We start from the raw sequence: 102149 nt of genomic DNA on the forward strand, positions 1-102149 counted from the left end.
AGCTGGCTGATATATATTTCATTGTCATTTTGGTCAGGCAGCATGTTGCATTTAACATCTGAGATGAAATTCTGGAAAGGATGTTTATTCCGGACGTTAGGGACCGAGACTATAGTCCTAAACTGGTTTACTCAGAAAGGAAGCTTAGTTTTATTTTAATGAAGCTTATTCCTAGGAAAGAACATTGTCATTCATTCTAGTTTGGTGGTCTGTGTCTGACCATTTTGTTTGCTTTTTGTGATCCATCTCTTATTTTATTGGCAACTAGATATTAAGCCCGCTGTACCCAAAATACAGTGAGCGCTAGCGGGGTGGATGGATGGAAAGGCAGGAAGGCAGGAAGGCAGGAAGGCAGGAAGGCAGGAAGGAAGGAAGGAAGGAAGGAAGGAAGGAAGGAAGGAAGGAAGGACAAAGTGAATGCTGGAAGGAAGGAAGGCAGGAAGGGAGGTGTGAGGTCCCGTTGGGGGAGGGGGAAGTAGTGATGGGTGGTGAAGAGTGGGTGGGTGGGTAGGGGCGGGGAAGCGGTGGTGGAGAAAAGCAGGGAGGGGGGTAGGCTGGGTAGATGGGTCGGAAGCCTTTCCCTCCTCTCCTCTGAGGCCTCTGCTTCGGCACGGCAAAAAGAGCAGGCCCGCCGCGTCTTTGACACGCCGGCTCTCCTGCTTTTCCGGCAGCGAACACTCTTCCCCCGGCCCCCTTACCTCCCTGACTGACACTTGGAGGGGCCAATCAGGAGCCGCTTTGCACTTTATTTATACTGCTCCCATGGAGCGGTTTACAGATGCTGCAATGGAGGGAACCTGTGGAGTCTCATTAAGTTTCCAACTAGTTATTACGGTGGGAGAACACATCAGTTAGAACAGGGTTTTGTGAAAACTTGAGGTTTCTTCACATGGTTTCCCGAATGAGTGGGAGTTAATTAATTCTTTATATATTTTCAAAATCTTTTAAACATTATTGGATGACCTGCACCCCCTCCAATGGGCCAGTGGTGAACCTGGATGGGGAAGGTCCCTGGGTGAGCATGTCCACAGCCATGCTTCCCAAGCATATTCTGCACCATCACAACACTTTGAGGGTCTCTCAACAGTAAAAAGGTTGAGAAAGGCTGAGTTAAAGAGGCTGAATGGCTATAAAGCAGGTTATAAAGCAGGTGTCAGGAATGATTCAAAGAGCATATGTGGATTTCTTGGACATGGTCTTGAAGCTCCACCAGAAGAAGAACAAAGTAGGGTAGACAGTGGTGGAGAAGGAGAGGAGGCAGAAGGAGGGCAGAGCACAGGGGCTTTTAAGGAAGGGAAAGAAAAAATAGATGAGGGACAAGGAAATTCAGCCCACAAGTCCTTGCAGGTTCTAGTTTGTTATTTCTCATTTGATAACAATAAACCATACGATGATGATGTTATCCGTTCAGTCATGTCCGACCCTCAGCGATTCTATAGGAAAGTTTTCTCTATTCATCTCTGTCAATGAACACTTCTTTCAGTTGGTTCATGGTCATCCCTGTGTCGGGTTTGATCGTGTCGAGCCAGCGGATCCTTTGGTGACTATGTTTCCTTTTGCCGCTGACCATGCCGAGCATTAATGATTTTTCTAACAAGTCTGATCGCATGACGTGTCCAAAGTAAGTGAGCTTTAGCCATAATATCTTGCCTTCTAATGACATGGTTGGTTTGCTCCTCTCTAAAACTGTCTAACTTTGGCTGTCCATGGGATTCGCAGCATTCGTCTCCAACACCATAATTCAAAAGCATCTATATAAACCATATAGCTGGCTATTAAACTGAATTTTTGTGAAATCCAAAGCAACTCCATACATGACAAGCAACATTGTTTCATCCGAATATGAAAAATTCCAAATTTTGTTCACAAATTGAATATTTTGGGAGAGTTCATTAACCGTGGGGAAAAATATTTAACTTGTTATCTTGCAGAATGAATGACTTGTGTAAACCTCCGGGGAGGGGGAAATCTCAGAACTGCCTGCCACCCTCCCCATAGAATTCACAATGGGACCACAACATGTTCTCATTTTGCAACACCGGAAAGGTCATCCTAGGAAGTCCAGTTCTTCAGAAAATGTGAGAAAGATAAAGAAGAAGAATATTAGCACAAAGGGTAGTTCTGGAGATGCTACATAGGAGTACTTGGGGTATGATTTGTGATGTACTCCATGTGTCTGGGGAACAACTGGAACTGTTAGAGACATGCCAAATGGCTAGCTCTGCAACTTCATTCATCAAAACATATTTTGAGCGCAGCTGAATCATTATCACAGTTGCAAGAACCGGAAGAGATCAGCTGCTTTTGATCCCATCTGGCCACTGAATGGAAGTTCCATTTACTCCTCCTAGTTCCATAGATAAGTAAGATTCCGGAGAAAATGGAGGATTGTTAACCACAGAACGGGAATGATTAGGCTCATTATCTATATCTCTTTCAAGCTGGGTTTTGTCCTGTTGGGTAGTCAACCTGTGGTCCTCCAGATGTCCATTTGCTGGCAGGGGATCATGGGAATTGTAGTCCATGGACATCTGGAGGACCCCAGGTTGATTACCCTTGCTGTATAAGACTCGGAAACCACCTCAGCCCCCATGACATGTGCCTACCCCAGTCTACTGACCAGGGCTAGTCTCCCTTACCTCTCAGCAGTTTTCAGTAGCATTAACCAGCGTCTACTTCTTTGTTAGTTTGTTCGGCTCTTATACTGCCCCTCACTTGGCATCTTGGGGCAGTGTGCATGGAACGTAGAAACTAGAAAAAAAATACCTTATAACATTTGTAACCAATTGAGACAAGGAGATTGTAACATATAACAGATCACAGAGAACAGTCTAACAGATGAGGGACATTTGGTCAGTGGTGCTGCAGTTTCCTGGCAGTTGGGTTGCATTTGAGTCCTCGCCGTTGAGCTTATCCAAAAGCCTGGTGGAAAAGCTCTATTTTGCAGGCATTACAGAACTGTTTGAGTTCCAATAGGGCCTTGATCTTGTTGTGGAGCTCATTGCACCAGGTTGGGGCCATGGTGGAGAAGGCTCTTGCTCTGGTTGAGGCAAGACGGATTTCTTAAGGGCCAGGGATTACAACTTCTAGACTAAGTGGTTGGAGTGAATCATGTGGACATGCAACCAGAAGGCAGAGCTGGAAGAATTTAGCTTTAACCCTTAGAATGCCACAAGGTTCCATTTCGCTGTCCAATACAGGAGATCAGTGGAAGCGATCAGACAGAGATCTGTGTCAGGATCAGTGCCTGCTCTCTGCCATGAATCGACTCTCTCCATGTTTGCTTAGCCTTAGTTTTACCTTTCGCTTTTGGGTCTCTGTGTAACCTCGACCCATTATATTTAGCTGTCTGCCTGAAATCGAAACTTGTCTGCTGTACCCGGCTATCATGATTTGCTGTGAACTATTTGTCTTTTGAACCGGCCAGCAAGGCCTGCTCTTTGTAACACAAACAGTTATCTTGTCAGTGGGCGCCGGGCTGCCCAAGGACGTGCGAGAGGTAACACTCCCTGGTTTATTGCACCTGGTGCTCCTTCCCTCCCTCCCTTGGGAACCTTCAAGTTTTGGGCGGGAGAATTCTCTTGAAAAGGGTCTGTAAGTGTATTGTTAGGCAGATTTGACTTCCCTAGTTTAGGTGTCTGAAGTAACATCAATAAAGCTTACTTTTCATAGAAGTTCGTTGTGAGTTCTTACAGCACTTGACAATCTGGAGCAAATTGTCATCAGCACACTGATGATGTCTCCATCTAATTCTGCAATGATGGAGCATCTGCTACTCCAGTGTTTGGAGGTGGTGAAAGAATAGAAGGAGGGCAAACTGAAATTTAATTTAGAAAGAACAGAAGTCTTGTGGCGGCAGTGGAGAGTGCAGTTATGTCACAGACTATTTATGATGATCCGATAGGGGTTTCAGGGCACCTAGGGTGTAAACTGCACGGAGCTTTTATTCCAATCCCAGATCGATTAAATCCCTCCCGTCTGCACTGAAATTGATTTCCATTTTGATTTTGGTCGATGGAAATTTTCCATCTGCAACCTTCATGCTTCGACCCGTATTAACCCTACCTTTTGACCGGAATATCAGGGAGTGCTTATTTTCCGGGATATCCAACTAATGCACTCTGAGATCCCAATATATTAAAGTGCAGATGTCCTCGGCTTCAGATTAACTAGCACTCCTCCGTGTTTCCAATGGTGACGTAGCCCAGTGAGGCATTTCCCATGCGGCTGGCTGGGGGCGGGAACGGAGCTGCCAGGCAGGCAGGCACCGGGCGTTTTCCCCTCATTTGTAGCGCCTCCTCACCGTAGCCACTGTGGGGGCAAGGGGCGCGACCTAACGTGGCACATAGAAGGAGCGACGCTCACGGTGCCAACCAGCCTGAGCCACGGCCGCCCAGAGACAGGCTCGGGCCAGGCGCCCTCATCCATTCCCAACCGGGGGCTGCAGGCTGAGTAGTGGCACTGCCGGTCTCCCCCTCCTTGCCTTCATTTGTGTGCATGAGGGGTCTGAGGCAGAAGTGGCGGAGGAGGAGGAGGTGGGGCTGGAGTCGCGTGCTTGTCAAGGCTGAGCCGCAAAGGCGGTGAGGAGTGGAGAGCTGGGGGTTGCGGCATGCAGGCGTGGGGGTGGGGGTGCGGTGGGCGCTAAATTTCTTGGCAGCCCACCGCAAACTGGGGGAGTGGTGGTGTGATCAGGAAGCACTAAGGAGGGCTACAGTTGGGTGGGGGAGCCCACCCAGACGCAGATGGCAAAAGCGACTGAAGGCTGATTCCATTCGGGAAAACTGTTTATTGCAGATCACTCACTATGTCCGGGCCCAAATCGAACGGAGATCGGTAAGAATGAAAGCGGGAAAAATCAAGCAATGCAGAATAGGCCTAGGTTAACATAGGAACTTGGTCATTTCCCATTCAAGTACTAAAGAGCACCAATCCTGTTTAGCTTCCAAGATCTGAGGAGACAAGGATAGCCTGCATCATTCAAGTCAAGACTATTAAGGGTTTATAATGTCAGCCTAAGGCCTTTCAATTGGAAGGTCCCTTCCAACTCTGTTATTCTATGATTCTATGATTCTATGATTCTATGAATTAAGTCCAAAAACAGTCAATGTGTCTGCTGAAATAGAATTCCTCTCAGTGTAATATCCTGATTGCCACATACTGTACCAGTTGAATTTTCAAAGGCCCAAGTAGAGCAATAGTAATTTCAAAGGCCTCAAGTAGAGCAAATGTAATTATGAAGGCCCAAGTAGAGCAACAGTCAGTAGAGCAGTAGTCCAGTCTAGATGTAATTCAGTAGATCAATAGTTCAGTCTAGGTGTAATTAGAGCAAGAGTCCAGTCTAGACAAAATTAAGTAGACCCAGTAGAGAAATAGTCCAGTCTAGATGAAATTAAGTAGGCCCAAGTGGAGCAATAACCCAGTCCAAATGCAATTTAGGCCCAAGTACAGCAATAGTCGAGACTAGATAATATTAAGTAGGGCCAAGTAGAGCAATAGCCAGGTCTAGATGTGATTAAGTAGGCCCAGTAGAGAAATAGTACAGTCTAGGTGTAATTAAGTAGGCCCAAGAAGAGCCGTAGTCTAGCCTGGATGCAATTAAATAGGCCCAAATAGACCATAATCCACTCTAGGGGTAATTAAGGCATAGATCGCTGTGGTAGATTTATCAGTTTCCGCTTCAGGGGGATGGATTCTATAGCACCATATCTCTTCTGAACTTACTCCCCTTCACAACCTCTGAAGTCCCCAGGTCCCTCAGACCTCCAGGAATTTCCCAAGGCAGAGTTGGCAACCTTATACCATGGGATGCTTTCCTCTGAATGTTCTTGGAGAATGGTGTTTTCACCTATGTCTGATAATGCAATTTCAATCCACTCCAGTAACCATTTGCAAGTGGATTTGACCATTTCACACAGTAAAATCCAGTCACAACATAGATTGAAAGTGCATTATTTAGTGTGGTGGAAAGCACCCAAAGTCTCTGTGAAAAAGAAATAAGATCCAAAGTGGTCCAGAGTCCTATATCTCTGTATCGGTATATCAAACACCACTAAATGAAGTGGTGAGGAATACGTTCAAGGTAAAAGGTATCCCCTGTGCAAGCACCGGGTCAAGTCTGACCCTTGGGGTGACGCCCTCTAGCGTTTTCATGGCAGACTCAATACAGGGTGATTTGCCAATGCCTTCCCCAGTCATTACCGTTTTACCCCCCAGCAAGCTGGGTACTCATTTTACCAACCTCGGAAGGATGGAAGGCTGAGTCGACCTTGAGCCGGCTGCTGGGATCGAACTCCCAGCCTCATGGCCAGAGCTTCAGACAGCATGTCGGCTGCCTTACCACCCTGCGCCACAAGAGGCTTCTTATGTTCAAGGGGACATAAGTTTCACCTACGTGGGATTCCAGGAAGGTGGGATTTCTGAAAACTTAGTTAATTGCAACCAGTGTTTTTTGGAAAGATCATTAATCTCTGTGTTAGCATTCTGATGTGCTATGGCAGGGGTAGTCAAACTGCGGCCCTCCAGATGTCCATGGACTACAATTCCCATGAGCCCCTGCCAATAAATGCTGGTAGGAGCTCATGGGAATTGTAGTCCATGGACATCTGAAGTGCCGCAGTTTGACTAACCCTGTTCTATGGTAACAGAAGAACATGTGGCCTGAGGAGAGAACCCAGCTGGGTGGCTATTTTGTAATATTGCTCAGAAAGAGGTGGGTGTGTGCTGAACCAGGAGAACATATCACCCTTTGTCTCCCCGGTAGCATCTTCCAAAGAAGCAGAGGATGTCCAGGGAAAGGGCAGGCCACGTCTGGGCCATGACCACCCCAGTTAGTCATTTATTACAAGTCTTGAAGGATAAATAATTTACTGAGAGCGAAGAATGAGTTTGCATACCGTCCCTGATCTTCAGATGTTGATTCCAGGGAGTAAACTGAGCACGACCAGCTGTCCCTTGAAGACTCCCTTATGCTGGTGGCTTGACAATGGACGACAGCCCAATCCATGCTGAGGAAGCAGTTTACAGGATGACGCCACTGAGTCCAGGCGGCAGACTGGGGTACATCGAATGCTCTTGTGCCAGGGCTGGATTTCAGCATCCAGTTAACCACCAGCAACAAAGTAGCAGTGGCAGGCATACCAGACAGGATGCTGAGCACAGATAAGAGCTGTCTTGGTCCGTGGAGGCCTGGATCCTGCTTCGGCTAGCTACCACTGCCAGCTGAGTGCAATTGAGGTCATTCACTGAGGACAAAACTCACCTTCATAGGATTCTTTCTTTAGGGCTTTCTGAGCAGAATTCTCCTCGTAGCACCAAATCAGGACCGCTGTTCCCAGTAGGAAGAAGCAACTCACAAACGCACTGCATAGCAGGGTTGCTATCTTCTAGCAGGGCTTAGAGAGCTCCCAGAATTACAGTTAAACCCATTTCCCCTGAAGAAAATGGCAGCTTTGTAAAGTGGACTCTAGGGCATAACATCCCTACTGAGATCTCTTGCCTCCCCAAACTCGTCAGGCTCCACACCTAAATCTCTAGGAATTTCCCATCCCAGAGTTGGCCAACCTGCACAGTCTCCAGTGGATAAAGGTGCTGCAGAAGCCAGAATGAGGCTTCCTCCTGTGAATGAATCAGGGGCAGGCTTCAGAACAGACTCCGCTGCATGTCCCTTCCGGATCCATCTCTCCCTTGGCAATTTCCCAGCACCTGCCATTGTGAGGATCTCCAATTGCCCAGAAAAGCAAACTCTTGAATTTGAAGCAAGGATTTCATTTATTGAGCAGGAAAGATTCAAATGGGTAGCCGTGTTGGTCTGAAGTAGCACAATAAAATCAGAGTCCCATAGCACCTTTAAGACCTACAAATAAATATTTGTTGGTCTTAAAGGTGCTACTGGACTCTGGTCCAGTAGCAGGGAAGTGCACTCGTCAAAACACTGTCAAAACTGGGGCCGAGGTCACAGGTCTTCACATCCTGCCTCCCCCACCCATGGGAATCCAGAAAAGCGGGCGACCATCATACAGCCAAAACACTCAGATAAGGGACTTGGCTCCAAGACACTGGGGGGTGGGGGGTGGGAGCGGAGCAGATGCTCAAAGTTGGATGGGTGGAATGCAGGGAGGGAACGTGAGGGGCTATAAATTAGGCAGAAGAGACAGGCTACCCCCAATTCCTACAAGGCTAACTTCTGCATACCTAAGTACATAACAATCGCAAAATAATGGCAGAAACAACTGGATTCTGACCGCCATCTTGTTTCATACAACTCACCACAGAAATTAGATCATGATGACCTACATGTTCTCCTGCTGAAACAGTCAAAGGAAACCCTAATGAGGGAGAGTGGTATTGAACCACACATCGGGGAGAGACCCAACTCTGCCACAAGGAAGGCATGAGGAATTTCTAGTAGAAATAAGGTCTCCAACTCTGGGTTGGGAAATCTGAGGGGCCTAGGGAGGGTGGGGAGGGGAGGGGCCTCAGCAGGGTACAATGCCATAGAGTCCAAAATATAATGATAGATAGATAGATAGATAGATAGATAGATAGATAGATAGATAGATAGATAGATAGATAGATAGATAGATAGATAGATAGATAGATAGATAGATAGATAGATAGATAGATAGATAGATAGATAGATAGATAGATAGATAGATAGATAGATAGATAGATAGATAGATAGATCTGGCAGTGGATGGGATTCTGCATTGCCAGATCCAGGTTAGGAAACCTGGAGATTTGGGGATGGAACCTGTGGAAGATGGGGACCTCAGTGGATATCACAGAGTCCACTCTCCAAAGAATCCGTTTTATCCAGGGGGACTGATCTTTGTAGTTTGCAGATGAGCTATAATTACAGGGATCCCCAAGTCCCATCTGGAGGCTGGCCTCCCTACCTGCATGCCGTTCAGCAGCATGGATTCAGCCAAATGCTACTCAGCACCAAGGGAACTCCCTGTCCCTCTCTGTCGCCACCTGGCGATACAACCAAAAAACAACAGGCTTCGATAAACAGGCTTCGATAAAAATTGACAGATGCCTTGAAGTGCTTGCCAAGTTTTCCTGCCCATCTCATTAAAAAAAAACCCAATGATTATTTCTGTAAACTTATGGCAACCCCAGTAATGGGCTTCAAGGCAAGTGAGGAGCAGAGGTTGTTGGCCATTGACTTCCTCTGGAGTCATCTTTGGCTGCCTCCTTTCCAAGGACTGGCCCTGTTCACTTCCAGGATCTGACAACTTCAGGCTATGCATGCTGTCTTCCCCCCAATACAGTGCATATCTAACATCTATTCTGTATTCATTATATGGGCTCCTGATAGTCGTGAAATATTGGATCCCACAAAATTATAGAGCACAGCCTGGCTTTATAACACTGCATTGCTTAGCAGACCCAAACCTCTCTTCCTGGCACATAAAAATTGTTGCCTTCGAAAGAGAAGGAGAAGGAGAAGGAGAAGGAGAAGGAGAAGGAGAAGGAGAAGGAGAAGGAGAAGGAGAAGGAGAAGGAGAAGGAGAAGGAGAAGGAGAAGGAGAAGGAGAGTTGGTTTTTATACCCTGCTTTTTACTGTTTCAAGGAGTCTCAAAATGGCTTACAATCACCTTCCCTTCCTCTCCCCACAACAGACACCCTGTGAGGCTGAGAGAGCTCTGGCAGGACTGCTCTGTGAGAACAGCATGATCTGGGCTGTGACGAGCCTAAGGTCGGCCATGCATGTGCAGGAGCAGGGAATCGAACCCAGCTCGCCAAATTAGAAGCTGCCGCTCTTTACGACTGCACCACGCTGGGTCTAACAATCAGGTATGGCTCCTGGCAAGTTCCAAAACCTAGATGAGGGAGGAATGTTTCATTGTGCCAGACTGCATATTTTGGGCATTGTTTTTGGACATTTGTTTGCAGATGCCCAAAGAACCTGTTCACCATTATTGATGTGGAACATCTACTGGTGCACTCTCTCAAACGGATATGTAGACGGATGTGACGTCCATTATCCCGCCTTAAGGAGCACGGCAGTAGTTGGCCTTAGCAGTGGTGGTGGCGCCAGAGTTTTCGAGGCCACTCCCATGCTCCAGAGATCAGGAGAAGCCTCAGGAGACTGGCGGGGGCCGTAGAGGCAAGTGCGCTTCAGCACAGGCCTCAGTCACCAAGCCTGCACCAGCCACTGTGCCCAGGAGCCATGCAGGCAAATAGGGAAAAGGGGCAGGGGTGGAGGGGAGGAGGGAGTGGGAAGGGAACAATGATTCTCAACCCTTATGTAGATGGTCCGTATAGTGGGTTGTCAGCTCTGGATTGGGAAATACCTGGAGACTTTAGGGATGGAACCAGGAGTGGGTGCGATTTGGGTCAGAAAAATATAATGCTATGGAGTCTGCCCTCCCACGCTGCCATTTTCTCCGAGGGAACTGATCTGGGTAGTCTGGAGATGAGCTGGAATTCTAGGGGATTCCCAGCTCCCAAATGGGGATTGGTATCCCTAACTTAGATATATTTTTGTGTCCTATTGAACTGTAAGTCCCTTTGAGTGGTGGGGTGTGTGTGTGTGTTTTTGCTTGCTTGTTGATCTTGAATTGTGATAAACCATTGATTGAATGTGTGCTTGCTCTAAATCATAAAGGTTGTATATAAACCGAAATAAAACTGGAAATTGCTGGCAGGGGCAGGGAGAAAACTATTTTCCGATTTCTGAGTCAAATGGGGGCAGCTTGACTTTTCTCTCCCACCTCCCTGAAGTTATGGAATGGAGACGCTCCATCTTTTTGCATTCAGAACAGGAAATAACTGGCCATCCATTCCTCATTTTGGCTTCAGTGGAGGATGACTCACTCCGATGCAGCCACATCTGGATTTACTTAACCCTTCTTCCCCAAAAGATGCCGGAAAAAAGCAGCTCTGGCTGCAGACAGATCTGCAGCATGGTGAATCTGCATCATGTTTCTGTTCACACAGGCATTGCCAACTTCCAGGTGGAACCTGGAGATCTCTTCCAGAAATCAGCTCCCCTGGAGGAAAATGGCAGCGTCAGAGAGCAGACTCTATGGCCGGGGTGACCAAAATGTCGTTCTCCAGATGTCCATGGACTACAATCCCCACGAGCCCCTGCCAGCATGCTGGCAGGGGCTCGTGGGAATTGTTCCACAATTTGGCCAACCCTACTCTATGGAAGCCATAGACTCTAGATCAGGGGTAGTCAAACTGTGGCTCTCCAGATGTCCATGGACTACAATTTCCATGAACCCCTGCCAGCATGCTGGCAGGGGCTCGTGGGGATTGTAATCCATGGACATCTGGAGAACCACATTTTGGTCACCCCGGCTATAGAGTCTGCTCTCTGACGCTGCATGCTGGCGGGGGCTCATGGGAATTGTAGTCCATGGACATCTGGAGAGCCACACCCCTGCTCTAGATGAAAGTCCTCTCATAATTGCCAGCCATTGTGATATAGCCATGAATCTCAGGGTTGTCAGCTCTGGGTTGTCAAATTCTTGGAGATTTGGGGGTGGAATTGAGGAAGGGCAGGGTTTGGGGAGGAGAGAGACATAATGTTAGATCCGTGAGTTCAGAGACCAGGACACTGGAAGTTCATTTCAGCTCCTTATTGTGCCCCCAGCATGAGAGCACAAGCGGCTGGTATAATGATGTCAGAACACAAGGTAGATGGTGTCAAACGTTACAGAGAGAAAACTTGATAGAGGGGTACCACTTTTGCCAGCGGGGTGGTCTGAAGGGAGGAAGGATGGTCTGTCAGCTTGCCCAGCAATCATTCTACAATCCCTCTGAATGGTTTAGGCCAAGTTCAGAGACTCACTGGGGTATCAGCACAAATAATGTGGTGGAGGGCCATCAGCTCATTCCTTCCTGCCACCATGCATCTAAAGGAGCACATGACAGACACAGGGGCCCTTTGTGGGGGATGTGGTTCCCCCTACAGACTCAAGGTTGCCTGGCCACAGCTGGCTACCCTGGCATCATCAAGGGAGTGGAAACTGGTGTGCTGATGTCATGACAGCGTGCTGACATCGTTTTCAGTTGCGACCAGAAGTGACATCATGGGATGCTCTAGGATTTGGAATGCTGTGATGAAACCATAGATGTTTGGGCAACATTCCAGCACAGCCTGGAGCTTCTCTGGAATTCTCCCTGGACTATAAAGACCTGTTGGAGAAAATGATTGCTTTGGAGAGTGGAATTTTATGGCATTAGATCTTGCTTAGGTCACCACCCCCATGATTCACCCTCCAGAAATGTTGTAACCAGGAGTTGGCAATCCTGATCTGACTTGTTCTCTAGAAGTTTCTCATTGTAATTGCTTGCACAGATGCTGGTGATAGATTCCCCTGGGATTCATGCTGGTCTGAAGCAGCAGAACAAAGCTGGAGTCCAGGGACACCTTTGAGGCCAACTATTTGGTCACCCTCTGTCTGTATGTGTGGACTGATACATTTCAATGTATCTGAGGAAGTGTGCATGCCCACAAAAGTTTATACTGTGAATAATAATAAGAAGAAGAGTTGGTTCTTATATGCCGCTTTTCTCTACCAGAAGGAGTCTCAAAGCAGCTTACATTTGCCTTCCCTTTCCTCTCCCCACAACAGACCCCCTGTGAGGTAGGTGAGGCTAAGAGAGCCCTGATATTACTGAAGAAGAAGAAGAGCTGGTTCTTATATGCTGCTTTTCTCTACCCGAAGGAGTCTCAAAGTGGCTTACAGTCACCTTCCCTTTCCTGTCCCCACAACAGACACCCTGTGAGGGAGGTGAGGCTAAGAGAGCCCTAATATTACTGAATAATAAGAAGAAGAACACTTGGTTTTTATCTTCCCTGGGGCTCTTTAAAGTGTCCATGGTCTTCTTGGGATCAGGCTGTTTTCTGGAGGTGGGGGGCGAGGTGATTGAGCAGTTTTCTCCCCATCATTCAGCCATGTGTACACTTCGTTTTTAAGCCTCCCATTAGCACAAAATGTCTTCTTGGGCTCCAGGGACAATATACAGCGTCTTAGAAATCCACCCAAACTATTTCTGTGCGAAAAAAATTCAAATCCCCAAAAGGGGCGAGAATGCTGTATTGCTCTGGCGTTTCTCCATAGCAACAGGGCTGTGTTGATTTTATTAAAGATGAATCTCTGTGGTGGCATTACTTCATTAAAAAAAATAATGATTTCGGGGCTTGGAGGGGGGGATAAAGTTTCAGTTCATGAGAAAACTGCTGTGTTGTGATTGGTGGCTTGCTGTGGTTGGGTGAAGGGAGAAGTTCATCTTGTTTTCCCTTGCAGACTTCTCAAGAGGCAACCCCCCCCCTCAAAGAGGCAGAAAATGTTGGAGGGGTCTCCCCATGAGGAGGGCTGCAAATGTGAGATTTACCATCCTGTGTTTGCCAGCAGGAAGCCACTTGCGTTTTACCCCTCCGTGCGGAAATGGCCCATGAGACGACAACGGCTAATTCCATCCCGATTGGATAATGCCTTTTCGATGCACTTCAGAAGCAGATTTTCACAGGGGAAAATCCAGGTGCAAAAGCACATTGAAAGTGCATTATGCAAAATGTGTGGATAAAGCCACAATTGCAGATTTCACAACTTTTTTTACCATTGAGAAACTCCTGAAACATTCTCCAGAATCGGTGTGATTGTGCGGAATATGATTGGGAAGCAGAGATGTGGACATGCCTACCCAAGGACCCTCCTCTTCTGGCCACCTCCAGGCCCGTCATTGGCCATTTTGGGGGTGGGCGGGTCAACATGACCATATATGGTCCTATCATCCGATAAATTGTTAACAAATTTTAAAACTTTGTATATAGAAAATTAATTAACTTCCACCCATTCAGGAAACTCTTGCAGGGCCGTCAAGAAACCCCAGGGTTCATAAAACCCTGGCTGAGAAATCCTGAACTAGCCTTTTTGCAATAGCAGTCGCACACCTAAAGAACAGTGTGAGTCAGGCAGGCCTGTGAATGAACGAAAGTACTCTGGATTTCCTCAGTTTTTCCATGTTATTTTTACTAAAAATACCATCACCTCATTCAGTTGACCCGCCCTGGACAAAACGGTCATCCAAACGCCTCTGAAAAAACTGTTTTTTTTTAATTAAAAGGTGGCATGATTAACCCCCTCCCCACACACACACACACACACACACACACACACAAAAGGGGTCAGAATAAGAAAAATGTGCTCAAACCTCTGTTAGGTAGAACGTAAAACTGGATATTAATATTTATTAAAATTAAAACCCCAAGTCTTAAAATATAGCCTCATTAAAATCCAAGTGTACGTTCATACTAATGCCTCCCACAGACCTGTTTCAGCATGGCTGCCTTTATTAAGGGTCAGGCATAAATAAAACAGCATATATCAATTACAGAAGAAATATAAATATACGGTTGGCTCCTTCACATACAATGATATAAAGCAGGGGTAGTCAACCTGTGGCATTCGCTGGCAGGGGCACATGGGAATAGTAGTCCATGAACATCTGGAGGACCACAGGTTGACTACCCCTTATATAAAGTGTTAACTATATAGGACGCTAAGGACCTTAATCGATTCTGTAGACCAGAAGGCCAGATAAAATTCTTTGAGGTCTCTTATGTTTCTAAAGCAGGCCCTGGTCCAGATGAGCACTTCCCGTGTCCAGTGAGTGTCCCAAAGGAGCCAACCTTTCTCCAAAGTATGCTGAGGTGGAAATTCTCAAAGAATTTTATCTGGCCTTCTGGTTCACATAATCCATTAAGGTCCTTATATCATTGTATGCAAAGGAGCCAACAGGAGGTTCTTCTCAAGCACCGTGGCTAGTAGCCACCGACGGGTCTCTCCTCCACAAATATGGATAGCCTCCTTTTACAGGCATCTGGGATACTCTCCATCACGATATCCCCCTGGCTATGAATTCCAGAGTTTATAAAAAATAAAGGCCAGGCACTTGGATGCTTGTTCCAGCTAAATGAAGTTTCTTTCCTACCACAGAATTCATAAAAGAAACCACATTATTGGATTCAGAGCAGTTCCCTGGGTTTTGCCTCTTTCTGCAGAATGTAGCCCCCTCTTTTCCCAAGACAGTCTCTCCTGGGTAATCCCATAATTAACCCCTTTCCCCAACTCCCTCCCCATTAGTCACTGCAAAACGGTGGTCTCTGTTCGAAACCTCCAAGGGACAATGACTCATTTGCCCGCTGACGAACCACAGAACGGTCATTCTTCTGAAGACTCTATCCGAATTAGTATAGGGAGAGGGTCGTGTCGGGCAAAGGAAACCCTTGCAGGCGATGACAAAAATGCATTTTGGGGGAAAGTGTACAATGTTCAGGGATGCCTAGAGCAGAGTTAGATGTGCGCATTCCAAACCAGCACTGGGGAAAATACAGAAGGAAAGCCCATGCTGTTGGCTCTTAGTCGAACGTCTATACGTCTCGTTGGACTTCCTCGGAAAACTAATTTCAAGATCTCTCCCTCGGGTTTCTCCGGTGACAAGCAAACAAAACAAACGCAGCTGCATTTCTCCTGTCTCGAGCACATCCGATCGGGCAACTTGAAAATCTCGTGGAAAAAAAATATAAGCGCGCACCGAATTCACAGCTCCCCTCGACCCTTCGAACTTGGACGTGCGGGAGAATATAGGCGGAAATGCCAACTGGGCTATCAATCGCGGCGGAAGGATCAGCCTCACTGTGCTCTTGGCACCTCATGGGTTTGAGGTTCTTCCGCCTCTCCAGAAGCTGAGAAATTGCTGCTGTTTGCTTGACTCAATAGAATGGTGGGTGGGCCTGAGGAGAAGAAGAAAAAAAGGAAAGTTTCCGAGTGTCCGCTCGGTATGCAGAAGGACCCAGGTTCAGTCTCCCGTTAAAAGGATAATACGAAATATGGAAGATCTCTTCCTGAGTCTGAGTCGGTCTGTGTCAGGAGTCCCTGACCAGTTTGGTGTAACGGTTAAGAGCGGTGGCCTATAATCTGGAGAACCAGGTTCGATTCCCCGCTTGTCCACATGCAGCCAGCTAGGTGAACTTGGGCTAGTCACAGTCCTGTTACATGCTGTTCTTGTATAACAGTTCTCCCAGAGCTCTCTCAGCCCCACCGACCTCACAGGGTGCCTGTTGCGGGGAGAGAAAGGAAAGGAAGGCGATTGTAAACCGCTTTGAGACTCCTTCGGGCAGTGAAGAAGGGGGGCATAAAAACCAAATCTTCTTTCTTTTTGAGCCTGTGGACACCTGGGCACCTTTGGAATTCTGACCCAGCCACAAAATGGCTGCCACAGGAGGCAGAGCCAGCCACAAAATGGCTCCTGCAGCTGACCTTCAACCATACCACGTAGATCCTTGTATTGTGGTGATAGCTGCTGCTGAAGCAACATTTTCAAAAATCAGCACAGCCCGTCAAAATCTACAGTGGCCAATCAGAAGGCATGCTGGGAAAAATTCCCACCTGGCCCTTCCCACTAAAAAAAAAAAACCACACTTGGCAGGCATCAGGAAAGGGATGGATGGGAGGCATGCTACCCAATAGCACCATGTTGGGGAACCCTGCAAGACAAGATCCCACCAGGCAAGAAAGAGTGAAGGAGAACTACTCAGCTACGGATAGCCTTTAACAGGGGTGGCCAAACTGTGGCTCTCCAGATGCCCATGGACCACAATTCCCATGAGCCCCTGCTGGGAATTGTACTCCATGCACATCCAGAGAACCACAGTTTGGCTACATTTCTCTCTTGGTAGCATTTTGTCAACAGGAAACCTCGGGCGAGGGTTTCAATCCGAAAGTTAAATCCCAGTCGGATTGGGGAAGGGGGGATTTGAGTCGGAATTGTCTTGTGCACATGTATCATTGCCCCATGAATACGGACATGTCTCCTGTGGGTTTGGAATATGTGGAAGATCCCCTGGGTCGGGGGAGGAGGGTCTTCCCATAGGAACTTGCTTCCTGATGAAGCCACTGGAATCGCTGACCCCACGGCGTAATCCCGAAGACATTTAAACAGTCCTAAAGAGTCTAAACATCGTAGTTTAACGAACTGAGCCAGACCTGAGTTTGAGAAACCCAAAGATCCAGCAGAGAGCTTATAAACAACCCTCCAGTCCTTCCAGGGGCCCCACATGTATTTACAACAGGAGAACAGATTGACAAACAAACGCCAAATGAAAGAAGCACAGCTTAACAGAAATATGTGCTCGGTAGGGTCCTTGCTTATGTTGGCGTCCTTGAAAAAGGTCACCATGAGGGTTCCTTTTCCCTTTGTCCCACTTTCCCAAAGGAGTCTAGTGGAACGCTGAAGACGAACGGGTTTCCTGGGAAAAAGAAGAAGAGTTCGTTCTTATATGCCGCTTTTCTCTACCCGAAGGAGTCTCAAAGTGGCTTACATTCGCCTTCCCTTTCCTCTCCCCACAACAGACACCCTGTGAGGTGTGTGCAGCTAAGAGAGCCCTGATATTACTGAAGAAGAAGAAGAGGACTTGGTTCTTATATGCCGCTTTTCTCTACCCGAAGGAGTCTCAAAGAGGCTTACATTCGCCTTCCCTTTCCTCTCCCCACAACAGATACTCTGTGACGGAGGTGAGGCTGAGAGAGCCCTGAGATTACCAAAGAAGAATAAGAGTTGGTTCTTATATATACAATGGATCTGTACCCGATAGCTTATTTTAAACCAGTAATAATATACAAACGGCCACCGGCTCTAAGAAGTGTGGGGAGAAACGTATAAATGTAATTGTATTTGAAAATTGACTAATTGGAGGACATAAAAAGCTTTAAAAACTCTCCAGGGCTTCAGACAGAGGACTCCTCCCCCATATGAATCACAGCCCTGTGCAAAGCATGGTGGAGCAGCAGCCAAATTTCCACCGGCACACACACACACACACACACACACACACACACACACATGTCATCAGCGAACCCAGCTTGCAATGCCAGTGTCAGTGTCTTCCACCATGTATCCTGCCCACTAAGTATGTCCCCCCATATTATGAGATCGCATAAGAGCAGCTTGAGTGCCCATCGCTATGAAAAAGTGGGCTTCACAGCTGCTTGTCAGTTTCAAAAAAGTTCTTCTCAGTTTCAACATCCGGGTTTCCCCTTCCCCCTTTGCCTGCACTCCTGTCTGTTCCCTTTAATTCAGCCAACTAATGCTAAAATGCATGCGCAGAACCTAAACTACCACGGAAGTCTCTTCCTGCATGTGACCGCGCTGCCGTGATAGGACAATTGTGTAAATGTTTTTTTTTAAACATTAAAATGTGTTAAAACTATTTAACAAGGCCTCGTGCAGTCTGGGACCTGTGCACCTGATGGGCTGCTGAATAAGTGACCTGGGGGAGCCTCTGCTCAGCAAATTCCAACCAGCTAACAATCCCCAGTCCCAGGGAGGTGCACCTGGCCTTGATCAGGGCCAGTGTCTTTTCGCACCTAACTTCCACCTGGTGGAATGAGTTGCCATCGGACGTGCGAGCCCTGACAGAGCTCTGCAGAAGTGCGATCCCCGTTCCAGGGGGTTTCTAAGATGGTACTCTTCCACCAGGCATGTGGTTGAGCCAGAGACCAGCCTTACCACCTAACCCAGTGGTTCTCAACCTTCCTAATGCCACGACCCTTTAATACAGTTCCTCCTGTTGTGGTGACCCCCAACCATAAAATTATGCAAGGGTTCTTTCACAGAAATTAAACCGAAACTGACCAATGGTGTGAAGATCCATTGTTTGTGATTGTATATATAAATTGTATATACATTTTATATAAACTGGTGGGCACCATAAGGAGGAGTGGCAACAGTGGTGGTGCCCCCCCCAACCTGCTTGCCCTGCCGTGACCCCTGAGAAAGGGTCGTTCGACCCCCAAAGGGGTCCCAACCCCCAGGTTGAGAACCACTGATCTAATAGATAGATAGATAGATAGATAGATAGATAGATAGATAGATAGATAGATAGATAGATAGATAGATAGATAGATAGATAGATAGATAGATAGATAGATAGATAGATAGATAGATAGATAGATAGATAGATAGATAGATAGATAGATGCATCTGACATTCTACCCAGATTTACCCCCTCTATAGCTGCAGAAGAACCAACTCTTCTTCTTCAGTAATATCAGGGCTCTCTCAGCCTCACCTCCCTCACAGGGTGTCTGTTGTGGGGAGAAGAAAGGGAAGGCGATTGTAAGCCGCTTTGAGACTCCTTCAGGTAGAGAAAAGCGGCATATAAGAACCAACTCTTCTTCTTCAGTAATATCAGGGCTCTCTCAGACTCACCTCCCTCACAGGGTGTCTGTTGTGAGGAAAAGAAAGGGAAGGAGATTGTAAGCCGCTTTGAGACTCCTTCAGGTAGAGAAAAGCGGCATATAAGAACCAACTCTTCTTCTTCTTCTATTGGAAGCGCTCACAGTGTTACAGATTACATGAACAAGGAAAAAGACACTGAAAAAAGGCGATTGTAAGACACTTTGAGCCTCCTTCGGGTAGAGAAAAGCGGAATATAAGAACCAACTCCTCCTCCTCCTCTTCCTTCTTCTTTCCTACAAGTATCAATGTTATGATTTCATACTCTATTCTTGTTAAAATCATAAATTATGCATCGGTGTTTTTGTGTATATTTTCCTTGACTATTTATTTGAGTTGTGTTCATCCGTATGTATCTGAGTGGTTGTTATGCCATTAAAGAGAATCTGTACTCTGTACTGCAAGAATCAATAAAGTTTTCAAACTGTGGCAGTGTCAACCACCACAGTTCCTGAATATACATCGATATGATGTAAACTGTGACTGAGCCCTTAAAGCAGGACGTTTACATTTATTAGAAGCGTTTACATTGGAAGCTAATAAGAAAGAACTCCTTGGAATTTTAGATGGGGAGGAGAAAAAAGAGAGCACAGCATAAATCCAACTACTGTCGGTCTCTAGACAGGCCGGCAGAAGAATTCCTGAGAAATTGAGTTCACGGCCATTGTGTTTGCAACAACACAAAGGACATGACAAAAAAAAAATGGAGCACTTCCTGAGAACCCCCAAAGACACTGAGAGATAAATCATTTTCAGAATTCACACAATGGCCTGTCAGAATTGTGACCGAGCCTCCAAAATCTACAAGCTGTGCAGAAAAAAAGGAATGCTCAACAATTAGTTGGTAGTTCAATATCTGGGGCTTTTCTGCATGCCATAAATTTAGCGTCATGCTTACCCTCTGAAGATGCTATATTCCAGCCACTCTGCATGACGTCGCCAACCTCCCGCGTCTGGCCAGCAAACTGTTTGCTTCATCCACCGTTGGTGGATTCACCAACCTAAAAAGCGCTACCCCTCAGCAGACAACCAGCAGGCCACCAGCAAAAGAAAGATATGGAGGCAAAGAAGCGCTACCTCCGTCTCCAATGTCCTGCCATCACACCCGCCTCCCTCTCACCTCTTCCAGGAACAGGAAGGTCTTTTTAAAAATGGAGAACCGCCTGGAGCAATGAATAGGCAGATACGTGCCTTGGCTGATATTGTCTATGCCTCTATGAAGATTCGGATAGGCATTTAAGCGAATACGTCTACTTAAAAAAATCTGTGGTTGCCGGAAGTTCATGTGTCAATCAGCCATGCCGGGAGAGAATTGGTTGGTGACAGTGGTAGGCAGGCCAAAGCAAAACAAGACTAAACCACCTTATTCTCCTTGTGTTTCCCCAGCGAGTGAGGAGTGCAAGACTAATGAAAAGCACCCAGAAACATTTGAGACAGCCCGAGAGGTATGGAGTGCAAGTGACTTGCCTTTATCTCTCACGCTTTACCATACAGCAGGATTTACGCGATAATGCCCAATGTGCGGAAAAGCCCTTGGAAACAGAGACAGAGAGAGACAGAGAGAGACAGAGAGAGACAGAGAGAGAAATCCAAAAGGATCATTGAGCTTGTCGACACAATCAGGTTTCAGAAGTCCAGGTAGAAGAAGAAGAAGAAGAAAAAGAATTGGAGAAGGAGAAGGAGAAGGAGAAGGAGAAGGAGAAGGAGAAGGAGAAGGAGAAGGAGAAGGAGAAGGAGAAGGAGAAGGAGAAGGAGAAGGAGAAGGAGAAGGAGAAGGAGAAGGAGAGAAAGAAGAAGAGGAAGAAGAAGAGCTGGTTTCTATTTCCCGTTTTTCACTGCCCAAAGGCGAAAACAATCCCTCAGAGTCAGCTTGGTGCAGTAGTTAAGAACAGCAGCCTCTAATCTGGAGAACCCAGTTTGATTCCCCACAGAGAGCCAACTGGGCGACCTTCGGCCAGGCACAAGTCTTCTCAGAACTGTCTCCGCCTCACCTGCCTCACAAGGTGTCTGTGTTGTGGAGAGGAAGGGAAGGTGATTGTTAGCTGCTTTGAGGCTCCTTCAAATAGTGAAAAGAGCATTGCAGAAGCCTAGCTTTCATTCTTCTTCAAAGGCCTCCTGGAACACAGCAATTTTGGGCCAGTCACCCTTTGCACAAAAACATGAAGGCAACATCTACTGATTTAGCCCATTGGTCCCTCAAAGTCAATCTTGCCTCCTATGATGGGTAGGAGCGCTCTCTCTGAAATGGAGATCCTGGGGATTGAACCTGGGACCTTCGGCATGCAAATTCACTGAAACATGTCATCCCCCAGGAAGATGGCGTTCCACACCTTATGGTCAGATGCTAGAATGGATCCCCACCAACATTGTTTCAGGAACATCTTATGCCTTTACTACCACCCTCCTTCCAGGAAGAAACTCAAGAGAAACATGAAACGGGTGCTGGTGGTCTTTCAGTTATATTGCCAGGTCTTTTCACCGTGAATAAACTTCCAAATGTGGAGGAGTGCTTGAGATGCTGCCTCCCACTCAAGTCAATGTCTGGGCCCATTACCTCAATTCTCATCTTTATAGGGTCAGGCTGACACAAAGAGGAGAAAGCAAATGGCACCTAGTGGATGGTGACTGACTCAAAGATTCAAAGATCCATTCAGCCCGTACACTAAATTAGCGGTCTCCAACCTGTGGGCCATGGACCACATGTGGTCCTTTGACTAATTGGAGGTGGGCCCCGAAGGACGCCTTCTCCTCCCCCCCCCCGGCCCTTTACTTCATCCCCCCCCCAGCCCTTTACAACACACTTCATTGTTGTGGCATGTCTGTATCTTATTTTGAAGGGATGTTTAAACCTTACCATAGAAATCAGAGAGTGCTAGGGCAGTGGTTGAGAGTAAAGGAGTAAACTACCCCCCTGCTCTGGGCTTCCCCAATCAAGTGCAGAACACTTTCTGTTTCAATTTGGGGGGGGGGGGATAGAGGAAGACCTGAGTTCAAATCTACCTGAATCGAAAAAACGAATCAAGCCATAATCGACCCAATTTCACATTTCATTACAAAGATACACATTTCATTAATTAACTTTACATTTCACAAAGCAGCAAGATCTGTGGAACTGCCTTGATTTTACCCTGTTTCTAGCTGCACAAAATTGGGTTCCATACAGTATCCTTCTGAAAGGATCTTGGAACCTATCTTGGAGGGTTCTACAATCAATTAACAAATCCATTTAATGTTCTGGGATGAAATTTCCCCCCAGTTCTCCTTTTCTTCTGCAGGATGCATGCAGAAGTGACCTTGCATTGTCTTTTAGGACTTTCTCATGTATGTATTGGTCATAAAAACGTCCCCAAAGTATGGCCACTTATTTCTCCCCCATCTTAACAGGAAAACTCCTAGGGCATAAAATGCACATCTACATAAGTGCTATCGAAACCAACTTATGGGGACCCCAGCAAGGGACATTCCAGGTGACCGAGTAGTGAAAATAGCTTGCTATTGGCTTCCTCTGCAGAATCTTTCTTGGTGGTCTCCCTTTCAAATTTCCAGCTTTGGAAATCTGACAAAATCCAGCTTTACCATGCAATCTTCCCTCCCAAGCTGCAAACCTTCAGAAAGGACATGGACAAAATTGACAAGGTGCAGAGGAATGCAATGAAGACAATCCAGGGCCTGGGGATCAAGTCCTGTGAGGAGAGGCAGAGGGACTTGGGAATGTTCAGCCTGGAGAAGAAGAAGTTGAGAGGGGACAGGCTTCTCTCTTGAAGTATCTGAATGGTTGCCACTTGGAGGAGGGCAGGGAGCACTTAGAATATGCAGGAATGGGTTTAAACTATGTGTAGAATGATACCAGGAGCCTCTTGTGGCGCAGAGTGGTAAGGCGGCAGACATGCAGTCTGAAAGCTCTGCCCATGAGGCTGGGAGTTTGATCCCAGCAGCCGGCTGACTCAGCCTTCCATCCTTCCGAGGTCGGTAAAATTAGTACCCAGCTTGCTTGCTGGGGGGTAAACGATAATGACTGGGGAAACCACCTCGTATTGAGTCTGCCATGAAAATGCTAGAGGGGGTCACCCCAAGGGTCAGACATGACTCGGTGCTTGCACAGGGGATACCTTTACCTTTACTTTTAGAATGATACTGGCTAGATATCAGGAAGACATTTTTCACAGAGTAGTTCAGCAGTGGAATGGGCCGCCTAAGGAGGTGGGGAGCTCCCTGTCACCGGTGGTCTTCAAAGAACAGCTAGAGAGATACTTATCCTGGATGCTCGAGGGTGATCCTGCATTGAGTGGGGAGGGAGGGTTGAGTTAGATGCTCTGTATGGCCGCTTCCACCTCTAGGATTCTGTGGCAACAACCTGTGACGTTTGGTCTTGCAGCCGGATTTTCTTTTCTTTAAATATCAAGCCACAGAATGCCAATTCCTGGGCTCGAAAATGTCCCATGCACACACACACACACACCAAATGACAAAACACTGGACAGGGTAGCCCTGAGGGTTTCCAGCCTCCAGGTCAGGCCCAAAGATCTCCCAAAATATAACTCATTTCCAGGTGATGAATGTCTTCTGTGGAGAAAATTAATGCTTCGGAAGTTGAATGATGACCACCCCTGCCAAGTCGGGCAGAGAATCCTGACCAGGAAGGACCAGGGGTCTGATTCCTGTATTTGGGGGGTGGGGGCTCCTGGTGTGGATTCCCAAGGGAGCAGCAGGCATAAGCCTGGGGAGAGTTCTTGCTTTCCCTGGACAACACAAATGTCTGCCTTTTACCTATTTTCACCCTTTGGAAAAACATTTGGAAAGTACGTGTTCTCAAGCCGAGCAGAACGGAAGTCATTTGGGCTATAAAATGTAGCTGGGTGGAATGGGGGGGGGGGTCTTCAAAACTATGGCTGAGCCCCACCCTGCAGGTGCTTAGTTTCAAGGGCTGCCCGCTCTTGGAGATTTAGGGGGTGTGGCGCATGAGGACCTAAGAGTTAGGGGAGAGGAAGGGGCTCCGGAGGGACGGGAGGAAGGAAGGAAGGAAGGAAGGAAGGAAGGAAGGAAGGAAGGAAGGAAGGAAGGAAGGAAGGAGCAGTGTCCAGAATAGTAGAAGGAAGGAAGGAAGGAAGGAAGGAAGGAAGGAAGGAAGGTGTCCAGAATAGTAGAAGGAAGGAGGAAAGAAGGAAAGACAGAGAGAGACAAACAGAGAGAGAGAGAGAGAGAAAGAGAGAGAGAGTGGGAAGGAAGAGAGGGAGGGAAGGAAGGAAAGTCAGAGAGAGACAAACACAGAGATCGAGATAGAGGGAGAAAGAAGAAAGAAAGAAAGAAAGAAAGAAAGAAAGAAAGAAAGAAAGAAGAAAGAAAGAAAGAAAGAAAGAAAGAAAGAAAGAAAAGAAAGAAGTCACGGGCTGGGTTGAAAGCTGCGGAGCGAAGTTTCCAGTCTGCAAAGTTGCACTTTACTCTTTCCCCCCCAGTCCAGGGCAAAACCAGGGGGGGAGAACCCGGGTGCGGCTCTCTGTGTGCGCAGGGTGGGCTGGGCTGGGCTGGGGGTCGCTCCGTCCCAAGCGCGGCTCTCCGCTCTCCCCGCTGCGCTGATCCTTCGGCCGCCGACCCCCATTCCCGCCCGCCGCGCCCCACCCCGCGGCATCGGTGGAGCCACAGCGACCCCTCGTGGGCGTGGCGGGCCGGACGGCCGAGCGTCTCCCCCTCTGCGGAGGGCTGATTTCCGAAGGAGGAGAATTATAAAGTAGGCAGTTTCCTTTTCGCGACGGAGCAGAGGCTGGGAGAAGCGGAGAGCCTTCTCTGCCACACCCGCGGGCTCCTTCCCTCCGCTCCGAAACCCGCCGCAAGACACGGGGCCTGTCTCTCCCTGGAAGATGCTGAGCCCCTCTTGACATCCCAGGACCAAGACCAGCCGTCTTCAGCCGACCCTCGTTCCCATCTTTGCAAAGTTTGGAAGTTCTTCTTGTGCCCCAGGTAATTCCCTCCTTCCCTCCCTTTATTGACAGCCTTGTTTCTCGCTTGAGGGTGCCGCAGACCCAGCCCGTGGGGCTCAATGGCAGGGTGGCCTCTTCTGCACCCTCTCAAAATTGAGAAACGCTACAGAAAAGTCTTCTGGCCAGGATCTGTCAAAGAATGCTTAGAGGAGGGAATGAGACCCAGTTAGAGCCTCCTGCGGTCAAGGGAAGGGAGGCTAGCTCTGGCTCCGCTGGTTTTCTGGTTTTGATTTCGTGGTAAGACTCTTCAGGGCTCGGGCGGTCGGAGAAAGAAGCCGGAGGGTTTTGGAGGCCCGATCCGGTCACCTGTGTAGCTCTGTCGTTTCGGATCATGAGACAGAGCTCATGGTCTAGACAAGAGATGTTATCGGGGAGCACAGCTTGCCGTCTTGTTTGCTTGTTGATTCCGGGACCCAAACTAAAAGGAGAGAGGCTTTGGGGTAACCAGGCCGGGACTAGGTGGCCTGGGATGGGAAGGCAGCGTGAGACCCTTGTGGGGTTACTTCAGGGAAAGAACTCCCCCCTCCCCAGCCTGGATGTTTTGTGGAGACCAAGGGCCAAGTGAATTGGGGCTTGGACTGAACAGATCTGCGGCTTCAGCCCCACACTGCAAGGAAGCTCCTGGGCTTCCTTGGGCTCAGGGCACTCTTTCAGCCGAGGCTACCTCGCAGGGATGTTGTGAGTATAAAACAAGGGAGGGGGGCCAAGTAGGATCCCTGATCTCCTAAAAAGAAGGGGGGACAGACTTTTGACTCGCTGCCTGGCCTAGACTTGAGTGAATGCCTTTCATCTTGGGATAACCTCGATGGCATGAGACTTGTCCTGTTAATATTGCAAATCTACGATCCTTGTTGATCCGATGGAACCTCTGCTGGACAGCTGGGCATCAGTTCTCCTTTCTAGTGCCGTTTCTGTTTTATCTTTGAGTAACATGTTGCAGTTTCCAAAGGTGGGCCTTCAGGTAGCTTCCGGTCAGTATGCTAGCAATTTATGAAGGTGCATATTTTATCCCCTAATTTTGTATCAGGAAGATGATTGCTGTATTCCCCCCCCCCAATATATACCACATCTGTCCTGGACAAAATGAAGTATTTTTCATTAGGGGAAACTGATTCTTTCTTGTTCTCAAAGGGAACTCCTGACATCTGCCCCTATTCCTGCACTGCCATGGCAGACATGGTAGTCAACGGCACCATCCGAAATGGGGGGTGGAAAAGGAGGACGTCCCCCACTGGTCAGTCCTGCCTCTGGGAATCTGAGCTAGCTAACCCACCTCTGCTGGACTGCGTTAACCGGGTTTTGGAGAAGAAGAGGCTCTGGCAGAAATGTCTCCTCCAGGAGGTCTCTGCTCTCTCTTTTCTTCCATCGGTGGTGGGGTTGTGAGATGTCTCAGGAGGATCCATCTCCGGTGGGCCCAAGAGTACGAGCACAATCTTCAGGCATCCCAGGGCGACCTTGAAAAGTGGCCTCTGAGCTTTCCACATAATGCAGAGTTCTGTCGGGAAGTGTTTACATCGAAAACAATTTGGGAGAGGCCCATGAACGAGCTCTCGGGGCTTGATGCTCAGGGTTAGAGAAGGGCCCAGATAGGCCCTGGTTTTGTACTTTGGGAAGAGCCCCGAGCCCAGATCTTGGCAGGAAAAATCAGGCCAAGGACCTCCTTTTAAAGAGTCTGTTGTGATTTTAAACTGGCGGTACGGAGGGAAAGCCTGCAGCCTGCAGTCGTATAGGATCGCTCCGTAGGATGCATTGGCAAGATTCCAGCTCACGTTTCTGGTTTATCTGAAATCTGGACAGGCTAAGTGTTAAGACCGTGAAGTTGACAGGGAACAGATGCCACTGGATACTGTGTCCGGAAGCCAGAAACAATACCTGTTTGGGGGAAAGGTGTGATAATCTTTCAGGTGAAGGAACCTTTTGTGCCTCGGCATAAGTCAGGGGGTAGCAGTTGTCCACAAGCTGTGCACATGAGTAGGTTACCAAATGTTAGAAGTGACAGGTAGCGTTGCCAGATCTGGTTTCGGAAATACCCGGAAATGTTGGGGGTGGGGCCTGAGGAGGGTGGGTTTGGGGGAGGGTCTTAAATGGGAGAAAATGCCATCGAGACCACCTTCCAAAGCGGCCATTTTCTCCAGAGAAGCTGATCTCTGTCACCTGGAGAACAGCAGGGCCCATTCCGCACACACTGGATAATGCACTTTCAAAGTGCTTTTGCAGCTGGATTTTCCTGGGCAGAACAGGATAATCTACTTCTAAAGTGCATTGAAAGTGCATTATCCAATGTGTGCAGAATAGGCCCAGGTATGATTCAGAGATTTCCCAGCACCGACTGGAGGTTGGCAGCGTTACTGGAAAACGTTACAGGAGAAGGCATATCATCAGCACCTTCTCCCGGCCATCGAACCCCACACAATTTAGTGTTGCCAGCAGGGAACATGTCGCAAGCGCCTGTCGGCCTAATAGTTCTGGGGTGGGGATGGCAGCCTCCAGGTGGGACCAAGGGATTCCCTGGAATTACAGCTCCATCTCTGGGCTACAGCGATTGGTTCTCCTGCAGAAAATGGAAGCTTTAGAAGGTAGACTCTGTGGTATGGGAGGCCAAACTGTGGCTCTCCAGATGTCCATGGACTACAATGCCCATGAGCCTCTGCTACAGTTGTCCTTTCCAGGCTTCATCCTCAAATCTCTAGAAGCCATCTGGATCTGGCCACCTACTTCCTCTCCTGCTCTTGGCCAGGGGGACCAGGCAACCCAGTTCTGGGGATGGATCTGTACCCCACCTAAGGACTGTGGAGTGAGAAGCTTGGCTTTCTTGAGGTGGCTTCTGATGTCCAATGGGGTCTGTAGGCCAGTCAAGTGTGGGCAGGGGTCCTTCTTTTTAGACCTTGCTATACAGGAGCCAGCACGGGAAAGAAAAGAAGGGTTTTTGGGGGGAGTGGAAATAGACGTGTCAGTGTTGTGCTGGCATGTGATGTCACTTCCTGCCAACACCAGAAGTCATGTCATGATGTCAAGGAAGGCTGTTGAATCTTCCTCTAATACTATACCATAGTTCTGCCAGATCCTAAAAATGTCACATGATGACATCACTTCCTCTTCTTTGCTGGAAGTGATGTCACGTACCTGCCTACTCTCTGAATTATCTCCAGGTTTTCTCCTCACCGTTTTTTGAGGTGCCAACATGCAATGAAGGAGAAATTACTGAACGGTGTGCCACCATCGCAGAAGACCTGCCAACCCAATGAGTGACCTTGGGCCTGTTGTACACTCTTCATGCGTCCTCACTCACAGGGCTGTTTTGAGGATAAAATGGAAGGGAGGAGAACGTTGTAAGCAACTTTGGTCCCCCCTGTGAGGAGAAAAGTAAGGTATAAATGAAGTAAAGGAATAAACTATCAGGAGTCCCTGTCGTTAGAAGATAAGCGTAGATAGAGAGTATGGGAGTTCAAGTGAGCCTGGGTTTACCTCAGTGTCACTGATCCCATTTCTTTTCTTCACAAGAACTAGGGTTGCCAGCTCTGGGTTGGGAAATACCTGGAGATGCTGGGAGTGGGAGGGATTTGGGGTGGGAAGGAATCTCAGTGGAGTGGAGTGTTATGGGGCCCACCCTCCCAAGCAGCCATTTTCTCCAGGGGAACTGACCTCTGTTGTCTGGAAAACTGGGGGATCTGGCAACCATAACAAAAACCTTAAGAGTCAGGTGAGATGAGATTGTGTAAGCCAGTTCCCACTGGTACAAGAAACCTGAAATTCTCTTCTGTGTACCAAAATGCCCTCCATACAATACAAGAACCTATATATTTAGGATAGGTAGCCTGGGGCATGTTGATTTCTATGTGGAGGGAATTCATTCAGGTAAGAACCCTCACTGCTGTCTAAAGCTCAAGGGTAGGCTTCTGTGAGAACCAGGCCTGTGGCCTGCTAAAACTCAAGTTCTATGTTAGGTGAAGGTAAGGTTGCCAATCTCCAGGTGGGAACTGAAGAGCTTCAAGTATTACAGGTCAAGATGCCAGTTTTGGATTGGGAAATACCAGAGACTTGGGAGGGGAGGGTTTGGGGAAGGGAGGAACAAGGATACCAGTCCCCCAGGTGGGACATGGAGATCCTCCTGGTTTTATATCTCATCTCCAGGCCACAGAAATCCTAGAGAAAATGGCTGCTTTGGAGGGTGGACTCTATAGCATTATACTCCACTGAGGCCCCTCCCCATTGCAAATCCCTCCCACTCTCAGCTGTATCCTCAAAGACGCCAGGTATTTCCCAAAACAGAGCTGTCAACCCTACATAGAGTTCACCCTCCAAAACAGCTGTTTTCTTCAAGGAACTTGAACTCTCACCCTGGAGAACAAAATTGTAATCGCTAGTGATCTCCGGGTGCCACCTGGAGGTTGACAACCCTAATTGACAGAAAAAAATGGCAGCTTAGAAAGGCAGCCTCTAGGGCAGGGGTAGTCAAACTGCGGCCCTCCAGATGTCCATGGACTACAATTCCCACGAGCCCCTGCCAGCGAATGCTGGCAGGGGCTCCTGGGAATTGTAGTCCATGGACATCTGGAGGGCCGCAGTTTGACTACCCCTGCTCTAGGGGCATTACATCTCCATAAATTTCCCTCCTCTTTCCAAATCTGCCCTTCCCAGGCTACATTCCAGGAATTTGCCTGCCTAGAATTGGGAGCCCTAGGTGAAGGTCTCCATAAGCTTCTCCAAAATCTAAACCAAGCCTTTGATCTTCTAAATCAGATTGTGGTCTCGCAAACTTTAAATGGCTTTATAAAACAAACCAACCCAGAACTAACATCCAAAGGGGATCAAGTGGAATAGTGGTCTCACTCAAAAAAGCGTACTTTTCAGGGAGGAGATTTAAAGAGTCTGGAAGTGTTCAAAAACAAGGCGTCTTGTGTCTCCAAGAAGCATTGGAGTCAGTCTTTTAATCGCAAAGAGAATTGCAAATAAAGGAGGGGAGGGGGGAGGAAGGAAAGTGAAAAAAGCTGGACATGTTCCCACAGAGAAGCCCTCTACTGCCACATAAGGCCAATCTGTTCATCGCACGAGGTCCTCGGGCTCAAAAGCTCACTGTAAAGACACTAGCCTTCTGCGGAACCAGCTTCTGATCCCGACAGAAAATATCTTTCCGATTCTCTTCACCTGCACCTTTCCCAGCCCTTAGGACAGAGGTTCTCAACCTTCCTAATGCTCAACCTTCGTAATGCAATTCCTCCTGTTGTGGTGAGCCCCCAACCATAAAATTCTGCAAGGGTTCTTTTATGGAAATTAAACCGAAACTGACCAATGGCGTGAAGATCCATTGCTCAAGATTGTATATAAATTGTTTTTCCCCCCGGGGTTTCTCAGTTCAGTTCTGCCTCTTGTCCCACCATACATGGGCCCCTGCAGGGGGAATGACAACAGTGGCAGTGCCCCCCCCTCCACTCTGGCCAAGCTGCTCACCCTGCTGCAACCCCTATGAGAGGGTCGTTCGACCCCTAAAGGGGTCCCGACCCCCAGGCTGAGAACCGCTGCCTTAGGAGAAGCTGTCAGAGAGAACTTTTGGGGGCGGTAGAGGTGCAGAGGAGCCCAGAGAAAGGGGGTGCTGTCTCTTAACTTTGCTGTGTTATTCCTGTATGATGTGCTTCCCGTAGGGTTTTGTGCTTTCTGAACAAGGGTTGCCAACTCTGTGTTAGGAAATAGTGGAAGGCTTGGGGGGTGAAGCAGGGAGTGGGCGGGATCTGGGGTAGGGCAGGACCTCAGTGGAATCTAATGCTATGGAGACCACCCTCCCAAGCAGCCATTTCCTCCAGGGGAACTGATCTCTCTAGTCTGGAGATGACCTGCAATTCCACGGGACCCCCCCAGGTCCCACCTGGAGGATGATAAGCACTAAATCTAAGACAGCCATCTCTGTCTGAACGATAGTAATGGGTAGGTAATGGATAGGCCATCTTATCACTTGGGTTAATGGACTGCTCTAAAGTAGCGGTCCCCAACCTTTCTTAGGTCAGAGACCGCCTCCAGGGTGAGGGGAGAGCCGACGGCCTGGGTGCTGCGCAAATGCACACGCACAGTTGCCACGCGTGCGCGTTTTCGCCACCAGGGGCGCTAACGCGCATGCGCGACAACTGCGCGCACGTGCGCTTACGTCGCCAGCGTGCCGGCAGCTGCGCCTGCCTCTTTCCTTCTTTCTCGCAGTGGGCGGGGGGAGGCAGGCGCGGCTGCCGGCAGTCCGGTAACATGCCGCGGACCGGGGGTTGATGACCCCCGATCTAGAGGATGTATTGATTCCTTGACCCTGCAGCTAACTTCCTTGAAGTTTCTTCCCCCTTCTTCTTTACATGTTATAACCCTTCCCCCTACCTACAATAACATATTATTTGTTCGCATCAATACATTGTTTTTAACATTGTTTTATCATCTTAATATTTTTATGTAGCAATACTTCTGTATTTTTACTGCACATATCGATTAATTTTTATCATTTATTGCAGTTTGTATTGATGCATTATTTAAATGGGTCAATTGACCAAATAAATATACTGTCTGTCTGTCTGTCTGTCAGCCATCTCTGGGGTGCTGAAAACCTGGAGACTTTGTGGGTGCAGCCAGGAGTGGGTGGGATTTGGGGGCGGGGAGGGACCTCAGTAGAGTAAAATGCTAGGAAGGTCACCCTCCAAAGCAGCCCTTTTCTCCAAGGGAGCTGATCTCTGTCACCTGGAGATGAGCTGGTATCCCAAACTTGGATGGTTTAGGTTAATCCATAAGCAATTAGAAGAAATCAACTTGTGTTGTTCAAGAAAACTTGCCAGGCAGACCCATAAGGAGCACCAGTGAAACCAAATGTCAAGCTCTACCCTGCTCAGATAACTTAGAGTGCATTCACTGGCCCTTGGGATCAGACTGGTTAGGTACAGGTGGATTGTGAGAGAATAGCTCCTTGGCCCCTTCTGTGAAGTTACAGCTTTTCCTTGGCAGAATCTGCCAGTTCCTTGGCAGATTTTAAATATGCAAAGTGGAGCCAAGAACCAGGCTGCTTTAAAAAATTAAAATTATTTAATTATGAAGAGAAACAACTTTGTCTAGGAGAGAGAGAGAGAGAGAGAGAGAGAGAATTAGTCCTAACTGCTCTGTCCTGCATTCCTTCCATCTATTGGTTCTGGAGGCAAGCAGAGAGGAAGTGTACAAGAAAGGAACAGGAAGTCTCCAATTGAGAACTTTGGGGGGAGATAATTTGGAAATATCCTCCAGAGGAAGTAAGGACTAAAAATGCAATGAATGAATAAAAATCAGGAAATTCCTGTTCTAACTATGCTAAATACACATCTTCTACAGTGTCCCCTTCTGGACGTTGTCCACATTCTGTTCTTCATAATGATGCACACTGCCGATCTTGTATATTTCAACAGAATTATACCTCTGTCCTAGGGTTGCCGGCTTCCAGGTGGGCCCCCTAGAAATCTCCTGGTATTCCAACTGATCTCCACTGCTGAAAATGGCTGATTTGGAGGGTGGAGTCTATGGTATTATACCCTGCCCCTCCCCTCCTCAAACCCTCCCCAGGCTCAACCTCCAATTCTCTAGGAATTTCCCGACTCGGAACTGGCAACTTCTTTCTTTCTTTCTTTCTTTCTTTCTTTCTTTCTTTCTTTCTTTCTTTCTTTCTTTCTTTCTTTCTTTCTTTCTTTCTTTCTTTCTTTCTTTCTGTCTCCCACTATTCTAGACACTGTGTCTTTCTCCTTCCTTCCTTCCTTCCTTCCTTCCTTCCTTCCTTCCTTCCTTCCTTCCTTCCTTCCTTCCTTCCTTCCTTCCTTTCTTTCTTTCTTTCTTTCTTTCTTTCTTTCTTTCTTTCTTTCTTTCTTTCTTTCTATTTATATAACGCCCTCCCCAGAGGCAGTATATAAGGAGAAATGTACAAGCGGTCTTCTGTCAACATCACTTCTCAAGGGAAGTTACAGAATATTTCTGGCACTATTATCCCCCAACTGTTTGGATGTTTCTCAGTTAGCCACTGCAGTGTTGGGTGCAGGGATGCCAGCCTCCAGGTGGGATCTGGAGACTTGTTGGAATTACAGGTCATGTCCAGACTGCAGAGATCAGCTCCCTTCGAGAAAATGGATTCTTTGGGGGGAGGGACTCTGCGGCATTGTGCCCCACAGAGGTCCTCTGTCCTCTCCAAGATCTATCGCCAAATCCCCAGGAGTTTCTGGCGGTGACTGGTGGGGACCTGGTTAGATGAAATTATTTGATTTCCACCCCTAAGGTTGCAGTTACATGCTTGCAAAGTGTGAAATTTTTTCCATTAGTACTATCTTTGGACAGATGGAACATTTCTGTTATGAAAGGGGCATCAGCCAGGGGTCAAATTGGAACTCAGGCCTTGAAGAGACCTTGGGACTTGACTTTAAACCCGACTCTTTTGCAATGGAAAAAAGTGAAACAGAATTGCACCCTTCAAAGTCTGTTGCACTCCTAATTGTGCTGTAAATTCCAAGTCCATTGTGTTCATCCTTGCACTGTAAACTTGGGTTGCCAGACTCCAGGGGGTGGCTGGAGATCTCCCGCTAATGCAACTACTTTCCAGAAAAACAGAAAAAATGGCCGCTCTGGGAACTGGACTATAGCATTATGCCCCAAGCCCTTTCCACCTTAGTCTCTACCCACAAAACCTCCAGGTCTTTCCCATCTTGGAGGTGGCAACCTTAACAGTTATTGTGAGCATATTGACTTAGATCTGGGCTTATCCTCTTTCAGGATGGCTTCTGATGCCCCCTAAGTATACCTCCCCCCCCACCCCTGGTACAACTTTTAGGTACTAAGATTACATTTGCCTTCTTTCTCACCACATCACAATGTCTGCTCATATCTAGCTTGCAGTCCACAAATGCCCCAAGATCTCGTTCACACACAGAGCTACCCAGCAGTGTATCACCCATGCATCATGCACGCTGCTCATTTTTGTGACCCCAGCTGTAGAAATCTTCACTTCTCCTTATTGTATTACAACTCGTTCTCATTTGTCCACTTTTCCGCCATGTTCCAATCTCAAATGGCTTCACTTCTGTGTTGCCCTCTTTTCCTGACAGGATCCAGCGGCTTCAGAGGGATTGACAAGATGTTCTCGAAGGCCTTTTTAGCCGTTCTGCTCTGTTCAGCTGTGGTTCCCCTCCTCGCTCAAAATGATGTCGACGTGAGTCGTGGGGCCGCCTGTGGAGGTAAAAAGCACATCAAATCCCTCTGACATTCTTATTGGCATGATTTTGCTTGGTGGAACAAATCCAAGAATCAGCCTTATCCTGACTAATACATTTCCTTTTCTACGGCAAGCCAATCCCTTCTATCTCACAAATACAGCTGGAGGGATTCTGCACAAAGCCAAATAAAACAATGTTGAAAACAACCAGTTTAAACCGCTTTATTATATTACAATCGTTGTTCTGCATTGAATATAGTATGTTGAAAAACTATCTTGCAATGCTCTCTGCATGGAACAATTCATAGCCCTGCCCCCTGTATTTTTGCCAACGCCGCTTTATTCTCTAATGCAGTCACTAATCTGCATAACTAAGGAGCTTCTCTGCATGACTAATAGAACATCTCAGGCAGGCAGGAGAGAAACGTCTTTCAGAAACAACACTTAAAAGACGCTTAAAGAACCGAAGAGGCAGTTCACCATGCAGAGCAAAATCAGTTTTGCGGAGTAAATTCAGTCTTTTGTGCAGAGATGAGAAAAACAACCATGTATTTAGTGAGTTTTCATCAGCTTATCCATCATGCAGAAGAAGCCCTGGGAGGAAACTGCAGGATCCAAATTTGGGGGAATTACAGAAATGAATACAAAAGGAGGTGGGGAAGAAACAAACACAAAGAAGAAGCAATTTCAAGACACTGCATAGATAGATTTTAAGTGTATACTGTGGATACACCTGTGTAATATAGTAGCCTAAATAGTAGAGAGATTTTGTGGATTTAAGATATGCATTGCCTAAGGCACACAACCGGTTTTAAATAATATTCAGGACTCACACAGTGGCACAATATTAGAACAAAGAGATAGTGCTTATTTAGTTAGTTCAGTTCAGTTTATTGTTGTTCCACAACAACAATAGAGCCAGTTTGGTGTAGTGGTTAGGAGTGAGGAATTCTAATCTGGCATGCCGGGGTCAATTCTGCACTCCCCCACATGAAGCCAGCTGGGTGACCTTGAGCTTGTCATGGCACTGATAAAAACTGTTCTGACCGAGCAGTGATATCAAGGCTCTCTCAGCCTCACCCACCCCACAGGGTGTCTGTTGTGGGGAGAGGAAAGGGAAGACGACTGTAAGCCACTTTGAGACTCCTTCGGGTAGGGAAAAGCGGCATATAAGAACCAACTCTTATTCTTCTTCTTATTGTTAACCATGCATTATTTATCTTGTCACATTTCATCGCCGCCTTTCTGTCAAAGCACTTCACCGCTGTTTGTGCCTTTATGGAAAAAGCATTAGCGCAGGCCCACCATACCCAGCGCCAGTGACGTCATCCGCCATTGTCACATTGAGATCTCCTCCGTGCATTCACTGCCTCTGTTCCTCTACACAGATAAAACGGACTGCCCCATCAACGTGTACTTTGTGATTGACACCTCAGAGAGCGTCGCCCTCCAGACCCTGCCTATCCAGAGTCTGGTGAATCACATCAAGCAGTTTATCCCCGAATTCATCGCCAGGCTAGAGAGCGAGCTTTACCAGAGCCACGTGTCAATCACTTGGCAATTTGCGGGGCTTCACTTCTCCGACGTGGTGAAGATTTACAGCGAGTTCACCAGCAGCAAGGACATCTACCTAAACCGGCTGAACAGCATTCAGTACATCGGCAGGGGCACTTTTACGGATTGTGCTCTCGGCAACATGACGCAGCAGATCCTCAGCAAGGCGGCTCAGGGAGTGAATTACGCGATTGTGATCACCGATGGTCACGTGACGGGCAGCCCCTGCGGAGGGATGAAGATGCAGGCCGAAAAAGCACGGGATGCGGGGATCAAGCTTTTCGCGGTGGCCCCGAGTCAGCACATCTACGAAACCGGGCTCCGGGAGATCGCAAACTCCCCACTTGAGCTTTATCGTAACAACTATGCCACCACCGTGAAAGACGGCATCGAAGTGGATATGGACACCATTAACAGGATCATCCAAGTTATGGTGAGGGTTGAGCTCTGCCTCTTCAGAAACAATGTTCTTCAGGTCTTCTTCGTGGTGGCCCCAGGCATAGATCTCTTTAAAGGGAAATTAGACAGATTTGTGGAGGATAGGTCTGTCAGGAGCTACTAGTCACAGTGACTAAAGAGAAAGATATTTTAATTCTATGCGTTTCGCCCCAAAAAGGCTTCTTCAGGACAATCTGTTTGTCCTTCAGTGATTTTTTTAACCTATTTTGCATGATCTGCCTTGGTTTTGTTTTTACATACCTAGGCCTAGTCTGCACACATAGGATAATGCACTTTCAATGTGCTTTGGCAGCTGGATTTTCCTGTGCGGAACAGGAAAATCTACTACAAAAGTGCATTGAAAGTGCATTATCTATTGCGTGCAGACTAGACCCTGGTGTGTATGTAAGATAAATGAGCCACTGATATGGCCCCTTATTTTCTTGTGACTAAAGGGAAAGTCCACATTCAGAGGCAGTCAACCTGAGTATCCCAGAGCCAGGAGAAAACATCAGGGGAAGGCCTTGGCCTCTATGTCCTGTTCTTGGCTCTCCAAAGGAACTGGTTGGCCACTGTGTGAGGCAGGATGCTGGACTAGATGGACCACTGGTCTGATCCAACAGCACCCTTCATATATTCTGATGAATGCAGTTTCTTAACAAATGGGCATGCTTAAATAGTTTGGACAATTCAAATGAGACTTCTGATACATAAGTTGCACTCCATGGCATGATTGTAGTTTGGTGGCCATGGGGCATGTCTGTGAATGCTTATTTGCATGTCCAATTTGAAGTCCCCTTTTGAAAGTTTTTCCCAGGCCACAGAGCCAGCTAAAAATGTTGAAAAAGATCAACTTCACAGAAGCATTTATTTATTTATTCCCTGCCTTTCTCCCCGGTGGAGAGTCAGTATGGTGTAGCTGGTAAAGACCAATGGCCTCTAATCTGGAGAACTGGGTCTGATTCCCCAGCTGGGTGACCTTGGGCCAGTCACAGTTCTCTCAAAGCTCTCTGCACCCTACCTATCTCACAAGGTGTCCTTTGAGGGGAGAGGAAGGGAAGGCAAATGGAAGCTACTTTGAGACTGCTTTGGGTAGTGAAAAGCAGGGTATAAAAATAACTATTACTACTACTACTACTACTACTACTACTACTACTACTACTACTACTACTACTACTTCAGTCTCCTATCCTCCATTTTATCTTCCCAACAGCCCTGCAAGGGAGATTAGGCTGAGAAAGAATAACTGGCCCAAGTTCACCTAGTGAGCTTCCACAGCCCAAGTGGGGATTCAAACCTCAGTCTCCCAGATATGAGTCCAACCCTCTGAACCCCATGCTGACTCTAAGTAAGGCCCAAAGATTAACTTTACATGAAAAACAATACTTCCCCGATCTGCAAAATTCAAATTGTTGACAGAATTTGGATTGTCCTGGCAAGAACCAAAATGGCAGACAGCAGACTATCAAAGGGCATGTTGCCTCATTTGATGCCTATCAAAACCAAGAATAAGACCCCAAGGGCAGAAGCCAGAAACTGGGAAATATCCTTGACCCTTCCCTCAGCCATTCAGTGGTTTGCTGGATCGCATCCCCATAAAGATTCCCAGGCCGTTGCTGGGGCTGGGTGTGGACAGCCTTTTTGAAAGGGGAAAGCAGAGGTGCTAAAAAATCCAAGGCCCATTCTGCACACGTTGGATAATGCACTTTTGCAGCTGGATTTTCCGGTGCGGAACGTGCGAAACGAGCCCAAGTTCAGTGTCAGAATCAGGAATGGTTTAAAGGTTTGTGGGGCACGTAGCACCACAGCTAGTTTAAGGATTTGTGGGGCCCTAGTAGAGTAAATTTTGCCTAGGCTTGTGCACCAGGGGCCCGATCGGGCCCGATCCGTCTTCGTAGCCCATTATCCATTGGATAGAATGGAGAGATGGGGGCATCCTCTTTTGGAACCCCTGGAAATGGACCCTGTAGTCCAATCATTGTGAAATTTGGGGGGGGGGTGCCAGGGGAGAGTCTCCTGGGGCTTCCCTGAAAGTTTGGAGGTTCTATCTGAAACCCCACCCCCCGCCAGGCTCCGGGAAAGGCAGAAACGCTGGAATTCCCACTAAAGTCAATGGCACCATTGACTTTAATGGGCACCAAAGCCGAATCAGGCCGGATCCGGCGCACAAGCCTAATTTTGGTGGGAGCAAAGGGACCCCCTGCGGGCAGAGGGACCCCCCATAGTAGAAAAGGGTGTCACTCCGAGTGTCCTTAAAGAGGGAAAGGGAGGAGAGGAGAGAGGCTATGGACCTGATCCATGGAGGGGTGAAGGTTCTGTGTGGGGCCCATGGAAGTGTGGGGCCCGTAGTATGTGCTCCATGGATAATCCAGCCCTGGTCAGAATCCATGTTTGGCCAGGAGCACACAGAGTATATTCCAAGAGCTACATCTGTACTGGGGGGGAAACTGTGTCTGTTTGGTGTCTTCAGTAACGATTTGAATTTTTCTTTGTATCCTTTCCTCCCACAGAAACATGAAGCCTACGGAGAGGTAAGTATGCCAAACCTCCTCATGTTTGCCGAGAGCATAGCTCTGTCTGTCAGTCAAAAGTTTATTCCATGGGGCCACTGGCCACTGCAACTTTCTACTCCAAATATTTATGATTTTAGCTATCACGCACACCCGCACACATGTATTAATTCAAAATAAAATTCTCCATACAAATAAAATATTGCTTTAAAAGGAATCGCCAGAGCACATTGTAGATCACATTTAAATAATATCTTGTTTACTCTCAACTAATTTGACCCTTATTGCTTTTGTGGCCGAAGCAAAGTGAGATCTGTGTAAGGTAATGAAAGATTCTGTATCAGACAAAAAGCTTAGTCATTTTATCAATAACTGTTAGCGCTGTGTATTGGTGAAAAATGCCACCGCCGAAAGTACATCCAGAGTTCCATAGATCCACCTGTGTAGCTGTGAGTTTCTAACAGACAAACTGTGCTATCCTGGGCCGTTTCTGCACAGAGAACTTTTCTGCCCCAGCTCCTATGCAGGAACACAAATCTGGGGCTGATGAGGTACACTGGGACAAGTGCTCTCCCATGCAGGAGCAGGAAGAGGTGGGGGCAATCTGCCCCAGCTCAAACTCCAACCTGCAACCTGGCACAAAGCCTCCAGTGCAGAAAAGGTCTGGACATACATACTTAGGAATTAATGCCATTAAACTTAGGGCTTATTAATAGCTTAGCATTCGCAAGAAAACCATCCTGAGATGAGGTTTACAAACCTGTCTCAATCCATATACGCTAGCTTAACTGCTTTATGGATCGACACATTATGGACTTCGTAACTCTTGGTCTTTGATCTTCATGGAATAATTGTTAGCACCTCCTGCAGAGATTGCTACGTTGCTGTGGGGAATTGATGATTTTTACAAGAAGAGTGGTTTTCAGATTCACCTGGGATTAGACCTATGATTTCACAACCTCCAAATGCAACAGCAGCAATTTGAATATGACAAAAGATTTAAAGGTCTTCAGAAATGGGGATGATTCCTGCCAATCCCCCTCCCCAATGGTAGACCCTCCAATTTTTCCCTTATGTTCTCCCTGAGGGTTCATTCACCCACCCTTCCACCCAGAACCAAAATTTCAGAGGGATCAGTGGGAAAGAAAAGTGGGAAATTCTGACATTCAAAGTCTGTAGATTGTTGAATATCCAGTATTCTGTGGGCTGTAATGTTCTCGTATGAACTATTATTTGGGAGTGTGAAAAGAAGGACAGTGACAAAAGGTTGAGTAGATGACCAGCTCAAAAGACGAGTCCCTGCAGAAGAGATACCTGCTTGACTTTCTTAGAAAGAGACACGTACAAGGCCACAATATTGGCCTTCCTTCTTGGAAATGTATGACAGAACTGGAGTAAAAGAGTCATTGAGCAGACCCCTGAGGTGGGTGAAACTTAAAAGATCCGCCATTGAAGTGTCACCTTCCCCCATAGTTCCAGGGTCTAGTTCCTGAAATGATAAAATATATCAAGCCCTTTGGTACGAAAACTTCATCGAATTTTCGTTCTCATTGATTTCAGTGCTACAAAATGCGCTGTCTGGAAATTGAGGGCCCAGCTGGTCCCAAGGGCTTCCGAGGACAAAAGGTAAGCGAAGTGCCGTCTTTCAAGATGAAATGGGTGGGTGACAAAGAAAAGCAAGGCCGGCGAAGGTAATTTGGTCCTTAACGGCTGTGAAGAAGACTCATCCACAGCCCAGCCCAGCCCAGCCCAGCCCAATCTGTCTAAGTATATTTGTTTATTTCAAATATTTATATATTTAGAAAAACTATAAGCTGCCTCTCCCGAATCTTGCTTGAGGAGGCTTACAACAGATTGCTGAGATTATTTCGTTCACCTCAGCTGGGCTGGGGGGGGGGGGGAACCAGTCATGTCTGAGACATGGAGCTAGATTCTGCAGAATAATGGAACGTTTACTGGATGCTTCATTAAAAGAAAAACAACAGACATTTCTGCCGGATTTTTGTTAAGGGTGTTGTGCCCCTGCCAGAAACGGATTCTACTTACTGTGGAATCTGAGCATGGCATTATATTAGTGCTACCTTGCAAACGACACTCATTTGCCATTTTCATGCCATGGAAATAAGGAAGAAACGTCGTCCTCTCTGATTTTGATTTCTTTTTCTTCTAGGGTGCAAAAGGTAACATGGGAGCCCCAGGAACGCCTGGTGTGAAAGGACGACAGGTGGGTAACTAGAGAATGTGAGAATCCAAATAATGCCCCCATTGATCATGTGCTGTATCAGGCTTTCTCAGCCAGGGTTTCGTGAAACCCTGGGGTTTCTTGATGGCCCTGGAAGGGTTTCCCAAAGGGGTGGGAATTAATTAATGTTTAATATAGTTTTAAAGTTTGGTCATATCAACCCACCCAACCCTTCCAAAATGGCCAATGGTGAGCCTAGAGGGGGTGGGAAGGGGAAGGGACCTGGGTAGGCATGTCCACAGTTCTGTTTTGCAACCCTATTCTGCACGATCATGCCACTTCTGGGGTTTCTTACAGCCTGAAGAATGTTTCAGAGGTTTCTCAATGGTAAAACAGTTGAGAAAGCCTGTGCTATATGAACCACTGAAGCAATTTTAGACATTGGACATTCAGACATCTAGGATCGTATCTGATGTTAGGACTGCCAGCCAGCCTTTAGGTGAGATTTTGGCAGCCCTACAATACACAGATCTGCATACCAGTTTGGGGGTGTTATTTAAGTCTCACAATCAGCTTCTAATCCCCAGAGCTGGTATTGAACTCTGGTGATGAAATTGCTAGTCCAAAATCAATGGTATGGTGTGATGTACAGTAGAATCATAGAATCATAGAGTTGGAAGGGATCTCATGGGCCATCTAATCCAACCCCCTGCACTATGCAGGACACTCACAACCCTATCGCTCATCCACTGTAACCTGCATACATGAGGAAGAATCAACTGATTCACAGGGTTAACACAGACCCTGCTATATTTTTTGTCTTAGACTCTATTATAGACCCTATTATTTAATTTATTTATTTATTATATTTATATACTGCTGCTCCCAGGACAGTTGGCTCGCGGCGGTTCACAATAGACATAAGATAAAACATCCCTCCATCAAACATTAATCCAAATCTTAAAAACACAGTAATATTACAGCAACTCCCTGGCAATAAATAGAATCACAGTGGTGGTTAAAATACAAGACTCCTCCTCCAACGTCTCAAGCAGTTGAAACCAGTCTTGGGTTTGATCGATGACTGGTGACTGGAAGAAAAACCAGGAGCGTATCACTCAGTGGTTCCAAACAGGTCTAATACCTAATCCTGGAAGATCTGCTATCCAGCCCTGATACCAACAACACCCAGCATCAACCAAACCCCTGGCGGAAGAGCTCCGTCTTGCAGGCCCTGGTGGAACCCAGAGAGCTCCATCAGGGCCCTCAGCTCTTCTGGGAGCTCAATCCACCACATAGGGGCCAGGACCCTTCTGTTCAATGAACAAGGAAAGATCCTTGAGGAAGGGGGTTTGTTTCTGAGAGCTTTAAGGAGCCTCAGATTCTTTTGATAGTCACTCGTTGCTGAGCGACCCTCACAATGACTCTCCCCATACAGACTGGAAAGGCTTTATCCTGAAGCCAACCCCCCATCTCTACCTGTGCCTGCTTCCCCCCGTTATACCTATTCTTTTGGTTGAGACATGCAGCAATTTAACCAGGCATAGAACCCACTTGAAAATTGGTTGGTGTTTTTTTTTTTTAAGTAACACGTGATTAAAGAACGATATATTGAAACTAGATCTATGCTCAAATCTAGTAGCACCTTGGAGACTAACTAATATAAGCTTTCAAGTATCAACACTCCCTTTCTTGAAAGCTTGTATCCCCAAAATCTTGTACACCGCATTGATTAGACCACATCTGGAGTCCTGTGTGCAGTTCTGGAGGCCTTCCTTCAAAACAAATGTGGACAAAATTGAGAGGAGAGCGGCAAGGGTGATCCAGGGCCAGGGGACCAAGCCCTATGAGGCTGAGGGCAAGAGGAGTTAGAGAGAAGACATGGTGGCACTCTTGAAGTATTTGAAAGTTTGTCACAGGGAGCAGTTCCTGTTGGCAGCAGAGGATGGGCCCAGCAGTAATGGGTTTCAACTGTGCATAGAAAGATATCGGCTAGATATCAGGAAAAAATGTTCAGTCAAAGTAGTTCAGCAGTGGAATTGGCTGCCTAAGGGGGTGGCGACCTCCCCATCACTGGTGGTCTTCAAGCAGCGGCTGGACAGATCCTTATACTGAATGCTTTAGGCTGATTCTGCACAGAGCAGGGGGTTTGGACTAGGTGCCCTGTTTTTAGAAAAGCATTAAGAAGTTGAGGATGGTCTATCCCAGAAATTTATGGATAGCATCACATGGGAGACAGGCAATAACTTTTTCGGCAAGTTGAACCCAGTTTGGCTGATGCAAATCGCCATCCCATATTTTCTAAACAGGATGTTGCCTTTAACAAATGGGGCCGAATAAATTTGCACTCAGGAAAGTCAAACCTCTGCAGTATCTGTCCAGGGCCTCCTTGTGTCCTCCAGCATATTCCCAGCTTCGTTACTTACGGAATGAAGCTGCAACAAATAGATGGGTAAAATCAGCAAGCAATGAATGAGAAAAAGCACTAAATCCTCTTTAAATGACCACTGCTAATAACATGCTTTCTTTTTAATATAGGGCGACCCAGGAATTGAAGGACCAATTGGACATCCTGGCCCCAAGGTACAGAATTTTGTTCTTGTCATCTATCTCTCAACTCAACATGGGAACAGGGAGGGAATAGCGGTTGCATTCATCTTAGCGGCTCCAACTTGTTCAATGGCATTATGAAGAGGCAGGCTCTCAGTCCCGCGGGGCAGACTGGGAGGACAAGAACGGGTCCTTTACCAGGAACCGTGGAGGGAAAGTGTCCTCCTGTGAACGGCCCCAGTGTTGATGAATCACCTTAACCATCTTGGTCAACACCCAAGTGGGGACCCAAAACAATATCCCCTGCAGTCCGATCCAACTCAGGTTTTGTCCTGGATTCAGAATATGAGAACTGTCTAGGGGAGATGACCCACAGCACACAGAAAGGTGGGAGAAACGTTGGGAGGGACTGGAGAACTACGTTATGAATCCTACACCAAAGGACCGTATCTCCTTGTATCAATCCAGATGGCACCTCCAGTCTTTTTCCCTGCCATCCATTCCTAGCAATGACCTGTGGGTAGGTCAGGAGGGTACTTGCCTGTTCAACTTGAGGAGAGTTTTTAAGATGCACTCATTCAAGAAGGTTTTGGAGGTCACCCTAGATGTCACAGGTTTTATTTTGGCTTCTTCCACACACGTCTGATAATGCATTTTTAATGCACGTTAGAAGTAGATTTTCCAGTTTCATGCAGGAAAATCCAGCTGCCAAAGCACACTGAAAGCACATTATCCAACGTGTGCAGAATAAGCCAGTATCTGAACTGCGATTATACTGTTGCATTTGTGTTTGACAAGTGTTGTTTTTAAACTTTGGTACAAGCCACTTTGGGTCCCTAGAGGGGTGATAGAGAAGGCAGGAGTGTTTTAAATAAATAAATCAGAATTTAGAGTGGTCCAGAATCCTGAAGATGAGTGCTAGGTGAAACCAGTTTTGACACGGGATCGAAATCAGGCCCACTGGTACAGAATATTTGCCCAAAAGAAAGATGGTACTTATAAGAAGAGACTAGATATGCTGGTGTGGCATAAAATAAATATGAGCTACAAACAGCAGGCCCAGTTTAAGGATTTGCAGGGCCTTAGCTGAGCACAACTGGCGCTATTCCTTGTGCTGTACAATTTGCAGCAGGTTACCCCCCACCACCACCACCCTCCCCAGGGTCAGCTGGAACTTTTGAAACAACGGTCAGATTCACTTGGCTGAAAACATTTCTTGAACCTTGATGGAACGTGCAAGCACAATGCCCCAGTATCTAAGGAAACCTTCACACTCCTTTAATTTATTTATTTATTTATGCACCTTGTGGTCCTCACGCATGCTCAATGAACAATGTGCATGCTCAGTTACTAACAGAGCATGCATATCTGCCTTTTCCTGTTCTTGTGGTCTGCAAGCCACAAAAGTATGAAGACCCCCTCCACACACAATTGCAGTGTGAAGCCCCCCTAACCATACAGCACTGTGGGGCCTCTGGAATCACATGTGCTACTAGGATAAACCACCTCTGGCAAACAGGATGGTCTCCTCTTTAAAAATGTGACAATTGAGCACAAGACTTCTGGATGTTGCCCTTACCTAGATGGTCCAGGCTAGCCTGGCTCTGTCATATCTCGGAAGCTAAACAGGTCAGTACTTGAATGGGAGACCACCACAGAAGCCCAGGGTTGCTATGCAGAGGGAGGCAATGGGAAACCACCTCCAAACATCTCTAGCCTTGAAAGCCCCAAGGTGGGGGTCAACATAAGTTGTCTGAGACCTGACAGCGCCTTCTACCACCACTTAAATATATGACACATTAGATGATGCATTCTACGTATCATTGTTCGTGTGAGGATACAGAACTGAGGGTCAGCAGAAGAAATCAGTCTGTTCCTGCTAGGAAAGGAATAATTTGATCCCACTCAACTCAGAGTAGATCATCTACTTGGGGTTGAAGAAGATTACAAAGAAAGCCTGCCGGTCTCTTGCATCATACACCCTTGGATGAGGTTGGCAAAATGGGTGCCAAATGGAAGATGCACCTCGGTCTTGGGAGGGCTTTATTTCCTCTTGGATGCAGGAGACTAGACCGGCTTTAGAGACACCAGAGTAACATCCCAAAATTTGCCGGCTTCCCTATTTCAGTTAATCTGACTAGTTTATATCTCTATATATTTTGTTTGCTGTGTCCCTCTTTGTCTTTTTTTGTTTGTTTGTTTCTTGTTAAGAATGTGGCATCAGAAAATCAGTTATTTAAATTGTTAAAATATTAAATATTGGAAATGTTAAATTTAGTGTTCTTAAATGTTGTAATCCACCCCAACCCTTCAGAAAAGGGCAGAAGAGAAATATATATATTATTATAGCTGGTTTGCAAATATAGAGCTGCTGTAGTTAAATGTTGCTTGTTTATAATGAATATTGAACAGCAATAACGTTTTGTAGTAGCAGTAAAATTGCAATAGCCGTGGGGCATCACAATCATACCTAGTATACAATCCCTGCGTAATTAAATGTTAAAAGAAAAAAGAAAAGACAATCGGGTTATATAATACGATATAAAATGTATAAGCTAGTAACTAGCGATAGGTTAAATTGGCGATAGATTGCAAAAATCAAAATTAGAATAGACTTTTTGTTATATTGCTGTCTTTTTTTCTGGTCAAACAACCTATTGGCTTTATTGTATAGATGAGACATATTTTAAATCCCTGATTGAAATTCGTCCCGCCTGGTCATAATACTATCTCTGTTGTAAACATGAAATTAATTCATTTCAATAAGTACTAACTGACTTTTCCTTCTCCTTCCTCTAGGGAGTTCATGGGCTAAAAGGAGAAAAGGTAAAGCGTTTTTGTTGTTGTTGTTTTTCAAAAAATCCTGGGAAATATATGATGCTCTTCAAAAAGAAAATGTATTTGTTCATTTGGGGCCTTTAAAGATGTCTCCGATGTGAACGTCAGTGACATTTTTTGTACAGAAGGGAAATCAAACAATAGATTTCCATAAATCTTGAAAGTCAGGTTTTACTTGTGCCTGTTTGACAAATTTAATTAATGTTGTAGTCATCACAGGTCAATCAGGAAACAGAAACCATTCTTATCCGAAGTGTTGTCCTTACCTAGAAAGAACGGCCGCAAGTAAACAGCAGCCGTGGTTGCCGCGGCGTGGGGGAGGGACAAAGAGGCATCCACCCGCTGGTTCTGGGGACGCGCCGGCTGGCGCATCATAATTGCGCGACAGGGGGCGGGCCTTGGGCGCTGGCATTTAAGCGCCACAAGGCCGGAGCTCACCCCTTTCACCGCCCAGAGAGCCGGAGGACAGTCGCCCACCCTCCCGCCCAATATGGGTTGGGGTTTCTTCGTCCCAACTGCGGAAAAGGGGCATGAGGTGGAGTAGTTTGGCCAGGGGCCAGTTTGCATACTGGGACCCTAGGGTTGGGGGTCTCAATAAGAGACCGGCTAACACCGAGCACGGCCTTGCCCGGCTGGGAAGGTCAGGGGCTCGGAGCCAGGAGGTAGGGATGGTTGAATGTGGTGGACGTCCGACGACCATTAACCGAGCTCCTCCCTGGGGAGGGCATACAAGGGGCAAGGGAGACTTCCTCCAGGCTGGGAGGAAGGAGGACCAGGGCGCCCCTTGAGCCCAGGTTAGTAGCTGGATGGCTGCACAGGGTTTACTCCTCACCTCGTGCCAGGCCAACCCTAGTTTATGGGGTTGTCAATAAAGTTGTGGCCTTGTTTGATGCCAAAGAGTTGTGTTGCATCTTCATTGGCTGGATACCACACTGCCAGGCAATTCTGCAATTGGCAAATTTGTCATTAGTCCAGAATGTTTCATGGGAGTTTTTTTCAACTAATGGGTAGATGCGATGGGAGGGTACGCATGGAGACTGGCTCTAAAGTCTCTCCAGGAAGATACATGTTGCTGTTTTTCCAAATCACAGCTTGCCTGTAGACCTGTAGGCTTGTTAATACTGTTTGACAGCCTGCCATTCCATTGAGACTGGCCTTATGCAAGTAATTCAACCAGACTCATTGCTCCTCCTCTTTTCTATTGCAGGGTGAATTTGGCGGAGATGGCCGAAAGGTAAGGCCCAGCCTTTCAACGTTACCTGCTACCCCGCCTCTAAATTTGGGGGACGACCTGTTTCTGATGCTCTCTTCTTTTATTTCAGGGGTCCACTGGCTTAGCTGGAAGGAACGGCACAGATGGACAGAAGGTAGTGAATGAATGCTGAGATAACTCTTTCACGTTGTGTGTCATGTCGCGTCCTTTTAAACACTAGTCCACTGCCGCTTGTACACAGGGCAATGGAGTATTGCAATGCTGCTAAGTCAGATTCTCCTTGTTACCAGTCCCCTGGAAGTGATGTCGGCAAGTCAGGATCATCAGGGGGTGATGTTCTGAGTTTGGGGCAAAATTCTATGGTTAGAAGCTAATTTTACCATAGAGTTTTGCCCAAAATCCAGAGTGTCGCTCTCCCACATACCAGCATCACTTCCGGGTCATGTCAGCATCACACGTCATTCTTCTCCACTCCTGAGAGTGCCCCTCCATCCCCCATTGATAGTGCCGATGGATCTGGTGACCCTAGCCCTGCCTTTCTTCAAAACCATACACTGCTGGCATGGAGCTGTAGCATAGTCTCCTTCAGCCTGCTCCCAACCTTGGGCTGCAGTACAGATATGTCCAAGACCATTGTTTCTATCAAGTTTCTTTTAAGATTATGGTCCAGAAGAAATTGTCATTTTCTCCTGAGTGTGAAAAAACACAAGTTTTCAGTGGTCACAAAATTCAGTCATATCCCTAAGCATCTTCCCTGAACACCTTGGTAGTATACAGTCCAAATATTCAACTAATTAGGGCTGGATTTTTTGGGAGTAGACAGAAGGGAGGAGCTGTGGCTCAGTGGAAGAGCCTCTGCTCTACATGCAGAAGGTCCCAGGTTCAATCCCTGGCATCTCCAGTTAAAGGGTGACAGTAGGTAATATAAAAGACTGAGATTCTGAAGAGCTGCTGTGAGTCTCAGGAAGCAATATACACCTTGATGATGGACTTGTGGTCTCATTCAGGATGTGGCAGTGTTTGTGTGTGTGTTCAAATACTGGCAACTATCCCTCTAATCATATTTTTCTGTCTTCTTTTTAGGGCAAGCTTGGGCGTATTGGAGCTCCTGGCTGTAAGGGCGACCCAGGGGACAGGGTAAGAGCAAGCACTGCGACATGTTCTCCAGCTGCAGTATTTGACCACGGGGCTCCTCTGAACATCTGGGATGAAGCCCAGTGGTAGCAGTTACATTAGCAGTAAAGAGCATGCAGAATGAGCAGTTTGGCTCCTCTCTAAACTCAAGTGTGCAGTGCCCTTCAAGAGAAAATGATGCTCCTGCAGCTGTGAGCATCAGACAGAGACAAAGGGGGAAGCTTTATGAAGCCACAGGATGTCTGTCTTATATTCTATGATATCCCAGAGTCCCTTCCTGCGGCTTCTGTTTTGTTTTCTTAAGACAATAGACGGTAGTTAGTGCTGTAATTGAGTTTCTGTTGCATTCCTCCCCAGGGTGCCGATGGCTATTCTGGAGAAGCAGGGGATCAAGGACCACCAGGAGAGGCAGGAGTAAAGGTATGAACCATTTCTTAAAAGAAAATGCTTCTCCACACATAGCAGCAAATGCACATGCAACTGCCCCTATGCACCCAGACCCTTTTCCATATCCTGACACATTTCCAGTATCTGATCCAGACTGGGAGAAAAATCCTCAGCAAGTAAGAGGTTTTCCCTTCCCTTCCCTTCCCTTCCCTTCCCTTCCCTTCCCTTCCCTTCCCTTCCCTTCCCTTCCCTTCCCTTCCCTTCCCTTCCCTTCCCTTTCATTTCCTTTCTTTCCCTTCCCTATCCCCTCTCCTCTCCTCTCCTCTCCTCTCCTGTACCTTCCTTTCCTTTCCCCAATAAAAGCTCTTTGGCTCAGTGCATTAAGCAGTGTAATTTATACTTTCCTTCTCAAAAGACAAAAAGAGTACGAAAAAAAGTGTGACATCTAGGCCCATTCCGCACCAGGATCAATGTGGCAAATTGGTTTCGGAAAGAAGAAACGCAATTTTAAATAGTGGAATTCGTCATTATGCATACCTGCCTTTGTAGTGGAATCCCGTTGCGTTTCAATCGTTTCCCACAGATTTCCGGTCTTGGCAAAAATCGCTAGGAAGGAAGCGATATTTGCTGAGCTTTGTCCTGTCCCTGGCTGTCAATCAAATGAGCAGCCAATGGGCAGTTGTTACCATGCTCCGAAAAAGCCCCTTTGCCTTTAAGAACAGGCTTAAAAAAAACACACACACACGTTGCAACGAATCTGCGTTGATTCGTTGCAACAGAGAGACCCATCTAGCTGGCAAGTGGTGTATGAGCTGGCGATTCATCATTGCCACACTCCCCCGAGTGAAAAAAAAATCCCCCCCTATGCACGGGCGCGATTTTCTGCTGAAAATAAAGGGAACTAGCAAACGGGGCTTGTGTTGTGCTTGGTGACTTGAGGCGAGCTTTAAAGCAGCTCTGTGTAGGGACTGCAGCCGGAGAAGCCTCACTGGGTGAATGAAGGCTCGCCGGTTCGTTGCTCTCCACTTGCTCCGACAAAAAAAAAATGGCAATCGCTTCGCCGGAAGATCAGAGGAAAGAGCCAGGGGGAGGGACTTAGCTGAAACCGCAACAATGGGAACGCACAGGTCTTTTTCGGAAATGTTGCAGATTGCTTGCACGAGTGTAGCGCTTTTGGGAGGGTGAATCCACTTTTTGGGATTTCCCTTTAAGCGCTACAACAAAGCGCTGTTTGCTGATCAGTTTCAGGAGTGTGGCCAATTGTGTGCGACGTCGTGCATAACTGCAAATTAGTAGCGATTACAATTTGCCACGCTCCTGCTACTTTGAACTCTTGCGGAATGGCCCCTAAAGTTACCTTAGGAATTGGATCTAAGAGGCAGAAGGGGACCCTCCTGCTTGGATTAAGGTTATAGAAATGCACTAACCACACCTTGATCAACATAGATACAATGGATATATGTGACCCTTGCCCTCTGTATCTCTTTTTCAGGGTTATCCTGGCCGACCTGGACGTAACGGCCTGCCAGGGCCGAACGGAGAAAGAGGAGGCAGGGTATGCATCATTTGGGGTTTTAAATTGTTGCACCTCTTGGAATCCACGGGGCATGCTCAGTAGCTGCCTCACCATTACCGAGCTGATGAGAATGAGAATGAGAATGATGAGTTTCCAGAACTGGAATATGTTGGATGTAGCATGTAAGCTACAGCATGATATTAATCTACCTATTTAGAGATGTCGTTGTTTAGAGATGTCACTATTGGGGTGAAAACGACTTACTGGCTGATTCAGAGAGGGGGGGGAGGACCAGGAATCTGGCCAAGGTCTTTTGGGGTGGATTGGGTTCTGGACAATGACTGGTGCCCAGTCCTCCTGCTGCTGCAATATGGTCTTTGATGCCCAGGTGGTTGCTTCCCTCCGGCTGGGGGAGGGTGGGGAACATTCTGATTTCTCCTTCCGTTTGTCTTTCCCCGAAGGGACCGAAAGGAACCAATGGCGCCCCTGGGAGCCCTGGCATCAAAGGAGGCAAAGGTGGCCCTGGACCCGCCGGGCCAAAAGGAGAACCTGTAAGACTCTCGGCGGTTCCCGTTTCATTGCTTTGTTCAAAGAGGGAGATCCCAATACGGGCTGGGCTCAGGGATTCTTAAGCGTGTCGACTCTTTGCTTAGGTTTAGGTTCGAATGGAATTGAGAGAACGTCCTTTGGGTCTAGTGGCTTCTAATCACAGCCCTGCATGTTGTTTGCTTCATCTGACACACAATCTGCATAAATCCCCAAAATTCATTCTGGGGTGTGCATGATTTGATTCTGCCTTCTGGCTGCAGCTCCCATAGACGTTCCACACACACACACACACAAGCATTTTCCCCTCTGGAGTCGGCAGAAGTGATATAGCCACATTGGAGACGTCGGGGGCGATGCTCTGATTTGTGGGCAAAGTCTCTGTGGTAGAATTAGCTTCTTACCATAGAGTTTTTCCCCAAATCCAGAGTGTCATACCCTCCCCCACATCACCAACATGCCTACATTACCACATCGTGTTTATTTCTTCCCTATTGGAGGGTAATTCCCCTCCCCGACTAGCCAGCTAGGTGGTGGTGGAGAGGAACCCCTGAAACTCGGAGATCCCCTCCTGTATTGGGGGTTCTGGCAAAATTCTACGGTTAGAAGCAAAATCTGTCAAGTTTTGCTCAAAAGCCAGAGCATTGCCCCTGACATTTCTGGCATGCCAACATCACTTCTGGGTGATGTCAGCACATTGCATCATTCCCAGGAAGCATCCCCCCCCCCATCCCCTGTTAGCAGCACCGATGAACCTGGCAACCCTTCCTGGTTCAGCTCAAAGACCACTTTTCCGTCAAAAGTCAATCCAGCTACAGGCCCTGGCTCTACCTGCCACCTGGTTTGGAGAACCAAATGAGGAGAGACCAGCGTAACACTGACCAAGGAACCAGTGTCTGGATTGTGCTTTGACTGTTTTCTTGTTTTGCCCAAGGGCCGTCGAGGTGATCCGGGTGCAAAAGGGAGCCCAGCAGGTCCTGGAACCAAAGGAGAGAGGGTAAGTTTGGCAGCCTTCCATCACTATGCTAGGAGTTTCTATCTCATCAGCAGGTCTGAGAAAGCGATAAACACACCCCTACGCATTTGGATTCCAGGTCTAGAGAGTGTTATTTATTTATTTATTTGATTTATATGCCACCCTCCCATGCAGCTTAGTACCCAATGAAGTGGATGTACATCGGTTGGGGGAGTGGCTTTTCTTAAAGACTGGTGCAATTGACCATGTGCAACTCAGGGACCGCTGGGCAACTCAAGGATTCACTAAACCCTTGTTTGCTTGCTGGGATGAGTGTGCTCTATGGCCAGATGGTTTTGCCACAGAGTTTATGGCGATTCCTAGAGCTACCCGTTGTCTTTTTGGGGTTGTTCTAAGCCACTTGCAGACAAAGCTCCCACTGAAGTTTACAGAGTTAAAAGACTATGAACATGTATAGAAACTCAACAATTAAAAAAATGTCAATTTTCTCTGTCTTACAGTCAACTATACAGCTCTACGTGCAGTCTAGCAGCAGCTATGCTCCCACGCTTGAATGGTAGAGCAGGGGATGGTGTGTGGAAATAGAACCACCGAGGGCACAAAATAGGACAGAATTGCTGCTTGTAATCTCTCAAAAGCTCATTCATGTAGGACCAGGCGGTAGCTGCTAGATGCAGTTTGTGTGTCTGTAGACATAGCATGCCCTGACCTGGATGGCCCAAGCTGAACAGGGTTGGCCCTGGTTAGTATGTTAATGGGAGAAAAGGCAATGGCGAACTACCTCCAAATGTCTTTTGCCTTGAAAACACCACGAGGGGATCTCCACAAGTAGCAAAGGCTCTATTTTCACATACGCCTCTCCAAAGAAGTGAGTTCCTAATCATTTATGCTGCTCAGGCTAACATCTGAAGGCCCTGCCTTCTTTCTTTGGTAAGTCACTCTAATGGCTGGTTCTTTGCTCATAGGGTGATCCTGGTCCCGAAGGTCCACGAGGGCTGGCAGGAGAAGTTGGAAGCAAAGGAGGAAGGGTGAGGAAGTATAATGGGATTCCAGACAATTCTCCCTCCCTCCCTCCCTCCCTCCCTCCCTCCCTCCCTCCCTCTTTCTTTCTTTCTTTCTTTCTTTCTTTCTTTCTTTCTTTCTTTCTTTCTTTCTTTCTTTCTTTCTTTCTTTCTTTCTTTCTTTCTTTCTTTCTTTCTTTCTTTCTTTCTTCTTTTCCTTCCTTCCTTCCTTCCTTCCTTCCTTCCTATTCTTCCTTCCTTCCTATTCTTTCTTTCTTTCTTTCTTTCTTTCTTTCTTTCTTTCTTTCTTTCTTTCTTTCTTTCTTTCTTTCTCTTTTCCTTCCTTCCTTCCTATTCTTTCTTTCTTTCTTTCTTTCTTTCTTTCTTTCTTTCTTTCTTTCTTTCTGTCTCCCACAATTCTAGACACTGTGTCTTCCTTCCTTCCTTCCTTCCTTCCTTCCTTCCTTCCTTCCTTCCTTCCTTCCTTCCTTCCTTCCTTCCTTCCTTCCTTCCTTCCTTCCAGCTGTATTATCAAGAGGAACTGGTGCGTAGAGGTTATTCCTGAAGATCTCCATGCCCCTACCTGGAGGTTAGCAATCTAAAACCACAGTAGCCAGTACAGACATCCTAATCCTGGATTAATTTATAGTCGATATTTCTCACTCTGTTCCCATCATTGTCCTGAATTAATTGGATCAACAGGGACTAATTGGATCAACTGACCACACATAACATTGCCTAAGGTGTCTAGCACTTCCTAGCCACATCTTTGAGGACAGGATAATCTCTGACTCTGCCTTCATTTCTTTCTTCCACAGGGGGAACGGGGGCTACCTGGCCCACGAGGAGCACAGGGGGCTGTGGGGGAGCCTGGCAAGCCTGTAAGTTTTGTCCAAATACATCTGGATGCCTCAACATTCTCTCCTAGAATCCAAATTGGAAAATCATATATTTTATCACCCTGGTTTTTCTGACGGCCATGACATCATTCCACGTCAAAGAGAATTTTTAATTATTTTATTTATTTATTTTCAGATTTGTCTGCCCCTCTTCCCCAAAGACTTGGGGCAACTGACAGCATTCTATAAGATTCAGACATATCAATACATTACAATTGCTTTCAAATCAGCCCAGTCAATTGAAGTTAAAAGCTGTATCGAGTCGTCACCTTCTCTCTGATGGGAGAGGGGCTAACGAATAGTGAATTTTTGATGTTAAAATTCCTGTTGTTAAAATGGCAGGTATTTTGATAACATTCTGGAGTTCTTAAATGTTTTCGGTATTTCCAGTAGGGAGGCCATATACTGTCAGAGACAATTTTAGGCCTCAACCATTGGCCTCATGGAACAACTCTGTGGTACAGGCCCTGCAGAATTGTTTAATGTCCCACAGGGCCTTAATCTCACTTGGAAGTGCTTTCTATAAGGCTGGAGCCAAGACCGAGAAGGCTTTGGCTCTTGTTGAGGCTAACTTGATTCCTCTGAGGCCAGGGAGCTTGAGCAAGTTCTGTGTGTTCAATCTTAAACTTCTTGGAGGGGCATAGCGGCATTTAAGTTCTTTGCCTCCCTCTCCCCAGTATTTTGGGAGTCAACTCACCCAGAAAGGTCCTTGCTCCATTGCCTAGATATCTGCAGTGTTAGAGAAGAATCTTCTCTCCATCATTTAGCTATGGAAATTTTGCAGTAAATGTTACCTGGGTACAGGAGAAGACTCCCGTTGGAGCTACTTTCTTGTTGCTGAGTCTGTGGGAGGCAAATGAGACCACTTATTGTACAGTACCACCATAATGGTATCCCTGAAGTGCCCGGAGACCGTGGACACCTCCACACTCATTCACTCAATCTCTTCACTTTCTCCGACTCGATTGCAGGGTTCCCGAGGGGATTCCGGTGATGCAGGACCAAGAGGCGACCCTGGCCTTTCAGGACCTAAGGTAACATGGATATGAGTGTTAGCACAGGCATACTTTAATGGGGGGGTTCTTTTTTGCCATTCACACACTCTAGGTAACATGGAAGAGAGGTCTACCAATGGTGGCTAGCCATCGTGACCAAGGAGAACTTCCTTACTGAGAGGCAGCCAATCACTGAATCCCAGTGCTGGAAGACAAAATTGAGAACAGTCTTGGTCTCTATACCCTGTTCGTAGTCCACTGAGGACAACTGGTTGGCCACCATGTGAAACTGGATGCTGGACTAGACAGGCCACTGGCTTGATCCATCAAAAAAAAAGGGGAGTACACAATGATAAGCAGACATCAAAAGAAAGACTGAATGGGAGTCAGCCAAAGCAGTGTGGAATCTTTCTGTAAAGTCTTGTTTAATGAAACCACAATCGCTGAACATATAACAGCTGTTTCGAAGTTTCTTCGTCAGATTTCTGAAATATAACAAAAGAAGAATAACATTTATACGGCCGTATTTACCCACCCAAGCATTTAACAATTTAGATTAAAAACACACTTACATATGGACAAAAGAGGTTGCTATTTATGTTATTCTTTTTTAGTTATATTTTAGAAATACTGATGAGGAAACTTTGAAACAGCTTTACTTGCTCAGCGATTGTGCTTTAATTAAACAAGACTTTTCAGAAGGATTACACCCTGCTTTGGCTGATTTCCATTCAGTCTTTTTTGCCTACTCTGTTTATTTCTTTTGACTGCAGGTTCGATCTAGCAGGGCCCTTCTTATGTTCTTCTTGTCCCTTTTTTAACCACCTGAATTAAATTCTGGGTATTCTGCAGCTGCTACCTACATATTTATTGATAATGACATATTAATTGTGCTCCACAACAGTTTCATGGCCATTTTGGTCAATACAGATCGATCTATGGGAGCATCTGGCTTCCTACGTTTTCCTTTAAGAGTAAGTTTTTTCTTTTTACTCCAGGGAGACCGAGGAAGACCTGGCTTTAACTATCCTGGCCCCAGAGGATTCCCGGTAGGTTTCATTTACATGCTGAATTTAAGTTTGGGTGGAAAGCTTGCATAGCAAAAGAAGGAAAGCTGTCCTCTAGGCCAGTGGTCCCCAACCTTTTTATCACCGGGGACTACTCAACGCCTTTTACTGAGGCCTGGTGGGGGGGGGGGGTAGTTCTCTACTCTCAACCAAGATGGGGTGAATTGTTGTAGGGTGGGAAGATAGGTTTTTTCACCACCAGGGTTTAGGTTATATTTTAATGGGGCTATAATGATTTTTTAATGTGGGGCTTTATTTTGTAAATGGTTTGCTGATAACTGCGGGTAACAAATCTAATAATAAATAAATGTTTAAAACTGCAATTTTATTTGTTTTTGTTTTATTTGTTTTATTTGTTTTTTCTATATTGAATCTTTATGGTTTGGGCTGTTTTTGCTTTTTTTTTTTTTTGCTACTTTTTTGTTTGTTTTTTTCTTTGCTACTTTTCTGTTCTCCAGTAGCATGGTCCACTGGTAGTTTGAAGTGTGAAGTACTGTGAGGATTAGCACATTCACATAGGAGCTCTTTAATAACCCCTCAGGTACATGACTGGTGCCTTTTTCATCCATCAGCCCTAGAACTTCAGCTCTTGCCTACTGTATTCAACTCAGTTTTTCAGACAGCCTCTCTAATGAGCTCAACCCTGTGCAATCTGGGATGACCAAATGCTATGGCTCATTGGTAGAGTACCTGCTTTGCATGCAGAAGGTCCTAGGTTTAATTCCTGGCATTTCCAGTCAAAGGGATCAGGTAGTGAGTAGGTGATGTGAAAGACTTCTGCCCTGCAGTCTGAGCAGACAATACTGATCTGGGTGGACCAGTGGTCTGAGTCAATATAAAGCAGATTCATTCGTTCACATCCACTCTCTCTGATCCTCTTCCATCAGATATTCCAAGCAGTAATTGAATCCCGAGCCTTATATAATCTTAGTGCCTTTCTGCTAAGCTCCATCAGCAAATTAATTTCATGTTACTTCTGCTTCCATTGGCCAATTACATCCAGTTGAACATCCTGCCATTTCAGGCTAATCCCAAATCCAGATCCTACACATTCTCCACGGGGAGGGAGTGGGGCAGTTGAAACTCTGTATACTCAATATGACTCAATATGTATACTCAATATGAGCTTCTTGTGGCGCAGAGTGGTAAGGCAGCAGACATGCTGTCTGAAAGCTCTGCCCATGAGGCTGGGAGTTCGATCCCAGCAGCCGGCTCAAGGTTGATTCAGCCTTCCATCCTTCCGAGGTCGGTAAAATGAGTACCCAGCTTGCTGGGGGGTAAACGGTAATGACTGGGGAAGGCACTGGCAAACCACCCCGTATTGAGTCTGCCATGAAAACGCTAGAGGGCGTCACCCCAAGGGTCAAACATGACTCGGTGCTTGCACAGAGTGCTTGCACCTTTACCTTTTATACTCAATATTGTTAAAGATATGGTTGGCATCAAGAAGTATTGATATGAAGAAGAAGCATTTTCGTGTTTCATCAGAGTGGGCTCATAGCCAAGCAAAGTGAACTCTGACTAGCTTTCCTTTGTTCCCAGGGTGATAAAGGCGAGAGAGGCGTACAAGGATTGGAGGTATAGTATGATAAAATATGTGTCTGCTTCTTCAGCTAGAAAATATAACAAGCAATGTTCTTCAAGGAGTAGCTGATTAATTTCTCTGTATAGCCTTTTTGGGGGTGCATATGAGGCTTCTTCAGAGGTTCCCAACATTCTGAGCCTTTTGGCACCTTTGGCATTCGGACGCAGGTGGTGCATGCAGTCACAAAATGGCTGCCTCCGGAGTCAGAGCCAACCACAAAATGGCTGCCACCAGAGGCAGAGCCAGCCACATATGGAAAGCCTAAGTACACGGGAGAGGGGGGATCATTTTTAAAAATGCACTGGGAAAGAGAAGTGAGGCAGTAAAACCAGCTCTGTGGTGGCAGCTTCTGCTGAAACATTCTGCCAGCCAACCAGATCTCCAGTGGACAATCATAAGATCTGCTGGACTCAGAGTCACACAGAGATAGAAGAGATTGCAAAGGGCCGTTCAGTCCAGCCCACCACCTTCTCAGGGACTTTTTTTCATCAATCAGACCTGGCCCCACCTACTTTCTAAAAAAAAGTTGGTGGCCACTAGGACATAGACAAAATTGAGAGGATTTAGAGGAGAGCAACGAGGATGATCCAGGGACTAGAGACCAAGCCCTATGAGGAAAGGGACTTGGGAATGTTCAGCCTGGAGAAGGGTAGGTTGAGAGGGGACATGAAGGCTCTCATGAAGTATCTGAAAAGTTATCACTTGCATGGGGCAGGAAAAGGTTCTTGGATAGGATAGGACCCTCTGTGATGGGTTTAAAGTACGTGTAGAATGATACCAGCTAGATAACAGGAAAACATTTCACAGGGTAGTGCAGAAGTGGAATTGGCTGCCTAAGGAGGTGGTGAGCTCCATCCCTATTGGCATTCAAGCAGCAGCTGGACAGATACTTATACTGGATGCTTTAGGCTGATGCTACATTGAGCAGAGGGTTGGACTCGATGGCCTGTATGCTCTCTTCCAACTCTATGACTCTATGAAAGGTGTCAGCAGTTGTCATGACACCCATGGGCAGAATACTGGGGGGCTCTGTCATAGTTTGTACCTACACTAATGCTGTTACAAGGAAACCACCATCGGCATGGATTGTACCGTCAACATAGATGGCTCCCCTCCCCCTACATCATGAAAACGTAGTCTTCTCCATCCGAAACATTTTGCGTACTTCTGCTTTGCTTTATACTCTTAAAGCAGAAGTACGAAGAATGGCCCCGTGGGAGTGGTTAGACACAGAAGGGTGCAGGGAGATGGAGATAAAACCCAGAAACACCCTAACCCTTTATGTCATTTTTTTGGAACAGGGTGGAAGAGGTGATTTCGGACTGAAAGGCCCTCCGGGTACAAAAGGCGAGAAAGGTGAACCTGTAAGTCGACCCTTTGTCGGATGTCATTTTTTGTGTGCACCAAACAAACTATGAAGGGACACACGGACCACACACTAAGCAAAGACCAAAAGGTCCATGTGAACTTGACTACCTAGCTAAATAATGTTACATGGTGTATTTTCAACAAGAATATTGTAATTGACAGTGCAGTTACTACATAAACAAGTATGAATCGTCAACATGGCTTTCTCAAGCCAATAAAAATGTACACAACATATAATGTTTCTGGCTACGCTACACATTTGTTGTTGTTAGTTGCAAAGTCATGTCCAACCCATCATGACCCCATGGACAAAGATCCTCCAGGCCTTCCTGTCCTCTTCCATTCCCCAGAGTCCATTTAAGTTCGCACCGACTGCTTCAGTGACTCCATCCAGCCACCTCATTCTCTGTCATCCCCTTCTTCTTTTGCCCTCAATCGCTCCCAGCATTCAGCTCTTCTTCAGGGAGTTCTTCCTTCTCATGAGGTGGCCAAAGTATTTGAGTTTCATCTTCAGGATCTGGCCTTCTAAGGAGCAGTCAAGGCTGATCTCCTCTAGGACTGACCGGTTTGTTCGCCTTGCAGTCCAAGGGACTCGCAAGAGTCTTCTCCAGCACCAGAGTTCAAAAGCCTCAATTCTTTGACGCTCAGCCTTCCTTATGGTCCAACTTTCACAGCCATACATTGCAACTGGGAAGACCATAGCCTTGACTAGACACTTTTGTTGGCAGGGTGATGTCTCTGCTTTTTAGGATGCTGTCTAGATTTGCCATAGCTTTCCTCCCCAGGAGCAAGCGTCTTTTAATTTCTTTGCTACACATACCGTAAGGCAAATAAATGGTCCAGGGCCACTATGGGGAGGCAGGCAATGAGAAATCCCTTTATGTCTCCTGCCATGCAAACCTAGTGTTGCCATAGATCGGCTGCAACTTCATAATACTTTCCACCACCACAATTGGGGGTGGGTGGGTGGTGGAATGGCAGACAGAAATCCAACTGCTCTCCAGGGAAGTCAACCACTTTCTGTCTTCACTTGAATGCATTTGTGGTTTGCAGGCAGAAATATAAATATGAATTGATCCACTTCTCTCTTCCTAGGCTGATGCTGGCCCAGAAGGTGAACCTGGACCCAGAGGACCTCATGGTGATCCTGGCCCTGAGGTATTCTGGCTATGTGTGATGGGGGAGGTCATGTGAACCACTCCATTCCCCCTCCTCTTTGGTGTTCTGGTGTCGACTCTGAGGACCTTCACCAGCTCTGTGGACAAAAATTGACACCTGTGAACATGTGACCCAAGGGCTCAGCTATGACCAACCCCCCCCCCCCAAATACCATGGAATAACCTGGTCCTTGTTAACATAACTTTCTTTTGATGCCAGCCACAGTTACTGGCAAAATGTTAGGGACTAGAACTACCGGTTCACATCCTCACAGTCCAGAAAACCCATAACAACCAACTTTCCCCTGTTGCAAAAGCATCCATATTATCTTCTTCCTTTCCTCACAGGGAGGCCCCGGTCCTGCTGGAGATCCTGGCCTGACGGTAGGTTGCCCACCTGGCTGCTCTTAAGGACTAATCCTCCCCAGGGACTTTGCTGTCCACTTCACATCTGTTCCAGTTAGCTGGGGAACAGCAAAAGCATAAGGCATTACCGTCTCCAGCTCTGGGTTGGGAAATATTTCAGACTTTGGGGGTGGAACCAGGAGTGGGAGGGGTTTGGGACAGGGAGGGATCTCAGTGGTCTATAATGCTATGGAGACCACCCTCCAAAGCTGCCATTTCCTCCAGGGGAACTGAACTCTCTTGCCCGGAGATGAGCTGTAAAACCAGGGGATCCTCAGGTCCCACCTGGAGGCTGGCATCCCTGTAAGGCATATCAAACATTGCTTTTCACACTCTGCAGATAAGATTTCAGGCAGAATTTGTAGCAAGGATGCATTTATAACCACAAGCAGAAGTCTGACATATCCTCGTGCGATTTCTTTTGGTGCATTGGCTTTCATGTATGGTAGAAATCCATGAAGGTAGAGAAACAAAAACACAAAGGGTCAAAAGCTGACAAATTAGTCTTTAAGATGCCACAAGTCTTTGTCCTAGTAGGGATGTTGGCTCTGTGGGAAGGTGTCCCGATGCCCCGCCCAGCACACCAGGTGAGACTTGGCCCGCACAACAACCCTTTCCTTTCTACCTTTTGTTAACAGGATTGTGATGTGATGACTTACATTCGAGAGACCTGTGGATGTTGTGGTTAGTTTCTCTTTTGTGTTTTTGAGACTTCACTCACTTTTGACACCCACTCCCTCCCTCCTTTGGCTGAAGCCATGTAATGGTTGATTGTTGTTGTCATGCAGTCGATTTTTGTGATCCATTCTGTGGTATAGAGATGGGCAGCTGAATGTTAACTAATCAAGAACATGGTGCTGATAGGTTTCTGTGTGCAGCAATGGTTGCACACTCTGCCATCCTATGCAGAGTTACACCCTTTTAAGTCCACTGATGTCAAGGGACTTCAAAGGGCATAACTGTGATTAGGAGACCACTGGCAATGTATTAAAGTCGGAGAGCAGTCTGGCATAGTGTTTGAAGAACAGCGGCCTCTAATCTGGTGAGCCAGATTTGTTTCCTCACTCTTCCTACCACATGCAGCCTGCTGGGTAACCCTGGGCCACTCCCAGTTCTCTTAGAGCTCTCTCAGCCCCATCTACTGGGTGTCTGTTGTAAGAAGAAGAAAGGAACAGTGTAAGCTGCTTTGGGACTCATGAGACCTACTGAGTGACTTTGGGCCAGTTCCAGTTCTCTCAGAGCTTTCTCAGTCCCACCTACCACTCAGGGTGTCTGTTGTGGGAAGAGGAAGGGAAAGGTGTTTGTAAGCTGCTAGTAAGCTCTTCTTCTGATTAGACAGGACACTAAATGCAAGTTAGGTAGGAGAACCCCACCCCTCCCGGTCACCTTCACTCACCTTAAAAATAGTACGGGAAGGGGGGAAATCTACTCCCAAGAGCAGTACAGCAGCAAGAAACTTCATCATTCTACCCCATGCAATTTAAGTTATCTGTATTGTTTCTGTTTTATGTGAACTGCCCTGAGGCTTCATGGAGAGCATTATATAAATATAGTAGTAGTAGTAGTAGTAGTAGTAGTAGTAGTAGTAGTAGTAGTAGTAGTAGTAGTAGTAGTAGTAGGGCCATGTGGAAGAGGCGTGCTAGTCATGGCCAGATCCTTGTGGTCTAATCTGACCTTTACAGTGCAATTCTAAGACACTTTCCTGGGAGTTATCTCCATTTGAAGTACCAGAGCTGGATTCCGAGTAGACCTGCTTAGGATCATAGTGGCCTAGAGAGGGCCTTTGGGATGGTGGATAAATGGCTTAGCACTACCATTTCCCTGCCCAAATCAGGACATCTGCTGGCTTTCATCAGGCGCTAGTAACTTCAGCAAGGTATTTCTCCCTGTCGATAAAGAAGGAAACTTTATCATCACAGCATTAACTCTCTGTGAGAATGGAAAGTCAGTTACCTTGACTTTCAAGAAGTCACATCCAACTAATATATCCGCTACAACTTCTTGTAACGAAATGTATACCACATTTTAGGAATTGTTTTCATCAATACGGGCCGCTGCCATTAGTAACTTTGAAAAGATAGAGCTTAAGTTTTTAAATAAATAAAACGCTATTTGGGTTTCAATCTAAACAAAAAAGGTAAAGAAGAAAGATATAGTGATCATTCCCAGATGCTTGAGGCTGATCCTGCATTAAGCAGGGAGTCGGTCTAGATCAGCGGTTCTCAACCTGGGCGTCGGGACCCCTTTGAGGGTCGAATGACCCTCTCACAGGGGTCACAGCAGGACGAGCAGCCTGGCTGGGGGGGGGGCACCATCACTGTTGCTGCTCCTCCTGCAGGCGCCCGCACATGGTGGGACAAGAGGCAGAACTGAACTGAGAAACCCCCGAAAAAACCCAATTTATATACATTCATGAACAATGGGTCTTCACGCTATTGCTCAGTTTCGGTTTAATTTCTGTGAAAGAGCACTTGCCTAATTTTATGGTTGGGGGTCATCAGGAACTGTATTAAAGGGTCACGGCATTAGGAAGGTTGAGAACCACTGGTCTAGATGGCCTGTATGGCCCCTCCCAACTCTATGGTTCCTGTCCCTTTTTCCCCCTGACTTTCTAGCCCATGCATGATAAGGCCTTTTCTGACTAGTGGGTCTCTCCTCTCCATAGACTGTGAGAAGGTCTGTGGGCCCTTGGACATAGTCTTCATCATAGACAGCTCCGAGAGCATCGGCTACACCAATTTCTCCCTGGAGAAGAACTTTGTCATCAACGTCGTGAGCAGACTTGGTTCCATCGCCAAAGACCCCAAATCGGAGACAGGTCAGTGGTGTGACTCAGAGTTGGATTATACAGCTAAACATCAGGAATTGTGAGATGTTTTCTTTTTTTTTCCCCAGCAGATTCCTCTCAGAATGCAAACATCTGGGAACTTTTTTAAAAAATCCCTTCTGAAAGGAAACCACTGGATTTCCAGGGATGTTGGCTTTTGCCTTGGTCTGTGTTCTCTGATGTGGGTTTTTGTAGGACATTTCTCAGCTTCTCTGAAACTTTCAGGAGATCCATGTGCTCACTGGGAGCCAGAGAAAAGACTGAGATTGTTCCGAGAAAGCCAGCGTGGTGTAGTGGTTAAAGAATAACAAGCTCTAATGTGAAGAACCAGGTTTGATTCCCCGCTTCTCCTTATGAAAGCCACTGGGTAACCTGAGCCAGTCAGTTCTCTCAGAGCTCTCTCAGCCTCACCTGCCTCATAGGGTGTCTGTTGTGGAGAGAAGAAGAGAAGGTGATTGGAAGCTGCTTTGAGACTCAAGAGGCCTACTGTTACCCAAACTGCGTGAACACATGTCCTAAAAACACGTATCTTTGGGCTTGTGGGGAAGATTAGCCCAAATGCTGTGGGAGGGGGGTAACTTAGCATTTATCGGATCGTTACCTATGTCTACGAGGGTTGATTCCACCCGTAGGAACTCAAGGCAAACACAGATGTAAATGGTAAAATAGTAATATAAGCTTTTATTGAAAGGAAAATAACAAAAAGACACACAAATAGCTAACACACATACAAGCAGTCATATAGAGAAGGGGGAGGAAGAGTGGAAGGCTTGCTAGTTACCTGTCTGAGGAGTGGTGGGTCAGAGGAAGAAGCACGAACCAGCGTGGGAGGTCCCGGGTTGGAAGACACTCAGAGTGGCTGTGTGAAGCCACAGTTTTTATGGGGTTTTGGGGAGGGGGGCTATGTGACAAGGCTCAGGTAAGCATGTGCTGGAAGTTTCCAGGGTCCCCGGAGATTAGGACAATGCCTGGCCAAGTGGGGGGGGGATGGCCGTAAATGGATTTGGATAAAGGTATTAATGGCTCTGAGGAAGAGAGCCATCAGGTCTAGCTGGCAGGATGTGTGGAGGAGATTTCCCATGGCAGAGGGGCCAAGTGTGAAAAATGTTGCAAGACAAAGGATTTTCCTAGGAGCACTTAGGCAAACAGGAGGAAGCTGATGTGAGCTTGAGTCCAGAGGCACCTCTGGGTCAGGCTAAGGCTGTCATTCCAAACCTAAGGCAGAGATGGAGTCTGGCCTGGCTTGGCCAACCCTAGCAGTGTCGTCTTGGCTTTAGCTTAAGCCTAGACTATTGTGGGGTGCCATTGGTTATAGAAGACAGTGTGCCTGTCAATGAGGCAGGGGGCCCTGTCACACTTAACACTGCTAGGTGACCTTGGGCCAGTCACCGTTCTTTTACAGCTCTGACAGTCCCATGTACCTCACAGGCAGTCCATTATGGGGAGAGGGAGGAAAGGTGATTGTAAGTCACTTTGAGATTCATGGAGCATGATGGTGACATTGGGCCAGTCTCAGAGATCTCTCAGCCTCACCTGCCTCATAGGGTGTCTGCTATGAGGAGAGGAAGGAAGGGTGATTGTAAGCCACTTTGAGACTGACTCCTTTGGGTAGTAAAAAAAGTGTCTTTGCGCCTGAAATGCAGGTGAGCTCTGGATTTGTGTGTCTGTGCTCCAGCCACCTTCTTCCCTGTCATGAATGGGGTTGTGGGTGCGGATTTTGGCAGGCTGTAATGCTGCATGCCTGGAGAGGGAGTGAGAAGCTGTTTGTTCCAGGACGGTGTGGTTGAGACCTACGGTTGAAGCCTAGAAATACCATCAAATATTCTGGCCTTCCTACCTAAAGGATTTAGGATGACGGCTGAAATACCCACCTACTGATCACGAAGATTGTTAGGTCCTCCTCTTTCTTTCACTAGAGCAGGCTTTCTCAACCAGGGTATCATGAAACCCCGGGGTTTCTTTACGGGCCTGGAAGGGTTTCCCAGATGGGTGGGAGTTAATTAATTTTTTCATAGACTTTTAACATTTATTAAACATGTGTTGGGTGATCTGACCACATATGGTCACGTGGACCCGCCCTCCCCTTACAAAATGGCAATGATGACCCTGGAGGGTGAGGGAAGGGGAAGGGGGAGGGGAAGGGGAAGGGGAAGGGGAAGGGGAGGGGAAGGGGAGGGGAAGGGGAAGGGGAAGGGGAAGGGGAAGGGGAAGGGGAAGGGGAAGGGGAAGGGGAAGGGGAAGGGGAAGGGGAAGGGGAAGGGATTATACCACTTCTGGGGGTTTCTCAAAGTCTGCAGAAACTTTCAGAGGGTTGTCAGTGGTTACAAGGTTGAGAATGGCTATACTAGAGAGCAAGAGATTACCCTTCTAGAATCGCTTGCTTTTTAACATAGTCATCTTTTAGGATTTTTTTTTAATGTCATTATTTTATTGATTGTTGTCAGCCTCCCTGAGCCCTCTCGGAAGGGTGGCATACACATTTTTAAAAAATAAATAAATAACATTTCCTTGCCAGGGGCCCGGGTCGGGGTGGTGCAGTACAGCCACGAGGGCACCTTCGAAGCCATCCAGCTCAACGACGAGCGCATCGACTCCCTCTCTAGCTTCAAGGAGGCTGTGAAGAGGCTCGAGTGGATCGCGGGGGGAACCTGGACCCTCTCTGCCCTCCAGTTTGCCTACAACAAGCTCATCAAAGAAAGCCGGCGGGAGAAATCCCGGGTCTTCGCGGTGGTGGTGACCGACGGGCGCCACGACCCGCGGGACAAAGACTCCCACTTGCAGGCCCTCTGTGGCGGAGATGTCACTGTCACTGCTATCGGGATTGGAGACATGTTCCACAAGGCCCAGGAGGACGAGACCCTGACGTCCATCGCCTGCGACAATGCCGGCAGGGTCCAGAAGATGAAGCTGTTTACGGAGCTGGTGGCCGAAGAGTTCATTGACAACATGGAGCACGAACTCTGCCCAGGTCTGTCATAGCTGCCTCCGCAGGAGGGATCCAACTCAAAAGAATAATTCTTTATTTATTTCTATTTATTGATCAAAATAGTTCTAGCCCGCCTTTCCTCCTGGTTTAAGGCAGCTTACAATAGTACTTGAAAAATCTCCAGCTGAAAGCAAAGGTAAAAGAGCAAGCCCCCAATCCCGCCCTCCTAAAAGACTCCTGCCTTTGAAACCCCTCCCCCCAAAACCCCTGACTTTTTATCATATGCTATGCTGAGGTCTGTAGTTAAGGCTATTTGTTGTTGCCTTTTCCACAGCTGCCTTATATGGTTTTGAATGCAAGAGATGTTCAGAGGTGGTTTGCTCCAGTTTGGCTGCTTCCCATGATTTATGAGATTATATGTATAGGAAAAGACTTTGTGGGCACCAGGGGAGGAGAAGGAACTGTTTCAAGTTCAGAAAATGATGTTCTCTTTGCCGTTTTTATAGAGACGTTTTCTCCTCACAGCCCTGTCTATTGTTTTCCTTCTCATTTCAGATCCTCAGATTGTCTGTCCTGAATTGCCCTGCCAAACAGGTAAAAAAATCCGGGAATGACCGGAACTATATTCACCACAATCTTTGTTATATAATATTCAAAGTGAGGGGAAGGAAGTCAAACTAGCCCAAACTAAATCCAACCACTTTCAGTAGGCACAGTTGCCATTTTGTGTGAATAGAACAAAGCATATGTTTTCCCCAGCTCCAGATATGCACCATTGGGAACCAAGATTATGAAAGGTCGGAGTTCATGCGTACCTCAGCTGGATAATAACATAAATAAAAAATAAATAAAAATTTGTTTTTCTAACCTGCCCTTCCCATGAGGCTCAGGGCAGGTAACATCATACAATAAAACACACTGGGTTTTGTCCTATTCACACAAAATGGCAGCTGGGTATTTGGGGAGGCTTGTGGGTACTCCTCTTATGGGATGTTGGAGAAAGTCTGTAATTAACTGGAAAAGGCTCATGTGTGTTGCTAGTCCAAAAAAACCTAAAAGGAAAAGGGGGAGGTTATTTTGACCGGAACTTGCCGCTCCATCATTCTCCCTTCCCAATCAGTTATCTGTCTTTGCGAGTTACCTTCATAGACTAGTACCTATTTTGCATTATAGCCCATTCTGCTTGAAGTGGCTTTGTCAGTTCAAACTCAACACCACAAGGATTTCTGCACATGCAGTTTTCAGCTGGAGTATCTTTCCCCCCCCAAAAAAAAACTTGCACTCTTTCTCACTGCTCAGGCCCATACTAGATGTGATGCCATGAGGATACCACCACCGTTTTAAAGTCATGTGAAAATGCCATGAGGGCCCTATCTTCAGAGACTGAGGTGGGCTTAGATGCTCTTGTTCCTCCCCCCCCCCCTTATCAAGTGTCAGAATGGCCACACATACGGCCACACAAGTGTTTCATCACTTGAAAAGGTGGGGGAGCACTGTGCCGCAGATCCCATCATTCACAGGGGAGAGGGGGGCTCACAGTAGCCACGAGGACTCCATCACATCTAGTTTGGCTCTTAGATTTTCTAAGCTTGAATGAGAAAGACCCTCCAACTGGCCCCCTTTCTGGGGGTAACATCCAGTCCTCTTGGGCCAGAGTACGACAACAGGAAGAGAGGAAGTTGTGGTACATACCAATTTTGGGTAAGCATCAGAATGATCCCATTTAGCATTGCTGTGGTGTGGGTTTGGGGCAGATAGTCTGATAGTTTTAAGAACAGTCATTTTATTATTATTTATTTACTTATTAAATGTATAGACTGCCGTTCTTTGCAGACAGGCTCAGGGCAGTTTACAACATATTCAACATCTAGTTTAAATACAATGAAACCGTAAAAACAGTAATACCTTATGGTCCATTATGCTTATTCTCAGTTGCTTGTTCCCTGGTGAGATACTCTGGAGTGGGAAAGAGGCTTCCCATATGATTTTGTTTACTTGTCCTGGCCGCAGCCCTACTCCTAATGGTTGTATACTGCTGATGAAATAAGCAACCGTAGTCTCTTTTGTATGCTCTGTCTTGCAGGTTGGAACCATTTAGATAGACTCCTTTATTTGAGCAAACTCCATGGTCTGTCCCAGCTAGGCCTGTGCAGGTCACTTTAGATCAGTGGTCCCCAACCTTTTTATCACCGGGGACTGGTCAACGCTTGACAATTTTACTGAGGCCCGGAAGGGGAGGGGGTAGTCTTTTGCCGAGGGATGTCACCACTGCCTGAGCCCCTGCTCCGCTTGCTTCCCCGCCGGCACCCCTGACTTCCCACCACCCACTGGGGGGCGCTGCCAGCAGCAGCTGCTCAGTGCCCTACCGAGGGGGAGCCCCAGCCATGGCAGCCACTGGAGAGCACCAAAGATGAGCTGGCGGCAGAGTGGCAGGGCAGCCCCTGAGTCAGCAGCCAGGGAGAAGGACGAGGAGGAGCTGCGGACCGGTATTGACTGATCGACGGACCAGTAACGGTCCCCAGTCCAGGGGTTGGGGACCACTGCTTTAGATTCCAAAATGCATTTTCTCCCGTGGCTGTGCTGGGAACGCACAGCCACAAGGGGAAATCCTCAGCATTGTAGAATCAAAGTGACTGACAGGTGTATGAGGAATTGGTCTTTGCAGTAGGAGAAGTTCTGCTTTTTATAACTGATGATGGGGGTGGGGGGGAATCATGAGATCAGAAACCTGCTCACCTAAATACGGGATGCTCACCAGGTTGTCAATTAGTCTTCTCTCAGAAGTGGAATTGCTATTTAGATTTTGAATTTAACCCTTTCTTCATTCATAAAAGCAACCAAGTTGTCCATCCCTGCTCTTGCATATATAATGCTGGTTTTTTAAAAAAATTGAAACTTCAGACCTTCTCTAAAGGTGAATACGGATGATACTGTGCCTTCCATAGTAATAATGACGCCTTGGATAGTAGCATGTCCTAATTGCCATATTTGCACTAGCTCCCATCTGGCACCAGGATCCCAGCATCCCAAGAGATGGCATTTCTATAAGAGTGAAAAGAGGGTCAGTCATTTGCTGCTTTTAGAAAAATAATCAGGATAGATGAACACTGGAGAGCAAAAGCATATCAGAGGATCTTGCCTTCTCCTCTCCAAAAGCAGTTCTGAGAGCAGTTCTGTTTGTACCTTCAAAGTGAAGCTAGAGAGTGGGAACTCAACAGAGCAAACCATACTGAAAACCTCTAATTGCTGTGCATCATGCGGTCCTAAACAGAGTTGCATCCTTCTGAAGCCATTGATTTCATGGTCCTTAGAAACATGTAACTCTACTTGGGGCAGCGTGGTCAGTCCCCCAATGAATCCAGTGAATGGGGCACCTCTTGCTTCCTAATTTGCCATTCCCCAAAGAGGGGGGGAGTATATTTTCTCCTTTGCTCCACATGGAAAGGTAAAAATGGACTGGACCACACAATGTTTGAAAGACACAGAAGGGACCTCAGATTTCATGAAGTGTACTTATATGGAATATCTTACCTACTCATTGTAGATGCCTCTTTATTAAATAGTATTATAGGTGGGCCATGGCTCAGGGGTAGAGTTTCTGCTTGACATGCGGAAGGTCCCAGGTTCAATTCCCAGCATCTTCAGCCAAAAGTATCAGGTAGTAAATGATGTGAAAGACCCCCCACCTGAGGCTTTGGAGAGCCACTGCCTGTCTGAGGGGGCAATATTGAACTTGAGTGAGCAATATTGACCTTGAGGGACTAAAGGCCGACTTCAGTATAAGGCACCTTCATGTGTTCACATCATAATAATGATATTCCTCAAAACATTCACTTCCTTTTGGGTGTTTGTACATAACTAATGGGACTTCTCTGTTTCTCAACTTCTATGATTATTGTGTGGCAAAAAAGCAGAAGGTGGAAAGCAGCACTCTAAATTCTCATATACAAGTGGGGACCCACAAGAAACTCACAGGAGCAGCTGTCCCGTCCCCCCGACCTTTCGCTTCCTCCCCTCCCCCCCAGCTTCTCTCACTCTCTTTCCTCCTCCTACTGCCCCTTTTCCTATTCTCTGTCTCCTCTGTGACTGTCATTTTCTCTCTTTTCCTGTCCCACAACCCAACACGTACTTGCTCTGCCCCCACCCCATCATACATTCCCTCTCTTTCTGACTCCACCACTGTCTCAAGCCTGTTTCCTCCAGCTTGGAGCCAGCTTGGTGTAGTGGTTAAAAGTGACAGTGTCTAACCTGGAGAAACATATGATTCCCCACTTGCCCGCATGCAGCCAACTGGGTGACCTTGGGCCAGTCAGTTCCCTCCGAGCACTCTTAGCCCCACCTCCTTCACAGGGTGTCTGCGGTGGGAAGAGGAATGGTAGAGGACTGGAAGACTCTTTGAGACTCATGAGGCCTGCTGGGTGACCTTGGGCCAGTCAGAGGTCTCTCTGAGCTCTCTCAGCCCCACAAGGCTTTCATAGGGTGGCCATGGTTGAACAGTAGCAAGCAGCCAGGCCTTGTTGTGTTGTGCGTTTTGGGTGCTATCAAGTCGCTCAGAGGTTGCTGCCAGACCTCAGCTTGCCTGTAGGGTTGTGCATGGAGGGGGGAAAACTTTTCAGATTCAAGGTTTCCTGATTTGGTAGAACTTGAATCAACCAATCACTGGTTTAATACACTGATTTGAGTTGGGCCGATTCAAGAACCTTGAACCAATTCTACCCAAACAGTGGCAGACACCTGTTTGGCAGCTTTGGAGGCATTTAAATACCTCCAGAGCAACTAAACAACTAATCCTGAGGATCATCTATTTGGTGAGGTCTTTATATGTCTCCCTGCAGATCCCGCCAAGACAGTGGAAATGGGGCTGCCTAGGAAAGTGTCTTTTCTGGGCTCAGGGTGGGGGGTTGAGATAAAGGCACCAAACTTTCTGGGTGGCTGCAGGAGCCTCTCCTGAAAAGAACCCCAAAGATACAAAAAGATTGGACGGGGGTCAGATTTTAGGGGCACCCAAAGAGGGGGCTTCATCGGGCCTCCATTATTTCCTAAGATGGCAACAGACCAGTGAATCTGTTTTTTCCCTCATCATAGGAAATAACAGAGATCAGATGGTTTAATACATATTGAATCATGGTCCAATATTATTGAATCATGGGGATTCTTTTGAGCACAGGGTCCTACATCTATGCGGCAAGTTTGGTGCCTCTACCTCAACCCCACTCCCCAGAGCCCAGGAAAGACAAAAGGGGGGACCAACTCTTCTTCGAACCATTCACTTGCTCTAATCACCGAATCATGCCAAATCACAATTCAGCAATTTCAGCAAGGTTGATTCGGCCATTTAAACATATTGCAGTTTCAAAGTAAATAGATTAGAATTTATTTAATACAGCATTTAACCAGAATATAATATACATGCATAGATTATTGATAGAATAAAATGTTTTAGGAAGTGTAAAACAATATTGACACACTGAAGTTAGTTTTAAAGAATGAAATCCCATTTTTACATGATTTGAAGTAGGGTTGGGCGCCTTGGCACCCAAAGCGGCTGTTCACTCCCGACACAGCCAGAGCCACGCCGTGTGTGTGGGGGGGAGGGGAGGTGCGGGCATCGGCACACCGGCGGGTACACGCATGCAGGTACACCAACGGGAGCGAATGGCCACTTCCTGCTGAAGTGCCGAACCATAATTCGAACCGATTCAGACGATTTGTGCCTGAATCAAGGTTGAGTCAGGTCCTTTTCTGCTAGATCGAATCAAATTACACATGCCCACCTACATGTCACTTACAGAGGGTGTGGCAGGGTGGGGTGGCCAGCTGACAGCACTTCTGGGTCTCCTGGAAACCTGAGCAATTATATCAGGGTCAAGAGGTTGTAAAAGTCTATTCTAAAGTGTAAAGGTCCAACATCACGGACCAGCTCGCATGTGGGGAAATATAAGGGAGGGTAGAACAGCAAATAGTCTCCTGACCTGATTCTGGATATTTCTGATATTTATTAGAAGAGCAAATATCACGAGTGTCTTTTGCAGTATCAGATATCACCAACCTGAACCCAGAAACACCAGGCATTTTATTATAGACAATATCCGACTGAAACCCCTAATGCCAGCTTGACCCATAACCTGTCATGTTCTGCCCTGCGTATGCCTGCCTTGGCTTCATCCGAGGTCCTGTCATTTTTTAAACCGACTAGCAAAATCAGAGGTCCGTGGCATTCTAGAAAGCCCTGAAACTATTCTTTTGGCACTCCCTTGCAGGTGGGAGGAACCCTGGGATCGAAAACCCAGTTACTTCCCGCCCCATGGAAGAGGGAATCAAGATAACTTTTCCCACCAGCAAACCCATGATCGCCCAGTACCTGAACTTCACGAAGGTGGCCCAGGAACCCAGTGCATACACCAGGCTGGTGGCCATCTTGGCCTACACGGCTGAAAAAGCCAAGTTTGCCACTGGACAGGAGCGGCAGGAATGGATGGACCTGTTCATTGACACTTTCAAAATGGTGCACAGAGAGATTGTGGGGGATCCAGAAACCGTGCTAGGCCTCTGTTGAGATTGCTTCTGTGCTTCTTGGTTCTGCCTGTGCAGCATAAAGCTAGTCGGAAGAGCTAACAGCCCCTTAGAAACCTTCCCAGAATCCCCATTAATGGTAGGACATTTCAGCAATGAAAGCTTCTTGAACAGGAATGTTGTGATGAATTTGTCTCTTGGTTTGGATTCAGCTTTGCTAGCAGACTAGTGCTCCAGATCTCTCCATAAGATAAAATTTAGCTATTATATTTTTAGGAAATGAAGCTATAGAGCAGGCATTCCCGATCCTGGGGTTATGCGAGAGCTCCTGAGGGGTTACGTGGCCTTTCTCACAACGTCAGGTGGCTGCTGACATCACTCAATGTCACTGGAGCCCATCTCTCTGTTGCTCTACAGGCCTAGTCTCTTTCTCCACAACGGAAACAGGAAACGATCAATTAATTGGTTGGCTCCCGCAACTTACTTCCCCACCCACCACTTCTGGGGTTCCTCAAAGCCTGAAAAGTATTGCAGGGGTTCCTCCACAGTCAAAAGGTTGAAAAAGGCTGCTACAGAACCAGGCAGGAAGGCTGGTTGTAGATTAGCAATTTAATGCTATCCCTCAGATTCACTGGAGAACCCAACACAATCTTTAAATAGGACAGGGTCCTATCTTTAAATAGGACAGGGTCCTATTAAATAAAAGAGTAAGGCCACCTGGGGAGGAGTTAGGGCGGGCCCTGTCCAGGATAAAAACTCAGAGGGCCCAATCAGGAGCCGCGAAGTTCCGAGTGTCCATCCAGGGCCAAGCAGCCAATGGGGAGGCGCGCAAAGTCCCTTCCAATTGGCCCCTCACCAGGACAGACCAAAATTCCATTCACCCAGCCCAGTCTGGCTGCCAGTCTGCTCCTGATGACCGCAGGGAGAGGAGGTCAGTAGGGCTGCCAAGGGCGATGAGAACAGAGGCTGCACCAGCCCTTTTCGCCCCAAGGCTGTCCTAACTGCCATGTCCAACTGTAAATTGCCTCAGAACCCTGACAGAGCTGGCAGGAGGCTGCAGAGGGCTCCCCCTCCCCCGTTCAGGCCTGCTGCGAAGCAGCCTCTGACAGGCCCTGACTGAGGGAAGGAGGCCTTTCCAAGAGCAACGCAGGGGAGCCTGAGGGCCTTCCTTTTGAGGGGGGGGAACTTTCCCCTTCTGCCAAACAGTTGGCTGACAGGGAGGCCACAGAAAAGCCCCTTCTCACTTAGAATACTGCTCTGGCCGGGGGTTAGACACAGCCAAGCCATGTGTCTTTCTTCTTTGCAACTCTCTGCAGATTTGAGGCCACTGCACAGCATTATTCTGCAGAGGAAGCTGGTTCTTTTGTCTCCTGTTTCATCTGCACAACAACCCTGTGCAGTAGGCCTCAAGTCTTTCAATTCAACAACAACCTGTGTGGGAAGCCTTAAATGTTTCTTCTCTACCACAACCGTGTCCAAAGTGGCCCTTTCTGCCTGGGGAGCTGATCTTTATACTCTGCAGGTGAGCTGTAATTCCAGGAGCTCTACAGGCCACACCTGTAGGTTGGCTACCCTGGGTTGGAAAAATTCCTGGAGATTTGGAGGTGGGACTCCAAAATCGTACAATGCCTCAGAGTCCAGCCTTCAAATGAGCCATTTTTGCCTGCAGTTGGTAGGGAGTGGTGCAGGAGTGTCCCTCCTGGCCTATGGGTTATAGCCAGCCCTTATCAGCAACTGTTTGTATTCTGGGGCGCAGACAGGCAGACCAGCATCAGTCCTGTGAGTCTGGAAAGTGCAGGAAGATCTAAATACATATTTACAGCCTGAAACTAAACAGAGAACAAGTAAATGTCTGGAGACACATCGTAACTGAAATAGTAACTGGCAAATAACCTTGACCTGGCAAATAAAAAAAAACAGTATTAAAAACCTTACTAAGGTCAAGACTGCTGTGCACAGACAGTCTTCCTCTTAGGGTTGCCAGCTTCCCTGTGAGGCTCGCTGCCCCACCTCCCTCATGGGGAGTCTGCTATGGGGAGAGAAGGGGAAGACGATTGGAAAATGCTTTGAGACACCTGAGGCCTGCTGGGTCACTGCGGCCCATTCCCAGTTCTCTCAGATCTCTCACAACCCTACATACCTCACAGGTTGACTATTGTGGAGAGACAAATGGAAAAGGTATTTGTAAACCGCTTTGAGACTCCTTTGGGTAGTAAGCAATAGGGTACAAAAATCCATTCTTCTAAGGAGCAACCATGAAAGACGCATGTGGGCACATAACATTTTACCAACAGTGAAAATATGGGAGACAGAAGGAACAGGGTGGACACCTGTGTACTGTGACTGCCCTATGTGTATTAGGGCAGAGGGGCATTTAGGTGAATGTGGCCTAATTCACACAAGAAGGGAAATAACGCAGAACTGGGGGGATTGGTTGCCATGTAATCTTCCCCTAAGAAGAGTCTCCAGTCTGATTTTCCCTTCACATATCTGAAGACATGGCTCTGGAAAGCTCATCTGTAACCACTATGCCACAATTCCCAAAGGTCAGTCCTCTCCCACAATCAACGAACATTCCACACCACAGGTTCTTGACACCCATATCTCCACACCCATGGCCTCATTTGCCACTATGCCACCACAACCTCCCACACAACACACATGACAACCCCATGCCCTTACAGACTGGACAACTCCTCCCCTTCCTCTTCCCACTGCCAAGCTCTAGCGCCCGTTGTATTCTTGGAGACAACGGGCTTTGCCCCTAGTATGGTATATTATAACTTGATCTTGTCAGATTTCGAAAACTAAGCAGAGCTGGTACTTGGATGGGAGACCACCAAGAAAGAGTTTTCAGAGGAAGGCAGTGGCCAGTGTAGCCTGGTGGTTAGGAGCAGCGACCTCTAATCGGGAGACCTAGATTTCACGCAACTTCGCCTCCATACCTTTCTTTGGCTGGTGGCGAGCTGGTTGCTCACTGCCAGCTAACAATTTACTTTTGGGGAATCCACTTTTTTGGATTCCCCAACTCTGTAGCGAGAGTTTTGCTGGAAGGAGGCGGGATATAAACGACGTCGTGTGAAATGACAAAAATATAGCGTCTGCAAAAGGTAAGCTTAACGCTATATTTAATGGGTGCGGAATGGCCCCCTGTTTGATTTCCCCACTCCTCTGCATGAAGCCAGCTGGTGACCTTCAGCCAGTTACTGTTCTCTCAAAGCTCTCTCAACCCCAGGCTTTCTCAACCAGACTTTCATGAAATCCTGGGGGTTTTTTGGCAGTTCTGGAAGGGGTTCCCAAATGGGTGGGAGTTAATTATTCTAATATATATTTTATAACATTTGCAAAACATTTATTGGGCGATATAACCTGCCCCCCTTCCCAAAATGGCCAATGATGTTCCTGAGGGGTGTGGCCTCGGGTGGACGTGTACACAGCTATGCTTCCCAACCATATTCTGCATGATCGCTCCACTTCTAGGGTTTCTCGAAGCCTGGAGAATATTTCAGTGGTTTCTCAATGCCTTTGTAGCAACCCTGGACTTCTCCAGGGACAACCCTGCTTAGCTTCAGAAATCTGACTAGATCAGGTTATCTTGGGCCATCCAGGTCAAGGTGTTCCTTTATCTACTGCCTGTAAGTCTGCCTGTTTTAGCTGCAAGAACTTTTCCAGAATTAGTCCAATCCAGGACGCTAAAAGAGACAGTGGGTGTAAATTCCCACAGAAGTGGTTTTGAACAAATAGCTGTTGCCTCCCAAGGCTTTTGTAAAATGCACGTTCAACTGAACCTCCAACACACCTAGAACGCTTGTCTCTTTGTGCTAAAACTCGGGGTTGTCTTTTGAATTCCTATCATTCAAAACTTCGATCCGAGTCTCCCAGATCCAGGCCCCTCTCCAAATCCACGGGAACAGGGAATTCGGGGAAACAAAAAGGAGCATTCCTAGCAAGTTCTTAGGCACCGCACTTTGTCCATTGCCTGTTTCGTTTGTATAGATGGATGTTCCCATTTTGCACATTCTCCCTGTCCTTTCTCGCTAATCGCATCCATAGTCCCAGGGGGAAATTATCTACGGGAGCAGGAAACCCAGTGGTTGTTGCTGTACTGTATAATTGTAAAAGAAACATTTGGGTTTCTTGGTGAGAAAATTCCCCTTGGAGGATTTATATATTGGGGACTAGAGTAGGCAAAATACCAAGAAGATATTAGAACCAGGGCTTCCCAAGAAAGCCAGTAAGGATCAAGCTCACTCAAATATTAGCAGTTTACAGCTGGGCTGTCATCGTCCTAAGTGTATATTTTTGCACCTTGTAGCCAAAGCAGCCCCTTGATGGGGCTCCCAAAGGAATAACTTATAATATATTGGGAAGGAACTGGAAGCGACCAATGTATCAGCCAAGAACTCCCAGCATTCTCATTTCAGCAGTAACCCTGCATGTGTGTTTCATTTCATGCAACGGGGCTTCTCAGCAAGCAAGAAACAGCCAGCGTGGAGGCAGACCAGTGGTCTTTTCTCCAGCTAGCATTATTTTTCCTTGTGAGCGTTGAGGAAGCAACCGTGTTTCAAAGGGATCCAGGCAGCAAGGGGTTTCCCAACCGTCACACATGGAAGGTGGTCCAGTGGGATCCTTGTCAGATCACCCATGGCTCCCTGGACAACCTAAGTGCAACAAGTGACCCTCCTCTACTTGGGGAATGCAAAGTCCGGTATTAGATTTCCAAATCCATTCTCAGTATCAGTCATTTAGGTCAAGCTTCCTCTCTCTCTCTCTCTCTCTCTCTCTCTCTCTCTCTCTCTCTCTCCCTCTGTAGTAGTAGTAGTAGTAGTAGTAGTAGTAGTAGTAGTAGTAGTAGTAGTAGTAGTAGGGAATTACACCAGAGCAATAAAACTAAAATGCCAAATATGCCTGTTTACACCAAACCCCTACAGGAGACGTAGGATATGACGAATACCTGGTGTAACTTACCGCATAATGCAAAGGATAAACAAATTGTTAAAAAATTGATTAATGGTTTAGCAGTCGAAATTCAAGAAAGCGAGTTAAAGCTGAAATCTAAATTAAGATGGATAAAAATAGATTCTTAGTTCGCAAGGCACAGCCTGCTTGAGCTGCGACCTCAAAGAACTATCAGAGAGAAATTGGCTACTGATTTAGTTATTCCTGGCGATTCGTCTGACGGTTGCCTGTTAATTATGGCTGTGTTTGCAGCGATTGGTTGTATCACCAAGGGAAGGATATTGTCGGCATTCACACAGCAAGGTTGCACAACCTGATTAAAGAGTAGATAAAATGTTTATTCAGGAACTATCATATTTGATAGGAGAGACAGAGATTGGTTCCTGACTACATCTCTAGCTTCAAATGGGTAGCCGTGTTGGACAGAAGTAGCACAAAAAAATCAGAGTCCAGTAGCACCTTTAAGACCAAAAAAAGATTTATTCAAGGCGTGAGCTTTCGAGTGCAAGCACTTAGTCTGAGGAAGAGTCCTTGCACTCGAAAGCTCATGCCTTGAATAAATTTTTGTTGGACTCTGATTTTATTGTGCTATATCTCTAGCTGAGAAACAGAGAGAGATTAAGGGTGGCACATCCCAGAAGGAGAAGGAGGAGATTGCCCCTAAGAGAAGCAATCTATAAGCAGGCATGGAAAGACACCGGGGGGTCCTGATCTCCCTATCCTGGGGGGTCCTGATCTCCAGGATCATCTTCTCCTCTTTGTACATGAGACATTTCCTAATACAACATGTATTTCTTCCGCTACCTCTGCTAGCCCCTTAAAGACTAACAAAATTTGTGGCAGGGTATGACCATTTTGTGAGTTACTGCTCACTTCTCCAGATACCGCTACAGATGGACCAACGTGGCTACCCCACCTGATCTACCTCAGTTAACTGAGGACGGGCTCAAAAACAAAGTTCATTGTGTGTCACTCAGAGACACACAAATATGGCTTCCCCCAGCAGATTCAGACTGCATAAGTGAGAGCAACTAGGGCAGGTTATTCAAATGCTTGAATGGTGAATGCCTTTAGATCAGAACGCATGTTAAGCCATTAGTGAAACCAGAGATCCGCCTGGCCATTTCCCGCTTTCAGAAGAAGGCCTCCCCTTGTAGTTGTTGATGCTGTGGCTTTAGCATGGACTGACCCGCGAGGCGCATGCAGATAGGAGAAATCTTGTTGTAGATTATAGAATGCTGTGGGCGTGTTACAAGGCAGTGCTGATGGTATATCCCATATCTTGTTTTGTATAAAGTATACGAGAAGAAGCTATATTCCGATTAAACGTTTAATGTGAAGAGAGCAACCTGCTGGTGTGGACTGGTGTTTTCCCTCGTTCTTCCGGAAACGGCCCGATGAACGTACCCATTGGCTTAGCATAGTTGGGTAGAGATGCTGCTGGGATCCAGAAGGTTTGGTTCTCAGAGCAGATATTGTCATAGGGGGGGGGGAATACTGGACCCTTTGTTTCAATTGAAACTTGGGGGTTCTTTAGTGAACAAGCAGCATTTTTTATGCTCCAATTTTGGGGTCATTTGGTCAAAACCCCTGAGTAATTGCAGAAACCCCCCAGCCCGAATCCTAAAATGGGATTGGGGGACCCAAATTCCACCAAATACCTGTATTTATGTTGTTCCCAACATTCAAATATGAAAAATACCTTATCTTTCAGGTGCACAACCCTAGGTATGGGTGTTACTTTGGTATATGGTCCATTTTTCATCCATGTCCTGAACAAGGGAAGGGGAAATGCAAAAGCACATGGATGCACAACTTTGAACTTGGGGAAGTTGAGCTTTACTCCAGTGACCAGTCTTTCCTTTATGTAGCTTCCAGCCTCACCCAAGATTCTGTAGCAAGAGCATGTTGCTGAGGGGAAAGAGAAAATTAGGGAAATTACTGAACTAAACCTCCCTGTGCAGTCAATTGCTGAAGATCCCTCCTCCCAGCCAAGGCCTTGGAGAACTTCTGATATTTTTAGGTCCTGCTTCACCATACCAGTGTTGAAGGCCACCAAGGCATCCTGAATTAGTGCTAGGCTCCACTAGGGTCAGGCCAAAAGTTGCCTCTGGGCTAGAGGTTGTGCGGTCTGGATCTGCCAGAAGCCAGAATCTAGAAAGAGCAAGCAAAGATCAGTTCAGAAGAATTTAGGGATGCTAGTCTCCAGGTGGCACCTGGGGATTCCTTAGGATTCCATTTCATCTCCAGACTATAGAGAGCCACCATGGTGTAGTGGTTAAGAGTGGAGTGGGAGCTTCTAATCTGGCAAGCTGAGTTTGATTCCCCACTCCTCCACATGCAGCCAGCTGGATGACCTTGAGCTCATCACAGCCCTGATAGTGATGTTCTGAGCAGCAGTCTTGTCAGAGCTCTCTCAGGTTCACGTGCATCACATAGTGCTGTTGTGGGGAGAGGAAAGGGAATGCAATTGTAAGCTGCTTTGAAACTCCTTCAAGTAGTGAAAAGTGGGGTACAAAACCCAACCTCCTCTTCCTCCTCCTCCTCCTTCTTCTGAGATCTGTTTCTCTGGAGAAAATGGCTGCTTTGGAGGGTGGACTCCATAACATTGGACTCCATTGAGGCCCCTCCCTGCCCCAAATCCCACCCACTCCAAACTCTACCCCCAAGTCTCCAGGTATTTCCCTACCCAGAGCTGGCAACCCTAGGAGAACCAGAAGCAGGTATTGACATCAAAGGAGATCTGAAGACAGCCGTGTGCAGGAACCCTGGCTCTGGTTGGTTTCTCTCCAGTAGCACTGTTGGTTGGAACAAAGAGCTAAAATTCCAGAGTCTTTACAGGCCGGGTGGAGCAGGAGATGGCCGCCTGAGCACTGGATCAAAGAGCAGAGCAGTTCCTGTATCTCAGTGTGATACTCTTGAGGAAGAGTCTTCCAAGCTCTGCAGGAGGCCAAGTGATGGAGTCAGACTCCAAGACCTTCCAAGCATCTCACCATTTAGCTACCTGCATGCTAGTAGCCCACTTACTGCCCAGGGAGCCGGGCAGCATTTGGAGCATGGCTGTGTTCAGCCACTCCTTGCTGTGCATGTGAATGAAGCTCTGAAGTAGGTGTCAATCCACTTGTGGCTACCCCTGCCCCATACCGACTTGCCGGGATCTGTGCCAGAACTATGACTCCTCCTCATGGAGCTCTATAAATCTCAGAATGCTTATTTTTTATAGCCTAAGGGGGAAATTAAATTAGGCTTCTGTATGCAAGCAATGGTGCTGTGCCAGGAGATCCGCAGGCAAACTTTCCTTTCCTCGCTGCGGACAAAAGTCTTGGCCGGGAACTGAGCAGGCTCTTTCCTCCTCCGAGCTTCATCGGCAGTCTCATCCCTTGCATCGAAAAGGGGGCTTTGAACAGACACTGAAGCCCCCCACTGCGCTCCAGCGGCCCCGTTCCCTCGGTTTTGCTGTATCCTTCACTTAAAAGCATCAGTAGGACGTTAGTGCTGGGCCACAAGCCTGTCTGCTTGCTAAGAAAAGCATGTTCCATTCCCCTTTTAAACTTTGGGCAGGAATATTTATTGCTCTTCAGGAAGGAAGGAAGGAAGGAAGGAAGGAAGGAAGGAAGGAAGGAAGGAAGGAAGGAAGGAAGGAAGGAAGGAAGGAAGGAAGGAAGGAAGGAAGGAAGGAAGGAAGGAAGGAAGGAAGGAAAGTCAGAGAGAGACAAACAGAGAGAGAGAGAGTGGGAAGGAAGGAAGGAAGGAAGGAAGGAAGGAAGGAAGGAAGGAAGGAAGGAGGGAGGGAGGGAGGGAGGGAGGGAGAATGGAAGGGAGGCAGGGAGGGAGGGAGGGAGAATAGAAGGGAGGGAGGGAGAATAGAAGGAAGGAAGGAAGGAAGGAAGGAAGGAAGGAAGGAAGGAAGGAAGGAAGGAAGGAAGGAAGGAAGGAAGGAAGGAAAGTCAGAGAGAGACAAACAGAGAGAGAGAGAGTGGGAAGGAAGGAAGGAAGGAAGGAAGGAAGGAAGGAAGGAAGGAAGGAAGGAAGGAAGGAAGGAAGGAAGGAAAGTCAGAGAGAGACAAACAGAGAGAGAGAGAGTGGGAAGGAAGGAAGGAGGAAGGAAGGGAGGGAGGGAGGGAGGAAGGAAGGAAGGAAGGAAAGTCAGAGAGAGACAGAGAGAGAGAGTGGGAAGGAAGGAAGGAAGGAAGGAAGGAAGGAAGGAAGGAAGGAAGGAAGGAAGGGAGGAAGGAAGGAAGGAAGGAAGGAAAGTCAGAGAGAGACAGAGAGAGAGAGTGGGAAGGAAGGAAGGAAGGAAGGAAGGAAGGAAGGAAGGAAGGAAGGAAGGAAGGAAGGAGGGAGGGAGGGAGGGAGGGAGGGAGGGAGGGAGAATGGAAGGGAGGCAGGGAGGGAGGGAGGGAGAATAGAAGGGAGGGAGGGAGAATAGAAGGAAGGAAGGAAGGAAGGAAGGAAGGAAGGAAGGAAGGAAGGAAGGAAGGAAGGAAGGAAGGAAGGAAGGAAGGAGGGAGGGAGGGAGGGAGGGAGGGAGAATGGAAGGGAGGCAGGGAGGGAGGGAGAATAGAAGGGAGGGAGAATAGAAGGAAGGAAGGAAGGAAGGAAGGAAGGAAGGAAGGAAGGAAGGAAGGAAGGAAGGAAGGAAGGAAGGAAGAAGGAAGGAAGGAAGGAAGGAAGGAAGGAAGGAAGGAAGGAAGGAAGGAAGGAAGGAAGGAAGGAAGGAAGGAAGGAAGGAAGGAAGGAAGGAAGGAAGGAAGGAAGGAAGGGACAATACTAAAACAGCCCTCTTCCTCTCTCCAAATATAGTTTCACAAAGGAGCCACAGAGGTGAAAGGGAGGGTTTTCCCCCATTCCTCTCAATAGATTTGTATCTGCTTCAGGCTTTTGTGCCAACACATCTTTATCTGGAAAGGTCTGGAATTGGCTGAATAACGTGTAGGCAGAAAGCAAATGATCCTGTCTTTCATTATCTCCGATCTCCAGTAGTTCTGGAAAGGAGGAAAGCTGTGGGAAGGGCAAACGTACAGCGCTCCGCCTTACCTTGTCTAGTGACACACATCGTCTAGAAGGCAGAAGCTATTGAGCCCGCCCCCTCAGAAAACAAGAATGTATATTTGGGCTGGGATCTATTCGCTCGAACTCACAAAATCTAGCCATGAGCACCTTTGAAAAGAACTCATGACAGGAACGTCAGTTCAGGTGGGCAGCCGTACTGGTCTGAAGCAGCAGAGCAGAGTTGGACTCCAGGGACACCTTTAAGATCCAACTGAGTCTGATCCATGGCGTTAAATCTGCGGGTTTGGTAAACAGGTTTCGTCAAAGGATCAGGTCTTTATTAACTCCAACGGCAACAAGGATAGCGAACAGCAAACGTCAGAAAACATCTAACTTCTGTCCACTTCAGGCAGCCTGCCAAATAACCTGATTGGTCCTTAATGGAGCCCAGCGATTGGTCCATCAGGAGAGTCTTCTGATGACCAGCAATTGGTGGCTTTACATTCCTTCATTTGCATATCACTTTCTTCAGCCTATGGGAAGGTATCTGCTCTGCCTGCCTAGCCTTGCACAAAAGCCTTAATTTTTTTCCCTATTTATAGCAGGTCACTGTGTGTGTGTGTGTGAATGTGTGTGTGTGTGTGGGGGGGTAGTCATTATTGTCCCTACAGTCAGTGCGAAAGACTTCAAAATCTTCCAAATGATAATAAGATTTTCTTCCAGGCTTGACTTCAGGTATAAAAACCAACTCCTCTTCTTGTGTTTCGGGAAGTCTGCTGCCCTGCCTGTAACAATGGGAATAGCAATAAAACGTTTCTCTTTCTCAGTCCACCTCAGCACCTTGTGCACACGAGGGAGCGCAAACAAAATATTTGCCCCAGGCCTGGCAGGAACAAAATAGGAAGCAAAGGACTTGCGTTGATCTAAAGGCCTTACAAGCCAACAAATTGACAATTGGGCTGGATGGCTAAGCTGCTGGCACTGTCTTCTCTGGTGGCGAATGCTGTTTAACACTGCTGATTGGAAAAGGTGCCTGTCAGTGACATATCTCCCCCTGACAGTCTTAGAGCTCTAAGCCAGGCAGTGCCATCCTGGAATGCTTACTGTGATCGTGGCCCAGTCACAGTTGTCTCTCAGAGCTGTTCTCACAGTCCCACCTCCCTCCCAGGGTGTCTGTTGTGGGGAGAGGAAGGGAAGGCAATTGTAAGCCACTTTGAGACTCCTTCGGAAAGGCAGGCTCTTTAAAAAACAGCTCTTCTTCTTCTTCCTGTCTGTTCCTTCTCTTCTCACAGAGCTTGCTGTTGCCCAGTGCACCCAGCGCCCCGTCGACATCGTCTTCCTCCTCGACGGCTCCGAAAGAATCGGAGAGCTGAACTTCCAGAGAGCCCACGGCTTTGTCGAAAACGTGGCCCGCCGCCTCACGCTGGCCCGGAGCGACACCGAGAACATGAACGCCCGCATGGCCCTCCTGCAGTACGGGAGTGAGAATGAGCATGAGGTGGTTTTCCCGTTGACGTACAACCTCACCGACATCTCCGACTCCATCGCGCAGATCAAATACTTGGACTCTTCCTCCAACCTGGGGTCTGCCATCATCTACGCCGTCAACAACCTCGTCATCAACCCCCGGGACAGGGCGAGGGGAGCCCGGCGCAACGCGGAGCTGTCCTTCGTCTTCATCACGGACGGCATCACGGGCAACAAGAACCTGGACGAGGCCCTCGACTCCATGAAGAAGCAGAACGTCGTCCCCACCGTGGTAGCCTTAGGCAGCGATGTGGACACGGATGTCCTACTGAAGATCAGTCTAGGGGACCGGGCGGCCATTTTCCGGGAGAAGGACTACGCCAGCCTCTCCCAGCCTGGTTTCTTTGACAGATTCATCAGGTGGATCTGTTAGCTTCAGGGAAATGCAGCCTCCTGGCAAGCACCACAGATATTCATGGCCTTAGACGGCCGTACGGCACAAGCTGTCTGAGGACAGCTGGCACCCCCAAAAAAACCTGCAAGGGATTTATTTTTATAGCCAGAAACCTGTAGGCGTCTTTAACATTTCATCATGATGAAAAGTCATGCTTATGGTGCTAATTAAAACCGAGACCGAGACAGGATCCAGAAACCCACCCAGTGTGATTTTTGTCATGCGTTAAAGCTTTCGACAGCGTTTGTACTGTAATCCTCTTAAGTGCTAAACAAAGAAACGGCAAAAGGGTTTGTATTTGACACCGAGGTTGCTTCCCCTCTAGGCGCATGCTCTGTATCTGCTAGAGGAATGGAATTGGTTCCACGTCGTGCAATAACATTCTTCAGAACAATCCAGGCCTTCCCAATGCCACAAGAGAGATCCTGCGACATGTTTACTCAGGAGAAAGTTCCATCCCTGCAAGTAGCTCCTTGGGTTTGCTTTCATTGCTCTTGGTTGTTGTACGGCTTCTGCTTCTTGGCTTCCTTCGTTATTTCCCGTTCTATGAATCATAGAATCATAGAGTTGGAAGGGGCCATACAGGCCATAGAATCATAGAATCATAGAGTTGGAAGGGGCCATACAGGCCATCTAGTCCAACCCCCTGCTCAACGCAGGATCAGGCCTAAGCATCCTAAAGCATCCAAGAAAAGTGTGTCTCCAACTTTTGCTTGAAGACTACCAGTTTGCTGGAATTAGCTGTGGCATTCCAAAATGAATTTTGACTGTCCCTTCATTTACTGCTTTCCTCTTTGTAGCCAAAGGGACTGTTTATTTCTATATATTAAATTCCCTTTTTGTGAATATCGTATTCTATCTGGGTGCATGTTTCAAAGGAAAGAAACAGCTGCTTGGGCTTCAAAGAGAAGACACAATTATAGCCCCTTCCCCCACCCCACCCCAAAAAAACTGTTTAAAGAATGCTGCAGCTACTCAGGTGAACAGGAAGCAAAGAAGTAGACAATGATACATAAACCGAAGAGTGAAGAAGCAATTTTTAAAGGGATAGTAACCTTGGGAAGTCTTCATAGCTCTTTGCCCATCAGTGATACTTGTTTTTGTGCTTATAAAGATTTTTTTTAAAAAAAGAACTCCCCCAAGCAGATCTGAAACGAAAACAGTGCAGAAGAAATCACTGCAATGCAAGGAGCTAATTCTCCACAAAAATAGAGGGCATGGATTGTGCTCCTTCCATTCTGCACATGTTGGATAATGCACTTTCATCATGGTTCTGCAGCTGGACTTACCTGTGCAGAACAGAAAAATCGACTTTGAAAGTGCCCCGAAAGTGCATTATCCAGCGTGTGCAGAATGAACAGCTGGAATGGGCGACATCCCCGAGGAATCCTTTCTAGCTTTCCCGCCCATCTATTTCTGAAGCGCTCCTCCTTGATTGGAAGCCAGGGATAATTTAACTTTCGCTCCAATCCGGGTGCTGACGGTCGCTACCTTCCCGAGGAATCCAAGACAGGAATAACAACTGGAAAACAGAGCTTGAATCCTGTGGCACCTTTAAGATCAGCAAAGTTTTATTCACGCAAAACCTTGTACCCCGAATAAAAATTTGTCTGTCTTAAGCGTGCTGCCGGACTCAAACTTGACTCTGGAGCTTCAGTCCAACCTTCTAGAGCAGCGGGAAGTTTTGTGACCAGCTGTGAGTGCTGGACTCCGGCCTGTGCCTCTCACAAACCACTTGCCCTCCTCGCTGTTGCTCGGGGGTTGTAGCTAAAAGAAGGTGCAAGGGACAGCAGCTCATTCAGCCTTTTCTATCCCAATGCATTTGGTGATGAGCTTCATCAGGGGATCTCAAGCAAAAACTTTTCCACCTCCTTAACTGCTCTCCCGGCCACCTTGGTTCTTCTTCCCCCCTCTCCTACCTACTGGTGCTGTGTTATTTTCTTCCCAACATTTGCAGTTTGGGGCACCTGGGCATTGGACTGCAGCAAGAGATGGAAGGGGGCTGTCTCCCTGTGTATGCTAAGGGGGTGGGTCACGTGATTGGCCTCGAATGCTGACGGTGTTTTGCTTCCAAAGCTGAGGGGGACCTTCCGTCTTCCTCTGTGGCTTCATCACCCAGGGGTGGCCAAACTGTGGCTCTCCAGAGGTCCGTGGACTACAATTCCCATGAGCCCCTGCCAGCAGCATGCTGGGAATTGTAGACCATGGACCCCTGGAGAGCCGCAGTTTGGCCACCTTGGAAGTTCCTTAGTTATTTTGCTTCAGCTTCTAGTTTACCTTTCCTCAAATCACAGTGCTATTCATCTGGATCTGAACTGGGCCACAGACCAATTTTCTGATCTGACCGTTTGCGAGCATGCTCCACGCCGCCTTTTTAATGGATGCAATCCACCTGTGGGAAAGAGGTCTCCCCCTTCTGCCTGCTCTCAGTCGTTCCCTTCCCTTTAATTGCTAATCGCTCCTCCTCTGGAACATAGTGGCATGGAGCATCAGGTCAGACCAGGCGCAAGATCATGTCAGCCGACGTGTACGGAAACCGCAAACTGTTGTGTATTCTTGGGATTGCCGTTTCTGGGACAACATCCTGACTTGAGCCAAAATTGCACTCTTGTTAAATAAACTTTTTTTCACACTACCTTAAAAATGGTGAGATGTATCGTTTTTGCATTCAAATCTATTTTAGAGGAAGGAAAGTTGGAAAGTTAAAATATGGAATCAGCGGAGTTGAGTCTCTCAGTATGCAGGGTGATATGAGAGCCAGTGTAATGTAGAGTTTAGAGAAGGGGCTCCTGAACTTTTTGAGCCTGTGGCCACCTTTGGAATACTGACAGAAACTGTTTCCGTATTTGGAGACATACCTTTTTTTGGTCTCACTTTGGATTTCCTTTGAATGCTGCAAGTCAACTCTAGGGTCATTTCCGCACGAGGAAAATGTTCCTGGACAGCCTTGGCATGTTGGTGGCATATATAACCCACTCCACATGACATCGGCAACATCCCAACGCTGTCCAGTATCCAGGTCACAATTTAGCCATTTTTAACTTGTGATTTCAAAAATCCAGAAAACTGGATTTACCACCCTAAATTGTGTGAAGCACCAGTGAGCAATCAGTGAGGAACCAGGGATAAGATCGTATGGAGGGTACAATAGTCTCAGCAGCTTTCTCCCACCCTCATTCCCACCCTTCCCTCTCCATTTCCTGATTTGAGTATTTTTTTTAATGGCATGGTCCATGTTGCAGTGGGACCGCAAACCTACATTATCCAAGGTGAAATAAAATCTTCTGTCAAGTGTCCACAGTCTTCTGATCTGAGAGCCAGTTTGGTGTAGTGGTTAGGAGTGCAGACTTCTAATCTGGCATGCCAGGTTTGATTCTGCGCTCCCCCACATGCAGCCAGCTGGGTGACCTTGGGCGGGCCACAGCACTGATAAAGCTGTTCTGACCGGGCAGTGATATCAGGGCTCTCTCAGCCTCACCCACCCCACAGGGTGTCTGTTGTGGGGAGAGGAAAGGGAAGGCGACTGTAAGCCGCTTTGAGCCTCCTTCGGGTAGGGAAAAGCAGCATATAAGAACCAACTCTTCTTCTTCTTCTTCTTGGGATCAGATAGGCAAAACACAGCCCCATTTTTGTTTTCTGGAGGTAGGAAATGAACTGAGAAAGGGGGTGATCTAGCAGCTTTCTTACAATCATTCAGCCATGTGTGGTCATTGTTTTTAAGCCTCCCATTAGCACAAAATGTCTTTTGGGGCTTCATTTACCTGTCCAGCCTTCTCACAATTGGGGCAGGCAAAAACAGTCCTGTTTGCATCTTCTGGGATATGAGCTGGGGGGGAGGGGGTGATCTAGTTGCCAATCCTACATGAGTCTGGACAGTTTGTTTTAAAGCCTACAATCAGCACATAACGTCTTTTTGGGCTCCAGAAATCCATCCACAAAGAAATAAAGTGCACAAAAAAAATCCCCCCCAAAAGGGGGGGGGGATGCTGTATTGTTCTGCCGTTTCTCTATAGAAATGGGACAGTGTGGATTTTATCAAAGATGCATCTGTGTTATGGAATTACCACATAACAATGTAGAATTTCCTTTTTTTAAAAAAAATTATAATTTGGGGGCTGGAAGGGAGAAAGTTTCAGTCCATGAGAGAACTGCTGTGTTGTGATTGGTGGCTTGCTGTGATTGACAAGCCAAAGAGCGGGGGGGGGGAGAGAAGTTTGGCTTGTTTTCCTTTGCAGCCTCGTCAGGAGGCAAAAAGCCTCTTGGGTCTCCCCATGAGGAGAGCTGCACATGCAAGATTTACCATCCCACATTTGCCAGCAGGAAGCCACTTGCATCTTACTCCTCCTTCCAGAAATGGCCTAGCATTTCTGTATTTGGGCTTTCCTCCCCTTATTTCCCAGGCTGAAATTTGTGACATGCTTTCTGCACAGAATCTGATGGAGACAGCCTCCCATCATGCTTTGTTTCCTTCCCCTTTTCCAAAAATGTGGGGGTTTTTTAATGCTCCCTTCTTATACCTTTGTTTTCATTGTGCCCCTTAATCTCACCATTCTGCATACTTGATCACCTCACCCCCTTCCCCCAAAGTGAACTGAATGCATCTGTGTAAGTCTGCAAGACTGCCTTTTTAAAAATTAGAAACAGCATTGTAACGTGATTACACCTTTTTTAAAAGGCAGATTTTTAGGAATGGAGGGAGGAGGGAGAAAGGGAAGAGGGAAGGAGGACAGTGATGAGGAAACAAGTATGGCCAAAAAAACTCAAAATGCCAGATGCGGGGGAAAGCCCTATTGCATGCATTTCTGCATTCAGCAGCCCTGAACTAGACCCTATTAGACCCCGCTTGAAAAGATGAAATCCGGTATTCTGAGGATTCATTTCCTGCAGGGCAATTCAGGGCTTTGCCTAAAGAAGCAAATTTTAGTGCGGAAATAGACAGAGGGAGCTAGATCCAGGCTGTGAAGCTCCTGGAGATTTGGGAAGGACCCTGGGTAAGACAGGGACCTCACTGGGATAGAGTCCACCCTGCAGAGCTGCCATTTTTTCCAAGGGAACTGATCTTTGTAGTTGGGAGATGAACTGTAATTCGGGGGAGAGGGGTTCCCCTGGTCCCACTGCAGGTTGACACCCTGGAGGGGGAAGCCATTAAATGGCTACCACAAAATAGGTGCTACAGGAAGCAAAGCCAGCCACAAAACGGCTGCTGCAGCTGACCTTCATTCACACAGCTGAGATACTTAGCTGCAATGGCTGCTGCAGCCAAAGCAATGTTTTAAAAATCCGCCCAACCCATTGAACCTCCACTGGCCAATCAGAAGAGTTGCTGGGCAAAAGCCGCACTTGGCCCAGCCCACTTGTGAAAAACACTTGATGGGTACCAGGAAAGGTGTTGGCAGGGTACCATGACGTACAAAGGCACCCCATAGAGGACCACTGGTTTAGACTGCAGACTCGTATCTGGGAGACCCTGGTTAAAATCCATGTTCCCTCGTGGAAGCTCACTGTATAACCTTAGGGCAGTCACGTGATCTCAGCAGTCATGTGATCTGACTCACCTCACAGGGTAGTGGCGAGGATAAAGTAGTCAAGCGGAGAACATGGTAAACCACATTAAGTTGAAAGGTGAGGCGCGAACGACGAACATCAAGCTGAAAAGTAGTTCCTTAATTCAGCAAGGCCCCAATAGGATCAATGAAGCACATAATACAAAATGTCATGGGGCACCCAACTTGTTTGTGCAAATCAGTTTATTGCTGCGGAGTTTCGGAGTTTTTAACGCACTTATCCGAGGGGCCACGATAAACCCTTAAATCAGTGTGAATAAGAACATGACTGCTTACATGAAAACGGGCAGCAAACTTGGCATGGCGATATTTTTTTACTATGCTCGTGACAACAGTGAAAGCGAACGTTGAGCCATTCACGTAAGCAAAGAGAAGGGGGGATAGCGAGGGAGGCTTCTTGGGTAGCCTCTCATGCCGGCTGGCTGAGTTGTTTCAAACGCTGCCTTCAGTCAGAGTCAGAAGAACTGCTGCTGGAACTGCTTGAGTGCTGGAAGAGAAATAAAGAGAAACATATTCGGCCTGTTGCCAGTTCTGTTCTCACCGGATCATTTCTATTAGGCCCCCACAGGGATGCCTGATCCCTTCTGGGTCCCTGTGAACCCCCACTTTGGTGTAGCTTTGGGGGCTGCAGAAAGCAGTGGGAAATTACCCCCCCACACCCAAAAAAAAATAAGAAGCAGCTGCTTTCACAGTGATCCTTTCCCCCCTGGACCTTCCGCCTGCATTCACAGGGACCAGGAAGAACACCCCAATGTGCTGATGTTATCTAGAAGTGACATCAGCATCAGGGGGTGATGCTCTGGGTTTAGAGCAAAACTCTATGGTTTGAAGCTGATTTTTTTTTACCATAGAGTTTCCCCAAATGCCAGCACATCACCCCGACATTTCACATGTGCCAACATCACTTCAAGGTGATGTCAGCATACTAGATGCTCTTCTGGGTCTGGGTAAGTGGGGGGAGTTCCTGGAGAGAACTCCCTCCCCCGTTCACAATGCAACAGCACCTGGCAACCCTGCCTCCACTCTTTTATTGACCCATGTCTGTGGGCTTGTCTGCATTCTCATTTCCCTTGCTTGTAAGTTTCTGTTTCTTCATGGAGATTTCGCACTGCATGCCTTTTGCTTCCTCTAGTGGTTGATTCGATATTGCAGTGGTTTATTTCCAGCACAAAAACCTGCAGTTTATACCTGTGGGGAGATATACTGTAAATAAACTTGTGCAATATCAGATCAACCACCAGAAGAAGCAAAATGTGTGTGGGACAGTAACCCCACCAACAGCGAACACAGAGGAAAATGTGAATACGGAAAAGCATTGTTTTTTTCAACCCTTTCATTTTTGTCCTGTTGGGTGGCTGTTCTCACTCACTATGAACATACAAAGCAGAGCAAAGGATTTAATGGCCCTACTGAAGGAAACTTTCTTCTTTCTGTACCTGACCTTGCATACCTCCAAGTTGCAGCGGCACCCCTCTCTTACCTTCTTGCCATGAGAATGATGCCCATGCTCATGGTGCTTATGATGCTTGTGCTTCTTGTGATGCCCATGGTGCTTTCCTGGGGAATGGCCACCAGGTGGCGGTGCTGCTGGGGCTCCTGGATAGTATCCAGGCCCTCCAGGGTACATTCCAGGTGGGCCAGGAGGTGGGTTTTGTCCATGATGTCCATGGTGATGTGGTCCAAGTGGTTGGGTCCCCCAGGAGGGAGGATGCGGGGGAGCTGGGCATGGCTGCATACCAGGACTGGGATATAGCCCAGGTTGTCCAGGATAAGGTTGCTGAGGTGGCATCCCACCTGGTGCTCCTAACAGAGAGAAAAACAAAGCCATAGAGTCAGGGCAAGGCACCTGTGAACTCTCCAAATAACAGAATTGCTCACTGCAAAACTATGGAAAAGGGTAATGCTTTTCTATCTGACAAGGCCTGCTGTAGCCCAGCCTGCATCCAGGAAAAAGATTCCCCAATCTCCCAGTGGTTGCCATAATACCCAAGGTCTTAAGCACTTCATAAACACCAGAGGAAGGCCCTCTGCCTGCTCTCCAGAAGCAAGCAGTCATGAATCAAGGCTACTCTCTTGTAGGCGACAAGGAAACCAAGACATTTCTTCATCAAAAGAGTTCAAAGTTGGGTATTATGTCCAAGAGCAGGGGTAGTCAAACTGTGGCCCTCCAGATGTCTGTGGACTACAATTCCCAGGAGCCCCTGCCAGCAAATGCTGGCAGGGGCTCCTGGGAATTGTAGTCCACGGATATCTGGAGGGCCGCAGTTTGACTACCCCTGTCCAAGAGGGTACATCTGGAAACATTGTGAGAGACTGTTGCTAAGAAGAATTTTCTTAAGTAGCCTTTGGGTACAATATTGACAATCCCCTTCCCCCACAGTCACACCTTCTTCCCGCCACAAGCTGTTCCCACGGCAGGAGGGCTTTTATCTTCAAAGGCCAACTAGAGCAAAGCAAAATCCACGTTTCTACACAAAATGGCCAAAAGGTGGCCAGAACTAATTGCAAGGGCCATAACATACAGAATGCGATAGCATTCTGAAGGCCATTAAGCGCTGCGTGGGAACAAACTATGTATGTGCTGAGAACCTGCTGATGAGAAGAGGGAGTGGGGAATAGGAAACAGAGGCAGAGTCTGATGGCTCCTGGGGATTAGGCTCATTGTTCATATGGGGCTACCTGACATGAGCTCCTGTTCAAGTTCTCCTGGAACCAGCAGGCCAGGACCTCTCTGAAGGGGATCTATGCACTGCCTTGACCTTCAGATGCTTCCCACCAGAATCCCCAGTAGAAGAGAAGGTGGCTGCTGAGAGCTAAAGTCAGTCAGAACTATCCAGAGGAGCGTACTCTAGGCAACATGGCCCTTCCAAACTCCAACCACACTCACAAGGAAAATGGAGCTCTTTAGATCTTGGCAAGATCAAGGAACTCATTCTAGATCAGACGTCTCCAACGTGAGGCTTGGCTCATGCTTCTAGAAACTGGGCAGGGTGAGTCTTTTGCCCAGCAAGGCTTCTGACAGGCCATAGAATATTTGATTAGCTGTGCCAAGTCCAAAGCCCGTAGCTGACAGGATAATGTGAACCCACGAAGCAGTCTTATGCTGATTCAGCGTTCAGTGGACAAAGGGCAACACTGTGCTACTGGCCTTATGCCCCATTGAAGTTCCTCCCCTCCCCAAACCCCACCCTCCAAATATCTCCAGGTATTTCCCAACATGGAAATCTTAGACATCAACTTTTACCTGGGTTAGGGTTCCACATCTCAAGAGTTGGTCACAATCTGCAACGAAGAAACACCACCTTGTTAGAAGGATTTTCCACCCACCCTTTCTCCGTTGTACCGACCTAAAGTCGCCACCTTTTCCCTCCCTAACTTGGCACCTGTGTTTTATGAGGGGGATGTTCCCAGGACAGAGAGAAGCAAGAAGGAGGGAAGAACAGCACCTATGACGTTAGGCTGTTTGATACTGACCTCATCATTTTCTGTCTGTCACTGACATGAAAATATTTGTGTTTCCCCTCATTTATTTAAGGGTGGTCATCTACCTTTTCTTGACAGGTGTCTTTTGAACATTATCAGCTCACCCTCTAAGGAGGCCTAAACCCATCTGTGTTTGCAAGCATTTCTTTATTTACATTCCACTTTCTCCCTCAGTTTGGACTCAAAGCAACTTGTAGCACTGCAGTCTCCCTTCCTCCATTTTCTCCCAATAGCCCAATAAAGTAGAAGGCTGGGCTAAGAGTCTCAGATGGGTCCAAGGTCACCTAGAGAGCTTCCATAGTAGAAGTGGGGATTCAAACCCAGGTTGGCCATGGTCTTAGTCCGCTAGGGTTGCCAGCCTTGAGGTGGACCTGGGGATCTCCTGCTTTGGCACCTCGCCCCCACCCCCCACCCCCGCTTCAAGGGTTCAAGAAACCTGAGAGTAATTTGAAGAGATCCTGTCCCTACACTCTATCTGTCTCCTGTTCCACAACTGGGAATGCATCTGTCCATTAATTTTAATCTTGACATTTTTATTTCCTTTACTATGTTCCCCCATCCCCCAGCATTGAAGCCAAATGGATGATATTTTTGTCCCCCAAAGGAATTTTTACCCCCTGGTTGAAAAATTTTGTACACTTATATTGCACTTGTAACTGTATGTTATTGTAATGATCTCTGATGAAGAACTTATAGATCAAAATGCATTCGGTCCAAGTTTTTTGTCCTTGTGCTGTACATGTTTGACTGATGTGTGTGTGATCTATAGGGGAAATCAATGTTCCATTTTTAGGTTTTGTAATATTTTAACAGAAGAGAAAGGGAACCTTTTTCAGGCAATATGTTTGTAATGATTAGTAAATACAATTTCGTTTACATCTTTTATATACCAGAAGGAACAACCATAACGGTTAATTACCTGCAGGTCTGTTTAATAAATGGTTTATTTAATATGTTTATAATTTTGTGTCTCTCAACCTCTTTGGCTCTCACCTATTTTTCAGATTGGTTTTTTGTTTCCACTTCTTTTACGTTGTTTGCATAAATTATCATTACTGGAGGAAAGGGAGCCATTCCATTTCCACACTAGGGATATCATTTAGATTTGCATTTTTAAAGGGCTGAGTTTGTCGTCCATTTCTGCACTGAAATTCACATTTTGGGGTGCAGACCTGAATTGCCCTTGCCCTGCAGCAAAGGAATACCCAGAAATCCAGTTTCTACTTTTTGAAGCAGGGTCTAACAGGGTCTAGATCAGGGCTAACCAATGCTGAAACATAATATTCTGGCTTTTCCAGACTGTGCCCGCCATTGTCCCCCATCCCCTGTAGCATCAATTCCGTCTTTCCCTCCCTATTCGCTATTTTTTTCCAAAAAAATAAACTATAATAGGTGTTTCAGAATGTATAATTGAGACTAAGAGGATAAAGGCTATTTTATGACTCAGTTTTTAAACCTCCAAAAATTCCCAAAACATTTCACAAAAAAAGGCCTCTCCAAGAGAATTTATGCATCCCACAGTTCCTCCTCCTTCCTTCCCTGATCCTTCAAGAGTCCAGCTGCTGGTTTGTGTTGGGGAAGATTGATGCCTGAACTTTGCACCTCTGTAGTAACACTATTAGGGATTTTTTTTGGGGGGGGAGGAATGCTGAACAGGGTGGGAGAGAAAAAAACACCATGGTGGGGAGGTGATCAAGGGCACAGAATTAAAAGAAAGGTGTAAGCAGGTACCATTTTGCAAAAAAAACCCACACACACAACCTTTTGGAACAGGGGAAAGGGAAGGGAGCAAAGCATGATGGGAGACCACCTCCATTGGGCTCAGATGCAGAAAGGATATCATAAATTTCAACCTGGAAAATGAAGGGAGGAAAGCCCAAATGCAGAAAGCAAGGTGTCAGTTCACAGCATCCAAAGGAGATGCAAAGTGAGACTAAAATGAGGCATGTCTCCTAATGTGGGAATGATCTCAGTGCAGTGAAATAGTTAAAGTGTCAGAGATGGATCAGGGAGATCCGGATTTGAATCCCTGATTTGCCATGGAAGTTTTCTCGGAAGAATCTCAGCCTTATTTAAGTCAGTTTTTTTTTGTGAGACGAAAACAGAGGAGAGGTGAAGGATGTAAGCTCTTTTGTGTCACCATTGGGGAGAACGGTGGAATATTAATACAAAATTAAATAGCTAAATAAGTTCATCTCCAGCTATATCTGTGACATCTTCTGCAGATGTTTCAGAAGTGTCTGGATTAGCAAAACCACCACAGTTGAATATCTGCAAAGGTCTGTGGGACAGCCTCCACAGCTCACAAAAAGGAAAGGGCTCTAAAAGAGATGTAAAATGAGAAGAAAGCCTGCCCAATGTAACCCAACAACGTGCAATACGGGAAGTCAAGGTGAGACTGCAAATAGGTTTTTTTTAGTCCCATGTCAAGTAGGAAAGGGATGGCTCTGAAGTTCAGAAGAACCTTCTGTTGTCCAGCGATGAATCAATAACTTATAACACAGAATCTCTCTTGTAGTCTTGGTGCGATAAAAGTGCAGTGATACTTTCCAATCCGCCATTAGTGAAAAGGAAAAAAACACACGGATTGGAAAGATCACATTTCTCTATAATGGAGTTTAAGTCCAGTGGTACCTTTCAGATTGGACTCAGACTTTGGTCTGCTGCTTCCAACCAACACAGTTACCCACCTGAATCTATTTCTCTATAATGTAATTGTTCTTTATGTCCCCGAGAGCAACAGACCCAAGGGCAGAGTTAGCTGCGTGCTCCTCCAATGTCTTTCCCTATGAAATATGCCAGAGGCTGAGTCAAATGACCATTCCCTCAAAACCACAGCCTTATCTGTCTAGAGCAGGGGTAGTCAAACTGCGGCCCTCCAGATGTCCATGGACTACAATTCCCAGAAGCCCCTGCCAGTGAATGCTGGCAGGGGCTCCTGGGAATTGTAGTCCATGGACATCTGGAGGGCCGCAGTTTGACTACCCCTGCTCTAGAGCGCCAGCATAGTGTACTGATTAAACAGCAGCAGACTATAATCTGGAGAACCAAGCTTGATTCCCCTCTACTTCTCCACCTGCAGCCAGCTGGGTGACCTTGGACTAGACACTGTTCTCTCTGAGCTTTCTCAGCCTCTCCTGTCTCACAGGCTGCCAGTTGTGGGCAGAGGGAAGAGAACGAGCCTGTAAGCCATGTTGTGACCCATGAGCCAGTCACAATTCTCTCAGAGCTCCCTCAGCCTCACCCACCTCACAGAGTGTCTGTTGTTAGGGGAGGAAGTGAAGGCGATTGGAAGCCGCTTTGAGACTCCTTTGGGTAGAGAAAAGCAGGGTATAAACCCCAAGTTTTCTTCTTCTTAGTGGATGAGTCTACACAACACCAACAACAGGTGGCTACTTAAACACTGTCATTTCTCCTCAACTCACTGTATTAACAGATTCTCTCAATGGCCAAAATAAATGAGTGGAGAAAGTTGGTCTAGGGAGCTTTTTATCCTTCTGCCATTGGGACAGACCAAAGGGAATATTTCTTCAGTAACGCAATGTTGGAATTCACTGCCAGTGGAGGTAACAACAGCCATAACCACAGAGAACTTTAAGAGTTGGTTAGAAAGATTCATGGAGGACAAGTCCAGCAACATGGTGATTGAAGGAAATCTCCTTATCCAGTGGCAGCAAACCTGTGAACATCATTGCTTGGAGTCAGAAGCTGCAGAGGATGCCTTGTTTGCCTCCCAGGACAACTGGTTGGCCACCGGCAGTATGAAACGAGAGGCTGGACTAGATGGACCACTGGTCTGACCCAGCAAGCTCTTCTTACGTTCTAAAATATGGAACCGGACGTCTGAGTTCTTGCACTTCCGAAATGGAGTCCTTGTAGGACTGAGTTTGGCAAGAAAACCCACCCCCTGCCGCCACCCCCACGAAAGGTTGCTTCAGCTCATCCCATTATTTTACAAGCTCAATATGGAAAACAAATCCGAAACTGCCTACCGTGCCAAAGGTAAAGTCTTTTGTAGGGCTGCTTCTTTCTTGGTGGCTCACACAGGAAACAGCCTTTGCTTATATAGCAGCCTCCCCCGCCCCCACCCCCCACCCCAGATTGCTAATGGGAGTGCCTGGGAGACGGCAGCACCATGAAGCAAAAGGCCTTTATTGGCGTTTCCTCCTTTCCTGCTAGTCCTTTGCATCAAAGTCCACACCGAAGCACAAAGCCAAACCGTGCCTGGTCCCGCTCAGCACAGGGGCAGTGCCACTCTGTCGGAGGGAGGGATGTTTATTTTAAAATCACCTGAGGCCTGAGTCATCTTTGGCCTATCCCCAGACCTGGAAGCGAGATTTAGCATTATGCTATAGCAAACGGTTGCATGTTTCACCCGGAGCTCCTGGATTCTGATTTTATTGCACCTGGAGAGCAGCTAGGGTGAGCGGGTTCCCCCTGGCCACCAGCAGGAGATGAGGGAGTGGCATTTCCAGATCCAGGTTGGGAAACTCCTGGAGAATTGGGGCTGAGCCTGGGGAGAGCAGGGACCTCAGTGGGACACAATAACATAGAGTCCATTCTCCGAAGCAGCAATTCCCAGCCCAAGGTCCACTGCAGCCTTCTGAAGAGGCTTAGTGTACAGCACCCCACTGCCAACCAGTCAGTGCCTGTCCTGGAGGACTAGAGTGTGGACTTTGAGATCTCTAGGTCTTGGATTCCAGGTGCCATCAGGACTATCTGCAATATTTTGTGACCCGGAAAAGAAGATCAGGGCCCTGACGGAACTCGAACAGTTCCACAGGATCAGCAAAAGGGAGTTCCTTCGCCAGGCATTTGGTTGAGGTTGACCTGAACCACCACTTCCCATGGGCCCTCCTCTGAGCCTCCCTCTTATGGTACCCACTGCGATTCTGCTCAACCCACTAGGATATCAGTATGCATTAATTTAATGTTCTCTATATTTTCTATTGTTCTATGTCGCTTGTTGTTATCACATTATTGTTGTTAAACTAAGTTATCTGTATCACATGTTCTATGTCAGCAGTTCTCAACTTTACCTTTGGCGCGACCCCAATTTCGCAGGCACACAATAATCAAGGCAGCGTGGAGGCAGACATTGCCATGGCTCTGCCCGCCTCCACCAGCCACCAGCCACCAGCCGCCACCTCCGCCCGCCATCTCTGCCCACCACCTCTGCCTGCCTCCACCCGCCACTGCCTCTGCCTGCCACCTGCCGCTGCCTTACCACTCTGCGCCACAAGAGGCTCTGCCAGATAGAGGGCTTCCTAGACCCTAAACATGACCCAGTCTCCCTCCTTCTAGGGTAGCTGGTACAGCCAGACTTTCTGATCTCAGAAGCCACAAAGCACTGCTATGCTGTTGGTTTAAGGCATTTTCCAACTGGCTACGTAAACAGTTCTCTGTGGGCTGGTTCCAGCATGAAGCCACTCTCTGATATCTCCAATATGCTGTCAGTACACCTGCAGAGGGCAATTTCTGGAGAGCAAGTTCCTTCCTCTTTGGGGGCTTGTATCTTTTGCAGATTTTGGGTGTTACTTAATGACCAAGGCTAATTTTTTCATTAACACGTTTTCTTCAGTGGCACTATTGACAAGAAAGGAAGAATATGAAGTGTAATAATAAATAATACATATCAAAAAAACAAAGTTTTTTTTATCATTATAAAATCTGTGTTACTTACACACTGCATTATGACTTTCATGAATGAGAGATGTCCTAGTCTTGTTTCTCCATTGGAAGCCATGGAGGTCCCTAGAATTGGAACCCTTTGGTACTGTTAAGGTGTGGCAGGGCCCCCTGCCTCACTGACAGGCACACTGTCTTCTATAACCAATGGCACCCCACAATAGTCTAGGCTTAAGCTAAAGCCAAGACGACACTGCTAGGGTTAGCCAAGCCAGGCCAGACTCCATCTCTGCCTTAGGTTTGGAATGACAGCCTTAGCCTGACCCAAAGGTGCCTCTGGACTCAAGCTCGCATCAGCTCACCCCCCCCCCCCATTGTATTTCTAAGCGAGTGGACTGGCTTCCTCCTGTTTGCCTAAGTGCTCCTAGGAAAAAAATTTTGCAACATTTTTCACACTTGGCCCCTCTGCCAGGGGAAATCTCCTCCCCACATCCTGCCAGCTGGACCTGATGGCTCTCTTCCTCAGAGCCATTAATACCTTTATCCAAATCCATTTATGGCCATCCCACCCAATTGGCCAGGCATTGTCCTAATCTCCGGGGACCCTGGAAACTTCCAGCACATGCTTGCCTGAGCCTTGTCATGTAGCCCCCCTCCCCAAAACCCCATAAAAACTGTGGCTTCACACAGCCACTCTGAGTGTCTTCCAACCCGGGACCTCCCATGCTGGTTCGTGCTTCTTCCTCTGACCCTCCATTCCTCGGACAAGTAACTATCAAGCCTTCCACTCTTCCTCCCCCTTCTCTATGTGTTAGCTATTTGTGTGTCTTTTTGTTATTTTTCCTTTCAATAAAGCTTATATTACTATTTTACCATTACAGCTGTGTTTGCCTTGAGTTCCTACAGGTGTAATCAACCCTGGTATATATAGGCATTTCGATCCATAAACGCTAAGTTACCCCCCTCTTGCAGCATTTGGGCAGCCCAGGCTTACAAAGGTCTTGGACACCCAGTGCCATGAAAGCCCTCTGCAATGTTTTGTATTCTCAAAGAATTCACCTCAAAAAATTCGAGAACGAATGAGCGGGCTCCTGGGCCTTGAGGGCACTCGATTTGATAGGGGATTTCCATCCCATGTATCCAGATAAACCAGGTATTGATCCAACTTGATGGCGAGGAGGGCTTTGAGGGAGTGAGATGTAAGATAGACCCCCCCCCCAGCTCCTTTCCACAACATGCTTGGCCTAAGTTCCAGAACCCTCTGTGGAGAGTTACTCCTATCATCCCCCACTCCCCGCTCCATTCCAGATGGCCTCTTTCACGGCTCAGGATGTTTAAGCTTTCCTTTTGCACCTGGAGGTGTTAGCTCTAAACTGCATTTTCCTTTGAAGATAAGAATTGTTCAGTGTGAATTTGATGTGCATGGAAACCGCGAACTGTTGTGTTTTCTTGAGATGGCTGTTTCCGGGACAGCATTCTGACTCGAGCCAAAATTACACTCTTGTTAAATAAACTCCCCCACCCCCCCAATACTACCTTAAAAATGATGAAATGGATCATTATTGAATTCGAAAGTATTTTAGAGGAAGGAAAGTTGGAAATTTAAAATATGGAACCAGTGGGGTTTCAGCATATAGAGCAATATGAGAGCCAGTGTAGCGGAGTGGTTAGAGAAGGGGCCCCTAACTTATTTGATCCTGTGGGCACCTTTGGAATTCTGAAAGAGGGAGCGAGATCCAGGTTGGGAAACTCCAGGATATTTCGGGAAGGAGCCTGGAAAGGACAAGGACCTCCATGGGATACAATATAATAGACTCCACCCACCAGAGAAGCAATTTTAGCTAGGGATACTGATCTCTGAAGTCTGGATGATGGGATGACCAGTTTTCCCTCTTGCAAAGCATCCTGCCATTAGAGAAGTAGAGAGTGAACTTTGTATAGACTAAGATACCTGCAAGGTACCTGGCAGTTTGCCTGACACAGGGAGTAACTCCATGGAAGATTGTCCAGGCAGGGGCCTTGAGTTAATTGGATAAATGTTTATCAAACTTTGCACAGAGAGGTTAATGAGAAAATGACCCAATTTTGGGGTGTTATTCAGACTGTATAAACATCTGTACAAAGTGGCTCGGGTGAATGCTGGATTTTAGACATGAGCCTCAGCGCCACCCCTTTAATTGCTGCAGCAATTAAAAATGGTTATTCGAAAGAATTCCCAGGCATTGTGGAGAATTTGGATTTCTCCCCACAATGGGTAAAAATGAACATGAACTCGCTAGCATGGGCATTTCATAGAGATGAGCTGTAATTCTGGGGGGTAATTCTAGGGAGTCCCAAAGTCCCACCTTGGGACTGGCATCTGGGGAGGCGGGAGCCATTAAATGACTCTCACAAAATAGGTGCTGCAGGAAGTGAAGTCACCTACAAAATGGCTGTCACAGTCCTATAGTGCAGTGGTCCCCAACCTTTTTATCACTGGGGACCACTCAACGCCAGGGACCACTCACCGGGGACCACTCACCACCTTTTACTGAGGCCCGGTGGGGGGGGTAGTTTACTCCTCTACTCTCAACCACTGCCCTAACGCTCTCTGATCGCTATG

General features: G+C 47.1%; 1 protein-coding gene, 1 long non-coding RNA gene and 1 other non-coding gene across 5 annotated transcripts; 2 read left to right on the plus strand and 1 right to left on the minus strand.

Annotated features, from left to right (window-relative positions):
- Positions 1 to 24945: 24945 nt before the first annotated feature.
- On the plus strand, positions 24946 to 87516 carry COL6A2 (collagen type VI alpha 2 chain). Of its 3 annotated transcripts, XR_013226979.1 has the most exons (29): positions 24958 to 25212; positions 34307 to 34435; positions 35802 to 36400; positions 38916 to 38936; positions 40476 to 40541; positions 41086 to 41139; positions 43636 to 43680; positions 46447 to 46473; positions 47693 to 47719; positions 47808 to 47852; positions 48782 to 48835; positions 49190 to 49252; positions 50712 to 50774; positions 51197 to 51286; positions 52216 to 52278; positions 53223 to 53285; positions 54077 to 54139; positions 55129 to 55191; positions 56151 to 56201; positions 57762 to 57797; positions 59106 to 59168; positions 60268 to 60330; positions 60678 to 60713; positions 61373 to 61418; positions 63400 to 63552; positions 66077 to 66529; positions 67043 to 67081; positions 84244 to 85457; positions 85501 to 87516. XR_013226979.1 is itself a non-coding variant. In XM_077314032.1 (28 exons), exons 2-28 carry the CDS (start codon positions 34336 to 34338, stop codon positions 73041 to 73043), a joined length of 2742 nt encoding a protein of 913 aa, XP_077170147.1. In that variant the 5' UTR covers positions 24946 to 25212; positions 34307 to 34335; the 3' UTR covers positions 73044 to 79303. The 3 variants fall into 3 exon arrangements, 2 of the variants coding, with proteins under 2 accessions (XP_077170147.1, XP_077170138.1); XM_077314032.1 differs by lacking the exons at positions 84244 to 85457; positions 85501 to 87516 and adding an exon at positions 72748 to 79303 and having other exon boundaries at positions 24946 to 25212; XM_077314023.1 differs by having other exon boundaries at positions 84244 to 87516.
- Positions 48528 to 48599, plus strand: TRNAV-UAC (transfer RNA valine (anticodon UAC)). Its single transcript has one exon. It is a non-coding gene; the product is annotated as a tRNA-Val (tRNA).
- Positions 87517 to 90601: 3085 nt separating the features above from the next.
- LOC143825749 (uncharacterized) lies at positions 90602 to 98026 on the minus strand. The gene is made up of 4 exons (XR_013226980.1): positions 97912 to 98026; positions 93681 to 93718; positions 91917 to 92239; positions 90602 to 90923 (listed from the first exon to the last, which is right to left on the minus strand). It is a non-coding gene; the product is annotated as an uncharacterized LOC143825749 (long non-coding RNA).
- Between the last annotated feature and the right edge of the window lie 4123 nt (positions 98027 to 102149).

This window comes from Paroedura picta, chromosome 1, assembly GCF_049243985.1.
Source record: "Paroedura picta isolate Pp20150507F chromosome 1, Ppicta_v3.0, whole genome shotgun sequence".
Taxonomy (NCBI): domain Eukaryota; kingdom Metazoa; phylum Chordata; class Lepidosauria; order Squamata; family Gekkonidae; genus Paroedura; species Paroedura picta.

Coding starts and splice junctions, on each gene's coding strand:
- COL6A2 (XM_077314023.1), top strand. CDS start 34,336: ATGTTCTCGAAGGCCTTTTTAGCCGTTCTGCTCTGTTCAGCTGTGGTT. Junction 36,401..38,915: donor ACAGGATCATCCAAGTTATG/GTGAGGGTTGAG, acceptor TTCCTCCCACAG/AAACATGAAGCCTACGGAGA. Junction 52,279..53,222: donor CTGGAACCAAAGGAGAGAGG/GTAAGTTTGGCA, acceptor CTTTGCTCATAG/GGTGATCCTGGTCCCGAAGG.